The sequence below is a fragment of the Bufo bufo genome, chromosome 3 (assembly GCF_905171765.1).
Source record: "Bufo bufo chromosome 3, aBufBuf1.1, whole genome shotgun sequence".
In the NCBI taxonomy this organism is placed as follows: Eukaryota; Metazoa; Chordata; class Amphibia; order Anura; family Bufonidae; genus Bufo; species Bufo bufo.
In genome coordinates, this window is record NC_053391.1 from 135,532,297 (window position 1) to 135,676,475 (window position 144,179).

General features: G+C 45.8%; 1 protein-coding gene across 2 annotated transcripts; it reads left to right on the forward strand.

The window, feature by feature from the left end:
• Nucleotides 1–1,104: 1,104 nt before the first annotated feature.
• Nucleotides 1,105–108,939, forward strand: METTL27 (methyltransferase like 27). Of its 2 annotated transcripts, XM_040423625.1 has the most exons (6): nucleotides 1,105–1,159; nucleotides 35,783–35,962; nucleotides 65,915–66,043; nucleotides 96,487–96,622; nucleotides 106,531–106,623; nucleotides 108,057–108,929. In XM_040423625.1, the coding sequence occupies exons 2-6, from the start codon at nucleotides 35,843–35,845 to the stop codon at nucleotides 108,290–108,292; spliced, it is 714 nt and encodes a 237-aa protein (XP_040279559.1). In that variant the 5' UTR covers nucleotides 1,105–1,159; nucleotides 35,783–35,842; the 3' UTR covers nucleotides 108,293–108,929. The 2 variants fall into 2 exon arrangements, with proteins under 2 accessions (XP_040279559.1, XP_040279560.1); XM_040423626.1 differs by lacking the exon at nucleotides 65,915–66,043 and having other exon boundaries at nucleotides 108,057–108,939.
• Nucleotides 108,940–144,179: the final 35,240 nt, after the last annotated feature.

Sequence of the window (144,179 nt, forward strand, 5' to 3'; positions counted from 1 at the left end):
CTTTTCATCACACAAAGGCTTATTTACACTGAATCAGAAAATCCTTTAACTAATGAAGAGGCTGTTAGCAGACGGAGGAATTATTTTCCAAAAATGCTCTGTTCCTAGTAAACCGTGTATAAAGGACCCTTCTATTCTAGGTAAAGCAAGAACTAACACATAATCAACACCTCGAAAATTAAGTGATGTTTAAAGTACCAGTGTGGTGTATAACAGGTCCAGGGCCATGCTTCCCCTGGATGAAGTTCATTTAGTCTACATCTCATGCCAAAGCACCAAAAAGTCTTAGGGTATGAGCGAAAGCGAAAAGTATCTGTCAGGATAAACTGGGAGGATCACTGAGCTGTATGCAGTGATCCGATCCTCACTGATCCCTGTACTCTCTTAAGCCTCATTCACATGTTTGTGTCTGTGCTTAAAAAGGGGGTCAGTGATGCATCCGTGAAGATGTCCGTGAGGGATCCGTTGGGTCCATGTGTCTGTGTGCCATCCCTGTTTCACTGACCCTGCAAAGCTGAAAAATATTTTTTAAAGCATCTCTTCCTCATAATCCGTGGTTTTCACGGACCCATAGACTATAATGGGTGCGATGGATCCATGAACACGGACAAAATAGAACATGCATCCGTGCTAAAAAAGAACAAAAAAAACGGACCCACAAACCGTGCTAAAACACTGATGTGTGAATACACACATTAAAATGAACGGGGAGGTGTGCTGTCCTTGGAGAACACGGACGTGTGAATGAGGGTTGGCTGCATACAGTGCGGATTATGCATGGTTTTTGCACACGGATTTTGTGCGGGAAAACAGAAGCGTAATACAGTACCAGCAAAGTGTATACGATTAGACAGATCTCATGTACACATTGCTTTCTTTCTTAGGTGCAGATTTTGAAATCTGTAGCAAGTAAATTGTTTGGATCTGCGGAAAATCCACATCTACACAACAAAAACCACACAATAAATAGTGCGGATTCCATGCTTCACATAAATCTGCAGCGTGTGCAGCCGCCCTTAGTTCTGCAGACTGGGAATACAGCTGTACGACAGTCCCACACTTTGGGAGCCAGCCTGCAGTGCAAGGCAGGACTTCCTGGCTCCCAGTGCATTCTGGGAGCTGCAGTATCTACGTACAAGCCTGACATCGTGCTGCTAAGGTATTGTACTGACAAACACTGTTGTTTTTTTCTGGGATAAGGGCTTACCTTAGGCTACTTTCACACTCGCGTTTGGTGCGGATCCTTTTCCATTCAGAATGCATTAGGACAAAACTGATCCGTTTTGGACCGCTTGTGAGAGCCCTGAATGGGTCTCACAAACGGAAAGCCAAAACGCGAGTGTGAAAGTAGCCCTAGCTGTCAGGAGGATCTTTAGAAGGGTGTCAGGAGGACACATGAGTTCCATTAACCTTTTCTTGTCATATGTATCTATTTGTAATGAAAGACCAGCAGCTGTCAGTCCATAAATTCAATTACACATGAGAAATGTGTAAATTAAGAGGTGTTTTATGAAGTCCTTTTCCAAAGGTCTGATCCATGTTTTTTAATATATGTAATGAAAATTGGATTAGCCTTTTTTACAGAATCAACCTCATAAACAGTCTTTCTTGGCAAAAAAAATGGGACATAATGCCAGAAAACATAGCGGAAAGATTGGTAAAGCTGTTCTAGCCAAAGCTGTATTTTCTCCAAAAGGGTTCTGTAGCCTAAATAGTTTGTGTCTGTTTTTTGCTTGCTTCATTGTTTTATGATATATGAAAACAGGCACAATCTATGTGTCTTTTCTGGCTTGGACGTTTTCAGTTTATGCCAAGGCGCATATTTCTTGTCTGTTTTTTATTATATAAATCGATATTGTACATAACAGCCTTGAAAAATGTGCTGTGGCCAAACAGGCAGGAAAAAAAAAAGTTCATGTTTTGTCTATTGGATAATATAGCAACCAGGCGTTTCTGCCAAAACCACTCACTTTTCATGTTACACTTGTCACACAATAAAGGAGAAGTCTCCATCTTTTTTAGACATGGTATTAAGACGCTGAAGTTAATGGTGTTTACAGGACAGCGCTTGGCAGTGGTGAAAGTACTGTACCGTAATTACGATGCAAAATATGGAAGCATTTTGGAAAGCGGCGCCATAGCTAAGGTTCTAGCTGATCCAGCGTGTGAACCATCTCCCCTCATTTGTAAGTAGATTTGCAAGGTCATATGGCAGGACAGAAATTTAAAATGACATGCATTATAGAGCTGTAGGCTCTGGTTGTCTATGTATGGTGCTTCTATGAGGCATCATATTCTCCCCTGGATGCAACATTTCTGGAAGGAATGCCTCAGTAACAAGGCATGCATTGGAGCATGCCACATTTAAAATCAGAGACACAGAGCTATTGTATGTATCCAAAAAACTTTATGGGTGCCACATGGACCCACAATATACACTGCACAAGGTGCAAAGTGTCCCTCAGATTTTATCTAGTGCCTAATCTAGTGTGAAGATACACTAGTTTACTCCTTACTTATTAGAAGGAACTTGTCAGATCCTCCGAGTCATATTAATTACAACATGAACATTACTGCTGCTACTGGCCTCAGATCACTAATTTGGATAATTTCTGGTCATCCTGCAGTCTGCAAGATGTAAGACCTCGTTTCCTGAAACTGTTTCTGGCCAGCACTTTGCCGGGACATCTGTGATCATGTTGCCTCCTGTGCCACATGTGCACAAAACAATTTTTTTTCACAAAGACCTGTGGTTCATCTTCTTCCTTTGTCCAGGCCAGGCTCTCCATGGCAACATATTTTAGTAGACTTCATCACATATACTATCTGCCTCCATCCTTCAGTTCTTTGATCTCGGTAGCTGTGGACTGTTTCTCCAAGATGGCTCATTCCATTCCTATGACTGGTCTTCCTACTGCTGCTGTCCACCTCACTAACATATTAACAAGCACATTTTCCATCTGCATGGTTTGCCCCAGCACTTTTTCTCTGACCAGTGAAGTTCTGCAGGTCCCTTTGTAGATTGCTGAGTGTCAGCAATTGGTTTCTTATCAGTATATCATTCTCAGTCCAGTGAGCAGATAGAATATATTAACCAAATGTAGAATTATCTACACTGTTTCATCTATTCCCACCATTACTACTGAGTACCTACTGCTTCCCTGCAACAAATTCTCTAATAACAACCACTCTCACAAGTCTACTGGCAATTCCAATTTCTAAATTATATATGTACAACATCTGTGTCACGGCCTTTGGTTTGCGCTGTGACACTGTTGCCACACTTGCGGTTGCCCGCGGCAACATGTTGCTGTGAGAGCATGCGGTGGCAGTCTCTTGGCCTTCTGGGTGATTGCCGTGACATGGTTGCCACGCATGCTGTTGCCGGTGGTAACATGTGGTTTTGTATACTTGTGTGTGCACTTCCCCTTTAAGTTGTAGCCTTCCCTTGACTGGTGTTGGAAGGGTGACCTGCTCCCTTATCACTCCTTTTGGCCAGGCTTATCCCCTTTACCCTCTGACACCGCACGGTGGGGGGTTTCCCCCACTCCCCGTCGTGACAATCTGTGGATTCTACTTCGTGTTCCAGTTTCCTCTGAGATTCCATATGCCAATTCTACTGTCAAGGACTTCCTCCAGATGTGGTAGGAGACTAAATATTCCCTGTTCCAGGTGACTTCTTGCCTGAAAAGATCTGCTGACTGGAGACATAGGCAACCATGGCACTTTTCCCAAGGAGACAAAGTCTAGCCATCCTCCAGAAACATCTGTATGAGAAGCCATACTATAAGTTCGCTCCTTGATTCTTAGGTCCTTTTGAGTTTTCAAAACAGATGAACCCTGTTTGCTATAAGTTATGCTTTCCAACTTCTCTGTGTATCCCCAATTCCTTTCATGTTTCGCATCTCAAAGCATTGTTGCTCAACCTCTACTCCAGGTCTTCGGTTTCTGCTCCCATTCCAGTTGTTCTGAAGATGAATTCAAGATAAAGAAAATTCTTGATGTCAAGAAGGTTGGGAGGAAAACTTTTTATTTGCTGGATAGGCAGGGATATGGTCCTAAGGAAAAGTCTTGGGAGCCTTCCAAGAACATCAATGCACTGGCTTTTCTTGGAAAATTCCACCTTCGGTCTGGACCAAAAAAGAGGAGGTGTGGGGTGTACTGTAATGCCAATGGTCTATTCCCGCTGGCCACCTCTTTCCCAGTATGCACAGCTCCACAATAGCAACTCTTCTTGCTGCCTCCCCCTGCAGGCTGCTTTTGGCTTTCTCCACCTCCTTCCTCCTGGTGCATGCTCTCATAGGTCCGTACACCAGGGCCATAAGTCACATGGGCTAATATGTCCCCAGCCTGGCAGCATTCCCTGGTGTATTTATTCCCACAGGGGAAGGTGCCTGATCAGTAGGTTTCTATATTGGCTAGTCCTGCAAGGTTGCTCTATCATGTATTCTGACCTCCTGTGTCTGACGTCCCCCTATTTACCATATTGACCATGACCAATTTCCTGTTTTCCAAAATTGCACAAACTCTGCCAGTCCTGACCTCAGCTTCTCTTTGACAACTTCTGCCTGATCCTTTGTTGCCATTCTATGATGTCTCTTGACCCACCTGGGATAGCAGCCTCTGAAAGTAGACTACTCGTAGAAGTAGCAGCCCATGCAACAAAGTCCAGAACCCTTTATGGGGATGAAAGGGTGACTACAAGGGACCACCTTGACAATGCCCTTAGGAGTAGCCCCAAGATCGTATATAAGACCTAGGAGATTAGATTATTCAACCCCATCAGATTGCAGCCTATGTGTCCATAATATCTTTTCACTTGTCTGCCCAGGCTGGCCAAATATGTAAATATGTTTCTAGTAAAAATGTTTCTTAATTGTAGAAAATGTTCAGCATAGTATCTAAATGTGAATATATTGTCTGAGAAGCCAAAGAATGCAATGTAATTTCTTTACAAGGTAAAATAAATCACTAAATTCTTAGAAATTACTTCTTGAACTGTACAAAGCCAGAACATTTACAACAGATCAGTTGTCTATTAAAGCTCTCTAGAAGATCTGAAGTTAGGAAAGCCACATCAATAACTTTCCAAAACTTAAACTTTGACTTGAAGTCTGTATTCCAATATTTTAGTCATATCTGGAAGATGTAAAGTTTCTGGAATGTATATAAAAGGAGACTTTTCATTTTGATTGGAAATAATCCATATGGATGTTTTAACATACCATTATATTTAATATATATCAACATGGCTGTCATCAGTTTTATGGATACATATTAAAATAGCTGATGATGAGCTACATCACAACCACATGGATATATCAAGAATATTTTGTCCCTGTAACCTAGAAGATTTGTGTAAAATTAATCATTCTAAGAAATAATTCAAAATCAATACATAGTCCCATTTATGTACCAATGACATTGGGTAACACGATATGTCACATCCCTATACAGTACAGTACTGGTCTGCAACTTGTGTCTCTGTAGCTTTAGCGGAACTACAGTACCCATTGCATGCTGTAATATCATTATTAAAATTAGGTATTATGTAATGACATAGCATTAGTGATCATGTGGACAATTGCCAATTATCTTATGTCATTCATCGACCACTTGCAGAGAATGTATATAATAATGAGAAATTAATGAAAAAGAAAATGTGATTTTTATTTTTTTCATGCTCAGTCACTTGTTTGAAGTCACTTTAAAGGGGTTAGTAGTTAGTAAATGGTTGGATCAAACTCTAGGTGGCAACATTTTCGTGGGTGTCAGGAGACGGTTCCCAGGCCGAGTTGCAATATAGTGAAAGACTCCTGAAAACCAGTTGTATGCTTTAAGTGCTGTACTTTATTGCATAGGCTGTTTTCCAGTTCACATAAATTAAAAGTTTTTCGGGATATAGCCTTCTTCAGATCACTGGAATAGTTATACAAGATAAGGAAATAATTAGTGCAGTAAAAGACTTGAATTAGTGGGTGGTCATCCTATTGAGGTGAAGAATACCGGGCGATCATGTGCTAGGTGTGACGGAAAACTACATAGATTGTCCGTGTATTTGGGAGGATACCCTTGGGTGAATCCGGATGGTATTAGGTTGCCGAAGTGCATCAAGGACGTATGTTAAGGAAAATGACCTTTTTAGATCTCGGCATGAACAGACTATATATTAGAAATAACCAGACATTGCATGCAGTAATGAGAACTTATACAGATATGAAACATAATACATATATAAAAAACAAGGTTGAGAACGGGGTGTAGGCAGTTGTGAGGACGTTTAGACCTTTAGTATGCAGATAATGGTGGCCCTTTAGCAAATAAAGAGATGCAGATGTCTATGGAGATGTAGGTATCCTTACCTGGATGAGCCGCTTGTGCTGGTATTTCAATGTGGACTTCTATGGTCCGTGCTTGGGGGCTCTGTGGCCTAGAGGGCACTTGTGGGTTGTAGGCTACTGCCCTGTGTTTTGGCGCCATGTTTGGGAGCGTGGCTCGTGCCTTTACAAAACCACCAGGCCGCCCAATAGTCTCCTCATCAGACTCCATTTTATCGCCATTATCCATATTTCTCGAAAAAATCCTCACTCCCAAGATCAAAACCACCAAATCCTTTTTACTTGACACATCAAAATTCCTTTAAATCATAAGAGACATCAAATAAGTCCACACAAACTCGATTCTAGTCACATTAGATGTAGTCAGCCTATATACATCCATGACGCATACCAAGGGACTCATGGCCACTACAAGGTTCTTAGAAGCAACTCATACTGACAGTGAGGTGGTCTCCCTCTGCGTGGACCTTCTACAGTTGGTTCTTACAGAGAACTATTTCATGTTCCAGGATACATTCTATGTTCAGAAACGCGGGACCACCATGGGCCGCATATGGCGCCGCCCTATGCTAATGGTTACATGGCCATGTTTGAGGAAGAACACATATATACAGACACCAATTTCCAACAACATGCCATATTATGGAAGCGTTACATAGATGATGTCCTTTGCATATGGAACGGAAGTGCAGAATCCCTATACACTTTCTCATCCACAATTAATGCTATATGGCCCGAACTGCAATTCACCTTACATCAGAGCCACAGCTCAATAAACTTCCTTAACACAGTAGTGTATAAGGATCCAGACGGCACCCTGCAAACTGACCTCTTTACCAAACCCACAGACCGCAGTAGTCTACTGCATTACTCCAGCTTCCATCCAAGCAGTATGAAAAAATCCCTTCCACGCTCTCAGTTCAAAAGAGTATCCAGGATTGTCGATAACACGACAATCAAAGGCAAGAGGCTACTAGAGATGGCCAATCGTTTCTGAGATAGGGGTTACCCTGGAAAAATGATGAAGGAGGGACTGACTGAGAAAAACAAAGTGAGAAGACTTCAGAGCAAGAGGATCCCTTTTGCCCACACATATCCATTTGCGACCAAGGTACAGAACATTCTGCACAGACATTGGCACCTCTTGCACAAGTCCTATCCCAGCATAGAGGAATTTACCTCCCCATTTCTACCCTGCAATAGGCATCCAAAAAACCTTAAAGACATACTGGTACGAGCTGATGAGGGCCCTACTACAAAAATACCAAGGCAGACATTGCTTAAGACACAACGCAAGGGCACATTCCCCTACCTTCATTGTACACAATGCTCCCATGTGACAAAAGGAGATAAGATCTACCACCCCCAAACAGGCAAAGGCTTTGCTATACATGACTTCTATACATGTGAAACCTCCAATGTGATCTATATAATAAAATGTCCATGCGGCCTTGCATATATAGGCGAAACCACACAAAACGTCAGGGATAGAATCGCTATAGCCAAACGACACAGCATCGCTCAACTACGGTTCCAAATAATTGAACAGGTTAAAATCCCTAGGAGAGGCGGTGACATTAGCAGAATCCTTAAAAACAGAGAAGCATTCTGGATCCACCCTTCTAGCGCATGCGCTGTGTGTGATTTCATCTTTGAAGTTCCCGACGCCCCAGCTTCCTGCACTCCGGCCCATGCGGAATACCTGCACGATGTCACTTCCCCTGCCTCCGGCCTTATCCCCGGCATATAGCGCCGCCGCGCTCTGCCCCTAGCACAGCCTACCGCACATGGCCCTCGCATACTTACCGGAATGAGGAGACAGCGGGCCACCCACCCCAGTCCTGCCCCCACTCCAGCACACCTCTTTTTAAAGGCACGAGCCACACTCCCAAACATTGCGCCAAAACACAGGGCAGCAGCCTACATCCCACAAGCGCTCTCTAGGCCACAGAGCCCCCAAGCTACAGACCATAGCAGTCCACATTGAAATACCAGCACAAGCGGCTCATCCAGGTAAGGATACCTACATCTCCATAGACATCTGCATCTCTTTATTTGCTAAAGGGCCACCATTATCAGCATACTAAAGGTCTAAACATCCTCAATAAACGGACAGTCTATGTAGGTCTCCGTCACAACTAGCACATGATCGCCCAGAATTCTTCACCTCAATAGGATGACCACCCGCTAATTCAAGTCTTGTACTGTATTTACATCACTATGTATATTGTAAATATTGCACTGTCACTAATTATTGCCTTATCTTGTATAACTATTCCAGTGATCTAAAAAAGGCTATATGCCAAAAAACATTTAATTTATGTGAACTGGAAAACAGCCTATGCAATAAAGTACTGCACTTAAAGCATACAAGTGGTTTTCAGGAGTCTTTCTCTACATACTTTAAAGGGGTTGTCCTGGGACATGAAGCGTTCTTTGGTTGTCTAAAATGAATTAAGAAAAGTGACTAATATACCACGAGTTTAATTGTGAAAACTGCACCGGTGGCCTGATTTCACTGACAGTCCCACCGTCCTGGAAGCTCCACTTCCAAGTTTGCTCCAACGCAGGCAGGGAGCTTCATTCCCTTCTATGTATGGTGACATGTATGAAGGGGCTAGCTGTCTGGTTAACCCTGCCTTCTCACCAGTCTATGAATAAGCCGTTGCAGAGAGGGGGGATGGCTTAAAGGGGTTATCCAGGAATGATGACCCTCTTCATTATCACATCGGCGGGGGTCCAAGTCCAAGCACTCACCCCGATCAGCTTTTTCAGGGAGGCGCTATGGTGAGCGCAGCCACTTCCCAGCAGCTCTCTAAGTACAGCGCCGTACACAGTACAGTGGCTGTGCTTAGTATTGCAGCTTAGCCTCATTCACTTCAAATGGGGCTGAGCTGCAACTACGTCAGAGGCCACAGTGCTCACGGAGGGCCAGCCACTTCTAACAGCTGAGCAGGCACTATAGTCACCAGGTTTTTGCTGTTTTACACAGCAGACACCTGGAGGCAAAGTTAGTGATCGGCAACAATGCCAATCATGAATTTCGAACCCCTCAGATGTCATGGTCAATTGCGACCATGGCACCTGAGAGGTCTATTTCCCCACATTAAGGGAGCCATTTAGTTGCTATGGCATCCTCAGGCCTTCTGAAGGTTCTGACGCCCGCCACAGCAAAGTTCCTAATTGAAAGATAGCAAATCTCCAATAGACGACAATGGCAATCCATTGCAGTCTGTGAGAGAAGCAGAATCAAATGATTGCATGTTCAGTTCCCCTAGGGGGCATAAGGTTTTTAAAAAAAAAAATTAAAATATAAACATCACTAGTATTGCTGCTTCTTAGAAATGCCTGATCAATTAAAATATAAACGTATTTATTCCGTAAGGAAGAACACTGTAATGGAAAAAATCAATAAGGTTGTTGCTTTACCTGCCCCAAAAAATGTAATTAAAAGTTATCAACAAGTCATACACACATAAAAAGGTATCAATAAAAACTAAAGATCACCTCCAAAAGAGTTCTCATACAACTCCGTAGACATACATGATGCAAAGAGAAAATAAAGGCCTTTTTTTTTTCAGTATTACGTTGCAACAAAAATATATGAATGTGGTATCACTGTAATCATACTGACCCAGAGAATGAAGATAACAGGTGAGTTGAACCGTATAGGGAATGCCAAAAAAATACAGATAAAACTGTGGTGGAATTGCGTTGTTTCTTTCCAATTCCACCGCATTTGGAATTTTTTTCCATATTCCCACTACATCGTATGTAATATTAAATGATGACACTCAACAGTATAACTTGTACCTCAAAAAACAAGCTAAGTGAATGGAAAAATAAAAAAGTTATGTCTCCAGGAAGGCTGGGAGTGAAAAACAAAAACAGGGGTTGAAATCATTTCAAATGAGTAATTAGGCAAAATCGTACATTTACGGGAAAGAAAAATGTCAATTGAGGATCAGCTGCAATACCAGAGACAGCCCAGGGACAAGAGTGGCACTGTTTCTGGGGATAAGAAAGCAGACCCTGTTTTTTTTTAAAATCCTGGACAACCCTATTCAATGAATATGAGAGGTCTTATTTTCAATTTGTGGTATATGAATAGAGAGTTAAATATCTATATAATATGTCATTCTCTGACCCCCTTCTCACCAGGGTTGCTTTTAGACAAAGTGTGTCCCCCAAATGCTGAAATATTGTACCAACAACCGAGTGACATACTATAGTCAGTCACAATATATGGACTAATATTACTTAATAATACTACTTTAAAAGGATCAAATAATAAAGTCATACCAAGACCATTAATACCATTTCTACTACCAATAAGACCAATATTACCACCATACAATGACTACGGTATATAGTGGTAGTGGTTCTACACGGGTAGACAATATAAGTGAATACAGTACAGCTAATGCAGTCACCTATATGTGATGTCACCTCGGATTAAATTTGTTCCCTTTTCCCCTCTTTTCTATCTGGCGCAGGTTGCCATGAAGACTTCCTCCAGGTGTGACTATGTCTGCAGAATTTGCTGCCCAGACATCTTTGGCTCCTCATATTTTCAGCCTCCCTATTTTACACCATTCTACAAAAACTCTCATCCTGCCGATAGCCCCATCTCTGTACCTGCTGCTACCCCAACCGTCCCCAATTACATGCTGTGTGTCACAGTGCCCCCAAATACTGTACTTCAAAAAGAATAGTATAAATAGGTACTACCCCCCATAAATAATAGTGTGAAACAGATAAGGCCCTAAATGTAATTGTGCTTCCCTTCTCATATAGTAGAAACATAGAATGTGTCGGCAGATAAGAACCATTTGGCCCATCTAGTCTGCCCAATATGTCTGAATCCTATGAATAGTCCCTGGCCCTATCTTATATGAAGGATGGCCTTATGCCTATCCCATGCATGCTTAAACCCCTTCACTGTATTTGCAGCTACCACTTCTGCAGGAAGGCTATTCCATGCATCCACGACTCTCTCAGTAAAGTAATACTTCCTGATATTACTTTTAAACCTTTGCCCCTCTAATTTAAGACTATGTCCTCTTGTAGCAGTTTTTCTTCTTTTAAATATTCTCTCCTCTTTTACCTTGTTGATTCCCTTTATGTATTTAAAAGTTTCTATCATATCCCCTCTGTCTAGTCTTTCTTCCAAACTATACATGGTAAGGTCCTTTAACCTTTCCTGGTAAGTTTTATCCTGCAATCCATGTACCAGTTTAGTAGCTCTTCTCTGAACTCTCTCCAAAGTATCAATATCCTTCTGGAGATATGGTCTCCAGTACTGCGCACAATACTCCAAATGAGGTCTCACTAGTGCTCTGTAGAGCGGCATGAGCACCTCCCTCTTTCTACTGGTAATGCCTCTCCCTATACACCCAAGCATTCTGCTAGCATTTCCTGCTGCTCTATGACATTGTCTTCTGAAATAATGACCCCTAAATCCTTTTCCTCAGATACTGAGGTTAGGACTGTATCATTGATTTTATATTCTGCTCTTGGGTTTTTATGCCCCAGGTGCATTATCTTGCATTTATCAACATTACATTTTAGTTGCCAGATAGTAATAGTGCCGTCTCTTGTAACCCACACAGCAATAATATCCCTTTAAAGCCCCACACAGAAATATCGCTCTACTTAGCACCCACACTAATAATGTCCAATATTGTGCTAGGAAGTAGTAAAGCCCCTAGTAATTTGGCTTTGACAGTAATAATCCTCCCTTTCTGTCCTGGCACAACATTATTGACCCCCTTTGTGCTCACTACACAGTAAACATTTGTGCCCCCTAGAAAATAATCAAGGTGGGCACTTGTATTGTGTGGAGGCACAACAGAGGCTGTTATTACTGTTTTGTGACAGAAAGAGGTATTATTATTAATTTTAAAAAAAATTCTACCCCAAAACAGTGATAACTCACTTGCCCCCACACAATAAAATGGCCACCCTTGTGCCCCCTAATAAGGGATACGGTCCACTAATGGGAAAATATTTGCCCTAATAGCCAATAGCGCCCTCTTTTTCTTCCGAAAACATTAGGATTTAAATTCACCTTACCCTGATCCCATGATGAGTGGAACGGCTGAAGCCTTTTCCAGCCTATAAGCATCTCGCCGTAGGTGGCACCATGCAGTGATGTCACCATGCCGCCTATAGTGGAGGCAGGGGAAGCGGCTCCTACAGGGTGTAAACTCAGATAGGGCCCACCCAGGAGGAGGACTGAAAGATTTTGTCAGGTCCCTGTCAACGGCATATAGTTGTAGGGAATGGAAGGAGTCCGTGGCCTAGACTAGACAATGGAGGAGTCTTCCTGTCAGTCCTTTCTCTGTCTTAGTTTTAAAACTGCATTTGCGTGCCAACAGTCCAGTGCCACAGTTCCCGGGGGGCTTCCTTGCTCAGCCTATCTTTGTTTCCTATGTAGAGATAAAATGTTGTCTCGCTAGCAAACAGAAAACATTGGATAATTATATTATATTAGGTAACTAATCATAATCCAATTCCCTATAAAAAAAATAATAATAATAAAATTATGTAAAGCGGATCCAAACTGGAGCTTTCTTTGGATTTCAGCAATGTGAAATTACCCCTGTTCTCCACCAGAGGGAGCATTTTCACGTCTCTTGCCATGCAGACAAAACAGCTGGTGGTGTTAAATATTAAAGCGGAGCCATAGTCAATTGAGAACTCACTTTTACTATACACGAGCTGTGACTGATTGAATGCTTTTTTAATCATTTCTAAGAAGATTTGCAGAAAACATTTTTAGAGAGAGCCATATTTTTTATCCTATTTTTCCATGTAACTGACCGCACCTTTGGCAAATATGCAAATGTAGCATCATAGCCAGGGTTGTGTTGTAGCCACCAACAGTCACTTTGAAGGCTTTTCACATTTTTGTTCTAGCGAAAATGTCCAAATTCCATTTTAAATGGGGAGAATGTTCTGCATTAGTGCGGCTGATACCGAGGGCCAGGGATGAGGGAGTGCTTCATGGACGTTGCTCGAATACAATAATGTTTGCTCATGCTTTCAGGAAAAAGTGAATATTAGAAATTCATGTCCTGTCTATGCGGATTCATAACTGGAATGTAAATAGATATTAATAAGACCTACGTGGCCTGAGAACAGGCTGTAAATGTGTAATTGTGATATGTAGCTATACGACTCAAGAAGTCAAGTTTATGGGGATGTTCAAGGAGCTGGTGTAAGGACTGGCTATCTCTTCTAGTACATAGTTGCAAATTCTACACTTAAAGGGGTTATCGCATGATTAATGTGAAAAATGAAATTCAGAAAATCGTATTGTACATAGCAATCTCTAATAAAGTCATGTACCTAACATAGATCCAGAGATCTCCCCATTCGTTGCTCAGAGCTTTAATAGGCATAAACTGCAGGCAGACCTGGCAGCCTTCATTAGGCCCCCAGTTGCCATGAGGAGACATTAGCACCCCGTAATCTCACTCACATAGGCCTAATGCCTGACAAAGGGAGCTCCCTCCCTCTAAACAACTTAAATACTGTGGCCACTATTGACCGCAGCATCTAAGGTGTTGAACAGCTCCGGTCGGTGGGTCTGGCAATCTGGGCTGTTAGAGCAGGAGCTTGCTCCTGCTCTCATCTTCATGGGAGACCCATGCAGCGCTTATTCTAGACCTCTGTAAAAAGGTGGCAGCCTGGAATAATGCCCATTGATGACGGCAGTAAAAGGATGAATTGGCGGTCATTAAAGGGGTTAAATGAGTATTCTCAACTCTCCTTATAGTAAAGGGATCCTTTCTGCTTGGCTCATAGATAAGGGTGCAGAGCAGAGGATGCCCATATGCCTAGGGCCTATGAAAACGAGTAAACCCCTTTCAATATATGTTTACCGGGAGCTTGGACAATATATATATATATATATATATATTTGTGGTCACGGCTACGGAAGAGAACTGGTACCCTAAAGAACCAGGACCTGACTGACTAACTAACGGCTTGCTGACCTAACTAAATGGCTGGCGGGGTGCCCTTAGCCATGCCGTGGGTAGGCCTATAAGGGGGCATACCCTGAGGAATATGGAAAGAAAAGGGGAGGCAGGGTGGGGCACCGGAAACGCACACAAGCAGGTGAGGGCGTGCCTGCATTTTATAGGTGCCTGCGCCCCTTCCACAAATGCAGGCTGACTTGTCAGCCTTACCTATTTGTGGTCACGGCTACGGAAGAGAACTGGTACCATGAAGAACCAGGACCTGACTGACTAACGGCTTGCTGACCTAACTAAATGGCTGGCAGGGTGCCCTTAGCCATGCCGTGGGTAGGCCTATAAGGGGGCAAAAAACATACCAAGTAGAGTAGAGAGTAACTTTATTGAACCTGTACCAAATCATGAAGCCAAACTGCGAAAGGCCTTGAATATCTCGGTGTGGGGATGCGGAATATAACGTGCAAAGCACGAGGAGTGCCAGCGGCCCATTTTACGAATAATATGGCCAGGGAAATTATGCTTTGAAGCCGCTGATGCAGCCCCAATGCGGAAGGAGTGCCCTGAAATTGCCTTGGGGTCGAAGCCCAAGCCCGATGCCAAGGTACGAATATGTGAGATGAACTGAGAAGGCGTGATGGCCCTGACCTTAAACGGAAGCAAAGGACTGTCCGGGGCGGAGTCTCCCAAAACTGACAGCAAGTTCCTAAGAACTTGAACTGAGCACCATGCGTTGAAGGTCTGGAAGTACTTTACTTCCACCGGTGGCCCTACCTGAGAGGTTTTGGACGCCAGAAGGTAAAGGGAGAAATGGTCGCTACACCAGACCAGCTGACCCCTAGTTAAGCCTTTTGCCTTGGCCGAAATGCTGGTGAATTCGCCGGGTCTCAAGAACCCATAGAAGCTAAGGTACATGGCTGCTTTGATAACTGTGCTGGAATGGAGCCCAAAAGGAAGACCATCTAGGGAGGTAGAAAGCTTCCTGAAGAGTTCCCCTGACACCGGCTGTCTGCTCGGAACGGACCCCTCGCTACTCTTCTGAACGCCTCTAATTGTGGCTTTAATTGCCTGGGACAAGAAAACCGACCTACTTTCTGGATCCTCCAACATAGAAAAATGCTGGACCCCAGCCAGGTACAACATGATAGTGTTGTAGGACAGTTTGAGGTCAGTATGACAGTAAGCTATGAAGGCTGTGATGTATGTGGTCCTGTCGGTATCCTTTCTTGAATGAAGGAGTGGGAATCTGTTAAACGTGTTCCAAGCGGTTTTATAATTCCTGGCCGTGTTAAGAGACAGAGACTTCTGCATCAGAGACTTGGCTGTAAAAATGAGTGATTGAAAAACCGGAGGGGGGAGCCCTATTCGTTCTGCCTCTGGCATGATCTGGAAGAAAGCATCGAAATTAAAACGTGATAATGCGTCTGCCCTGAATGTGCCTGCATGAAGCGTGAAAATTATGCTGCAGGGAGAGCCAAACCAGCCTGCGGACAAAAGACATGATCTGGGGTGACTGGGATCTGCCCCTAGCGATGATTTCTACCACTGTCTGGTTGTCTGTGATGAAAGCCATGGAAGAATTGGCCCATTGCCTGCCCCAGACTTGGGCAGCCGCCACAATCGTGTAGAATTCCAACAAAGGAGAAGATTTCAAAGCGACTTGAGCTGATGAAATCTCTGATGGCCAAGAGCCCGCAAACCACTGATTCCCGCAGATTGCTGCAAAACCCCCGGAGGCGGCCATGGCTTGGGCATCTAAACGGATGAGGCTGTCTTGCTCGGGAGCTGAGGGGAGTAACTGCAGGAGCCTGGATATGAAAGCCCTACCTTGTGGCAAGACTGCAATTCTACTTTGGCACAGGTCCTACTGCCAGGGGCTGCTCTTAGACCCGAAAGTCAGGCAGTTTTCAAAGTAGTATTGGTCCTGCCACTTGATCCCAAAGAACTTCCAAAGCTGCGGCTGAATGGGCAGCAGCTTGACAGCGTCAGCGATGTCCACCTTGGCCAACCATGCCCCCCTGCCTACATGGAGGATGAGCTGAATGGCCTCGTCTATTGAAGAGTAGCGCATATAAAAGTCCTCAGAGGGAACTAAGGAATTTAAGCTAGGTATGCTAGAGCCATGAGGTGCGGAAAGATAATAAATCAAATGTTTTTTATTGGTAAACTTTTTTGACACGACGCATATGGGGTTGATTCTCCACTGGTCGAAGGGGACAATGGAGAAAGGACCGATGAGGAACCCCTTCTCTAATTCGGACCTGATTAGTGTCCACACTGACTCAGGATCCCCGGCTGCTGATAAGAGGTTGGGACCCTCCCAAGTGGACTGGGAAAGAGCTACTAGGCCCGTGTGAAAGCCTGCGGTGAACCCTGAAACTAAGAATTGGACGAACTGCGGATTGTGGTGGCCTTGCAGAAGGGCTGCCAGTAAGTCCACATTGACCCCGGTTAGTTATAATGGTCTGGAGGATCTTTGAAGACAAGCCATTTGGGGGTGTGCCCTGAAACACATGGCACATACATGGAGGGCCCTACATTTGTTGTAGTAACAGGCGTTCTGGTTATAGTTGTTGCAGACCTGGCTATTACCCAAGAAAACTATGGGACGCCCCAACTTGTCCATGGTTGGGCCAGACCTTTGTTGAGACCCGAAGAGCTCTGCCCTAGGACATGGAGGATCCTACATTGGGGCACCAATCTGAGGAGTGGGCGATTGACTGGCAGGAGGCACACGCTGGGGCCTTGAGCCGTGCGAAGTGGCGGCAAAAAAGCTCCATGTCCATGGAAGCCCAGTTTGTGACCTGATATAATAGGTATCCAACTCCTCCCGCCTCTCAGGGTGGACTGAGCAAAGGACATCCCTGAACAGACTGAACGCCAGGACAAACTCGGTAATGGACAACTTTTTGTTTAGGCGGGGATCCCTGGCCTTGAGGACGATGGACACGTCGCCGCAAGCGATCGTTTTGCTCTCTACTGTGTCATGCGTGGCTATGAGGATAGATGCTAGATTGACGTCTTTACCCTCTAGGATGTCTTTTTTGATATTGCTGGGGATGAAATGTGAGGGAGCTACTTCTGGCGTGCTTAGGACCCTACCTGGGGGAAAGGGCCCTAAAGTGGAGGCTACTGGCAAGGGGGGTGCAGACTGGGTAGCTGCTGTCCCCTGGTAGGATTCAACTGCCAGGAGCCTAGTCTGCACATCCGAGACTGAGGAGGCAATGTTATTCATCATTGAATGCAGTTGAGTCAGTGACAGCTGGAGGGTAGACATGGAGACTTGCTCCAAATCTGGGGCTGCTGGTTCAGCCATCAGAAGTCTGTATAATTCTGCCTTCCGGGCGGAAGCAGGGTGTTGAATCCCTCTCCTATTTAGTTCTGCGATTAATTTCGGAATTGTCCAGTTCCTTAAAGATGAAATGCTGGCCTGCTCGGATGCGGGGGTTTCAGGAACCGACAAGGCCTCCTCAATGTTGGACGTGTGCGACATACTGCAACTGCGAGATGACAAACAGAAATTAATAGCGGAGCTGGGGGCCCTGCAGTTCAGAAGAGAGACCTGAGCCGTGAATGGTGGTAGAAGTAACTAGTGAGTTGGGCGAGTGCCTGGTGCTTGAAGGAAAACGGGCGTTACTGTGGAGGACCTGGGCGGACTAGGGTGTGAAATGTCCTGGGGAAGCTAAAGTGACGTGGCATAAAACAGGAAGGTTAGAGGAAAGGATGAAAATGAACACCAAACCTGAAATCGTACCAGAGAAAAAGGAAATGGAAGTGAGCCTGAAACGTGACAGGCGACAGATATGGTAATTAATAAACGTAAACCTTAAACGTAACAGGCAACAAACATAGGAATCAATAAACGTAAGCCTGAAGCATAACAGGCAACAGATATGGTAATTAATAAACGCAATCCTGAAACGTAACAGGCAACAGACATGGTAATTGATAAACGTAAGCCTGAAGCGTAACAGGCAACAGATATGGTAGTTAATAAACGTAAGCCTGAAGCGTAACAGGCAACAGATATGGAAATTAATAAACATAAACCTGAAACGTAACAGAAAACAGACATGGTAATTGATAAACGTAAGCCTGAAGCGTAACAGGCAACAGATATGGTGATGATAGAAGTAAGCCTGAAGCATAACAGGCAACGGACATGGTAATTAAAACGTAAGCCTGAAGCATAACAGGCAACAGATATGGTAACTAATAAACGTAAGCCTGAAAATGCAACAGGCAACAAACATGGTGATTTGAAAACGTGAGCCTGCAACGTGACAGGCGACAGACATGGTGACTGAACGTGAGCCTGAAATGGCAGGCAAAAGACATGACATGGCTACTGAACCGTGGGGAGGCCAACCGTGACTGGTAGCGACATTCATGACTTACGTGGGACTGAGAGTACCGGAAATGAGTATGTGGTGGGAAAAGAAAACGTAGTTACCAAAACATCCGCAGATGTAGCAGAGTGGAATATGCGGCGGTCGGATCAGACGGAACGACTGACTGACTATTAGAGAGAACCTCGGCTGACGGTATTGGCTAGATCAAGGGAGCACCCAGAGCCTGCAAAACAATCAGTATTGTGACGACCAGGCAAAAATTATTGACTTTTTTTCCACACATAAGGAAGGTTTTATTTATTTATTTATTTTTTAATACACATGTGGACGATTTTTTAATTTTTTTTAAACACATGAGGACCCCATTCTCTAAAGGCCCACCCTAACCGGAATGCAGCACGCTGCTATACCTGGCCAGCCCCCAGTGCCCTGTTGAAGCAGCCAAGGGAGACCCAGCAGTTGCTGCCAAAATGAATGAAATGCAGCGCCGTACTCATACAGCGCCGGGGCCACGTGACCGCAGGCTGGGGACGCGAACCCCATTGCCGGGGGAACCAGGATGCTGAGCGGCGAGCCTCAGACCTAGTGTCCCACGTGACCCCGCAGCGCCGGCAAGAAAGCATGGCAGGGCCGGGAGGGTAGGCGGGTGACCGAGGAAACAATGAGGCCGTGGGGTAGGGAGCAAGGAATCAGAGGAGGGGCGCACTTATCCTGCATGTCAGACAAGGACGGCGGTGGACGAGAGGAACCCCGGCAGGCCCTGGTTACCTGAGAAGGCGCGCTGTGACAGAGGGCGTGACGCTCGTGGTGGGAGATTGCACCGGAAACGCATGCAAGCAGGTGAGGGCGTGCCTGCATTTTATAGGTGCCTGCGCCCCTCCCACAAATGCAGGCTGACTTGTCAGCCTTACCTATATATATATATATATATATATATATATATATATACAGTACAGACCAAAAGTTTGGACACACCTTCTCATTCAAAGAGTTTTCTTTATTTTCATGACTATGAAGGCATCAAAACTATGAATTAACACATGTGGAATTATGCACATAACAAACAAGTGTGTAACAACGGAAAATATGTTATATTCTAGGTTCTTCAAAGTAGCCACCTTTTGCTTTGATTACTGCTTTGCACACTCTTGGCATTCTCTTGATGAGCTTCAAGAGGTAGTCCCCTGAAATGGTCTTCCAACAGTCTTGAAGGAGTTCCCAGAGATGCTTAGCACTTGTTGGCCATTTTGCCTTCACTTTGTGGTCCAGCTCACCCCAAACCATCTCGATTGGGTTCAGGTCCGGTGACTGTGGAGGCCAGGTCATCTGGCGCAGCACCCCATCACTCTCCTTCATGGTCAAATAGCCCTTACTTTCAAAGTTTTCCCAATTTTTTGGCTGACTGACTGACCTTCATTTCTTAAAGTAATGATGGCCACTCGTTTTTCTTTACTTAGCTGCTTTTTTCTTGCCATAATACAAATTCTAACAGTCTATTCAGTAGGACTATTAGCTGTGTATCCACCTGACTTCTCCTTAACGCAACTGATGGTCCCAACCCCATTTATAAGGCAAGAAATTCCACTTATTAAACCTGACAGGGCACACCTGTGAAGTGAAAACCATTTCAGGGGTCTACCTCTTGAAGCTCATCAAGAGAATGCCAAGAGTGTGCAAAGCAGTAATTAAAGCAAAAGGTGGCTACTTTGAAGAACCTAGAATATGACATATTTTCAGATGTTTCACACTTGTTTGTTATGTATATAATTCCACATGTGTTAATTCATAGTTTTGATGCCTTCAGTGTGAATCTACAATTTTCATAGTCATGAAAATAAAGAAAACTCTTTGAATGAGAAGGTGTGTCCAAACTTTTGGTCTGTACTGTATATATATACTGTTATAAATATATAGCTATACTTATGCTACGTTACAGCCTGTACAGTACTATATTAGAAGGTCCTGGATTTGAATTCAACCAAGGATGACATATGCGTGCCTACTGGGGTTTACTCAGGGTTCTCCAATTTCCTCCCACACACCAAAAAAATAAATAAACATACTGGTTTTGTTAAGCGACTTCCTAAGGAGATAGGAAAATTTGATTTAGAGCCCCATTAGGCACAGAGACTGATGTGAAGTAATCTCTGATAGCAATCTCTGTACTGCACTAAGGAATATGGTGGTGCTATACAGGCAGCAGGAAATAGGTAAGGTTAGTTTTCCCTACAAAGTATAGTAGAAATCCTACACTTCCCAGAATGTAAATCATCAGATCAAGCTTAGTGCAGACAATCCATCCGGTAAATTTAAGAGATTCAGCTTTGAAACCTGTAGAATCAGAATACTACCGAGGTAGTCCATGGAGTCCGTCAGGAGTCTAACACAGGCTCTGTTCACATTTCTGTAACTTTTTCCTTTCATCCATCTGATGAGCAGAAACAGAGTGCTTGATCCATCATATAAGTAAAAAACTAAATTCTACACAAGTTTATAGTTATTTTTTAAACTGAAAGACAAGAGGGAAAAATTTGAGTTGTAGGAGACCTCAGAATGTCATGCACCAATCTTCAGGCCAATGGGAGCACTTCTGGTTCAGGTAGAATCGACTCGTAGTTGCTGTTGATTTCATTCATTATTTACCCCAATTTCTGATGTAACTAATGATAAATGCACAAGGGACAATGATCCCATCCTCATCATGCTCTCTTCTTCGGAAACTGGCGTAAAAATACCAGACACTTGTAAAAAAAAAAAAAAAAAAGTTGCAATGACACTTAAAAAGCTGCAAAACTGGGTTTTGCAACTTTTTAAAGCCAGAAAACTGGCATAGGGGGAATGATAAATGTCCCCCTATGTATTTACATAGTGACAACATTTTATCCCAATTAATTATATATGTCAGCTGTAGAATTATGATCAAAATTAAATGTATTGTAAAATGGTTTAAAACTGTTGTCTACATTAATAGGTGGCAAAGCATAATATAAATAAATTGTAAAATAACGTATACTGCTGTCGCCTAGGGTTTATTCTGACAGTATTCTGATTTATTTCAGAGCCCCAAGAAAAAGGCAGGTGGTTGGCTATTGTACAGGAAGATACTGTACATTTTTCTGGTGATTTATGATTAACCTAATAATTCAAACATAACAAATATAATAGAAAATAAACAGGTTTTCATATAGCAGAAGAAAATTACTGAGCGTGCATAAATGATTTCTATACTTTATGGTCAAGTAAGTAGAATAACATTTGGGGCATTTGGGGCTCCCATTGAAAAATAAGCCTATACCATACTTTCTTTATGCTCTACTACACTATTTCATACAGTGAATAAATAAATTATACTAAAACATTCTGATAAAGCCAAAGGGATACTCTTCCCAGTGTATATGCCAAATGTGGGCTTAACATGATGTGAACAGATCTCAGCAAAGGACCATAAAGAAAAGGACAGTCTGTTGTGAGACCAAGTTCCTGCTCTTCTGCCTTCTAATAATACCTGGCTTCTTTACAGGGGCAGACTAGGAATTTATAGTGGCCCTGGAAAAAATAAAATAAAAGTGGCCCCATGTTGTAGATGGGTCCAAATTGACAGTAGGCAGGGCCAACATAAGTAGGCAGGGCAAGCAATACTGCAGTGTTGCACAAAGTAACGCCCCAGCAGAACCAAATACACAGTGCAGCTCAAAATACTGCCCCAGCAGAACCAAATACAAAGTGCAGCACAAAATACTGCCGCCCCCGCCGCAGCATTCAACTCTATCACTACTCTGAGGACGGCAAGACATATGAAAGCAGGAGGGCACTTTCTTCTGCCAGCCAGGTGCATAAGTACTAGATATTCCTAGTATTAATTAATACTGAGAGCATCAGATCTCTTGGTTTGGGCGGCCCCCTGGGCATCTCGTCCACTGGAAAATTTCTCTGTAGGGTCTATGGCCAGTCCTCCCCTGCTTCTTTAGAGGGGTATTCTGGTGTCATGAAATTGATGACCTATCTTCATGATCAGGCCATAATGCTCTCCTACGCACTCTACGTCCTGTCCTGAAGCTGTGCACTGCTAGGACTTAGTACAGCACAGGTGCCTGGAGATGAAGAACAGGGAGTGGTGAGTAATACCAGTGGAAGCACCATACTCACCGCTCCCTGGACCCTTAAAATAAATCCATTTGTCCTCCCACTGGGCTGCTTCTTCGGCTTCTATGGTAGCTATGCCCCTGCCACCACCACTACAATGCTGTAGGTAAACATTGAAGAGGACATAGTTTTGGTGTCTGCCTGGCCGTGCGGAGCCAAACGGATCTGTCCTGACTTACAATGCAAGTCAATGGGGACGGATCTGTTTGACGTTGACACAATATGGTGCAATTGCAAATGGATCCGTCCCCATTGACTTTCAATGTAAGGTCAGGAGTCCCTATTATACCATCGGATCTGAGTTTTCTCCAATCCGATGGTATATTTTAACTTGAAGCATCCTCATCACCATGGGAATGCCTCTATGTTACAATATACCATCGGATTTGAGTTAGATCGTGAAAACTCATATCCGACAGTATATTCTAACACAGAGGCGTTCCCATAGTGATGGGGACGCTTCAAGTTAGAATATACTACAAACTGTGTACATGACTGCCCCCTTCTGCCTGGCAGCACCCGATCTCTTACAGGGGGCTGTGATCCGCACAATTAACCCCTCAGGTGCCAGACCTGAGGGGTTAATTGTGCGTATCATAGCCCCCTGTAAGAGATAAGGTGCTGCCAGGCAGGAGGGGGCACACCCCCTCCCTCCCCAGTTTTAAATTCATTGGTGGCCAGTGCGGCCCCCCCTCCCTCCCCTGTAGTACTGTACATTCATTGGTGGCCAGTGTGCCCCCCCTCCCTCCCCTGTATTTAACTCATTGGTGGCCAGTGCGGCCCCCCCTCCCTCCCCTGTATTACTGTACATTCATTGGTGGCCAGTGGGCCCCCCCTCCCTCCCCTTCCTTATTAAAATCCCCCCCCCCATCATTGGTGGCAGCGGAGAGTTCCGATCGGAGTCCCAGTTTGATCGGTAACCATGGCAACCAGGACACTACTGCAGTCCTGGTTGCCATGGTTAGTTAGAAATTTTCGAAGCATTATACTTACCTTCGCTGTCTGTGACCGGCCGGGCACTCCTCCTACTGGTAAGTGAAAGGTCTGTGTGGCGCATTGCTCATAGCAAAGACCTTTCACTTACCAGTAGGAGGAGTGCCCGGGCGGTCACAGACAACGCAGGTAAGTATAATGCTTCTAAAAATTGCTAAGTAACCATGGCAACCAGGACTGCAGTAGCGTCCTGGTTGCCATGGTTACCGATTGGAGCCCCAGCGATTAAACTGGGACTCCGATCGGAACTCTCCGCTGCCACCAATGATAGGGGGGGGATTTTAATTAGGAGGGGGAGGGAGGGGGGCCCACTGGCCACCAATGAATGTACAGTAATACAGGGGAGAGAGGGGGGGCCACACTGGCCACCAATGAGTTAAATACAGGGGAGGGAGGGAAGGGGGGCACACTGGCCACCAATGAATGTACAGTAATACAGGGGAGGGAGGGGGGCCGCACTGGCCACCAATGAGTTAAATACAGGGGAGGGAGGGAGGGAGGGGGGGCACACTGGCCACCAATGAATTTAAAACTGGGGAGGGAGGGGGGGCACACTGGCCACCAATGAATTTAAAACTGGGGAGGGAGGTCCGGCACCTGAGGGGTTAATTGTGCGGATCACAGCCCCCTGTAAGAGATCGGGTGCTGCCAGGCAGCAGGGGGCAGTCATGTACACAGTTCGTAGTATATTCTAACTTGAAGCGTCCCCATCACTATGGGAACGCCTCTGTGTTAGAATATACTGTCGGATCTGAAAAAGCTTTTATACAGACGGATCTGCGGATCTGTGTGAAAGTACCGTATTTTTTGCCCTATAAGACGCACCGGCCCATAAGACGCACCTAGGTTTTTGGGGAGGAAAATAAGAAAAAAAAATTTTTTAACCAAAAGGTGTGCTGAGTGTTTGGTGGGTTTGGAACTAATGGTGGTCTGTGGATGGCACTATTACTGGGGATCTGTGGACGACAGACACTGTTATGGGGGGATCTGTGGATGACGGACACTGTTATGGGAGGATCTGTGGATGACGGACACTGTTATGGGGGGATCTGTGGATGACGGACACTGTTATGGGGGGGATCTGTCACGGACACTGTTATGGGGGGATCTGTGGCTTGCACTGTTACAGGGGGATCTGTGGCTGGCACTGTTACAGGGGGGATCTGTGGATGGCCCTGTTAGAGGGGGGATCTATGGGTGGCACTGTTATATATGTGCCATCCACAGACCCCCCCAGCCCATAACAGTGCCATCCACAGACCCCCCCCAGCCCATAACAGTGCCATCCACAGACCCCCCCAGTCCATAACAGTGCCATCCACAGACGTCCCCCAGCCCATAACTGTGCCATCCACAGATGTCCCCCATAAAAATGTCATCCACAGACCCCCCCCCCCCCCCGCCGCCGCTCCAGTATACAAATATAAGATGTCTTATTCAATTAATAGTTATTACACATGCCCCCTCACTCCTAATAGTACCGTACATCCTAACCGCTTCAGTAAAATGCAGGCAGGCAGGCCGGGCGGCCGGCGCGTCACTCACTGACATCACTTGCCTGCGCCGCCTGCTTCATTTATAAAGTAGGCGGCGCAGGCACGTGACATTCTACTGAAGCTGTTAGGATGTAAGGTACTATTAGGAGTGAGGGGGCATGTTTAATAACTAATAATTGAATAAGACATCTTATATTAGTATACCGGCGGGGCGGGGCTATAGTACACTGACTGCACCGCCCCGCCGCTATTGCCAGCCCCCAGCTCCTCCTCCCAGTCCCTCCCCGAGTCCCCACTCGCTCGTACATAGCAGCTTGCAATGTAAAACTGCCAGCATTCGCCCCATAAGACGCAGCAGCATACGGTAGCCTACGGCCACGCATCACGGACGCGGATGCCAATCTTGTGTGCATCCATGTTTTTTCACGGCCCCTTTGACTTGAATGGGTCCGTGAACCGTTGTCCGTCAAAAAAATTGGACAGGTCCTATTTTTTTGACGGACAGGAAACACGGATCACGGCCGCAGATGAACAACTGTGCATTTTTCGAGTTTTCAACGGACCCATTGAAAGTCAATGGGTCCGCAGAAAATCACGGAAAACGGAACAATGGCCAGTGATGCACACAACGGTCGTGTGCATGAGGCCATACTGATAGGGACCTTAGATTGTGAGCCCCATTGGGGACAGTTGGATGCTAATGTCTGTAAAGCGCTGCGGAATATAGTGGCGCTATATAAGTGCATAAAATAAATATCATGAAACTAGAATACCCATTTAAGGCTGCTGCTCGGATCTCTCCAACTGTAAGGTATTTAAATGGAGATTCCAGCTCAATAAAAGCATTTCCCCAGGGTGCACATGCTGTAAGAATATAGAAAAACTTCTCATCTCACCCATAATGGTGGTGCCAGGGTCCCTGCTGCACTTCACTTCCTGCTCCTATCACCAGTGATTGGCTGGGGACAATCCTAGCTGTTTCCTGCCATGTGAAGACAGAAGCAGAAAGCGGAGTGCAGCTCGATCTGAATGTCAGTGGTGGGGGATGGGTGAAGTGGATATAAGTTCTATTTTTTTTACAATATGTCCAACCTGGGGGAAAGAATTTTTTGTGCTGGAATACGCCTTTAAGGAAAATAACCATACAAATATGGTGGGACAGTGGCAAATGGAAACACAAAGGAAACCTTTCACAATTCACCTGCAACTATTACAATTAATTTAGGCCTGGCTAGGATTGTGTGGTGGAATGGTCTATTAGAAAGCAACTGGAATGGACAGAAGAAAAGAGAGAGTAACCGAGCAGTTGCCAAATATTCCCTTGACACATGCAGGGGTGCCTCCGCCAGCTTAGGGGGCCAAAGAGACTTCTACCACACACATGCTGCTGTGGTGAAGTGTTCATGGATGTGTAAGGCTCTCACATGCACAATTGACTCCCATGTGTTGCTGAGATTGTGAGTCAGGAGAGCTCTTGGTCCCAGGCAGGGTGGACACAGACATCAGAGGGCACTTGTGCAAGAAGAATAGATGGCAGCTAGCGTTCGAATAGCTCAATAACCCCCCACCCAACCCATGGAATTCATTAGCTCAGTCTCTTACATGAAATCTAATACACAGTAGGAAGCTGTTTCTAAGGTAGCCGTGGCCCCCTTGCCTACTGGGCCCCCATGCAACATATGGTATGTCCATTGTCCACCTTTCCTCCCAGGGGTGGCATGGGACTTCCTAACAAATTTTACATTTGCACTGATTTGCCTGTCAAAATGACTGATGGTCATTGAGAAACCTACAATGTATGTGAATAAAATAAACCGTCCAGCTAATTATTTCTAACTGTTCATTCTACCTAATGTAGCTAGGAATGTCTCCACACGACAATGCACTGCGGGTGAAAGGAATTCATGCGCTCAGTGTCTTCAGGTGATAAATAGCACTATACTGGAGCCATTTACCTAATGCATTGCATAACTTCACATGGGCCCCTAGTCTTCTAGTTACATACATGTGTAATGTGGTGCTGAGAGATCTGGCCTTCTAGGAAAACAAACGCCAGGCACTTCAGCTTGTAGCTCCAGGAACATATAGTATGAGTCATCTCATCTGATATGTGAACTTCATAGGCAAGTGCTAAAAGAATGGTTAGGATACTGACTACTAAACAATACATAGTTCTAATGTCTAGGATGCTGTGATCTTCTTAAAAGCCATTTTCGGGCAGGATAAGTATTTCCACAAGGGTACATTCACATAAGGCAGATTTTGTTGTAGAAAATTTCCCTAGACCTATGGGTATCTGCAATTGCTTGTATATTTTGTAATAATGTTATGTTATGTATCTGCCGTATGTTTCAGCAATGGTAAGGTATGGGTGACCTTAGGAATTAAATTTACCATTCTGTTTCCTTCCCTATTGGTAGAGTTGGGGTGGTCCTGCTTAGTGATGAGCGGCAGGGGCAATATTTGCGAATTCGAGATTATTTTCTTGATCGTGAAAAATCGGCAATGTAATATTTGCGTAATGCGCGTGAAATACAGGTGTGGGTCACTATAGCTACATTTTTCAAGCTGCTAGAAGTTTCCTGAGACTGGAGAAAATGGTTGGCCTGGAGTGAAGGAGCAGATCCATCTGCTCCCACTCCAAGGGTCTTTGGGACTAGAGATACAGCTCGTCTGTGAGGACCACTACTCCAGGGAGACTGCAGGGTCCTAGTTCAAAGAAGATCTGCAAGCTACAGTATTTACAGTCAGCTGAGTGAACAGCACTACAGCTATGCAGACTACTCTGCAGGTGAGGGGATAAGAAGTTAAGACACCCATCCCCACAGCTCGGGACAGTCACACTCAATAGCCTGCATTTCACAAGTGGACACCTTTAGCCACAAGTGCCAGCTTATTGTTAGCGAAGGTAAATCAGGACATAAAGAAAGACTACCCTAGAGTGCTATTGTCTGCAATCTTGCCTGCCACCATACCTCATCATCTGGGGCAATAGACATTGCACCTTGTATAGACAATAGTTGGATGTACTCTAATTCATCCTTTGCACTCAGTAAAGAAAATTGTTTGTTGTTCTTCTACATCTGCCTGATTCCTTCACATCACCATATCACTGCACCAAACCCCATGGTACGATGGCCTGAGGGAGTACACCATGACTCATCTCATCAGGACCACTACCACTCCCATCCTCTGCACCTCAGGGGCTCACTGCAAAGTGCTTTTCCATTCATCTGCATGGCGTTGTTTTGGGGGCAAGCATATGACTTTCTGCAAGCCCCATTCAGATGTATGGAGCTGATTGTCAGTCACAGAAACTGACCTTCTGTTTAAGAGAATTGTCTAAAAAAAAAAATTGCCAGCCTTGCAATCTCTGCAGTCCTGAAGGTTTTATTTGGACACATATTTCCCCTGCAGCCTAAATGCGGTGTTACATGAATGAGCAACCATGTAATGTCCAGGCTGAAACTGCACTCCAGAAAGACGTCCAGTTAGATTTGCCCAGCAGCAGCCTCTCAATGGTCAAACGTGTAATACATGGATGGGCCAAGTCTCTGAGAGCAAATGGTGCTCTTTATTAGCCTCTCTCCCACACTGACTAATAGAGGGGGATTCTGAGAATGGGAACCTTCTCTGTGGCGTCCATATTTCCCATAAGGGCATATGGACAGATATTACGTCATAAGAATACATATACAGTACAGACCAAAAGTTTGGACACACCTTCTCATTCAAAGAGTTTTCTTTATTTTCATGACTATGAAGGCATCAAAACTATGAATTAACACATGTGGAATTATATACATAACAAACAAGTGTGAAACAACTGAAAATATGTCATATTCTAGGTTCTTCAAAGTAGCCACCTTTTGCTTTGATTACTGCTTTGCACACTCTTGGCATTCTCTTGATGAGCTTCAAGAGGTAGTCCCCTGAAATGGTCTTCCAACAGTCTTGAAGGAGTTCCCAGAGATGCTTAGCACTTGTTGGCCATTTTGCCTTCACTCTGCGGTCCAGCTCACCCCAAACCATCTCGATTGGGTTCAGGTCCAGTGACTGTGGACGCCAGGTCATCTGGCGCAGCACCCCATCACTCTCCTTCATGGTCAAATAGCCCTTACTTTCAAAGTTTTCCCAATTTTTCGGCTGACTGACTGACCTTCATTTCTTAAAGTAATGATGGCCACTCGTTTTTCTTTACTTAGCGGCTTTTTTCTTGCCATAATACAAATTCTAACAGTCTATTCAGTAGGACCATCAGCTGTGTATCCACCTGACTTCTCCTCAACGCAACTGATGGTCCCAACCCCATTTATAAGGCAAGAAATCCCACTTATTTGTCACGGAACCATGAACCAGACGTACAACAAGAGATAAGTGAAAATAAGAAGGCTTTATTGAAAATAAAGCTGTAAAGCAAAAGTCCAAACGGATAGTGAAACCGAGCAGAGTCTTTGCGAAGCCAGAGGTCAGGAACCAGAAGGGTAGTCAGACGAAGCCAGGATCAGGAACCAGCAGGGTAGTCAGACGAAGTCAGGATCAGGAACCAGCAGGGTAGTCAGACGAAGCCAGGATCAGGAACCAGCAGGGTAGTCAGACGAAGCCAGGATCAGGAACCAGAAGGGTAGTCAGACGAAGCCAGGATCAGGAACCAGAAGCAGCAGCAGTCTTAGAAGCATGTGAACACAAGAGGACCAAGCAAGGAACTGAAGCCACAGACCTCCTATATATATGAGCTAGGCATCCAGCTCCTCCCAGGGGAAGGAGGAGCCGCAGGGTGGAAGGCTACAAGAAACCCAGAAACCAAGATGGCCGCCAGCACATGTCAAACGAAGGAGAGCAGCAAGCAGGTAAGACCATGACAGTACCTCCCCCTCAAGGGCCCCTCCTCCGCAGAGCACAAAACGGTTTCTGAGGGAAGCGTGCGTGGAAGGCTCGGAGCAAGGCAGGAGCATGGACATCTGTGGAGGGAACCCAGGAACGCTCCTCTGGACCATAACCACGCCAATGGACCAAAAACTGCAACCGACCGCGGACCAGGCGTGAGTCCAGGATATTGCTCACCTCATATTCCTCACGATTGCCCACTTGGACCGGACGAGGCCGAGGAACCGAGGAAGTGAAACGATTACACACCAGTGGCTTCAACAGGGAGACATGAAACACGTTGGAGATCCGCATGCCAGGAGGAAGCGCAAGGGCATAGGCTACCGGGTTTACCCTGCGAAGCACTCGGAAGGGACCAACAAAGCGAGGCGCCAGCTTGGGAGTGGGCACTCGAAGGTTGAGGTTGCGGGTGGACAACCATACACGGTCTCCGACCTGGTAGGAAGGAGCAGGCGCTCGTCTGCGATCAGCCTGGAGTCTCTGGCGCTGCGCAGAGACCTCAAGGGACTTCTGGATCTGTACCCAAGAAGCACGTAGGACGAAAAGGTGATCCTCCACAGCCGGAATATCCTGGGGAGAGAATACCTCCGGTAACACGGCAGGTTGGAACCCATAATTGGCCATGAAGGGAGACGTCCCAGAGGAAGAGTTCACCGCCGTGTTCCTGGCAAACTCAGCCCAAGGCAGGAGGTCAACCCAATTGTCTTGGTGATCGGAGACATAGCAACGAAGGAATTGCTCCAAGGCCTGATTGGATCGTTCTGCGGCCCCATTGGACTGAGGGTGGTAGGCCGAGGAGAAGGAGAGATGAATCCCCAACTGGGAGCAAAAGGCGCGCCAGAACCTGGACACAAACTGACTCCCCCGATCCGACACAATCTCCTTAGGCAAACCGTGCAACCGGAAGACCTCCCTGGCAAAAATCGTGGCCAACTCTTGTGCAGAGGGTAACTTCTTGAGAGGAACACAGTGGCACATTTTGGAAAACCGATCCACAATCATGAGAATGACCGTATGGCCTCGGGATGCAGGGAGGTCCACAATGAAATCCATCCCCAGGTGTGACCATGGACGCTCCCCGGTGGCTATGGGTTGCAGAAGGCCCAACGGAAGGTGCCGAGGGGACTTACTCTGGGCACAAACGGAGCATGCCGCTACATATGCGGCAAAGTCGGAACGTAGGGAAGGCCACCAGAACAGACGTGAAACAGCCCAGGACAGCTGATTCTTTCCAGGATGCCCCGCGGTCTTGGAGTTATGGTAGGTTCGCAACAACCGAGTGCGCAACTCCTCAGGCACAAAACATCTGCCGTTGGGTCTCCCAGAGGGAGCACCAGATTGAGCCGCCAAAATCTGCTCACCCAGGGGAGAGGTCAGGCTGGTGCGAATGGCGGCCAGGATCTGATTCGGAGGTATGACCGAAGTCGGAATCGACTCCTCCCTGGACAGCTCGGAGTACTGCCGTGATAAGGCATCCGCCCTGATGTTCTTGGAACCGGGTAGGTAGGAGACCACGTAATTAAAACGTGACAAGAACAGAGCCCATCTGGCCTGACGTGGTGTCAATCTCTTGGCCTCAGAAAGGTAGGTCAGATTCTTGTGGTCCGTCAGGATGAGAACCGGAACCACCGAACCCTCGAGCAAGTGCCTCCATTCTTTAAGGGCCTGCACGATGGCCAATAACTCCCTGTCACCAATCTGATAGTTGCACTCCGCGGAAGACAGTTTCCGGGAGTAAAACCCACAAGGAAGCAGAGGACCCTCTGGTGTTCTACGCTGAGACAGAAGGGTGCCTACTCCCGTCTCAGACGCGTCCACCTCGAGGACAAAGGGCAACCCAGGGTTGGGATGCGACAGAATCGGAGCCGACACAAAGGCGGACTTTAGGGCCTCAAAAGCTCGGATGGCCTCGAGCGGCCAGACCTGGGAATTACTGCCCTTCCTGGTCAGATCCGTGAGAGGCTTGGCCAGCATGGAAAAGTCCCTGATGAACTTCCGATAATAATTGGCGAAGCCCAAAAAGCGCTGCAGGGAACGAAGACCACTGGGCTGGGGCCACTGTAAAACAGCCGAAACCTTCTCAGGATCTATGGAGAACCCCTCAGCGGAAATGATGTAACCTAAGAAGGTTACCTGGGATCGGTGAAATTCGCATTTCTCAAGCTTACCGAACAGCTTGTTCTCTCGTAACCGTTGCAACACTCGTCTGACATCCAGAATGTGGGCCTCCATGGATTCAGAATATACCAAGATGTCATCCAAATAGACTACCACACACTGCTGCAACAGGTCACGGAAAACATCGTTGATGAATTCCTGAAAGACTGCGGGCGCATTGCACAACCCAAAGGGCATAACCAAGGATTCGTAATGACCGGTCCTGGTGTTAAACGCGGTCTTCCACTCATCGCCCGCCTTGATCCTTACCAGGTTATATGCCGCCCTCAGGTCGAGTTTGGTAAAGACCGTGGCCCCTTTAAGGCGATCGAACAGCTCGGAAATCAAGGGTATCGGGTAAGCGTTCTTGATCGTGATGCGATTGAGACCCCTGTAATCGATGCAAGGCCTCAACTCACCGCCCTTCTTTTTCACAAAGAAAAATCCAGCCCCTGCCGGGGACGAAGATTTGCGAATGTGTCCGCGTGAAAGCGCCTCCCTCACGTACTCCTCCATGGCCTCATTCTCCGCTACCGACAGTGGATAGACTTTGCCACGAGGAGGAACGGCACCAGATTGTAACTCTATGGCACAATCATATGGGCGGTGCAGAGGTAGGGCAACCGCGCGCACCTTATCGAATACATCCCGGTACTCCTCATATTCAGGAGGCAACAGAGAGTCCGAGGAAGTACACAGCAACTTGACAGACCCATGGATGCAACTAGCCCCACACTGCGGTGACCACGAGAGGATCTCGACCGATCTCCAATCGAAAGTCGGGTTATGCTTCTGGAGCCAGGGGTACCCCAAGACCACCGAGTAGTGTGGAGACGAAATAACCTGGAGGCAGACCGACTCTCTGTGAACGGCACCAATGGCTATCCCCACTGGAAGGGTCTCATGAGTCACGTGTGGCGGCAGAAGGGGTCTGCCGTCTATCGCCTCAAGAGCCAGTGGGGAACCTCGAGCCTGCAGAGGAATGGAATTGGCGGCAGTGAACACACTATCAATGAACAAACCACCAGCACCAGAGTCCACCAACGCCTGGGTCGTCACCGAGCCCCCGACCCAGGAGAGGACAACAGTGATCAGTGGTTTGTCAACACGGGAAACCGGGGACGAGGAGACTCCACCCAAGATCTGCCCCCGACAGGATCTCAGGGTACGAGCGTTTCCCGGACGGTTCGGACATGCCAACCGAAAATGCCCACCGAGACCACAGTACATGCATCGGCCCTCACGTCTCCGGAGTGCCCTCTCCCCCTCGGACAGGCGAGCAAACCCCAGCTGCATGGGTTCACCCCCAGACAAGTCATCCCCAGGAGGCGTGGGAGGAGAGGGAGGCACGGGTGGGACAGCAAACGTAGGCACCAATCTGTTAGAAGACCTCCGCAGGTTCTCCTTAAAGGAAGGTCTCTCCCTGAGTCTGGTGTCAATCAAAATCAGGAAAGAAATAAGAGACTCGAGCTCAACTGGTAGGTCCTTAGCTGCAACCTCATCCTTCAAGGCATCCGAGAGACCATGAGAGAAAGCAGCGACCAGAGCCTCATTATTCCAGCCCACCTCTGCTGCCAGGGTACGAAACTCAATGGCGTATTCAGCTACGGATCGTGAACCCTGTCTGATGGACATAAGGAGCTTCGCAGCAGAGGCAGCACGAGCCGGCACATCGAATACCTTCCGAAGAGAAGCAACAAAACCGGAAAACTCGGCAACCACCGGATTGTTGTTCTCCCATAAAGGGCTGGCCCAGGCCAAGGCCTTGTCCGAGAGCAGCGAGATCAAGAAGCCCACCTTTGATCTCTCAGTAGGAAAGGCATGTGGCAGCAACTCGAAATAAATGCCCACCTGGTTAAGGAAACCTCGGCACTGAGTTGGCTCTCCCCCAAAGCGCTGTGGAAGAGGGGCAGAACCGGTCATACCCCGAAACACCGCAGGTGCAACAACAGGTGTCGGGGTAGACTCTGGCGCAACAACCGGAGCGGCAGTAGGAGCGAGCCCAGGAGCGACAACCGACCCATCGGCAACGGGAGCGAAATGAGCCGTGCGTTCAAGCAGGGTTTGCAACGCCACAGCGAACCGACCCAACAGGTGATCCTGCTGATCAAGTCTGGCAACCAGCGTGGGTAGCGAGGATGGCCCTGTACCGTCAGAATTCATGGCTTGGTCCTAATGTCACGGAACCATGAACCAGACGTACAACAAGAGATAAGTGAAAATAAGAAGGCTTTATTGAAAATAAAGCTGTAAAGCAAAAGTCCAAACGGATGGTGAAACCGAGCAGAGTCTTTGAGAAGCCAGAGGTCAGGAACCAGAAGGGTAGTCAGACGAAGCCAGGATCAGGAACCAGCAGGGTAGTCAGACGAAGCCAGGATCAGGAACCAGCAGGGTAGTCAGACGAAGCCAGGATCAGGAACCAGCAGGGTAGTCAGACGAAGCCAGGATCAGGAACCAGAAGGGTAGTCAGACGAAGCCAGGATCAGGAACCAGAAGCAGCAGCAGTCTTAGAAGCATGTGAACACAAGAGGACCAAGCAAGGAACTGAAGCCACAGACCTCCTATATATATGAGCTAGGCATCCAGCTCCTCCCAGGGGAAGGAGGAGCCGCAGGGTGGAAGGCTACAAGAAACCCAGAAACCAAGATGGCCGCCAGCACATGTCAAACGAAGGAGAGCAGCAAGCAGTTAAGACCATGACATTATTAAACCTGACAGGGCACACCTGAGAAGTGAAAACCATTTCAGGGGAATACCTCTTGAAGCTCATCAAGAGAATGCCAAGAGTGTGCAAAGCAGTAATCAAAGCAAAAGGTGGCTACTTTGAAGAACCTAGAATATGAAATATTTTCAGTTGTTTCACACTTGTTTGTTATGTATATAATTCCACATGTGTTAATTCATAGTTTTGATGCCTTCAGTGTGAATCTACAATTTTCATAGTCATGAAAATAAAGAAAACTCTTTGAATGAGAAGGTGTGTCCAAACTTTTGGTCTGTACTGTACATGATACATTTAAAATATTCCTCACATTCCTGAGGGAGTGAACATGATCTCCCTATTGTAATTGATAGAGACCACACATACAGCATCCATTTAAAGGGGTTCTCCAAAATTGAAAAACCCTTTTGACATTGCCAGGCAGGGTGACATGCCATCTACATGCACATCACCAATCAGTGGCCTTAGTGGTGGTAGTAGTCATGCCATACCTGCACACATCACCTATGAAGCCATTGTTTAGCCAACAGCAGAGAGATGTGTCCATAGGTGGCACGTGATACTTCTGGTCCAGTGGGAAGCAGAGGAGAAGGGAGCTTGTGACAGGTAAGGCTTTTTTAATCCTTGCACCCTGCCTGGCAATATCAAAAGTGATTCCTGGTCTTAGAGAACCTCTTTAACTTTAATACAATCATATTTTTTTCTTTTGCAGATAATTTTTGCCACACGTCTATAAGGACAAGAGAAATGCATCATTTGAAAGTCTAAAAACATGGCAGACTGTGGTAAAAGGCTGCAAGAAGTCAGGGATGTGATTGCTGCTGCTCACAAAGACTGTTCTGTCTTGGAAAAGCTGCAGTTTTACGACCAGTGGGCTACACAGTATGAAGAGGTAAGAGCTACACAGTATGAAGAGGTAACGCGGGGCAAAAGGGGCAGCTGCCCCGGGCCCAGTTGCTCCTGGGGGGCCCAAGGTAGCTGCTTCTTGAGCCCCGCAAGTGCTTTTTTTAAGTGCGGCGGCAGGCCCTCCCTATATGTTAAGTGCGGCTGCGCTCAATGTCATACTTCTTCCGCTCCGTACTTGCGGGCTGCCCAGGCGTGAGTTCGTTGCGCAATCCCGCGAGACCCGTGAACTCCCGCAGCAGTAAAAGCTGTTACAGTAACATATTATTAATCGCTAATGATCGCCATTTCCCCTCATTTCGTCATCAGTGACACATTACATGTGTGACCGGCTGGACAGGGGACGCAGAGGACAGGAGCAATAATAATCCTAATTATAATGGAAGCTACCCCCCCTCCTCCAGGGCTGTTTGCCTACAACACATCCCCTCCCCCGCTGCACAAAACACACACTTCCTCCCTCTTGTTATATTCACTGCTCCTCTCAATGGGACAGGAAGAAAGTGTTATATGACAGATTTCAAATGGAAGGTGGGGGGCGTATCAGGAGGAATGTGAGATATGACAAATGGACGAGTAAGGGATTAGAAAGCAGGGGTGCTGCAGCAATGAACATGACCTGAAATTACACCTTCTTCAAGTTACAAAGTGGAAGTTCTCTGCATCTCGCCTCTTGTATTACAGCTCTGTCTCTTTCACTTTACACTGCGCTGCAATACCAGACGCCACCCATGGACGGACAGGTGTGGCGCTGTTTTTCTCATCCTGTGTAACTCATTGAATAAAACTGAACTGGGACTGGGACTCTAATGCATCACAATCCCGTCCTATAACTACACAGTCCACACGGTGTATGTGGGCAGAATATTCCAGATTTCCGATCTTCTGAATCATGAGAGATAAGGCTGTTTGTGCAGGGAGGGAATCAGCGCCGGAGACCAAATACTACGGTCCAAACTGTAAAACATCACCTGTGCAACTATCGGAGGAATGGAAAGTCGCACCCATGACAAGTGTTTCCTAAAGAGATGACATTACATAGAATTAATCATATACCGTATACACGCCAGATTTATCATTAGCTCGAGTCAAAATAATGGAGTGAAAAAGCTGCAAATTTTTGCGCAATCACTAAAACTGCGCAAAAATTTGAGACTTTTATTGGCTCTGCACTATGCTTGCCAGTTTTCTGAAAGTGGCCATGTTTTCTTATGTAAATGAATCTCTAGACAGATTTACTATTGCGACAATTTAAAAGAGTCGCAAAAAAATTGCGCAATTTCACTCCAGTGAGGACCATGCTTATCTTATGCGACTTGTTAATAGAACATGTGACTTTTTCGTAAAGACGTGCGACTTTTGGAAAGCCGCTTATTGAAGGATAAACTGCTACCGTCAAACCACATTTATCACAGTATTAAGGACCATTAATAAATCTGACTTAGCCAGAAGTGACTTTGGACATATGTAAAAGTGGAGTAAGATGGATAAATCTGGCCCATAATATTACAGTTTGGGCAGGGCAGTGACAACCTCTCAGACATGATATACAGGCTGGTTGTCAGCAGTAATAGATGGAATAGCTGCTCCTGTAGTATAAGGTGTGTGGATCTCATGTCTGATCACAATGTAATTATATTACAATATCAGTGATGTCAGTAACAGGGGCGGGCTGTGACAACCTCTCACACATGATATAGAGGCTGGTTGTCAGTAGTAATGGATGAATAGCTGTTTTGCTCAATGATATCTTCCCAATCCAAATGATTTTCTTTACCCTCAACCCAACCACCCACTCATGTATTCCTCCACCATCTACTTTTTCATTAATTTGACCTCCTCTTCTCATGTCATTTTCCTTACTGTGACCCACTGCACTGATGTCTTCCTTCTCACCTTGACCCCCTACTTCTGACTTCCTCCTTACCTTGACCCCCTCTGCTTACTTATGCCTCCTTATATACAGTACTAGCAGAAGGACCTGGCTTCGCACACGGGTATATTTAATCTATTTAATTTCATGTTTCCGTGTGTCCTAAAAAGATATCAACAGTATCCCCCATAACAGTGACCTCTACAGTGCCCGCCCCTTTAACAATGACCTCCACAGTGCCCACCCCTTTAACATTGACCTCCACAGTGCCCGCCCCTTTAACAGTGACCTCCACAGTGACCGCCCCTTTAACATTGACCTCCACAGTGGCCGTCCCTTTAACAATGGAAATTATCAGGAGGGAATAACTAATAATCCTGCAGATGGTGTAAGCTAAGACCGGCTGGATTTATCACAGGGGCTCAGGCTGGATGATGAATGTGGTGCAGGGAGAGACACTTTTCTCAGACTACGTATATACCAGGGATGCTCAACCTGCGGCCCTCCAGCTGTTGTAAAACTACAACTCCCTCCATGCCCTGCTGTAGGCTGATAGCTGTAAGCTGTCCATGTATGCTGGGAGTTGTAGTTTTGCAACAACTGGAGGGCTGCTGTCAGGGGTTAGGAAGATAGAGAGGGAGTACACCCCCTCGACTGCCATTCTCAACCCTGTCCCTGCCTACCTGCACCACCCGCCCTAGGTGACGGGGCGCAACTGGGCGACGGACCCTGACCTGCGTAAGTGCCAGCAGAGAGGATAGAGACAGCGAGGGAAGCGGACAGCCAAACGAGAAGTAGCAACCGAGCAGACAGGGAGGTAGACAAACAAGGTACCCAGAAATGGGAAGGGCAAGGCGGGTCAATTAGCCGAGGTCAGTACGGCAGGTCACGTCAGTACAAGGGAGGAGGCAGAGACAAATCCGAGAGTGAGCCGAGGGCAAATCCGAGAGGTAGAGTCAATATCAAGGAGAAGGCAGAAGGGATGTCGGGAAACGAATCAAGGTCAATACCAGAGGTCAGATAAGATATAATAATAATCACACACAGCCCAAGAGACGAAAATCACAGGCAACCTGGGGCCAACAGGTTGCCTGTTTAAATAGTGGAGGGAAGGGGTCATGTGACGTGGCCAGCGTCACATGACCCCTCCTCCCTGACAGTAGCCGAGCGCCGAGTGCCTTGCTCGGCGCTCAGCCTCACCTGGTCTCTATGGTGACGGGGAATGCCGGCCGCTCCTGCAGGAGGAGTGCGGCCGGACGTACCGCATCCCCCGTCACCATAACGAATGTCCTGGCTGCCGCGAGATCGGGGATCGGCGGCGGCGCAGGGGACGAGAATCCCGCCGTCTGCGTCTCGTGACAGTACCCCCCCTTCCACGAGGGGCCTCTGGACCCAACAATCGTGGACAGGGTTTCTCAGGGTGTTCACTGTGAAATTTAGCAATTGACCTGGAAGCATGCATCCTAGACATAGGTACCCAGGACCTCTCCTCAGGTCCAAAACCTTTCCAGTGGACCAGGTATTGAAAGGAGTTTCTAACCTTTTTGACATCCATGATTCTAGAGATGATGAATTCCTCCTGACCCTCAACCTCCACAGGTGGGGGAGGTTTTTTAACAGGAACCACTGGTGACACATATCTCTTAAGTAACGACTTATGAAACACATCATGTATACGAAGGGAGTCGGGTAGTTTAAGTCTAAAAGACACCGGGTTAATGAAACGCGGAGAGAATTTCCTAGAACACTGTTTCAAAGAAAGATTCTTAGTCGACAACCACACTTATCGCCGAGTACAAAATTTACCCCCTTGGAACGTCTCTTATTGGCATTTTTACACTGAGTCTCCTGGGCCTTTTCCAGGACTGTGCACAGTCTAGAGGTAAAAGAATTTGCCTGTGGGTTGAGTGAAAATACAGAGGAATTAGAGCTAAAGCGAGGATGCAAACCACTGTTACAAAAAAAAGGAGATACCCCGTGGAAGAATTAACCCGATTGTTGATGGCGAACTCTGCCAACGGGAGGTATTTCACCTATAAATGTTGATTGTGCAATACATAGCACCTTAGAAAAAGCTCCACTGCCTGATTTAACCGTTCCGTCTGCCCATTGGTCTGTGGATGGAAAGCAGACGAAAAGGATAAATAGATGTCGCATCTTTGACAAAAAGCCCTCCAGAAACCAGAAACAAACTGAACGCCTCTATCAGAGACGATATTTTCAGGGACACCATGCAGACGTACCACATGTTCAATAAACAAAGATGCTAAGGTCTTCGCATCAGGGAGCTTACTTATGGGAACAAAATGTACCATCTTGCTAAAATGGTCAACCACTACCCAAACCACTGACTTCCCCTCAGAGGGGGGCAGGTCAGAAATAAAATCCATGGAAATGTGAGACCATGGCTTGCAGGAAATGGGTAGTGGTTGTAGTTCACCGGCGGGAAGTGTTCTCGGGGTCTTAGATCTGGCACATACATCACAAGCCAAAACATAAGACCGTACATCTTTAGACAAAGTGGGCCACCAGAAAGACCTCAGCAGCAATTCCTTAGTGGCAGCGATGCCTGGATGACCACACAGCACAGAGTCATGACATTCACCCAATAATTGAAAACGAAAACGCTCAGGAACAAACAACTTATCTACCGATGTTTGTGGAGGAGCAAGTTGCTGAGCCTGTTGAATCTCAGAGGAAAGATCCGCAGAAATTGCTGCCACAAAGATGCTTGCCGGCAAGATGGGTTCAGGAGGGGTGTCAGGAGGTTGGACGGCATTGAAACTCCAGGACAAGCATCTGCTTTAATATTTTTACTTCCTGGTCTGAAAGTAACTGAAAAGTTATAACGAGTAAAAAACAGGGCCCACCTGGCTTGCCTAGGATTAAGGCGTTTGGCCGCCTCAAGAAACACTAAATTCTTATGATCAGTGAGGACAGTAATACAGTGTCTAGCACCCTCTAAAAAATGCCTCCATTCTTCAAATGCCCATTTTATGGCCAGTAACTCGCGGTTTCCAATATCGTAATTTCTCTCCGAAGGAGAGAACTTGCGAGAGAAGAAGGTGCATGGTCTTAAATTAGTGAAGTTAGAAGACCCCTGAAAAAGGATGGCCCCCACACCATCCTCCGAGCCATCCACCTCCACCAAAAAAGGTTCCTCAGGATCGGGCTGAACCAAGACTGGGGCCATTTCAATTTTTTTTTTAGAGTATCAAAGGCCTGACAGGCCTCCAACGACCAGTTGACAAGATCAGAACCTTTCTTAGTTAAATCCGTAAGGGGCTCCATTTTAAATGAATGTGGAGTAAGAATATACCCGAGATAGGGAATCTCTTGAACTCCAAACACACATTTTTCCAATTTAACAGATGCAGCCAGCCAGTCGCAGGGGCAACACGTGAGGTGCACGGTGGATCGATGAGGGGCCAAATGATATAACACACAGTTCATCAGTTTACTCACGGTTAGCAGATAGCCTTCCTGGGCTGGCAGCTCAGTGTTGAGGTGGACAGCACGAAATCCTCCGGGGCACGCTCTGTGGTAGGAAGCATCAGCCAAGATGGTGGTTGAGGTGCCCTTGATGTTAGGGGTGCTTGTTGCGGCTGAGTCCCTTGATGGTTTTTGACGTGACGCCAGTACCGTTAATGGTGGTACAACCATAGGTAGTAATAATGAGGTAGACAGTGGTAAGATGCAACTCACAACTTTTACTTTGGATGTCTTTTGGTTGCAGCAGTACAAATATGCAGTCTTTAGATCAGCGGTTCTCAACCTAGGGGTCGCGACCCCTTTGGGGGTCGATCGGCCCTTTCCAGGGGGTCGCCTGAGGCTTCCTATTGTGGGTCGCCGCACAACGGCAGCAGCCCCTTATCCTCGCGCACAGGAAGTGATGTCCTATCACTGCCTGTGCTTGAAGGAGCCTGACGTCTGGACGGGTAAGTCGGGCCGCCTGTCTGCTGAGGTCCGAGTTTTTTCGTTAATGACACCGCCGCTGAGCACCACTGCCACCAATGATTTAATTGAGCCTGGCTAATTTTATTTTAATTATTTGGCTGAGCAAGGCTTAATTTATTTGGGGGGACATGAAGCACCGCTGATTTATTTATTTGGGGGACCCTGAGCACTTCTGATTTATTTATTTGGGGGACCCTGAGCACCATTGATTTATTTATTTGGGGGGGACCTGAAGCACCGCTGATTTATTTATTTGGGGGACCCTGAGCACTTCTGATTTATTTATTTGGGGGGGGACCTGAAGCACCACTGATTTATTTATTTGGGGGACCCTGAGCACCATTGATTTATTTATTTGGGGGGGGACCTGAAGCACCGCTGATTTATTTATTTGGGGGACCCTGAGCACCATTGATTTATTTATTTGGGGGGGGACCTGAAGCACCGCTGATTTATTTATTTGGGGGACCCTGAGCACTTCTGATTTATTTATTTGGGGGGGGACCTGAAGCACCACTGATTTATTTATTTGGGGGTACCCTGAGCACCGCTGATTTATTTATTTGGGGGAGACCTGAAGCCCCGCTGATTTATTTATTTGGGGGACCCTGAGCACTTCTGATTTATTTATTTGGGGGGACTTGAAGCACCACTGATTTATTTATTTGAGGGGTACCCTGAGCACCACTGATTTATTTATTTGAGGGGTACTGTGCGCACCACTGATTTATTTTTTAGGGGGTATTTGTAGTTTATTATTTATTTTAAAGCTATTTATTTGGTTTACAAATATTTTGTATTTATGCTAAAGTTCTGTGGTTATGAATGAATACTTGTGTATTTGAATTAACATTTGGTGTATTGGTGTCTGTGCGTGTTTTTGGTGGGTCATCATAACAGTAGCAAAATTAGTTAAGACGTAGCAAGGAAAAAAATGTAATGGTTGGGGGTCACCACAACATGAGGAACTGTATTAAGGGGTCACGCTTTAGAAAGGTTGAGAACCACTGCTTTAGATGATACAGAGTTAATTCTGCAAATCCACTGCTTTAGGCGGTTTAGGTTTCGTGGTTTTGGAGCAGTGGGTTAGGTGTACCTGGTTCCTTTAGATGTGCTGGATCCTATTCCTTGTCTTTCCCTACAAGCTGAATATTTTGGACAGGAAAACTCAACTGTCTCTTAGAAGTTTGGTGTGGCTCCCTGAAGCTATAAAACTTCCACCATGCAAAGGTATCTGTGGCCCTCAAATATGGCTCTTATCACCGATGAATTCCTAGGAATGCTTGTTTCTTTTCCAGGGAGGCAAACGCTTCTCCTACTGGTCAGGGATGCAAGTCTATAGTCCGGCCACAGAAGGAAAACGCTCTTCTGCGCCTCACATCTGAGTATCACCTCCTAGCGAAGTTGGCTCCACTCACTAATCTGTGTTATGAAGTCTTCACTCTATCTTTCCTCCCACTAATCTGATCTGACTACCTCAGATCTGCTCTCCTCTGAACTACATCTTAATCTGCCAGAATAGGCCTGACCTAGGTATATATAGGACCTGAACTTTATCCCCATCTAGTGGTGGGATGTATAAATTACACCTAATAGGCTTGTTAACAGGGATTTTACAGATAAATACATACAAAATTATACATTACAACCTAGTGCTTTTAATACTGTAAAAAGTGCTTTTAAAGCAGTGCCCCCACACACGTAGTGGGACGCTGCACAGACAGATGATTCTCTCTGAGGATTTTAAGAACCGATCTGATGTGAGACACATGAGAATCCCAGTCAGGTGAAAAGACAAGAATATCATCGAGATAAACAATCATAACTTTGCCGATAAGTTCTCTAAAAATGTCATTCATGAAATTCTGAAACACAGCTGGGGCATTGCAAAAACCGAATGACATAACAAGATACTCAAAGTGTCCCTCTGGAGTATTAAAAGCAGTTTTCTATTCATCTCCCTCCTTAATATTAACCAGGTTATAAGCCCCTCTCAAATCGAATTTAGAAAACCACGAAGCACCCAAAATCTGGTTGAAGAAATCAACGGGATGGAATATTGATTTCTAATAGTGATTTTATTCAAATTTCTATAGTCAATGCAGGGCCTGAGACCGCCGTCCTTCTTTTTACCGAAAAAGAATCCTGCTCCCAGGGGAGAGGTGGAGGGCCTAATATGTCTCTTCTTGAGACTTTCCTGGATATAGTCATTCATGGCACTGCGTTCAGGACCAGAAAGATTGTAAATTCGTCCTTTAGGAAATTTGGACTCGGGAACCAATTCAATAACACAGTCATAAGACCTATGGGAGGGAGAGCATCGGTCTCAGTAGTGGAAAAAACATCAGAATAATCAACAATAAAGTGAGGTATAACATCTGATGAAACCCCAGCTTGAACTACAGTTAAGCAAGAACTTCAGTTGGGCCCCCATTTCTCTAACTCTCCCGAACTCCAGTTAATGACCGGGTTATGCTGCTGAAGCCAGGGCATGCCAAGGACTACCTGAACAGGAAGATTCTCTAAAACAAAGAAAGAACATTTCTCTGAGTGGCAGATCCCTACAGACAGGGTAACCTCCGGAGTACAGAGTTTTACCGTGCCTCCCAGCAGGGGGGTAGAATCGATGGCGACCACCTGGATCGGGGTGGACAATTTTAGTACAGGGATCCCCATCTGTACAACAAATTTGAGATCAATAAAACTAAAAGCTGACCCTGAATCCACAAAAGCATTTCCTGACCCCTTTAAGACCCCAATGGCAATTGAAACCGGCAACAATAGTTTGCTTCTTACCACCTCCGGGAGTACCTTGTCCTTGGATCCCTCTGACTTGGAGGATTTTCCAGAAGGAGGAGCTTTAGGACACTGACGGACCCAGTGGTCGGGATCGCCACAATAAAAACAAGAGCCCCGACGACGGCGTAGTTCTCTTTGCGTCATCCCGAGCTGCAAGGGCTCGTCCAAGTGGGCCTCCATCTTAAGTTCGATAGGGGAAGCCTCAGGTTTAAGAAGGGTATGAGGAGAAAACAAATGCTCCTGCTGTCTTTCTCTAATTCGTCTATCTAGTCTGATGGCTAGCATTATGGTCTCCTCTAAAGAGTCAGGACAGGGGAAAAAACCCAGCATATCTTTAAACCTCTCAGTCAAGCCTGCCCTAAACTGACATTTGAGCGCTGGTTCGTTCCAGCCCGAGGGAACGCACCACTTGTGGAACTGAGTAAAATAATCTTCCACGGGACGATCCCCCTGGGTACATCTGGCCTTAAGATTAGATTCTGCCACAGAGGCTTGGTCAGGCTCATCATAAAGAACCCCTAACGCCTGGAAAAAGAGGTCATCAGAATTTAGAGAAGGGGAATCAGGCAGCAAGAAAAAGGCCCACTCCTGGGGGTTTCCTTGAAGCAGAGAGATGATAATACCAACTTTCTGTGGGTCAGGACCGGAGGAGTGGGGTCGTAGTCGGAAATAAAGTTTGCAGCTTTCCTTGAAAGCTAAAAAACTCCGGCGGTCACCCGAAAACCGATCGGGTAATTTAATATGTGGTTCCGGCGGGAGCAAGAATGGGTGTTCGGACGGTCTCCTGTACCTGTAACCTCTCCCCTAGTTCCTGCACAATTTGAGCAAGACCCTGCACATGTTCGGTGAGGCTCTGTAGAGGGTCCATGCTAATTTGGCCTGTGATTCTGTCAGGGGTTAGGGAGATAGAGAGGAAATGCACCCCTCGACTGCCACACTAAACCCTGTCCCTGCCTACTTGCACCACCCGCCCTAGGTGACGGGGCGCAACTGGGCGACAGTCCCTGACCTGCATAAGTACCAGCGGAGAGGATAGAGACAGCGAGGGAAGCGGACAGCCAAACAAGAAGTAGCAACAGAGCAGACAGGGAGGTAGACAAACAAGGTACCCAGAAATGGGAAGGGCAAGGTGGGTCAACTAGCCGAGGTCAGTCCCGGAGGTCACGTCAGTACAAGGGAGGAGGCAGAGACAAATCCGAGAGCGAGCCGAGGTCAAATCCATGAGGTAGCGTCAATATCAAGAAGAAGGCAGAAGGGATGTCAGGAAACGAATCAAGGTCAATACCAGAGGTCAGATAAGATATAATAATAATCACACACAGCCCAAGAGACGAAAATCACAGGCAACCTGTGGCCAGCAGGTTGCCTGTTTAAATAGTGGAGGGAAGGGGTCATGTGACGTGGCTAGCGTCACATGACCCCTCCTGCCTGACAGTAGGTGAGCGCCAAGTGCCTTGCTCGGCGCTCAGCCCCACCTGGTCCCTATAATGACGGGGAACGCCGGCCGCTCCTGCAGGAGGAGTGCGGCCGGACGTACCGCGTCCCCCGTCACCATGACAACCGGGACGCCGAGAACAGGAGAGCGCAGCCGGACGCAGCGAGTGTCCTGGCTGCCGCGAGATCGGGGATCGACGGCGGCGCAGGGGAAGAGAAGCCCGCCGCCTGCCTCTCGTGACAGCCGCAGGTTGGGCATCCCTGCTCCATACCAATTACTGGTTGGCTTACTGTGAGACAGATTTTTATGCAAGAATTGTGGTGCAATTTTGGTGCAAAATTACGCATCTTGGGTCCCTTTCCTGTTAAGCTCCACCAATTTCCACTAATCTCCACCTCCTTGTCCAGCATGTCAGAAAAAGTGTAGAAATCCTAGATGTGCCAAACTATGCCAATTTGTGCCACTTTTTACACAAATTTCTGCTGCAGATACATTAGTAAATGTGGGTCACTGTATTTTAATGTGAAGTCTTATCTGAGACTAATATGATGTAATCCAGATGCTGGTAAATATCTGGGTCGTGAGATCAATAAAATGGGCTAATTTGGCAGCGAGAGGGGAATTGATGGGTAAGCGCTTATCCTCTGACGTATTTTCTGGAAAACAAGACATCCATATGTTACACTCAAAGAGCAAGTATGTTCTGACTGATGGAGGGATTCACCCCAATCTGTACAGGATTCATCATATGGGACAAAACAAGTCAGCGTGCTATGTTTTCTTGTCAGGAAAAATGCTGGGTTTTCTAATGGAAACCAGATCCTATTAACCCCTTAGGTACATAGCCTTATTTCACCTTAAGGACCAGGCCATTTTTTGCTAATCTGACCACTGTCACTTTAAGTGCTGATAACTTTAAAACGCTTTGACTTATCCAGGCCATTCTGAGATTGTTTTTTCGTCACATATTGTACTTCATGACACTGGTAAAATGAAGTTAAAAAAAAATATTTTGTTTGCATAAAAAAATACCAAATTTACCAAAAATTTTGAAAAATTTGCAAATTTTCAAGTTTCGGTTTCTCTACTTCTGTAATACATAGTAATACCCCCAAAAATTGTGATGACTTTACATTCCCCATATGTCTACTTCATGTTTAAATTATTTTGGGAATGATATTTTATTTTTTGGGGATGTTACAAGGCTTAGAAGTTTAGAAGCAAATCTTGAAATTTTTCAGAAATTTACAAAAAACCAATTTTTAGGGACCTCTACAGGTCTTAAGTCACTTTGCGAGGCTTACATAATAGAAACCACCCAAAAATGACCCCATTCTATAAACTACACCCCTCAAGGTATTCAAAACTGATTTTACAAACTTCATTAACCCTTTAGGTGTTGCACAAGAGTTATTGGCAAATGGGGATGAAATTTGAGAATTTAATTTTTTTGCCTAATTTTCCATTTTAACCCATTTTTCCACTAACAAAGCAAGGGTTAACAGCCAAACAAGACTGTATCTTTATTGCCCTGACTCTGCCGTTTACAGAAACACCCCATATGTGGCTGTAAACTACTGTACGGCCACACAGCGGAGCGTAGAGTGAAAGGCGCGCCGTTTGGTTTTTGGAAGGCAGATTTTGCTGGACTGGTTTATTTACACCATGTCCCATTTGAAGCCCCCCTGATGCACCCCTAGAGTAGAAACTCCATAAAAGTGACCCCATCTAAGAAACTACACCCCTCAAGGTATTCAAAACTGATTTTACAAACCTTGTTAACCCTTTAGGTGTTGCACAAGATTTAATGGGAAATAGAGATACAATTTCAAAATTTCACTTTTTTGGCAGATTTTCCATTTTAATATTTTTTTTCCAGTTACAAAACAAGGGTTAACAGCCAAACAAAACTCATTATTTATGGCCCTGATTCTGTAGTTTACAGAAACACCCCATATGTGGTCGTAAACTGCTGTACGGGCACACGGAAGGGCGCAGAAGGAAAGGAATGCCATACGTTTTTTGGAAGGCAGATTTGGCTGGACTGTTTTTTTTTTTACACCATGTCCAATTTGAAGCCCCTCTGATGCACCCCTAGAGTAGAAACTCCAAAAAAGTGACCCCATTTTAGAAACTACGGGATAGGGTGGCAGTTTTGTTGGTACTAGTTTAGGGTACTTATGATTTTTGGTTGCTCTATATTACACTTTTTGTGCGGCAAGGTAACAAGAAATAACTTTTTTGGCACAGTTTTTTTTTTTTGTTATTTACAACATTCATCTGACAGGTTAGATCATGTGGTAATTTTATAGAGCAGGTTGTCACGGACGCGGAGATACCTAATATGTATACAATTTTTTTTATTTATGTAAGTTTTACACAATGATTTCATTTTTAAAACAAAAAAAAAGTTTTAGTGTCTCCATAGTCTAAGAGCCATAGTTTTTTCAGTTTTTGGGCGATTATCTTAAGTAGGGTCTCATTTTTCGCGGGATGAGATGACTGTTTGATTGGCACTATTTTGGGGTGCATATGACTTTTTGATCGCTTGCTATTACACTTTTTGTGATGTAAGATGACAAAAAATTGCTTTTTTTACACCGTTTTTATTCTTATTTTTTTACGGTGGTCACCTGAGGGGTTAGGTCATGTGATATTTTTATAGAGCCGGTCGATACGGATGCGGCGATACCTAATATGTATACTTTTTTTTATTTATGTAAGTTTTACACAATGATTTCATTTTTGAAACAAAAAAAATCATGTTTTAGTGTTTCCATTGTCTAAGAGCCATTGTTTTTTCAGTTTTTGGGCGATTATCTTGGGTAGGGTACGATTTTTGCGGGATGAGATGACGGTTTTATTGTTACAATTTTGGCGTACATGCGACTTTTTTGATCACTTTTATTACCTTTTTTGGGAAGTAAGGTGGGCAAAATTAGAATTTCATCATAGTTTTTTATTTTTTATTTTTATTGCGTTCACCGTTCGGGTAAAGTAACATGACCGTTTTATAGATCAGGTCGTTACGGACGCGGCAATACCAAACATGTGTAGGGAATTTAATTTTTTTCATTTTTAATCAGTGATAAATGTGTTTTTTGATTTTTACTTTTTTTTCACTTTTTTTCACTTTTTTTTGACCCAGACCCACTTGGTTCTTGAAGATCCAGTGGGTCTGATGTCTGTATAATACAGTACAGTACACTATATAGTGTTTTTTACTGTATTTTACTTACACTTTGTCTGAACAGATCTCTGCCTTTAGCACAGCAAAGGCACAGCAGCCCCCTGATGGGAGAGGGAGGGAGCTCCCTGAGCTGTTAACCTTTTCCATACAGCGGTCCGTGTGGACCGCGGTATGGAAAGGGTTAAACGGCTGACATCGCATCACAGATGTCAGCCGTTTATACCAGGGTGTCAGCAATGTGCTGACATCCTGGTATACCCACTGGCCACCAACAATTAATTCAATGGGAGGCCTCCCGCACCGCCCGCACCGCCCACAACCCCCCCTGCACCTCCCGCCGCCATCAAATCATTTAGGGGTGCAGGGGGGGTGAAACATATATAGTTTAGGCATACTAAAGTTTCTGATCCCCGCGGTCTGAATTGACCTGCGGTTTGTTGCGATCACCGACATGGGGGGTCACGGGACCCCCCCGGGCATTTAGCCGAGGTGCCTGCGCGGCGGTGATCAGAAATACACAGGGCGTACAGGTACGCCCTGTGTCCTTAAGTACCAGGTCATAAGGGCGTACCTGTACGCCCTGTGTCCTGAAGAGGTTAAGGTCCGTTCACACAGCAGATTTTGACCCTGTCAAAATTACTTTAAATGCTGTGGACCTGCTCGCAGCTTATACCACTGAATGGAGCTAAACCACGAACGGACATCTGCAGCAGATTCAAAAGGTGTCTGTACAGACACTGAACCAAGAGAGGACATGTCCCTTCTTGGAACAGTACCAGTTTTAAACTGCCGACCCATGAACTGCAGTACTGCCTCTGCAACATGCCGCCCCCCAGGGTCGATCATGTCCCAGGTTTTTTAGGAATGTCGAGTGGTGTGGTGCGGCCTTAATAGTTTCTGTGTGTGTCACGGTGCTCCTACCTGGATACCGTCGATCCCCAGGGTTAGACTCCAGAGCAATAAGTAGCAGAGTGTAGGAATGGTAGTGCAGGGGTAGTATAACTCCAATTGAGAACAACGGGGAGTCAGACACCATGCGTTCGCAGGTGGAATTTGGGTACAGCATCTGCAACAAAATTCCAGTGGAAAATTCTGCTGTGTGGACAGGTCCTTTTAGTCAGTGCAGTCTGTCAAATGGCATCCATTTTTGGCCTCTGTGTAGGGTGGCCAGACATCCAGTTTTAGGCCGGACAGTCCGGTTTTCATGCTCCCTGTCCTTCGTCCGGCGCAGGGCCTGAACGGACACAGGGATGTCCATCCTTTCAGTAGCGCACGATCAGACAGCGCAGTGAGCTGCAGCAACTGACTGAAGCTTCTCTCTCCCCCAGTCAGTCACTAGAGCCCGCAGACATGGCTCCGTGTTGCTGACTGAGGGGAGAAGAAGCACCCCGGCTGCCCCCAGCTCACCTTCCATTCAGAAACTTCTTCTCTCTCCTCTCCCCCCGTTTTTTCCCAGTGGGTGGTGGGGGGGTGGCTTCACAGAGGTGGGGTGTGGCTTCACAGAGGTGGACATGGTTTATTGGTTTGGGGGTGTAGCCAGTGAGGTCTGGTTTTCTAGGGTGAAACCAGTGGCCACCCTACCTCTGTGGCTCCCATTAAGGGTCCTGAGTTCAAGACCCGGCAGTTTCAATCTAAAAGAGGAGACAGCATACAAGTTAAATACACAAAGTTATCCCAAAGCACTGTCAGAATGCTGACAGTGCTTGGGGATACTTCCTCCCCCCACTCATTGTCAGTGCTGACTTCACAAATGGGTTCAGCTACAGTGAAATCATGAGACCCAGAAAGTAGAGCAGGGACTCCTAAAAACACAGGGAAATAACTGCAAAAATTCCTGTTCTGCATTATATAGATTACTATTACTGTCTAATATAGAGGTAAAATTAGACTAAACAGTCTAAAACTGCACTAAAGTTATCAAAGTGGCTGGATAATAAAATTGGTTCAGTTTATACCACCTATTGGATAGGTTACTTTATGCCTGAAAAGTGCACCAAAATTTTAGGCATTTTCATTACAAATTCTTGCACTTTAACCACTTAAGGACCACAGGTTTATACCCCCCTAAAGACCAGGCCCTTTTTTACAAATCGGCACTACACTACTTTCACCGTTTATTGCTCGGTCATGCAACTTACCACCCAAATGAATTTTACCTCCTTTTCTTCTCACTAATAGAGCTTTCATTTGGTGGTATTTCATTGCTGCTGACATTTTTACTTTTTTTGTTATTAATCGAAATTTAACGATTTTTTTGCAAAAAAATGACATTTTTCACTTTCAGTTGTAAAATTTTGCAAAAAAAACGAGATCCATATAGAAATTTTGCTCTAAATTTATAGTTCTACATGTCTTTGATAAAAAAAAAATGTTTGGGTAAAAAAAAAATGGTTTGGGTAAAAGTTATAGCGTTTACAAACTATGGTACAAAAATGTGAATTTCCGCTTTTTGAAGCAGCTCTGACTTTCTGAGCACCTGTCATGTTTCCTGAGGTTCTACAATGCCCAGACAGTACAAACACCCCACAAATGACCCCATTTCGGAAAGTACACACCCTAAGGTATTCGCTGATGGGCATAGTGAGTTCATAGAACTTTTTATTTTTTGTCACAAGTTAGCGGAAAATGATGATTTTTATTTTTTAATTTTTTTTTCTTACAAAGTCTCATATTCCACTAACTTGTGACAAAAAATAAAAACTTCTATGAACTCACTATGCCCATCACGAAATACCTTGGGGTCTCTTCTTTCCAAAATGGGGTCACTTGTGGGGTAGTTATACTGCCCTGGCATTCTAGGGGCCCAAATGTGTAGTAAGGAGTTTGAAATCAAATTCTGTAAAAAATGACCTGTGAAATCCGAAAGGTGCTCTTTGGAATATGGGCCCCTTTGCCCACCTAGGCTGCAAAAAAGTGTCACACATCTGGTATCTCTGTATTCAGGAGAAGTTGAGGAATGTGTTTTGGGGTGTCTTTTTACATATACCCATGCTGGGTGGAATAAATATCTTGGTCAAATGCCAACTTTGTATAAAAAAATGGGAAAAGTTGTCTTTTGCCAAGATATTTCTCTCACCCAGCATGGGTATATGTAAAATGACACCCCAAAACACATTCCCCACCTTCTCCTGAGTACGGCGATACCACATGTGTGACACTTTTTTGCAGCCTAGGTGGGCAAAGGGGCCCATATTCGAAAGAGCACCTTTCGGATTTCCCAGGTCATTTTTTACAGAATTTGATTTCAAACTCCTTACCACACATTCGGGCCCCTAGAATGCCAGGGCAGTATAACTACCCCACAAGTGACCCCATTTTGGAAAGAAGACACCCCAAGGTATTCCGTGAGGGGCATGGCAAGTTCCTAGAATTTTTTATTTTTTGTCACAAGTTAGTGGAAAATGATGATTTTTTTATTTATTTTTTTTTTCATACAAAGTCTCATATTCCACTAACTTGTGACAAAAAATAAAAACTTCCATGAACTCACTATGCCCATCAGCGAATACCTTGGGGTCTCTTCTTTCCAAAATGGGGTCACTTGTGGGGTAGTTATACTGCCCTGGCATTCTAGGGGCCCGAATGTGTGGTAAGGAGTTTGAAATCAAATTCTGCAAAAAATGACCAGTGAAATCCGAAAGGTGCTCTTTGGAATATGGGCCCCTTTGCCCACCTAGGCTGCAAAAACGTGTCACACATCTGGTATCTCTGTATTCAGGAGAAGTTGAGGAATGTGTTTTGGGGTGTCTTTTTACATATACCCATGCTGGGTGAGATAAATATCTTGGTCAAATGCCAACTTTGTATAAAAAAATGGGAAAAGTTGTCTTTTGCCAAGATATTTCTCTCACCCAGCATGGGTATATGTAAAATGACACCCCAAAACACATTCCCCACCTTCTCCTGAGTACGGGGATACCAGATGTGTGACACGTTTTTGCAGCCTAGGTGGGCAAAGGGGCCCATATTCCAAAGAGCACCTTTCGGATTTCACAGGTCATTTTTTACAGAATTTGATTTCAAACTCCTTACCACACATTTGGGCCCCTAGAATGCCAGGGCAGTATAACTACCCCACAAGTGACCCCATTTTGGAAAGAAGAGACCCCAAGGTATTCGCTGATGGGCATAGTGAGTTCATGGAAGTTTTTATTTTTTGTCACAAGTTAGTGGAATATGAGACTTTGTATGAAAAAAAAAAAAAAATCAGCATTTTACACTAACTTGTGACAAAAAATAAAAAATTCTAGGAACTCGCCATGCCCCTCACGGAATACCTTGGGGTGTCTTCTTTCCAAAATGGGGTCACTTGGGTAGTTATACTGCCCTGGCATTTTCCAGGGGCCCTAATGTGTGGTAAGTAGGTAAATGACCTGTGAAATCCTAAAGGTGCTCTTTGTAATATGGGCCCCTTTGCCCACCTAGGCTGCAAAAAAGTGTCACACATGTGGTATCGCCGTATTCAGGAGAAGTTGGGGAATGTGTTTTGGGGTGTCATTTTACATATACCCATGCTGGGTGAGAGAAATATCTTGGCAAAAGACAACTTTTCCCATTTTTTTATACAAAGTTGGCATTTGACCAAGATATTTCTCTCACCCAGCATGGGTATATGTAAAATGACACCCCAAAACACATTCCCCAACTTCTCCTTAGTACGGCGATACCAGATGTGTGACACTTTTTTGCAGCCTAGATGCGCAAAGGTGCCCAAATTCCTTTTAGGAGGGCATTTTTAGACATTTGGATACCAGACTTCTTCTCACGCTTTGGGGCCCCTAGAATGCCAGGGCAGTATAAATACCCCACATGTGACCCCATTTTGGAAAGAAGACACCCCAAGGTATTCAATGAGGGGCATGGCGAGTTCATAGAAATTATTTTTTTTTGGCACAAGTTAGCGGAAATTGATATTTTTAATTTTTTTCTCACAAAGTCTCCCGTTCCGCTAACTTGGGACAAAAATTTCAATCTTTCATGGACTCAATATGCCCCTCACGGAATACCTGGGGGTGTCTTCTTTCCGAAATGGGGTCACATGTGGGGTATTTATACTGCCCTGGCATTCTAGGGGCCCTAAAGCGTGAGAAGAAGTCTGGAATATAAATGTCTAAAAAATTTTACGCATTTGGTTTCCGTGAGGGGTATGGTGAGTTCATGTGAGATTTTATTTTTTGACACAAGTTAGTGGAATATGAGACTTTGTAAGAAAAAAAAAATAATAATTCCGCTAACTTGGGCCAAAAAAATGTCTGAATGGAGCCTTACAGAGGGTGATCAATGACAGGGGGGTGATCAATGATAGGGGGGGTGATCAATGACAGGGGGGGTGATCAATGACAGGGGGGGTGATCAATGACAGGGGGGTGATCAATGACAGGGGGGTGATCAATGACAGGGGGGTGATCAGGGAGTCTATATGGGGTGATCACCACAGTCATTGATCACGCCCGTGTAAGGCTTCATTCAGACGTCCGGATGCGTTTTGCGGACGTCTGAATGGAGCTTTACAGGGGGGTAATCAATGACAGGGGGGTGATCAGGGAGTCTATATGGGGTGATCACCACAGTCATTGATCATGCCCCTGTAAGGCTTCATTCAGACGTCCGGATGCGTTTTGCGGACGTCTGAATGGAGCTTTACAGGGGGGTAATCAATGACAGGGGGGTGATCAGGGAGTCTATATGGGGTGATCACCACAGTCATTGATCACGCGCCTGTAAGGCTTCATTCAGACGTCCGGATGCGTTTTGCGGATCCGATCCATCTATCAGTGGATCCGTAAAAATCATGCGGACGTCTGAATGGAGCTTTACAGGGGGGTAATCAATGACAGGGGGGTAATCAATGACAGGGGGGTGATCAGGGAGTCTATATGGGGTGATCACCACAGTCATTGATCACGCCCCTGTAAGGCTTCATTCAGACGTCCGGATGCGTTTTGCGGATCCGATCCATCTATCAGTGCATCCGTAAAAATCATGCGGACATCTGAATGGAGCTTTACAGGGGGGTGATCAGGGAGTCTATATGGGGTGATCACCACAGTCATTGATCATGCCCCTGTAAGGCTTCATTCAGACGTCCGGATGCGTTTTGCGGATCGGATCCATCTATCAGTGCATCCGTAAAAATCATGCGGACATCTGAATGGAGCTTTACAGGGGGGTGATCAGGGAGTCTATATGGGGTGATCACCACAGTCATTGATCATGCCCCTGTATGGCTTCATTCAGACGTCCGGATGCGTTTTGCGGATCGGATCCATCTATCAGTGCATCCGTAAAAATCATGCGGACATCTGAATGGAGCTTTACAGGGGGGTGATCAGGGAGTCTATATGGGGTGATCACCACAGTCATTGATCATGCCCCTGTAAGGCTTCATTCAGACGTCCGGATGCGTTTTGCGGATCGGATCCATCTATCAGTGCATCCGTAAAAATCATGCGGACGTCTGAATGGAGCTTTACAGGGGGGTGATCAATGACAGGGGTGTAATCAATGACAGGGGGGTGATCAGGGAGTCTATATGGGGTGATCACCACAGTCATTGATCACGCCCCTGTAAGGCTTCATTCAGATGTCCGGATGCGTTTTGCGGATCCGATCCATCTATCAGTGGATCCGTAAAAATCATGCAGACGTCTGAATGGAGCTTTACAGGGGGGTAATCAATGACAGGGGGGTAATCAATGACAGGGGGGTGATCAGGGAGTCTATATGGGGTGATCAGGGGCTAATAAGGGGTTAATAAGTGACGGGGGTGGGGTGTAGTGTAGTGTAGTGGTGCTTGGTGCTACTTTACTGAGCTACCTGTGTCCTCTGGTGGTCGATCCAAACAAAGGGGACCACCAGAGGACCAGGTAGCAGGTATATTAGACGCTGTTATCAAAACAGCGTCTAATATACCTGTTAGGGGTTAAAAAAAACACATCTCCAGCCTGCCAGCGAACGATCGCCGCTGGCAGGCTGGAGATCAACTCTCTTACCTTCCGTTCCTGTGAGCGCGCGCGCCTGTGTGCGCGCGTTCACAGGAAATCTCGGCTCACGCGAGATGACGCCTATTGGCGTTAGTGTGACCTGGGAGCGCCGCAGAAATGACGCCTTTCGGCGTTAGCGTGACGGTAAGTGGTTAAAGGGGTTATCCCAGTGCCATCTTAAGAGCATTATAGGCCCCCGGGCAATACAGTGCACTGGGGCCCTGTCTACACAATCACGCACTAGAATAAAAATGCAAATTATCAATAAGGCGATATTTATTGGTACTTTCAACAAAATCAGTGTTTAATATAGGAATAATATATAGGGGGGGCACAAAGATACCACAGTCAAAAATGGGGGGGCAAAAACAAAATAAGTATATATAAATAAGATTACAAAATATGAGAGAATTGCGGTATGCAGGGATACATTTATAATAAAACTATTTACTTACAAAAGAAGCTGTTCAATCGTCTGCTGTGCCGTCCTCTGCTTGCTTCCGCGGATTCTTTCCCCTTCTTTCTGTCTCTCGTCAGTGCGCAGGCGCACTGTTATGGTGGATCTGTGGAAGACACACTGTTATGGGGGCATCTGTGGATGACAGTGTTATTATGCCTCTCATTAGCCCCCATATGCTGCCTCTCATCATTAGCCCCCATATGCTGCCTCTCATCATTAGCCCCCATATGCCTCTCCATTAGCCCCCATATGCCTCTCCATTAGCCCCCATATGCCTCTCCATTAGCCCCCATATGCCTCATTAGCCCCCATATGCCTCATTAGCCCCCATATGCCTCTCCATTAGCCCCCATATGCCTCTCCATTAGCCCCCATATGCCTCATTAGCCCCCATATGCCTCATTAGCCCCCATATGCCTCTCCATTAGCCCCCATATGCCTCTCCATTAGCCCCCATATGCCTCTCCATTAGCCCCCATATGCCTCTCCATTAGCCCCCATATGCCTCTCCATTAGCCCCCATATGCCTCATTAGCCCCCATATGCCTCTCCATTAGCCCCCATATGCCTCTCCATTAGCCCCCATATGCCTCTCCATTAGCCCCCATATGCCTCTCCATTAGCCCCCATATGCCTCTCCATTAGCCCCCATATGCCTCATTAGCCCCCATATGCCTCATTAGCCCCCATATGCCTCTCCATTAGCCCCCATATGCCTCTCCATTAGCCCCCATATGCCTCATTAGCCCCCATATGCCTCTCCATTAGCCCCCATATGCCTCTCCATTAGCCCCCATATGCCTCATTAGCCCCCATATGCCTCTCCATTAGCCCCCATATGCCTCTCCATTAGCCCCCATATGCCTCTCCATTAGCCCCCATATGCCTCTCCATTAGCCCCCATATGCCTCTCCATTAGCCCCCATATGCCTCTCCATTAGCCCCCATATGCCTCATTAGCCCCCATATGCCTCATTAGCCCCCATATGCCTCTCCATTAGCCCCCATATGCCTCTCCATTAGCCCCCATATGCCTCTCCATTAGCCCCCATATGCCTCTCCATTAGCCCCCATATGCCTCATTAGCCCCCATATGCCTCTCCATTAGCCCCCATATGCCTCTCCATTAGCCCCCATATGCCTCTCCATTAGCCCCCATATGCCTCTCCATTAGCCCCCATATGCCTCTCCATTAGCCCCCATATGCCTCATTAGCCCCCATATGCCTCATTAGCCCCCATATGCCTCTCCATTAGCCCCCATATGCCTCTCCATTAGCCCCCATATGCCTCTCCATTAGCCCCCATATGCCTCTCCATTAGCCCCCATATGCCTCTCCATTAGCCCCCATATGCCTCATTAGCCCCCATATGCCTCATTAGCCCCCATATGCCTCTCCATTAGCCCCCATATGCCTCTCCATTAGCCCCCATATGCCTCATTAGCCCCCATATGCCTCTCCATTAGCCCCCATATGCCTCTCCATTAGCCCCCATATGCCTCATTAGCCCCCATATGCCTCTCCATTAGCCCCCATATGCCTCTCCATTAGCCCCCATATGCCTCTCCATTAGCCCCCATATGCCTCTCCATTAGCCCCCATATGCCTCTCCATTAGCCCCCATATGCCTCTCCATTAGCCCCCATATGCCTCATTAGCCCCCATATGCCTCATTAGCCCCCATATGCCTCTCCATTAGCCCCCATATGCCTCTCCATTAGCCCCCATATGCCTCTCCATTAGCCCCCATATGCCTCTCCATTAGCCCCCATATGCCTCATTAGCCCCCATATGCCTCTCCATTAGCCCCCATATGCCTCTCCATTAGCCCCCATATGCCTCTCCATTAGCCCCCATATGCCTCTCCATTAGCCCCCATATGCCTCTCCATTAGCCCCCATATGCCTCATTAGCCCCCATATGCCTCATTAGCCCCCATATGCCTCTCCATTAGCCCCCATATGCCTCTCCATTAGCCCCCATATGCCTCATTAGCCCCCATATGCCTCTCCATTAGCCCCCATATGCCTCTCCATTAGCCCCCATATGCCTCATTAGCCCCCATATGCCTCTCCATTAGCCCCCATATGCCTCTCCATTAGCCCCCATATGCCTCTCCATTAGCCCCCATATGCCTCATTAGCCCCCATATGCCTCTCCATTAGCCCCCATATGCCTCTCCATTAGCCCCCATATGCCTCTCCATTAGCCCCCATATGCCTCTCCATTAGCCCCCATATGCCTCATTAGCCCCCATATGCCTCTCCATTAGCCCCCATATGCCTCTCCATTAGCCCCCATATGCCTCTCCATTAGCCCCCATATGCCTCTCCATTAGCCCCCATATGCCTCTCCATTAGCCCCCATATGCCTCATTAGCCCCCATATGCCTCTCCATTAGCCCCCATATGCCTCTCCATTAGCCCCCATATGCCTCATTAGCCCCCATATGCCTCTCCATTAGCCCCCATATGCCTCTCCATTAGCCCCCCATATGCCTCTCTCCATTAGCCCCCCATATGCCTCTCTCCATTAGCCCCCCATATGCCTCTCCATTAGCCCCCCATATGCCTCTCCATTAGCCCCCATATGCCTCTCCATTAGCCCCCTTATGCCCCCAGCAGCCACATTTTCTTATAAAATAAAAAATCACTTACCTCTCCTGCTCCTGGACGCCGCCTGCCTCTCCTCAGTCGACTCTGTGCTCTGAACTGGCGCGCACAGCGTGAGGGCGCTCTGTGACCTCACGCTGTGCGCGCCAGTTCAGAGCACAGAGTCGACAGCCGAGGACCAGGAAGTGGTGAGTACAGAGCGTTCACCACTTCCTGGTCTCTCGGTTCTAATGAGCGCTTCCATAATGGAAGCGCTCATTAGTATTCAACTGGGGGGTGGGCTGGTGGGTTCACTGGGCAGGCGGGCCCCCAGGCAAGTGGGGCCCCCGGGCAACTGCCCAGCGTGCCCATTCGAAAAGACGGCCCTGGGTTATCCCATGATTAGTGTAAAAAACTAAAATCATAAAACATAACAATCTCTTTGCTAGTACCAGCCCTGTACGTCATATAGATTCAGAGATTTCCCTATTCATTGCTCCAATTGCTCCGCTAGATTTATTTCCGTCTGGCAGATAAGGGGGAGTGTCCTTCCTGCTGTTGCTGCTGATGGCATTTGAAGGCTGGAACTGAGCATGTGTGAGCAGTAGCAGGAAGGTGGACAGAGAAATAAATAAAAAAACTTATAAAAATACAATGTAGTATGTACACCAGGAATAATAATAAACAGTGATGTCACAGTACAGGAATAATAAACACTGATGTCACAGTGCAGGAATAATAAACACACTGATGTCACAGTGCAGGGTTAATAAACACAGTGATGTCACAGTACAGGGATAATAAACACAGTGATGTCAAAGTGCAGGGATAATAAAAACACTGTGATGTCACAGTACAGGGATGATAAACACAGCGTTGTCACAGTGCAGGGATAATAAAAACAGTGGTGCCACAGTACAGGGATAATAAACACAGTGATGTCACAGTGCAGGGATAATAAACAGTGATGTCACAGCACAGGCATAATAAACACAGTGATTTCACAGTGCAGGGATAATAAACACAGTGATGTCACAGCACAGGGATAATAAACACTGTGATGTCACAGTGCAGGGATGATAAACACAGCGATGTTACAGCGCAGGGATAATAAACACAGTGATGTCACAGCACAGGGATGATAAACACAGTGATGTCACACTACAGGGTGGGATAATAAACTCAGCGATGTCACAGCACAGGGATAATAAACACAGCGATGTCACAGCACAGGGATGATAAACACAGTGATGTCACAGTACACGGATAATAAATACAGTGATGTCACAGTGCAGGGATAATAAACACAGTGATGTCACAGTACAGTGATAATAAACATAGTGATGTCACAGTGCAGGGATAATAAACACAGCGATGTCACAGTACAGGGATAATAAACACAGTGATGTCACACTGCAGAGATAATAAACACAGCGATGTCACAGTACAGGGATAATAAGCATAGTGCTGTCACAGCGCAGGGATAATAAACACAGCGATGTCACAGTACAGGGATAATAAACACAGCGATGTCACAGTACAGGGATAATAAACACAGTGATGTCACAGTACAGGGATAATAAACACAGTGATGTCACAGTGCAGGGATAATAAACAGCGATGTCACAGTACAGGGATAGTAAACACAGTGATGTCACAGTGCAGGGATAATAAACACCGTGATGTCACAGTACAGGGATAATAAACACAGTGATGTCACAGTACAGGGATAATAAACACAGCGATGTCACAGTGCAGGGATAATAAAAACTGTGATGTCAGAGCACAGGGATAATAAACACAGTGATGTCACAGTGAAGGGATAATAAACACAGCAATGTCACAGTGCAGGGATAATAAACAGTGATGTCACAGTGCAGGGATAATAAACACAGTGATGTCACAGTGCAGAGATAATAAACACAGCGATGTCACAGTGCAGGGATAATAAACTCAGTGATGTCACAGTACAGGGATAATAAACACTGTGATGTCACAGTACAAGGATAATACACACAGTGATGTCACAGTACAGGGATAGTAAACACAGTGATGTCACAGTACAGGGATAATAAAAACTGTGATGTCAGAGCACAGGGATAATAAACACAGTGATGTCACAGTGAAGGGATAATAAACACAGCAATGTCACAGTGCAGGGATAATAAACAGTGATGTCACAGTGCAGAGATAATAAACACAGCGATGTCACAGTGCAGGGATAATAAACTCAGTGATGTCACAGTACAGGGATAATAAACACTGTGATGTCACAGTACAGGAATAATAAACACAGTGATGTCACACTACAGGGATAATAAACACAGTGATGTCACAGTGCAGGCATAATAAAAACTGTGATGTCACAGCACAGGGATAATAAACACAGTGATGTCACAGTACAGGGATAATAAACACAGTGATGTCACACTACAGGGATAATAAATACAGCGATGTCACAGTGCAGGGATAATAAAAACAGTGATGTCACAGTACAGGGATAATAAACACAGTGATGTCACACTACAGGGATAATAAACACAGCGATGTCACACTACAGGTATAGTAAACACAGTGATGTCACAGTACAGGGATAATAAACATAGTGATGTCACAGTGCAGGGATAATAAACATAGTGATGTCACAGTGCAGAGATAATAAACACAGCACTCTAACTAATTTGCATAAAAATAAAAGTCAAGCAGGAGCTCAATGGTCGCCACTGTCCTGCTGTTCTGGACAGGTGCGGGCACCTCTCCTCTCTCATTGCGGGCACCTCTCCTCTCTCATTGGGACTTGTCAGAGTTAATCTTTTACTCTTGCTCCCTGTCCAGCTGCTGGCTAAGTTGCTGATCAGTCTCCCTACTTAGTAGGGCTGTGGTTCCACCTCCTCACAATACCTTGCCTGTCTACCGATTCTGCTCCTTGCCTCCTGCCCCAACCTTGGAACTACGACGTGGACTACCCACATACTCAGCCTGCCCCAACCTTGGAATTTTTCTATCTGGAATACGCACGTTCTCAGCTTGCCCTGATCTACAGTAGGACTGTGTTCAGACTACACCTTTTGCCTAAGTCCATGGTGCTTCGCATCGGTGTCTCTTACTCCCTTGGGTCAGCTGTTAACTACACCACGACTACTCCAGGAGGTGGTGGCTTGGATGATTCCATGCGGTGAAGTCCAGATCCCTGTACGGGGGTTAGATTGTGAATACCAGGGAACCACCAGTACAACTGCATTAGGTTTAGCCCAAAGTCAAACTGGTTAGTTGGCACAGTGGGTCCAAACCCACTGTCTGTTACAACAAGCTAAAAACAAAAGTAAGATATTGTTGCAATCAGCATGATCAACCAGGGCAGAATGCCTGGTTTAATATGGTTGATTATGCTGACAGATGTCCTTTTAAAAAGTACTGAGAATTTTGTGTTATTGAGATGTTTACAGTGAATTTATACAAAATGTGGGACATGGTAACAAGAAAGAAAGAAATAATGGAGTGGAACAGTGACGTACCTGCAATGAAGGCAGACCACGCAACTGTTAGAGGGCCTGGGGGCAGGACGGGCCAGACCCTGAACTCCTTTTCCAGGAAGAAGAAAAAGCATTTTCATGCAGCCACCACTAGGTGGAGCTCAATGCAAAGAGGTTATTTCAGCTTTCATTCCTGTAAATAGTAACTGTATAAATTCCTATGTAGTAAGCTTCCCCTAAGTGGTGGGTACAGGCAGACAGTTTTGTAATGGAAGGGATGCAGATTTGTCTGATGTAAATACATTGAGAAATATAGTGTTCTGCATGAGAGTCTTATTTATGATGCACCTATTGCACTTTTTTCTTACCATTTATTTGTAAATTAAAATTTATTTCACTTAATAAAAAAAAATAAAAATAAATTCAGTCTGCATCCGATCTGCATTTTTTGTAATCAAATGCGGACCCATTCATTTCAATGGGGTTGGAAAAAATGCAGACCTTGGGCTGTCCATATCCGTATATCTGTACTGCAGCCCCACAAAAAAAGATGAAACATGTCCCATTCTTGTCTGTTTTGCAGGCAAGAATATGATATTTCTGCAGGAGGGGAAAAAAAATTGTGGCATGCACTCAGCCGGTACTGTATCTGTGTTTTGCTTACCAGCGGTTTGCGGACCACAAAAGGAATACGATCGTTTGCATGAGGCCTTACTCTGCATCAGGTTTGATAAATATCCCCAATAACAATAAATAGACAGGAATCTTATTGTCACGGACGTTCCCGCGACAGGTGGCAGGAGATCAGTGAGACAACACGTGGTTTGAGCTGACATGTTTTGCATTTGGATCAAATGACGTCTGTGTTTCTGGTGCTTGCCACACCTTCTTTCCCTAGGTGTGGCTATTAGGGTCATTTAACCTTCTCTATTTATAAGTGCTTCTCCCACAATGCTGTGCGGTTTATAGCTTCTGTTTTGACCTTTGGATAGATTGTGGTTGGATCTTGGCTGCGTTCCTGGTGCTTCCATTGCTCCTTTGAAGTTGAGTCTTTACTTTCCCTTTTGTATTTTGTTTGGGTTCTGTGTGTTGCATTTCCCTATTGTTTGTATTAGGTCTGAACGAGACTCCTGTTCGTCCTTCCTTTTGGAGGAACAGGTAGTCTCGTCCCTGCCATTAGTACCAGGGTCCTATTGGGCTTGATAGGACTCTAGGTATTCCTGCGTATGAACACACCTACCTCTGGTGTGGTGTTTCCCTCCCACACTGAAGCATGACACTTATTTTTGTAAACCCCCTCTTAGGGTCCATTCACACGTCCGTATGAATGGGTCCGGATCCGACCCATTCCGTTCCGCAGCCCCGCAAAATAATTGAGCATGTCCTATTCTTGTCCGTAGACACGGACAAGAAAAGGCATTTCTATTGGGGTGCCGGCCATGTGCGGTCCAGTGTTTTTTGCGGAACGCAAAACACTTGCGGACGTCTGAATGGACCCTTAGGCCCCCTTCACATGGGCATCGTGGGTGAGGACAGGCTGCGTTCAGGGTGCATTGCGGGAAACACGCGCGAGTAGGCACGCAATTGCAGTCGGTTTTGTCTGCGATTTGCGTTCCAGTGTTCAGTTTTTTCCACACGAGTGCAATGCGTTTGCACGCACATGAGAAAAAACTGAATGTGGTACCCAGACCTGAACCCGGACTTCTTCACTGAAGTTCGGGTTTGGGGTTCTGTAGATTTTATTATTTTCGATTATAACATCGTTATAATGGAAAATAATAGCATTCTTTAATATAGAATGCAAGTATTATGTCAATTGAGGGTTAAAAAATAATAAAAACATAACTCACCTCATCCACTTGATCGCGCAGCCGGCATCGTCTTCTTTCTTCTTCTTTCAGGACCTGCAAAAGGACATTTGATGATGTAATCGCGCTCACCACGTGGTGAGCGTGGTGACGTCAGCGCAGGTCCTGCTGAATGAAGATAGAAGGATCAAGTGGACAAGGTGAGTTAATTTTTTTATTTTTTAACCCCTCAAGGCACATTTTACTAGGCATTCTGTATTAAGAATGCTATTATTTCCCCTTATAACAATGTTATAAGGGAAAATAATACAGTGAATAGACTTTAATGGGGTCCGGGGTTGCTCATCCCTATCATCATTTTATGGTATATGCTGATCCATTCATTCCTATGGGTGAGCAAAATGTGCGGACAACATTCAGTATGTTGTCCGCATCCGTGTTTCCGCATTTCTAGTCCACAAAAATATGAAGCTTGTACTACTATTGTCCGCACAGATCGGTCCGCAGCTCCATTCAAGTCAATGGATCCGCAAACTGCAGATGACATACGGAATGGTATCCGTATGTAATCCATTTTTTGCGGATTCGTTTTCGTATTTTCTTGACAACTAAAAATGTATAATTCTTTTTTTTTCCTCTCTCTTTTTTTTTCTTCCGTTTTTTGCAGACCGTAAAAAACGGAAGACATACAGAACACAAACGGAGGTCATTTGTCCGCAAAATGCGGACACACAGTTACGTTATTTGCGGGCCGCAAAACGGAAAGGATTACACGCGGTCGTGTGAATGTACCCTTAGGGCTCGTTCACACGAACGGACCCACTGCTGTATTGCGGACCACATTTGCAGATCCGCAATACACTGGCACCGTTCCGTTGCCATTCCGCATCACGGATGCGGACCCATTCATTTCAATGGGTCCTCAAATCCAAAGATGCGGAATGGAAGAATGGAACAGAACACTACGGAAACATTACGGAGTGCTTTCTGGGGTTCCGTTCCGTGTTTCCGCACCGCAAAAAGATAGAACTTGCTCTATCTTTTTGCGGAAGGATTGCGGACCCATTCAAGTGAATGGGTCTGAGATCCCCATGTGCCTGCCCCACGGACAATGCCCGTGCATTGCGGACCGCAATTTGCGGTCCACAGCACGGGCACGGGCTTCACACGTTCGTGTGAACGAGCCCTTAGTTATGTATACCTAGGTGAAGCTAGACCCCCATTTCAGAAGGGTACAGTATTTTGCACATTTTAGAAGGGTACAGTATTAGCGTTTTATAGCATCAGTAAATCCTATAGGTTGACACACAGAATTACAATTAAATTATTTCAACTTCAGAGTAATTGAACGTATATTTTTATTTATTTAAGGATGTCTCAGTCTTGGAATATAAAGCTCCACGTTTAGCCGCGCTGGCATTGGCCTCGGTGTATCCTTTCAATCGAGAGTCGAAGCTTGTACTGGACGTAGCATGTGGTACTGGACGTGCAGCTGAAGAGGTACAAATTTGTTTCTTGCAATTCAAATTACAGCCACCTGGGTGCAGTAGTGCTGCAGAACTGCTGTTATAGGAGGAGGTGAACAGCATGAAAAGTATTAGGCCTCATGCACACGACAGTATTTTTTCACGGTCTGCAAAACGGGGTTCCGTTGTTCCGTGATCCGTTTCCGTTTTTGTTTCCGTGTGTCTTCCTTGATTTTTGGAGGATCACCAGACATGAAGGAAAGTGAAAAAAAATCTAAGTCAAGTTTGCCTTGCAAATGATAGGAAAAAAACGGACGCGGATGACAATCTTGTGTGCCTCCGTGTTTTTTCACGGACCCATTGACTTGAATGGGTCCGCGAACCGTTGTCCGTGAAAAAAATAGGACAGGTCATATTTTTTTGACGGACTGGAAACACGGATCACAGACGCGGATGACAAAAGGTGCATTAGCCGAGTTTTCAATGGACCCATTAAAAGTCAACGGGTCCGCAGAAAATCACGGAAAACGGAGCAACAGACACGGAACACAACAACGGTCGTGTGCATGAGGCTTTAGAGTGACTTTACGAAAGGTTATATGTGACGTAAGGCGGGAGTTAAAGTTCTTACATTAGTCATGGACTATTAATTTAAAAAATCTTTCATTTGCACAATCATATCATGTGACGGTCATATACTTGCATACATACACACTCTCTACATTTCTCCATAAAACATCCTTCTCCATTCTGTCTGCAGTATTGATACTTTAGTACACATTACATGTCAGGGACTTCACATTATACACTTTTATGGAGGACACGTCATCAGGAATAACATACCAAACTTTAGACCACGCCAGGAGTTACCTCTTTCCACTTTATTACGTGTTCTACATGACAGACCAGAGTGCCATATCCTTCTAGTTACTGTACCAGTGTAATAATACTTTACAGATCTCTGTCACCTCTCCTGAAAAGTTGGTTTTAGTAAAGAATTATATTTCCCATGAAATAACAATTGGCATCACTTGTTCACAGAGCTCTGCATTGTGCTGTACCTTTGTTATTCCACATGAAAAATTATAAATAAATTGACAAGTGGGTTTTACCAGTTACCCTTCAGCAAGGAGAACTGGAACCTCCAGTTGACAATTCATGAATTAATTTTAAAGAGGAATAACATAAGAACAATACATCGCAGAGCTATGAGAAAATCTGTTCTAAAACAGTATAAAGGTATTTACTAGTATGGACACACCAGCAGACGTAACAGGTCCTCTTTCAGGAGTCCCACTTTGGACTGGGATGACACAGTGCGTGTTCCCACATTTGTACCACAATGAATATTGAATAAACAATCTGTTTTTAATGTGCTAATAGAATACCACTACGTCTTGCACGGCCACATGGTTCTGAGCCACAAGGTAGGTGCATCTCAGCTGCCACACCCTTAGGCTCCATTACCACGTCCGCAAAAGGGTCCGCACCCGTTCCGCAATTTTGCGGAACAGGTGCGGACCCATTCATTCTCTATGGGCCCGGACGTGAAGCGGAGAGCACACTATGTGCTCTCCACTTCCGCATTTGCGGAGCGTGGCCCTGAACTTCCGGGTTTCGGCCCCGAACTTCCGGTCCGCAGCTCCGCAAAAGATAGAACATGTCCTATTCTTGTCCGCAGCTGCGGACAAGAATAGGCATTTCTATAGGGGGTGCCGGCCGGGGGTCCTTTTATTACCTAATGGGGGATATATTATGTGCCAATATTATATATTTTTTTTTAAGTACAGAATATGATAAAAATACAAACAAAAACCGTAGTTGCCCCATTCGCTCAAAACTATACATATATCAAAACAATCGACACAAAATGGAACCCAATAATTTATTTTGCTGTTGGTTTGCATATTTAAAGAATACAAAGCTATAGTTTGAAAAAAAGATTTTTGACATTTTTTTTGCAGTTTTTCCCAAATCAGACTAGAAAAAAAACAAAACGTCAGTGTTTGGTCAGTGATTTCCATCAGTGATTGTGAGCCAAAACCAGGAATCGAGCCTCCACAGAGATAAGGTGTTTAGAGCCGTACCTGGTTTTGGCTCACAATCACTGATGGAAATAACTGACCGAACACTGACCTAAAAAGTCCTATGTGTAACGTAAAAAACGTTGCAAAAATTATTTTGGCAGCCCAACAAATAAGAAAAGCTACAGCCATTAAACCACCACGTGCGCTAAATCTCAAAAAATTGCAGACCTGGTCAAGAGTTAGGGCTCATGCACACGACAGTATTTTGCGTTCAGTATACTGGACGTTTTTTGAGTTCAGTATGCGGAACATATACTGAACCATTCATTTCAATGGTTCAGCAAAAAATACTGAAGTGTCTCCGTGTGCATTCCGTTTCAGTATTTCCGTATTTCCGTACCGTGAAAAGATAGAACATGTCCTATTCTTGTCCGCAAATCACGGTGCTTGGCTCCATTCAAGTCAATGGGTCCGCAAAAAAAACGGAACACATACGGAAATGCATCCGTATGTCTTCCGTATCCGTTCCGTTTTTGCTGAACCATCTATTGAAAATGTTATGCCCAGCCCAATTTTTTCTATGTAATTACTGTATACTGTATATGCCATACGGAAAAACGGAAAGGAAACGGAAACACAACGGAAACAAAAAACGGACCACAAAACACTACGCCGTACGGTCGTGTGCATGAGCCCTTAGAGGGGTATTCTGGAAATAGCAATTAAATCTTATTCATTGTGCAACAAACGTGCTGTCATATGATGGTCACACAGTGATAGCTGTACTGTAACAAGCACCTATGAGACTGCGGGTGGGTTTTCATCCTCTGGATATGAGTCCTCATTTATCATTTCATCTATGTTGGTCATACAGTGAATTATTCACATGTGCCATAATACCCCTTTAAGCCTAGCGGGCCCACGAGCTCAAGACATCGATGCACAAATATATTAGAAAACTGCGATACATAAGCTTTATATGTTGAAAATGGAATACCGCTATAAGGTCTCAGAAGTACTGCACCTTTGTCACAAATCCACTGGATGTATATGGCCATGGTCCTGCTGAAATCAGGTCAAATAGCATACAGTTTATGGCTACTTTCACATGCGATTTTCTATCCGGTTTTGAGATCCAGCAGAAGAAAACGCTTCAGTTTTGTCCCAATTCGTTGTCAATGGGGACAAAACTAAACAAACCGGAACGGAGCGCGCCAGCACCAGAATGTCTTCCGTTCCAGTTTGTCGCGTTCTGTGACCGGACACAAAACCGCTGCAAACTGCAGTTTTGTATCCGGTTAGCAAAACTAAACAATCTGGATCCGGCACTAAAAACAATGTAAGTCAATGGTGCCAAATCCATTTTTTTCGGACAGGACAAAACCGGATCCGGCACTAACATTATTGTAAGTTTGTTCACTTTCGATTTAATACAGCTGCGTCCAAACGGAACGAATGAAGCCGGTTGTATTAAATCAAACTGAACCGTTTTCTTCCAGTATTGAGATCCTCTGGTGGATCTCAAAACCAGAAAAAAAATCACATAAGTGAAAGTAGCCTTTCTGGTGGTAGACACCGGCTCTTAGGTGGGACCATGGCCTACAGATAACATAAAGCTGTGTGTAGCATCCACATTTCATTCCAAGGTGCGCAGCTTATTATTCCCATGCCTTTAGTTTGTGGTATAAATCCACATTGCTGACGTGTGTTGTCCCAGTGCCATCCCCCAATGTAAGGCTATGACCCGTGAAATAGATTTCCCTTCCTGTCTGGGAAAGCTATAATCAGACCTGGGATGTGCTTGACTAGCAGTGGGAATCGCTGAGCATTTCTTTGTTCATAGCTTGAGGCAAACTCCATAATGAAAGCTGAAGAAATCTTTTTGACATTTCTTTTTGTGTTTGCCCATTCACATAACTTGTCTTTCCTTAGATCAGAGAGAAGGTTTAATCTGTGATCTATTCCTGTACTGCATGGAAAAGCTGATGTGCTGAGCGAAGTGAAGCATTAAATTCGGAATTCGGTTCGAAGTTTAGGAAAACTTCAGTTTGCAAAGAATCCGAATTTTCTTGCACTTCGTGGTAATGAATCAGGTTTTCCTAAAATGGCGGTTGCACGTGTTTCAAAGCGAAACTAAGTGTAAAAGAGACAAGCCCAGGAACGCAAGATCGTGCAGTCTGCCAATCCACATATAGCCATCCCCTGTAATTTCACAGCCCTATAAAACCCTCACCCTGTGCGGTCTCCGCCATTGTCTTGTGAGCTGAGCATAGGGAGACATGTGGCAAGTGCTCATGTGCTAGGGACAGTGTTGCGTAAAACAATTATAGAAGAATAGAATAGAAGAATATTGGAGAGGCAGAGTGCAGGGAGAGTGCAGGGAGAGTGCAGGCAGACTGCAGGGAGAGTGCAGGGAGACTTATGCTGCATCAGTTTTATTTATTTATTCCTACATTTACTTATTCCTACATCAGCTGTATACTAAAATATGTAATTCAATACCAATAAGATCAAAGCCTTTATTATTCCAGTGCCAGCGTGCCAACCAATTTAAAAAAATTCAAAATTAGACCCTCTTAATGGTGTGAACTGCATATACAATGATAACAGATGAGGGTGCAAATATTCCAAATGTAGGGTTGCCCAAAGGTTACTGTGGTCTTGTGCGTTTCATGAAGATAACCCCTGTCAGTACTCCTAATTAGGTCACATGATCATGACAGTGGGGTTCCACTTCTGGGAGACTTGAGCCGTCCTTATATTATATGAACGGATTGTCATCTTTACGGGGTTGTCCAGGAACTGACCAACTCAATCCTCAGATCGTGTACCCAATTACAAGAAAAAAAACACTCACCAGTCCATAGTCCCACCGTTCCCACACTGCAACCCTGGTTCCCAGTCGCTTCAGGTAACACTGCCGGACTGAAAGTGGCTTGGTCGTGTGGCCAATCACTGGACTCAGCTGTCACATGTTCTAGAATAGCACGTCACTGCTTGCATAAGTGACCGCTGAGGCCAAGCATGGGACCTAAAGCAGCCAGGAACAGGGCCGTGAGCTGATCACCTCGCACGCTGGACAACCCCTTTAACTATTGTAATACTACAGTACGATGCTTGACAAGGATTTCTCCTGGTAAAATTATTATTATTATTATTTATTATTATTATTATTAAAGTGCCATTCATTCCATAGCGCTGTACATATGATAAGGGATATACATACATAATAGAGACAATTGCACTAATCATAAACAAAACGAGTTACAAACTGGTACAGAAGGAGAGAGGGCCCTGCCCGTGAGGGCTTACAATCTGCATGGTATGGGAGAAGGACACAGTAGGTGCGGGTGAAGTTGGTCATGGCGGTATGGAGGCAGCAGGGTCACTGGTTGTAGGCTTGTCTGAAGAGGTGGGTTTTCAGGTTTCTTTTGAGGGATTCCACGGTAGGTGAGAGTCTGATCTGTTGGGGTAGAGAGTTCCAGAGTGTAGGGGATGCACGGGAGAAATCTTGGAGGCGATTGTGGGAAGAGGCGATAAGAGGAGAGGAGAGAAGGAGGTCTTGTGAGGATCGGAGAGTGCGAATCAATTGTTTTCCAGGAGTGGGGCTGAAGGGGGTTGTCTATAATGAGACAACTATTAATGTTCACATAACAATAAAAGCCTGAAAATGTGCAACCATTGCATTGCAGGAAATCCACTGCAAAAGTCTGCAACAGAGCGTATGCTGCATTGTATGTTGATACATACTGTAGCACAGTGATTTGTTGCGGATTCTGCAAGAAAAAACGTAACATGTGAATCCTGCCTAAGTGAAAGGATGCCACAACCAAGATTCAAATCCATAGAAGCAGTGGCATATGCTGCATCTTGTCTGGGAAAATGGGGTTCCCGGGTATGGCTATGCTCATGCAGCACATACATGTATATAGAAATAGATGCACATGCATTTGGCAGATACGATTAGAGCTCTGTCACACAAGTGAGTTTTCTATCTGGATACTATGATGCTTGTAGTGAATCCTGGCCCATTCATTTCAATGGTTCTGTGTACATGAGCATCATTTTTCATGCATGCCCTGGCCCCATAGAAAAGAATGGGGCGTGCATGAAAAACAGAAGCCATCCAGATGCAATGCGTTTTTCACTGATGGTTGCTGGGAGATGTAGATTCTTTAGCTATTCTTCAGCTTTTCTTCACACATGGGAAAAAAAACACATAAAAAAAGTATTGCATCCATGCGGAAAAAACTGAAAACAATCACAGACAAAACAGTTTTTCTCTGAACAGATTATGACACAATTCGTATCGCTTGCGTGGAAGAGCCCTTAGAGCTTAACAAGTGGATAAATAACGTGACCATATAATGTACTTACTGTAGATGTAAACCAAATATAATTGCCCCTATATAGGACACATAGACAACCCAACCCTATTGTTCAAATTCATAACACACATTGCAAGTTTGTTGGAGGATTTTTATTGTAAAAACATATATTTTAACTTAAAGCCATACACAAAAACTACAGTCAGAAATGAGAAGGTGGCCACCCCACAGTGTGTATGTAAAATACAAAGAGAGAAAATAAGTGCTTCGGTATGACAATGTACATACAGTATACATAATATAAAAGATCCTTTTAAATGGGGAAGCTGCAGCCCCCAATGAGTGCCAATTGATGATACCTTTATTCTGGCAATTGATAATATATCAAGTGATAATATATCAAGAAATTTTTGGGAAATTATACCTCTCTTAATAATATTATCTATTAAAAGTTAAATTTTAATTGAATAGCTTATAATTTCTGTGACATATTGATGATAGCTTTTCAGAATATTATATGACACTCTGTGATTGTGTACTTAAGAACTGCCCCAATCCCCCACTAGCTCCCAATGACCCCCCCAGCCCCCACACCCCCCGGGCTGCTAACTAATGTCTGGAAAACTCTCTACATGTTCTCACCTGGCTGCCCGAGTGCTGTGAACCCCGCAGCCGATGGTCCTGGCTCCTGATGGATCCTCCTGCTGTAAAAGCGCCGATGGCAGCCTGCACCCCAGCCACGCCAATGCTGGGTGCACTCTCCCCTTCTTCAGACGCCTCTTCTTCCTCCTGTTGTCCCAGGCCAGGAAAACTCTGGCCATCTACTCTTGAAGCCCTGCGCCCTCTAGTGACCACTCTATGCACAGGCTCCGTCCTCAGGCTGCATTCTCTCCCTCGCCGAGCGGGCCTTCCTGCCACTAGGGGGGGCAAGGAACCCGCCACTCCAGCTCCTCCACTGCTTCTGGGCTTCTGGAGGGTTAGCATGGCCTCCTTCTGGGCTCCGCTGCGCACACGGATTCCTCCCACGCCGGGAGGACGATGATAAAAGGCGCCCATCATCCCCCTTTTGTGGAGGGTCCCTATAGGGGCTCCTGCGCCGAACCCTGGGGGTTTCGCTGGGGCTAAGGCGCACCGGCAGGCGAACCCTCCGTGGCCGCGTCGCACATGGCGGCGGGCCTGTTGCACCCACCGCCTCCCCTTGCAGTAGGCCTGTCATCTGCCGATGGAGCCACTCCAGTCCCTCCTGCCGCCTGCAACCTCCCGATCACCTGCTCAACAGACAGCATGGTGAGTTTACTGCTGTGCTTTTTTAACCGTTGGTAAAATGGCGACCGGACATCCTGCTGCCACTCTATATAAATACCCACAGACCCCACCCCTATTACCACACCTCTCCACACCCTTACTGTCCATTAACCCTATACTTCCCGGGCCCTTGCACCAAAAATTCTCATGATGGCATACCCTTAGGGTAAACCTCTAGTCCGGCCTTACTGAACGTTCAGCGTTATTTTGTAGGCCCGAATACCGGTGTACGAATGATGAGGCCAGAACAAGTAGAGTTGGTAGTAGATTGGGTGGCTGACAGTGCCTACAGTTCCTTCACATTGTCTTCCACCCGGTCCCCTGCTGAAAGCACAGAATTGGCACCTGCAGCCCATGGGCATCTGTCTTTCACCTCACCCCCTTGCAAATCAGCCAAGCAGTCTGTGCCCCAAGTCATGCAGCAGTCTCTTATGCTTTTTGATGACTCTGCTGGCAGGGTTTCCGAGGGCCGTCCACATAGCCCTGCTCCAGAAGTGGAAGAGATTGAGTGCACTGATGCCCTACCACTTATGTTTCAGGATGTGGACATGGGAGGACCACCGCAGCACATCTCTGATGAGGACGAAACACAGGTGCACTTCCAACTGCTGCGGCTTTCTGCAGTGTGCAGACCGGCAAGGAGGGCAGGGGTGAAGAGTCGGTGGAAGATGATGTGGAGTATGATGAGGTCCTAGACCCCATGCAGCACGCCAGACCTGCAGGGTATAGTGAAGTGAGGTCACGGTTATGGGCAATCGAGGGTTGCTCACTGTATTGGAGAACCCTGGGCAGGCATGCGGCAGTGAAGGAGAGGTAGACACAGTTCCTCTGGGGCACACTCGGTTTGTAGGGACCAGGCCTGATGGTGGATGAGGTGCCCTGGATGTTACAGGTATTTTGAGTGCCTAGGGCAAGGTCCCTTTTGGATTCGTGACGCCAGTGCCTGTAACGGCGGCACACCGGTTTCCAGTTGGAATAAGTGAGGTACACAGGTGGTATAGTGAACCAAATGTTGCTTTACTTAACAGTCCAACTTTGTACATACAGATGGTAATGCAGTCCTTTAGATCAAGTACTTCACAAGCAGGCTTATTCCACAAGATGGCAGGTATTAATCATGCAAGATACTCAGAGGGTAAATCCACAATACACTCAGAATCAGGTTGTACCTTTCCTCAGAAATAGTGTACACTGTTCTTTTAGAACTCCTGTCTGGTTTCAATCCCAAGGCCCGGATGCCTAAATGGTGGCTTAAATCTTTGGTAAAATATATATCTTCCTCCCGTATAAATCCTTGCTTTTATTTATAGTACCTCTGCCTATTACTGTACTTATCTTTGCTGGAAATATCCTCACTTGTCTGGTGAAGGACTGTGGGTTTCTCCCAGGAGGTTCTGTCCTGCAACTGGGGTGACTTCGGAGCTAACTGAGGCTTCCTTGGACTACAGGCAGGCTAGGATTCCGCATTAGCCTCCTGGTCATAGCTAGCAGCCGGGGCTATCAAGCTGCATGTCAGGAGGAGGCCCTCAGCATATCTCTGGCTGGTGCCTTCTTACTTCTGTATCCACAGACTCCTGACTCTGAACCTCCCTCTCCCTGTCTGGGCCTGAACATTTATACTAGGGGCTCCCTATCTCCCTCTAGTGTCTGGGATGTCTAACTACACCCAACTAGGCCTGCTTACACATTACACAGGGGAACATTGCAAATAAAAACACATTAGAAAATACATTAAATGCATAATAAAATATAACATTTCTGTCCCTTGTGAGTAGAAGTAATAGGCACACCTATTGACCCTTGTGTAGTGCCCACGCCTATCTAGTGGGACACTACACCCACATAGAATCAAGGTCACGCGAGTGACGTGTGCAGTTCGGAGAAAGAGGTGGTGGTCACACAGCACCAGCCGCAAAGCAAAAGAGGGTGCAGTGTGCAAAAGCAGAGTGGCCGTCCCCTGGCTAATACGCCTGCTACTGCCCACCGCACCCAGTGACTGAGCACACCAAAGCCAGCTCCAAGGAGTTCCCTGGCATGACAGTTATTCAGACAATGTGCTGACAACAAGACATGAGTGGTTTGCACGCTGTGCAATCAGAGCCTGAAGAGAGGCATAAATGTTCTAAACCTGAGCACAACCTGCATGACCAAGCATCTAAATGCAAATCACAAGCTGCAGTGGAGTAAACACTTCAAAAACCACGAAAGATCTCAGGCTCCTCCTGGTCCCTCTTCTGCTGCAGTCTCTGCTTCTTCCTCCCCCTCTGGATTGGCACCTGCCACCCCGCAAACCGAGGCTGTGGCAGCAACGCCACCACGTCCGTCACCGTCACCAAGCATCTCCACAATGTCCCATGGAAGGTTCAGCTGTCCATCTCCCAAACACTGGAGAGAAAGAGAAAGAGGAAGTACCCCCCTACCCACCCGCGATCCCTGGCCCTGAATGCCAGCATTTCAAAATTCCTGGCCTTAGAAATGTTGTCATTCCGTCTGGTGGAGACGGAGACTTTAAAAAACTTATGGCGGAGGCTGTCCCACAGTATGTGGTTACCAGCCGTCACTACTTTTCCAGGCGAGTCATCCCCGCCCTGCACAACCAAGTAGCAGACAAAATTAGGTGTGCACTGTGCAACGCCATCTGTGGCAAGGTCCACATAACCACCGATACGTGGACCAGTAAGCACGGGCAGGGACGTTATATCTCCCTAACTGCACACTGGGTAAATGCAGTGGTGGCTGAGCCCGAGACGGATAGCAGTTTGGCACATGTCCTTCCGCCAGCGAGGATTGCAGGACGTTTCTCTTTGCCTGCTGTTGCCTCCTCCTCCTACTCCGCTTCCTCCTCTACCGCCTCCTCATCTGTTCAGCGTAACACCTTCACTACCAACTTCAGCACAGCCAGGGGGAAACGACAGCAGGCTGTTTTGAAACTCATCTGAAACACACCATGCAGGAGCTGTGGACGGGCATGGAACAACAGACCGATGAGTGGTTGGTGCCACTGAGCCTCAAGCCCGGCCTCGTGGTGTGCGATAATGGGCGAAATCTTGCAGCAGCTCTGGGCCTAGCCGATTTGACGCACATCCCTTGCCTGGCGCATGTGCTGAATTTGGTGGTGCAGAGATTCCTGAAAAATTACCACGATATGTCAGAGCTGCTGCAGAAAGTGCGGTCCGTCTGTGCGGGCTTTTGGCGTTCTCACCCTGCTGCTGCTCGCATGTCTGTGCTGCAGCGTAACTTCGGCCTTCCTGCTTACCGCCTCATATGCGATGTGAAACTCCACCTTGAACATGCTGGAGAGACTGTGCAAGCAGCAGCAGGCGATAGTGGAGTTTCAGTTGGAGCACGCATGGGTGAGTCGCTCTGTGGAACAGCACCACTTTACCACCGAGTGGGCCTCCATGTGGGATGTGTGTGCTGCGGTGCGCTGTTTCGAGTACTCCACCAACATGGCCAGTGCCGATGACGCAGTCCTCAGCGTTACTATCCTACTTCTATGTCTCCTTGAAAAACGCTTCGGGCGATGATGAAAGAGGATGTGGCACAGGAGGAAGAGGGATCATTTCCACTGTTATCAGGCCAGTCATTCACAAGTGGCTCGGAGGGTGGTTTCCTGCACCAACAGAGGCCAGGTACACAATTGTCCAGCCACGGCACAGTTCTGGAGGATGAGTAAGAGGTGGATGATGATAAGGGGGAGGAACCGTGTTCACAGCAGGGTGGCACCGAAAGCAGCTCATGGGCATCACTGGAGTGTAGCTGGGGGATACAGAGGACACAGACGATACACCTCCCACAGAGGACAGCTTGTTGTTGCCTCTGGCCAGCCTGGCACACATGAGAGACTACATGCTGCACTGCCTGAGCAACGCCCGCTGAGTTGCCCACATTCTAACCAGTGCTGATTACTGGGTGGCCACCCTGCTGGATCCCTGCTACAAGGAGAATGTGCCATCCTTAATTACGTCACTGGAGCGTGATCGGAAAATGCACGAGTACAAGCGCACGCTGTTAGACACGCTGCTGGTGACATTCCCACCTGACACCGGGGGCTCAGTGAAAGCACAAGGCGAAGGCAGAGGAGGAGGAAGAAGTCGCCAACGCAGTTGGGGCACCGCCAGCACCTCAGAAGGGAGGGTTAGCATGGCCGAAATGTGGAAAAGCTTTGTCAGCACACCACAAAAACCAGCACCACCAGCTGATATGGAACGTCTTAGCAGGAGGCAGCATTTCAGCAACATGGTGGAACAATATGTGTGCACACGCCTACACGTACTGACTGATGGGTCTGCCCCATTTAACTTCTGGGTCTCAATTGGGCACGTGGCCTGAGCTTGCCCTTTATGCCTTGGAGGTGTTGGCCTGCCCTGCAGCCAGTGTATTGTCTGAACGTGTGTTTAGCACGGCAGGAGGGGGTGATCACAGACAATTGCAGCCACCTGTCCACAGCCAATGTGGGCAAGCTTTCATTCATTAAAATGAACCAGGCATGGATCCCACAGGACTTGTCCATACCTTGTGCAGAATAGACAAGTATAACAGCCGCACCCAGCCATTGTTATACTCCAGCGCACTTTCTTTTTGTTTACTTTTTTATATTTTCCAATGTTTTGGGGTCTTCTCAAATTTACAAAAAAAAAATACAAAAATAGTGTTGGCTACCACCTCCTCCTTCACCACCGCTCCCACCTACACCGCCACGTCCACCGCCTCCTCAACCTCCTACTCCACTTTGACCTCCGCCTCCTAGTTCAAGATCATAATTTTTTTCATTTTTTTTTTAATTCTATAGTTATTTTAATTCATTTCCCTAATACACATTTGTTTGCAGGGAAATTGTCCTGCTCTTACCCCTATTTTTCTTCCTTTTGCAGCCCTCTAGCCCTTTCTATGACTTTTTCAGAGCCATTCTAGTGCCCCAAAGTTCGGGTCCCCATTGACTTCAATGGGGTTCGGGTTTGGGGTCAAGTTCAGGTCCCGAACCCGAACTTTGCGGCGAAGTTTGGCCAAACCCGACGAACACGAACTTCCAGGTGTTCGCTCAACCCTAATGATGACACATCATGTTTTGTTGGCACAACTGCAGACAGGACTTTTTTTTCCGCCTAAAATAACACACGGAGCGTGATTCCCGCAATGGACTCGCTCTTGTGAAACAGCCCATACAGCTACGTAAATGGAAAATGTTATGGCTCTTAGAAGGTAGGGAGGAAAAAATTTGCTGTGGCCTTAAAGAAAGTCTGTCAGCAGGAAATTCACCATTAATTAACCCTTAATTGCAAGGCTAGCTCAGCTGGATGTAATGATAACTCTCACTTAGCGATCCATTGCTTTATTTTGGAGAAAAAGTACTTTCATTTCACAAGCAAATTAGCATTTAAGAGCACTGAGGGCGGACCCAAGACACCCTAGCTCTACCTGCTTCCTCTGCCAGTCCCTCCTTCTCCTTTCTTATTGACAGGGCAAGGTTCTTGTATAGTCATCTCACCTGGACCTGTCAATCAAGAAGGAGAGGGAGGGTCTGGCAGAAGAAGTAGGAGGTACACACAGAGACGTGGGTCTGGCCTCGGTGCACTTAAATGCTCAAAGGAACACTAAGTGAAAGGCATCATTCTGTTCAGATGATCTAGCTCTACAAAACATTGTGCCTGGTTTAACAGTGACTTTCCTGGTGACAAACTGCCTAGAAGGACTTAAACCAGAGATCATTTATAATAACAGTAAGTTACCCAGCCATAACTGCCCCTTGTCTCAGCTGACTGATCCCAGACCTCTGTTGTACATTTACTGGGACAATCCCTGAACTAATGATTCATTTTTATAAAAATAATAATAGCGTCCACACGTCACCTTATCATCTGTGTCTAACATTTAGGATGGTCACTGAAGTAGAAATGTTGAGCGGTATCATCGTGGGAAAAGTGAAGTTATCTGCCTGGTTCATCAAACATAAGCGATGGAAGGGTCCTTGGCATAACATGATTACAAGATGATTACAAGTTGAATGAGTATTACAGTCTCAGCTTACTGTTCGTATAATAAGTTAGTGGGAGAGATTTATTAAAACTGGCGCAAAGGGAAAACTGTCTTAGTTGCCCATTGCAACCAATCATATTCCACCTTTTATTTTCTAAAGGAGCTCTGAAAAATGAAAGGTGGAATCTGATTGGTTGCTTATGGGCATCTAAGACAGTTTTCCTTTGCACCAGTTTTGATAAATCTCCCAGTGTTGTGCATTATACTTTGGACTCATGCACACAAATATATTTTCTTTCCGTGTCCGTTCCGTTTCTTTTTTTTTTTTTTTTTGGACCGTATGCGGAAGCATTCATTTCAATAGGTAAAAAAAATAGGAAAGTTACTCATTATGGACAAGGATAGGACTGTTCTATTAAGGGCCAGCTGTTCCAGTCTTCAAAATACAGAATGCATAGTGATGGCCTTGCGGTCGGTTCGTAGTGAACTTTGAGCGTTCACGATCCGCCGAACATGCGAACATATGACGATGTTCACGCGCACCATATTCTTTTGCATTGCGCCAAACTTTAACCCATGACACATCCATCAGGTGGGACAGGACAGCCAATTGAGACGTTTCAGCACATGGACACAACCCCACCCTATAACAGTCAGTGTAGGGAGAGGTTGCTTTGTGGAGCAGGAACAGACTGTTAGGGACATCAAACGCTAGCTAATAGGGCCACAAAAGTCCTTTTAAGGACTGGTATAGGCGTGCTATCTATAGGTGTGATATACTGAGGGGTGTGATATACTTATAATATATTTTCTAACATAGAAAGTATATTATAGTGCATTTGTACTGTGCAGCAGTTGTGTGTGGTTCTGCTGCGATACCGCAGCTATATAGAGGGACAAACTCTATTGGAACAACTAATTGCAACGGGTGTGATATACCAGTTGCCCCCAAAAAAAACTGATTGAGGCAGGGGTGTGATATACCTATAATATACTTTCTATATAGTGCATTTGTATTGTGCAGCAGTTGTGTGTGGTTCTGCTGCGATACCACAGCTATATAGAGGAACAAATGCTACTGGAACAACTAATTGCAATGGGTGTGAAATACCAGTTGCCCCCCCAAAAAAAACTGATTGAGACAGGGGTGTGATATTCCTGTAATATACTTTCTATATAGAAGAAGAGAAAGTTCAGCAGCTCTCATCTGCCCCACCTTCACCTGTGAGCACGGAGGACCCGTGTCAGGCCCGGGTAACGTATTGCAATATCGTTGAAGAAATCCAGCTCCACTTCGGTAAAGGAAAAATGTATTTTGCTTGCGGTAAAATCACATCCAGTTACAGTTACAACATGCCACACCTATGAATAAGACTTTTATAAAAAAAAAATGAGAAAAAACCAAACAATGAACAAAAAAAGCCTATACAAAAAATGCGCAACATATGCACTGGCTATAGGAAACAAAATTAAAGGAGAGAGTTTTTTAAGTTTTTTGATTATTTTTTTTAGTTGTTTGAAGGACGGCTGTGACATAATGGGTTTATTGTTGCAAGATTAGGTTAGAAAGGATTCTCTATTTAATAAGCCAGTGCATATGTTGCGCATTTTTTGTATACTGTATTTACAAATGCCTATAAGGGCAATAGAAACCTATCTTGGCCCAAGTGCAAACTAATACTTCACTTTTATTAATTTAATCATTAAAAAGTGTCACTGGTAAGTGTGATTCACATGTGATGGGACACAGACAAACAAACAGAATAACCTACTAAGGTATTAAAAGCACAGTCAAGAGCCCACTGTGAGAGATAGTGGATGTCACCGGTTGGAGATGATATATTTGATCAATCACTCCAAACAACATGAGAGCAGCAGAGATGCTTCCACGTCCCACATATGTTATGCGAATAAATACCAGCTGGAATTGTCGGCTAACATTAACAATTGTCAATGGTGGAAGACTGAATCATTCATCCCACCATATGAATTGTAAGGCTGTTTAACAGCCTACAGGTTATTTGGTATCACCAACAGGCTGGAGTGTGTAAACTAGTGGTAATGCCAGTCAGATACCAGTGAACGGACCCAGCCACTATTTATTTCTGACAGGGTACGTTGTCACGTCTGTGAATACTGATGCCTGCTCAAGCTGACCAACAGCAAAACCAGACTTATTTTGTGAGGGGGAGATTTGTGGCATCAACCCTCCACACAGCAAAAAGTAATCTTTGGCAACTGACCATTTGGTGCAGACAATGGCAACGCTGTTGATCACCTGAAAGCACAGCCCGCTGGTGTTACCAGACAGGTCATATACACTCAGGGCCAACAACACCGCTAACCACCTAAAAGTGCAGCCTGCTTAGGAGTGCCAAACAGGTGTTAGTCATACATGTGGGACTAGTGGACTTGCTGTCCTCCTATAAGTGTGGCCTGTCGTTGGTGCCAACAGGTAACAGTATACAGATCGGGCATACTATTACTCTCTAACAGTGGGCAACATGGCTGCTGATTAAAACCCTAAACTGCCCCCCGACATGTTTCGCCAGTAACTCTGGCTTCTTCAGGGGTAACGGGCAGCAATGAATGGAATACTATACCGGAAGTATAAATGGAGTACAAATGACTGACAGATGCTTCAAGCCTATCCGCGATGAAGGCGGAACCTGCCATCAACCAGTCACCATGACGGAGGAGGCTGACATCATCACTCTGTGCCAGTCTCCTGCGTCGCTTCCCACCTGACGTCAAACACGATGTCATCCGTCCTCAGCACGCATGCGCCAGCACTCCGACATCGGCCCTCTGACAGGGCAACTCATTGCGCATGCGCTGCGCAAGAAATAACTGCGCGCTGACTCTGAACAGGACGGATAGCACCGCGGAACACTAGAAACCAGGTATGATATCACACCTAAGGAAAGGGGACAGATTGGATGTCATTATGGGAAAAAGCAACCAAGATGACAGGTGTCATTATAGCCACTGAATATTCAAATAGACCATACCAATAATTGATGTTGATAACTGCCTATTGATCAGGAAAAAGTCTTTTTGGAGGGCTACTACATTAAAAGGTAGAGCAAAGCAGACCACCATATTACCTGACAGGCACATGTTTTCATTCATCAATTGGCATGGCAACAGTTACTTGTGACTGAATAACAAGTGCATCTTAACAGTCCTGAACAGAGAATTGTTCATTATTTGACGGTAGACCATTCTACATATATGAGGTGATAGACCTCTTCATTATTGGAGAATCCAAGTGTTTATTTTGATGGAAATTGTTAAATCCGGTAACAAGAATCCAAACCTATTGTTCTGACACTATGTCTGTGTCTGAATATGGATTTTACTGACACTCCAAACACTACATTAGTGGATGGATGAAATATTCGAGTAACTGATTAATTCCAAAAAAATACCTCCCAAATTATAATTTATAGAAAAGCAGTGAAGGCAAACCCTTCATTGAGTCCCTTTGGGCTCAGACTGTCAAGGCGATAAATCCACCTAGTTTCTTCTTGTAGAAGGATAACATCCAGGTCGCCTTTTCTTGCCCCTAAAGTTTTTTTACAAATGCCCCAAAAAAAAAAATCCTACATCATGCTTATGCTAGGGCAAGTAGGACCAATAGGACGGAACTTCTGACCAACTCGTCTAAGGTTTCAAAGATGCATATGGTCAGATGCATTGGCACCTTTGATGCTCAAAATAATAAGGTGTTTGGCATTCTTAGGAAGCATTGGCATGTCCTGTGGGCCGATAATGATTTTGAGGACAGTTATTACATCTAATCCCAGTGTGACCTATCGCCGCGGCAGGAATCTAAAAGATGTTCTAGTACATAGTTTCTTTCGTCCGGAACCACCGAAAACAACTTGGTTGAAATCAAATGTAGTGGGTACTTACCCGTGTGGAAATTGTGTTTACTGTCCACTTGTGAGGAAATGTCGAAACTTTGTAAACCCTGTTGACAAAAAAGAATATCAGATCAGGCAATATATCAACTGTAAGACCAAAGGTATAGTTTACGCCATCCAATGTCCCTGTTCCAAAATTTATGTTGGGAAGACATCTCAAGAATTTAGGAGAAGGATTTGCCAACACATCAGTGGCATCAACACCCTTGCAGATACATCTATCTCCAGACATGTCAGAAGTCATCATGGGGGAGATCATAGGGTTTTGAAGTTTTGGGGCATTTGTAAAAAAACTTTAGGGGCAAGAAAAGGCGACCTGGATGTTATCCTTCTACAAGAAGAAACTAGGTGGATTTATCGCCTTGACAGTCTGAGCCCAAAGGGACTCAATGAAGGGTTTGCCTTCACTGCTTTTCTATAAATTATAATTTGGGAGGTATTTTTTTGGAATTAATCAGTTACTCGAATATTTCATCCATCCACTAATGTAGTGTTTGGAGTGTCAGTAAAATCCATATTCAGACACAGACATAGTGTCAGAACAATAGGTTTGGATTCTTGTTACCGGATTTAACAATTTCCATCAAAATAAACACTTGGATTCTCCAATAATGAAGAGGTCTATCACCTCATATATGTAGAATGGTCTACCGTCAAATAATGAACAATTCTCTGTTCAGGACTGTTAAGATGCACTTGTTATTCAGTCACAAGTAACTGTTGCCATGCCAATTGATGAATGAAAACATGTGCCTGTCAGGTAATATGGTGGTCTGCTTTGCTCTACCTTTTAATGTAGTAGCCCTCCAAAAAGACTTTTTCCTGATCAATAGGCAGTTATCAACATCAATTATTGGTATGGTCTATTTGAATATTCAGTGGCTATAATGACACCTGTCATCTTGGTTGCTTTTTCCCATAATGACATCCAATCTGTCCCCTTTCCTTAGGTGTGATATCATACCTGGTTTCTAGTGTTCCGCGGTGCTATCCGTCCTGTTCAGAGTCAGCGCGCAGTTATTTCTTGCGCAGCGCATGCGCAATGAGTTGCCCTGTCAGAGGGCCGATGTCGGAGTGCTGGCGCATGCGTGCTGAGGACGGATGACATCGTGTTTGACGTCAGGTGGGAAGCGACGCAGGAGACTGGCACAGAGTGATGATGTCAGCCTCCTCCGTCATGGTGACTGGTTGATGGCAGGTTCCGCCTTCATCGCGGATAGGCTTGAAGCATCTGTCAGTCATTTGTACTCCATTTATACTTCCGGTATAGTATTCCATTCATTGCTGCCCGTTACCCCTGAAGAAGCCAGAGTTACTGGCGAAACATGTCGGGGGGCAGTTTAGGGTTTTAATCAGCAGCCATGTTGCCCACTGTTAGAGAGTAATAGTATGCCCGATCTGTATACTGTTACCTGTTGGCACCAACGACAGGCCACACTTATAGGAGGACAGCAAGTCCACTAGTCCCACATGTATGACTAACACCTGTTTGGCACTCCTAAGCAGGCTGCACTTTTAGGTGGTTAGCGGTGTTGTTGGCCCTGAGTGTATATGACCTGTCTGGTAACACCAGCGGGCTGTGCTTTCAGGTGATCAACAGCGTTGCCATTGTCTGCACCAAATGGTCAGTTGCCAAAGATTACTTTTTGCTGTGTGGAGGGTTGATGCCACAAATCTCCCCCTCACAAAATAAGTCTGGTTTTGCTGTTGGTCAGCTTGAGCAGGCATCAGTATTCACAGACGTGACAACGTACCCTGTCAGAAATAAATAGTGGCTGGGTCCGTTCACTGGTATCTGACTGGCATTACCACTAGTTTACACACTCCAGCCTGTTGGTGATACCAAATAACCTGTAGGCTGTTAAACAGCCTTACAATTCATATGGTGGGATGAATGATTCAGTCTTCCACCATTGACAATTGTTAATGTTAGCCGACAATTCCAGCTGGTATTTATTCGCATAACATATGTGGGACGTGGAAGCATCTCTGCTGCTCTCATGTTGTTTGGAGTGATTGATCAAATATATCATCTCCAACCGGTGACATCCACTATCTCTCACAGTGGGCTCTTGACTGTGCTTTTAATACCTTAGTAGGTTATTCTGTTTGTTTGTCTGTGTCCCATCACATGTGAATCACACTTACCAGTGACACTTTTTAATGATTAAATTAATAAAAGTGAAGTATTAGTTTGCACTTGGGCCAAGATAGGTTTCTATTGCCCTTATAGGCATTTGTAAATACAGTTGTGGTTAACCTTGCCCAAGTCAGGTCCTGAATTTAAGCATTTTTTGTATAGGCTTTTTTTGTTCATTGTGTGGTTTTTCCTCTTTTCCGCAAGCAAAATAATTTTTTCCTTTACCGAAGTGGAGCTGGATTTCTTCAACCATATTACAATACGTTACCCGGGCCTGACACGGGTCCTCCGTGCTCACAGGTGAAGGTGGGGCAGATGAGAGCTGCTGAACTTTCTCTTCTTCTATATAGAAAGTATATTACAGGAATATCACACCCCTGTCTCAATCAGTTTTTTTTGGGGGGGCAACTGGTATTTCACACCCATTGCAATTAGTTGTTCCAGTAGCATTTGTTCCTCTATAAAGCTGTGGTATCGCAGCAGAACCACACACAACTGCTGCACAATACAAATGCACTATATAGAAAGTATATTATAGGTATATCACACCCCTGCCTCAATCAGTTTTTTTTTGGGGGCAACTGGTATATCACACCCGTTGCAATTAGTTGTTCCAATAGCGTTTGTCCCTCTATATAGCTGCGGTATCGCAGCAGAACCACACACAACTGCTGCACAGTACAAATGCACTATAATATACTTTCTATGTTAGAAAATATATTATAAGTATATCACCCCCTCACACACTATTTGAACAACTAATTGCAACAGTGTGCAATGAGCAGGACACTGGGTCAGTGGGCATGCTATGCAGTGGGTCAGTATATATATATATGTATAAGTTCGTGACGCCAGTTGCAGCTTGCGCAGGTACTGTAGAAGGGCCCTTTAAGATGGTATAGCTCATGTACTAGGTTAGGAATGCCAGAGGGGGAGATTGTCTCTGTATTGTGTCAACAGTGTCTCCTAGCTGTAGTATGGCCGGACTCCTGTATCCTGGCTCACATGCAACAAATTGAGTGTTGTAAATAGGAGTAATGGAGGAATGATGGAATTCCACACAGAGAATAGGGTCCAACTTGTCTTTACTTGAGGTTATCTTATGCAGCTCTAGATATATACAATATTACAGTAATAGTCTAGGGTCCCAGCAGGTGTTGGCAATATGTGGCAGGAATTATATCTATATTCTGCATCTGAACATACGCCTTTAAAAATCTGGCAGGTATCTGTCTTCTGCTCTGTCTATCCTCTGCTTTGTTTGGGCCTGACTAGCTATGGAGGTACTTATCTTCTCCTTGCATTTGGAAATCTGTACTTACAGGACTGCTCGCAGGGAATGGTGGTTTCTTCCTGGAGATCTAGTAGTTCTGAAGATGGCTGCTTTCTTTGTCATCCAGCTGAGGTAAGGAACTCGGGCTGGGAAGATTGCTTTGGGCCTCAGCAAGGGCCTGAATCCTTGGTTGGGATCTCTGTTTTTCGGAGCTCCTATTCACACAGCCTACCCCAACAGGGGGTGGCTGGTACACTGCCTAGAACTTCCTTTCCTCCCTCTGAAGTAGAATCTGGGAACCTTCCACTCCTCCTCAGATAAGGGGAAGCTAGCCTGGAATGGTCTAATCCAGTCTAGATATACTAACTGGCTTATTCTGCTACATACTGCTGCCACCTGCCGGTGTACATGGATATTACAGCATATACATTCAATACAGACATAGACATGGCAATGTACATTGAGATTACATCAGATGGAAATACATTAACACTTTAACATCATGAAGCTGGGTGACAGAGTTTTAGTGACATACTCTGGGATGTTACAGGTGTGATATATCAGTTGCCCCCCAAAAAAACTGATTGAGGGGTGTGTTATACCTGCTTCAACAAAAGACTGATTAAGGGGTTAGATATACTTGCTTCCATCAAATATTGATTGAGGCCTGCGATATATCTGCTTCCACAAATACTGCTCTTCTCTAGGGACTTATGCACAGGGTCATTTTCAAAATGACAGGCAGAGGAAGAGACATGTCATTCCGCAGGGGTGGTAGGGGTCGGGCAGGTGCACCAGGCTGGAGCCTAAGTGGGAAGTTGGAGAAGGCGCATGCGATTACTTCAAAGAACGCACCAGAGTTGGTTGAATGGCTCACTCACCCTTCCGCTTCTGCACGCTACTCATCCTCTGTATCTGCACCCTCCTAACTCTTAGCTGTGTGCACCCCCAAATCCACCACCACCACCACCACCATAGCCCCTCCACACGAGTCAGAGTAATTATTTTTCCATCCATTCCCAGACCTTACCGATGCACAGCCATTCTTGACATCGGATGATGAAGAGGAGGTAGCAACGGCCGCCCCCCTGATGTCTGCCGACAGTACCCAGATCAGCCCAAGGAGCGAGGTCCCCGCTGTTGCGGCCTACTCTGAAATCTCAAATGTCAGTGGTGGTGAAGGTGAGAATGATGACGTGTTGATGGACGTCATGTGGGTGCCCACAAGAGAGGAAGAGGAGGGGGGAGTTCAGAGGGAGAGACGGAGCAGCAGAGAGGGAGGAGGAGGAGAAGCTGGCACAGCTCGCAGGGAACAGGAGGCAAAAGGCAGACTGCAAATGTATCTGGAGCTTGCCATCCACCATGCACGGTCACTTCTTGCGCTTCCAGGACGCTGGCACATGGCTCCGCAGTGCGGGCTTTTTTAAACGTGTCAGCGGCTGACAATAGTGTTGCCATGTGCAGCCTGTGCGGTCAACTCATAAGTCACGTAAGCCTAACACTCACCTAGGGACGACTGCCTTAAGAAGGCACTTGGCCTCCCATCACAGAGTCCAGTGGGAGCAACACCATCAGAACCCACAAAGCCACACTCCCGGCCCAGAAGGCAGGCTTCCGTGTCCCAAATGTTCGAGCGTAAAAAGATGATGACGCCGGATAACCCTCTTGCCCAATGACTGACCTCTGGCTTATCGGAACTGCTAGCCCACCAACTACTGCCATATAAACTGGTGGACTCGGAGGCCTTTCAAAAATTTGTGGCCATTGGCACACCGCAATGGAAGGTCCCTGGAAGGAAATATTTCTCCCAGAAGGGCATCCCAGACCTATATGGCCACGTTCAGCGGCAAGTGAATATATCTCTGGCACACCGTGTCGGTGCCAAGATACATCTGACCACAGACATGTGGTCTAGCAAACACGGGCAGGGAAGGTACATAACTTTTACAGCCCACTGGGTGAACCTTCTGACGGCCGTCAAGCATGTAACCTGTGGCTTTCGTGTGGATTTGGTGTTACTGCCACCGATTGCATGCAGGCCTGCCTCTTCTTCTCCTCCTCCTACTCCATCCTCCATCTCCTCCTCGGCTGACTCCACCTTTTCCACTGCTACCGCCTCTTCCACTGCGCCCCCCAAGCTCCCCAGAACCTATTCGACGTGCCAGCTGAGACGTTTCCATGCTGTGCTGCGGATGTTGTGCCTGGAAGCCAAGAACCACAGCGGTCCTTCACTGCTTTTAGCTCTACGGTCACAGGCCGATCAGTGGCTAACCCCGCTCAATTTGACAGTTGGTAAAGTGGTGTGCCACAACGGTGCCAATCTGCTGAGCGCGCTAAAACAGGGCAAGATGACACACGTGCCATGCATGGCACATGTCCTGAGCTTAGTCGTGCAGCAATTTGTTGCCAAATACCCCAGGGTCCAGGACGTCTTGCAGCAGGCCAGGAAAATCTCTGGCCATTTTAGAAGATCTTACACGGCCATGGCTCGCCTTTCTGACTTTCAGCAGCGACACCACTTGCCCGTCAGACGTCTAGTTTGTGACAGCCCGACGCGCTGGAACTCCACCTTGTCTATGCTTGATAGGCTGCTCCAGCAGCAATGTGTCATTAGCGACTACCTGTATGAACTCTGCGCATGTGCGACGCATATAGACTTCTGCGGCCGTTTGATGAGATCAAACTGGTCAGTCGCAGCCAGGGTGCCATCAGTGACATCGTACCTTAAGCGTTCTTTCTGGAGAGTGCATTGCATCGTGTCATTGATCAAGCCGTTGAGGAGCAGGAGCAGGAAGATGAGTAAGTCGCAATGCTTCCCAGGGGGCCTACTCCATCTGAGACAAGTCAGCAGGAGTCTGACGAGGAGTCAGAGGATGCTAAGGGGAGGAGGAGGAGCAAGAAGAGAAAGCTTTGAGGGGGGACTTTAAACTTTTTGGCGATCCATGGTGTTGTCCGTGGCTGGGGGAGAGGAGACCGAGGACGACATTCTCCTGGGCGATGACCAGGTGCCAGGGCGCTCCACCACTTCCAATTTAGTGTCAGCGGCTGACATGCTCCAGTGTCTGCTGAGGGACCCCCGTATAAAAAGCATAAAGGGCCAGGACCAGTACTGGATGGCAACATATTAGACCCCCGGTACAAACACAAATTGGCGGACATGTTACCAGCATCGCAGAGGGCTGGCAGAATGCAGCATTTCCAGGCCTTGCTGTGAGAGATGCTGCATTCTGCTGTTGAGGGCACTGGCAGAGGAATTTCCACCCACAGCGAAACAGGTGCGGGTACCAATCCTACCTCGCCTGCAAGAAGAGGGGGGTTTGAAGATGTGTTGTTCACTATGGATATGAGATCATTCTTGCAGCCAACCCCTCGACAGCCGCCCTCCGGATCCAGCCTCAGGGAACGCCTAGACCGACAGGTGTCCAACTACATCGGGTTAACAGCCGATGTGGACGCTCTGAGAAGCTAGGAACCCCTGGACTACTGGGTGTGCAGGCTTGATGTAGTGTACGGGAACTGTAATACCCGTCACTACCAAAGGTCACTTGGTGTGCTGTCGTCCCTCCTTAATTATGGAAAGTTGGTATATGTCAGTTTTATAAAGTGTCATGTAATGTGTGTATTTCCCTGTTACTATGAAACTTGCAAGTACAGGCCGGCTAGGGGTGTCATTCCAGCTCTTAGGCATTAGAGGGAGCTAGAGAGCCCTAGTTTATATAAGGCCCAGTCAAGGAAGGGAAAGGCAGTGTAACCTGATCTAGTGTGGAGTGCAGAAGCAGTCTAGACCAGAGCTCAGAAGTTTCTAGAGCCTGAGGAAGCTGGGAGAGACTGAGGCAAAGATCAGAGGAGCCAGAGGTACTGAGAGAAACAGAGGAGGTACTTATTTAAGCCATAATCAAGGATATAAAGCCAGACTTAGGTTAATGGGCCTTGGTGAAGAATTGCTACATTCCAGGATCAGACAGAGTTAGAGTGCAAGCTCCTTTGCTGCAAATCCTGTGTTCAACACTCTGTAATTACCCTGCTGTACTGAATTGCCTGCATCGACCGAATTGCAAAATAGACTGTATGCTGAGGAACTGCGTTTCCAATATTGTCTCTGCCTGCAAACTACTAAAGTTGAAGTTCTGTTTTAACACCACGTTTCCTCAAATTATTCCTGCATCCGCAAACGGCGTGCCACCATTTACTTGGCACTGGCGTCACGAACTATTCCTACCTATACCTGCCCTTGCAGAGAGTCAGCTGTACCAGGTTAGTGTATATTGCACTACTACACTCAGAAACACCTACTACGCACAACTTGAGTACACTGCACCTCTCTTTTGGCGTCACGAACAGGATACGCACGCTTTATAGTGCAAGAAGCGTGAACTTTGTGCCTTATACCGTTGCCCTGTGACCAAAGTGACAATTTTCCTGTTTTATTCAAGTGGACTTTGTGGACTTAAAATCATACCCAAAGTGTACCAAAAACCTCTAAAAAGCGCTGTGCAGTGTTGCGCTACCCAGAGGAAGAAAATCGCCGCATTGGAGTGTGGTTTTGTGGACTTTAAACATTTCTGCTTGCTGTCAGTGAATAGACAGCGTTTGTACCTAAAGATGGCCGCTGAGCTGGCTGAATTTACTGCTGCGTCACCTTCATCCCGAAAAGGCGGGAAAAATTGGCGCCTTTCTGAGGAAAAAGCGGGAAGAAGGTCAAGGGCAGGCGCCACGGCTTATCTGGTCATTTGCATGTCTGCCAGCCTGGACACCGCCCTCCATATACTGGAATACCTGGGGGGCGGCTCCCCAGTGCAATGGGAGGAGCTGGCTACTCTAATTGACGCGACCCTATCGCTCTCCTCAGTAGGATCGAGCATGTTGGATTGTGAGCAGAGTGTTACTGCAGCGTCCGCACCTGTAAATGCAAAGATGTCGGATGTTGGTGTTGAGCCAGAGGAGGCTCCACCGGCCTACGCTCCGGGACCGGAGCAACCCGCCTGCCGCACAAGGGAGAAAGAACCCGAGCCCTACTATGGCTCGTGGAGGGACTTTTTCCAGCCATCTTTCAAATGGTCTTCCCTGATGGCGGAGATCCGAGAGGCCGCTATCAAGCGGAACACAAAGACTAAAATCGTCTATGAGGAACTAACCAAGTCCATACATGAGAAGCATACACACACCCAACCCCGCCTGGAAAGGAGAAAGGGAGTGGTGCTGTCGTTTGACAAATCCCGTGGCTACGGGTTTATTCAGGACTATCTAACTGGCAGAGACCTCTATGTCAATCGAAGGTCTGTCAAAAGAGACTACCTCCCTTCGTACCAGCACAGCCTCCGCGAGGGAGAGGAAGTGGAGTACACCCCTGCCGAGAGCCTGCGAGGCCCCTATGCGACTGCTGTGACCCGTCCGAAGCGAGGACCTGAGGATTGGGAGGCAGAAGAAGGAGAAGACTACTCTGGCTGCGAGCGAGAACCGGAACGCTCTCCAGAGCCGGCCCATCACGCCTTCCAGGAACGGAGTTCCTTCATTGGGCCGAATGTCTTCTGGCAGCCAACCGTGTTGGAGAAATGGGTGAGCCCCTATCCTTCCCCCGAGCTGCCTCGTCGGGAGAAGACAATATCTGAGCTGGAACAGCTAAAAGGACTTAGTGCTACCTTCCAGAACATCCGGATGGGACGGAGACCAGACGCATCGCCAGTACCTGCAAAGGCCGAGTCCGCACCATCGGTAACAGTACCTGCGCCGGCGGCGCCAGCAGAGGACAGCGACTCCGACACAGAGAGCATCGGTGAGCAGATCGTCCGGCTGGAGGAGAAGTTGCGGGAGTTGCGCAAGACATACACCGCCAGGATCCAGACGCCGCCGAGGAAGGATGAGGTAAGGGTGCCTGTCACCACCCGCCGACCGCCTTCTGTTGCCACCGTTCCGTCAGTGCCCCAGACCGGACCCGCGATTGCCGTAAATTGCTGCACCCAGAGCCCCGGACCGCTTGCTGCGGCGGTGCCAAGCACGTCACACCCTGCAGTGATCATGCCAGGGCCGGCACGGTCCATCAGAGGGTTCACCCCTAGGCCTATGGGGCCAATACCTATTAGGGGCCCCTTTACCCTACAGCTGCCCCCTGATACAGTTATGTGGGCACACCCTCCTGTAGAGGAATACTACAGACGATACTTGCCAGCAGAGCCAAGTGGTTATGATGTGCCACCGTGAATCAGCCTGCTAGGCCTTTGATTTATTTCTTCTGAAGTTTCATGTTAACCCTTCCAGGACAGGAGTCCTATGTTGCTGGTCCTTTGTTGCGGCTGCCAGTTTGTCCACGGCTCAGTGGTAGGTGTTGACCACTGAAATTACAAAGTCAGCAAGGCCAAGCTTGTTTTCCAGGACCCCCTGCCTGCTTTTGTACCCCACACCAAGTTGTGCCTGTTCCTTTGTTGCACCTTTTACCCTTCTCCCCCTTTTCAGGTTGATCAGGGGTTTTACAGCACTTTTCTTGCTGTCATTTTATTGTGCAACCTGATACTAAGGAACCGTGCCCGGAGACAGACTCAAAAGGACCTGAGCCTCTGAGATTCTTACTCTTTTAAAAGTATTGTGCCCAGAGATGGACTCCACCGCATGAGAGCCTCTGTGATTTATAAGAAATAACCTGGGTACGGACTCATGTTTGTTATTTGAGCCTCCAAGAACTTTTATACCGTTTTCTACTGTTTTATCATGGACTTATTCATTGTCATGGACTATCCTGGTTATAATGTTACGCTGTGCCAGGTCAGCGCCCCCGTTCCATTCATTATCCTGAGAGAAGAGAACGACGCCCCTTGTCACTACCCTGCACCTTTGCCAATTGGACCTGATGTAAATGCAGTTGAATTGCATATATGTATGCCTGCATGTCTCTTTTTCTATTTCAGGTACAGATTCCAGTTGGGCGACCCATGATGGAGTACGAGGGCGTACTCAGCTTAAAGCAGTGGGGTATGTAGTGTACGGGAACTGTAATACCCGTCACTACCAAAGGTCACTTGGTGTGCTGTCGTCCCTCCTTAATTATGGAAAGTTGGTATATGTCAGTTTTATAAAGTGTCATGTAATGTGTGTATTTCCCTGTTACTATGAAACTTGCAAGTACAGGCCGGCTAGGGGTGTCATTCCAGCTCTTAGGCATTAGAGGGAGCTAGAGAGCCCTAGTTTATATAAGGCCCAGTCAAGGAAGGGAAAGGCAGTGTAACCTGATCTAGTGTGGAGTGCAGAAGCAGTCTAGACCAGAGCTCAGAAGTTTCTAGAGCCTGAGGAAGCTGGGAGAGACTGAGGCAAAGATCAGAGGAGCCAGAGGTACTGAGAGAAACAGAGGAGGTACTTATTTAAGCCATAATCAAGGATATAAAGCCAGACTTAGGTTAATGGGCCTTGGTGAAGAATTGCTACATTCCAGGATCAGACAGAGTTAGAGTGCAAGCTCCTTTGCTGCAAATCCTGTGTTCAACACTCTGTAATTACCCTGCTGTACTGAATTGCCTGCATCGACCGAATTGCAAAATAGACTGTATGCTGAGGAACTGCGTTTCCAATATTGTCTCTGCCTGCAAACTACTAAAGTTGAAGTTCTGTTTTAACACCACGTTTCCTCAAATTATTCCTGCATCCGCAAACGGCGTGCCACCGTTTACTTGGCACTGGCGTCACGAACTATTCCTACCTATACCTGCCCTTGCAGAGAGTCAGCTGTACCAGGTTAGTGTATATTGCACTACTACACTCAGAAACACCTACTACGCACAACTTGAGTACACTGCATTGACCTATGGCCAGAGTTGGCACAATTTGCCATGGAACTCTTGGCTTGCCCCTCGTCGAGTGTCCTGTCTGAAAGGACGTTCAACGCAGCAGGGGGGATCATGGCAGATAAGCGCACTCGCCTAGCTCACGACACTGTGGACTACCTCATATTTCTAAAAATTAATGAGGCATGGATCTCGGAGGAATTCAACACCTGTGACGACCACGTCTAATTGAATTTGCTCATGCCAGTCCACACCAATCCGCTACCACACAGAACAAAGAATGGTCCTTGTCTTATGTATATACAGCGGCATAAAATGTATTTTCCGTCAGGTAAATGCCTAATTTTTGGCGCCCATACTCCAGTGGCCTACAGTGCAATTTTTATCAAGTGACCGCCTAATGTACCTCCAGCCACAGAATCACAAGTTCTTTTGTGTCAGGTGAATGCCTAATTTTTGGGGCCTCTACTCCAGTGGCCTACAGTAACATTTGTATCCAGTGATATCACGCTTCCAAGTTTGGCATCACTTGGCACCATGAAGTCGCAGCCTAACCTCACAATGTGTTACATCAACACAAAACAACAACTTACGCTTGCCCGGCTAGGCACTCACTATACAGAGGTCTCCCTAACTCACCTCTAGGTCAGTGTTCACACTGCAGTATTCGGCTTCGTCAGAAAGCCTCCTAGCTATGATCAGTGCAACCCACTGGGGGATATGGTCCAGTAGTCCTCCTGACTCTTACCGTGCGACACCTCTCTTCTCCAGGTGTCACTGGGTCCCCCCAAACTCAGGCTTCCTCAGCCTTGTGGCCGCCCAGCCCTCCTGTCTGGGACCACACAGGTCTGCAGGTCTGTTCCCTGGGGCCTAACTCCTTCTCTCCCACTCTGAGGATTGCTTTATCCCCAAGTGATTATCGCACCTGGCCTCACCACAGGCCAAGTGATTGTGGGGAAAACACAGCAAATCATACCAGACATCTCCTCAAATAGATACGAGGCCTGCCACTGCCTCACAATATATATATGTGTAAGTAAAGCTTAAAGGGGTTGTCCCACGAAAAATATTCTACCGTTTTCAAAACAGCACCTGGATCTGAATACTTTTGTAATTGCATGCAATACAAATTTTAGCATAGCCACTAAGTTATTCAATAAAATGTATCTGTATAGCGCCACCTGCAGTTTGTTCTTTTTCTTATTTCTTTGACCTGCTCAACGAGATGGCCGCACATGCTCAGTTTCATCCTTCAACTGCCTCCTGAGCTGTGATAGGGAAAGCATGGACACGCCCCCTGAGCTGTAGAATAAAAGACACTCCCCTGAGCTGTCAGCTTGATATAAATTCTATATAAATAAACATTCTAATACTGTATACTTTGTGTTAATTACTCATGGCTCTCAAGATCTCTGCTCCCTGTCAGTGGATGGAAAATTCCTCTGATGAGAATTTGCCACAATTGTATCCGAACTAGGATATCCTCTGTGAGTTGTTTAGGCTGGATACCATTGTGTCAAACCGTTAGCTGGGTTTCCAGTCTTGAGATTTGAGCAAGAATGTTCCCTATCACTGACATCAAGCAGAGACCTTGAAAATGGTAGGAAATTGATACAAAAATTATTAGTCACTTTTCATTATACCCTGATTAATCCTTATTTACATGAAACCAGGAAACCTCTTCATTCTTTATTACTCTAACATATAATCACAGATATTTTCATTTTCAGTTGCAGCGCTGTGGCTTTCAATTGTTTCATGGTTTGGATGGCAGCGCAGGAATGCTGGAAGTTGCTAAGAAGAAAGACTTGTACCAGGAACTGAAGCAGAGCATGCTGGGACAGGGACCATTACCATGTGACTCTGGTAAGGGAGTAAAGTTAAAGGGGTTGTAAGGGACTTTAAAAAGGATTGGCTATCCATGGGATAGATCATCAATATTAGAAATCGTAAGGGTCTGACTATGGGCACCGCTGCTGGTCAGCTGTTTAATGTGGCCACAGTTCTCCAGCATGCATCGTGCCCCCTCTATTGTTTCATGTATTTTGTACTCTCTAGTATTACAGTTCAGTCCCATTGTTCCAAAGAAACAAACCCCCTAGTGAACTGTAATCCCAGGCACAGTGGAGGTCATTTATTAAGACCAGCATTTTAGATGCCGGTTTTATTAACCCCTATATCTGGCAGTGGATCCAACAAAGTTATGAAGAGGCGCCAGCCTCTACATAACTTCAGCGCATCCAGCGGCAATCTAAATGTAAGCCAATGTAGGTATAGAAAATGATGAATGAGACATGCCTACCAGCCCGTTCCCTTCCACCAGGTCTAAAAAAATTGGGCGTGGCGTGGGCGGGGAAAAGTCACAGATTGCAGTGCAACTAACCGCTGCGCCAGAAATATGTCTAGTATAGGTGTATTTCAGGATAATAAGTGACCCCCAGTGACAACTAGACATACAGGGCTGTGCCTGGTAAACCATGAAACTGATCAGCAGGGCTGCTGAGAGTCAGACCCACCATCACCTAAAACTGATGCCAAATCTAGGGATAGACCATCAGTTTTAAAGTCCTGGATAAGGAAGGACAGAAAATGGGGTTCAACACCAACATAAAACAAAAACTACAGTTCTTCCAAATGGGCACTAGATTACATATAAGGAACTATGCTCATCATTCACTTGACTCGCAATGAAGGGGAATTCACACACCCTGTATTTTTATACCGTGGATTTAGTGATCAGCCACAAAATCTACATGTGTTTTATTTGCCACAGATTTCCAGCATAAATACACTGACTGTGCAGTGGAGATGTCTGTGCAGAAAGCGGTCAGACATTCACTGCGCATGCGCCGAATACATACGCTCACAGGGAGGATCGCATTCCGGAGGAGATGGGCGGGCTGGAGGGACGCGCTGGGCGGTGGCAGTTTGTGAAGGTAGACCGAGCCTCTAGGTGCTAATGACGCCCCCATAGCACCTAGAGGCTCATTAGCATATCGATATAAGTTCTTTTTTTAGCGAAACGGCTGCCCCAAAACCTATTATATTAGGATGGTTTGTTAGAGCAGACACTAGCGGATCGCTAGTGTCTGACAGCTAAATATGTCAAACGAAGTGGTAGAAACCCTTTAATGTAATAGCACAGTGGCCATCTTGTGTCAACTACTGTAGCCCCACATTTACCAGCTGGGTCACAAGCCAACCCAACAGGGGGCATTCAGATTTGCTGAAGATGTGGTACCTCCTCCGGCTGGGAAAAAAAAAGAAATTCAATAAAGCTTGGACCGTAAATCACCATTGACTATATGGTCATGGTGTATGGATTATAATGTATACTGTACAGCATGGTGTATGAACTATAATGTAAACTGTACAGCATAGTGTATGAACTATACTGTATATTGTACGGCATGGTGTATGGATTATAATGTTTATTGTATAGCATGGTGTATTAACTATACTGTAAACTGTATGGCATGGTGTATGAGCTATACTGTATATATTGTACAGCATGGTGCAGGGATTATAATGTATTCTGTACAGCATGGTGTATGGATTATAATGTATATTATACAGCATGGGTCCGGAATTATACTGTACATTGTAGAGCATGATGCAGGGATGGTGCATGAACTATGCTGTATATTATACAGCATGGTGCAGGGATTATACTGTATTGTACGGGATGGTGCAGGGGTTATACTGTATGTCTTTGATGAGACAATTATCTTAGGTTTTCATATCACCCACCTTTGATGGCGCTGTGCCCAGCTCTGAGTCGACCCCGCTCAGCAGCTGCCAAGGTTTACGGGGAACACTGGTGGTGCTGCCCCTTTAAATTATTTCATCCATGCTTTCCATGAGCTGGTGCAGAGAGAGCCCAGCAGTCATGTATGATGTCTGTCCTCTTTACCTGTCTTCTTGTGCCTGATGTGTAAAGGGGCCCAGCACCAATCAGGGACGTGGCTGACGATCAGTCAAATGTCTAGTCAAGGAGAGAAGACAACAAGAGGCAGTTGGGAGGAGGGAAGGTAGTGTCTAATGGGCTCCATAGTGTGGCCCTGACAGGACAGCCCTGATCCACATTTTAGGGCTCATTCAGACAACTGTAGTGTTTTGCGGTCTGCAAATTGCAGATCTGCAAAAAACACGGATACCGGCCCGCGTGCATTCCGCAATTTGCGGACCACACATGGCTGGCACTATGATAGAAACTCCTTTTCTTGCCCGCAATTGCGGACAAGATTAGGACTTGCTCTATCTTTTTTGCGGTGTCGTGGAACTGAACTACAGATGTGGATAGCAGACGGTGTGCTGTCCGCATCTTTCACAGCACATTGAAATGAATGGGTCCGCATTCATTCCACAATCATACGGTCGTCTGAATGAGTCCTTAGTGTTAGTTGTCAGAAACTGCATCCGAGTGCTCTCAGGGCAAGAGTTATAGCTATAGGGTTGTGTGCCTCAGTGAAAGACTGACACCATCAAGCTGTTTACCTGATCGACTGTTCAGTTGCCCATAGTAACCACCAAGCTTATAATAACAATGTAACCATCAGGCTTTGTGCCCAATGGTGACTGTAACCGCTAAGCACTGCTTGGGTAAAATCAAGATGCAAGTGTCTGTTTCATGGCTGCGCCATACTGAGGTGCGGTCCCAGGATAGGATCCAGGGTCACATCTAAAACTGACCACTTCGTGCTGTTAGTCTGTTCATTTACATGGTGCAGTCTGGAAGGGGTTAAGTAAGAGTCAATGGTCCGGTTACTGAGTGTCGGCACCTGGACCAGTGGCTGTCAGTAACAGAACAAACATGCTCCCCTCAAGGAGGAAACCCTGAGATAGACAGGGGACCATAAATATATGGCGGTTATCTAAACTGAAGTACACTGCTCAAAAAAATAAAGGGAACACAAAAATAACACATCCTAGATCTGAATTAATTAAATATTCTTCTGAAATACTTTGTTCTTTACATAGTTGAATGTGCTGACAACAAAATCACACAAAAAAAAAATATGGAAATCAAATTTTTTAACCCATGGAGGTCTGGATTTGGAGTCACCCTCAAAATTAAAGTGGAAAAACACACTACAGGCTGATCCAACTTTGATGTAATGTCCTTAAAACAAGTCAAAATAAGGCTCAGTAGTGTGTGTGGCCTCCACGTGCCTGTATGACCTCCCTACAATGCCTGTGCATGCTCCTGATGAGGTGGCGGACGGTCTCCTGAGGGATGTCCTCCCAGACCTGGACTAAACCTTCTGCCAACTCCTGGACAGTCTGTGGTGCAACGTGACGTTGGTGGATAGAGCGAGACGTGATGTCCCAGATGTGCTCAAATGGATTCAGGTCTGGGGAACGGGCGGGCCAGTCCATAGCATCAATGCCTTCGTCTTGCAGGAACTGCTGACTCACTCCAGCCACATGAGGTCTAGCATTGTCTTGCATTAGGAGGAACCCAGGGCCAACCGCACCAGCATATGGTCTCACAAGGGGTCTGAGGATCTAATCTTGGTACCTAATGGCAGTCAGGCTACCTCTGGCGAGCACATGGAGGGCTGTGCGGCCCTCCAAAGAAATGCCACCCCACACCATTACTGACCCAATGCCAAACCGGTCATGCTGGAGGATGTTGCAGGCAGCAGAACGTTCTCCACGGCGTCTCCAGACTCTGTCACGTCTGTCACATGTGCTCAGTGTGAACCTGCTTTCATCTGTGAAGAGCACAGGGCGCTAGTGGCGAATTTGCCAATCTTGGTGTTTTCTGGCAAATGCTAAACGTCCTGCACGGTGCTGGGCTGTAAGCACAACCCCCACCTGTGGACGTCGGGCCCTCATATCACCCTCATGGAGTCTGTTTCTGACCGTTTGAGCAGACACATGCACATTTGTGGCCTGCTGGAGGTCATTTTGCAGGGCTCTGGCAGTGCTCCTCCTGTTCCTCCTTGCACAAAGGAGGAGGTAGCGGTCCTGCTGCTGGGTTGTTGCCCTCCTACGGCCTCCTCCACGTCTCCTGATGTACTGGCCTGTCTCCTGGTAGCGCCTCCATGGTCTGGACACTACGCTGACAGACACAGCAAACCTTCTTGCCACAGCTCGCATTGATGTGCCATCCTGAATAAGCTGCACTACCTGAGCCACTTGTGTGGGTTGTAGACTCCGTCTCATGCTACCACTAGAGTGAAAGCACCAGCAGCATTCAAAAGTGACCAAAACATCAGCCAGGAAGCATAGGAACTGAGAAGTGGTCAGGTCACCACCTGCAGAACCACTCCTTTATTGGGGGTGTCTTTCTAATTGCCTATAATTTCCACCTGTTTTCTATCCCATTTGCACAACAGCATGTGAAATTGATTGTCACTCAGTGTTGCTTCCTAAGTGGACAGTTTGATTTCACAGAAGTGTGATTGACTTGGAGTTACATTGTGTTGTTTAAGTGTTCCCTTTATTTTTTTGAACAGTGTATATTGACAAAGTGCGGTCAAGAAGGGATTAAGGGCCTCTGCAGTAGGGCACATTGACAGTCACTAAATGGTTAACCCTTCAGAACACTGCCACCAACATTAGTCATAGACATCTGTGACATCACAAGCACATGTGTCATAATGAAAGAACCCTTGTAAAAAGCCGGCGAGCGGTCATATTTGGTGCCGTACTCGATGGCCTGAGGACCATGACTACCCCTGCACACCGCCTCTTGATGAAATTTGGAGGTTTCTTGCAGGAAGCCCATCGCCCAGTGGGAGGAAAGGGACATCCGCCTAGCCAACCAGATCAGCCCAGCTGCTGCACCCCCCCCCCCCCGCCCTCCCCGTACTATTTATGTAGCAGCCACATAGTGGCATAGAGGACCTTTTTCACTACAATAAAAAATCTAAACTAAGCATACAGACATGAAGAGCAGCGCCCAGGGATCTCCCTGCACTTACTATTATCCCTGGGCGCAGCTCCGTTCTCCCGGTATAGCCTCCGGTATCTTCATATGCTCGGCTCAACTGGGTGGAGCCTGCCCGCGTCTTCTTCTCCCAGGCTGTAGCGCTGGCCAAACGCAGCGCTCAGCTCATAGAGTTTTTTTTTCCTCTCAGGCTATGAGCTGAGCGCTGCGATTGGCCAGCACTCCAGCCTGGGAGAAGCAGATGCCGGCAGGCTCCACCCAGTTGAGCCGAACATATGAAGATACCGGAGCCTATACCGGGAGAACAGAGCGGCGCCCAGGGATAATAGTAAGTGCAGGGAGATCCCTGGGCGCCGCTCTCCATGTCTGTATGCTTAGTTTACATTTTTTATTGTAGTGAAAGGTCCTCTTTAAGCCCAAGGGAAGGGCATCCCTCCAGCCATGGTTCCCTAGAGGTTTCCTCCACAGTGCGTTTTCCTCTACTGAGTGCTGGAGGGTGACTCTCTGTGAGTCGGGGGTTTGCCATTTTTTATATTTTAAGTAAACAATTTGGCCATTTATTTTCCAATTAAGGCTACTTTCACACAACCGTTCAGAGCGGGTCCGTCTGATGTCTGCTCAGACGGATCCGCTCCTATAATGCAGACGTTTGGATCCGTTCAGAACGGATCCGTCTGCATTATAGTTTAGAAAAAATTCTAAGTGTGAAAGTTGTTCAGACAAATCCGTCCAGACTTTACATTGAAAGTCAATGGGGGACGGATCCGTTTGAAGATTGAGCCATATGGTGTCATCTTCAAACGGATCCGTCCCCATTGACTTCCATTGTAAGTCTGGACGGATCCGCTTGCCTCCGCACGGCCAGGCGGACACAATGCAATTATCTAGTCAACCAATCACATGGCAGTTGCTTCAATGCATTTAGGGGTCCTGGTCAAGACAATCTCCTGAACTCCAAACTGAATGTCAGAATGGGAAAGAAAGGTGATTTAAGCAATTTTGAGCGTGGCATGGTTGTTGGTGCCAGACGGGCCGGTCTGAGTATTTCACAATCTGCTCAGTTACTGGGATTTTCACGCACAACCATTTCTAGGGTTTACAAAGAATGGTGTGAAAAGGGAAAAACATCCAGTATGCGGCAGTCCTGTGGGCAAAAATGCCTTGTGGATGCTAGAGGTCAGAGGAGAATGGGCCGACTGATTCAAGCTGATAGAAGAGCAACGTTGACTGAAATAACCACTCGTTACAACCGAGGTATGCAGCAAAGCATTTGTGAAGCCACAACACGCACAACCTTGAGGCAGATGGGCTACAACAGCAGAGGACCCCACCGGGTACCACTCATCTCCACTACAAATAGGCTACAATTTGCACGAGCTCACCAAAATTGGACTGTTGAAGACTGGAAAAATGTTGCCTGGTCTGATGAGTCTCGATTTCTGTTGAGACATTCAAATGATTATGCATTCTGAATGGAGAGAAATCCGTTCAGGATGCATCAGGATGCCTTCAGTTCCGGAACGGAACGTTTTTTGGCCGGAGAAAATACAGCAGCATGCTGCGCTTTTTGCTCCGGCCAAAAATCCTGAACACTTGCCGCAAGGCCGGATCCGGAATTAATGCCCATTGAAAGGCATTAATCTGGATCCGGCCTTAAGCTAAACGTCGTTTCGGCGCATTACCGGATCCGACGTTTAGCTTTTTCTGAATGGTTACCATGGCTTCCAGGACGCTAAAGTCCTGGTTGCCATGGTAAAGTGTAGTGGGGAGCGGGGGAGCAGTATACTTACCGTCCGTGCGGTTCCCAGGGCGCTTCAGAGTGACGCATGGGGCGCTCTGACGTCATTCTGGAGCGCCCCGGGAGCCGTACGGACTGTAAGTATACTGCTCCCCCGCTCCCCACTACTACTATGGCAACCAGGACTTTAATAGCGTCCTGGGTGCCATAGTAACACTGAACGCATTTTGAAGACTGATCCGTCTTCAAATGCTTTCAGTTCACTTGCGTTGTGACGGATCCGGCGGGCACCTCCGGCAAATGGAAGGCAAAACGGGGTCCAACACCGTATTAGTATGGTGTTCCTAATAATTCTTTAGGTGAGTGTATATGGTATATATTGATAGGATGTGCCATAAATGTCCAATAGGTGTGAGTCCCACCTCTGGGACCTGCTCATATTTCCAGAACAGGGGCCCGAAGTAAAACAAGAGCACATTGCACATGCAGGGAATCCTCTCCATTCATTGCTATGGGAGTTCCAAAAAAAGCTAGTGCACTCACCTGTTTTAGGACATCCCAAAGCTGCGAATGGAGAACAAGCAGCAGAAGCGCAGCCACCTACATTCACCACTAGGGGACTCCTGAAAATAGCCAAACCAGCGCTCAGCTATTTTCTGAAGTTCCATAGCAGTGAATGAATGGTGGCCACACATGAGTGACTTTGTCTGTACACTGTGGGGCATCATCCTATGGTTATGTTATAAATGCCCCAAATGGAAATACTCCTTAAAATGAAATTCATTATGAAATAACCAAGTTAGCAGAGCATTGCTAGGACTCAGAGCAGTGTTAGGAGTCCCAGCACCATTGCACCGAATGAAAACAGTCTCTGGTGACGCCGAGGGTCAACGACTGTTCTGCTGAACTCTGTGGGGTGAATGAATCAATCTTCTACGACAGTTTAGCAAATTTAGCCACATGTCCAATTTTGTACCTACATTGGAACAATGTCTGGCCTAAATATATAAATGCGTATTATATATGTAATATTAGGGGATTACATAAGTAAATAATAGCATTCATCATTCATCAAAGCTATCTACCAGTAAAACTGTCTTCATTGTCCATAGCAACCAATCATAAAGCAGCTTTCATTTTTCCAGAGCAGGTAAAGAAATGAAAGCTGAGCTCTGATTGGTTGCTAGGGGCAACAAAGACAGTCCTTGGTAAATGAGATGTACGTTACAAGAGATTTTTTGCATGTCTGTATCATTACAGTTCAGCAATAACACCACAAATCGCAGTCCAAGTGCCCTCATTGTGCCAGACTGAGCCCTTATACATTTAGTCAAGTGTCTTGGATTGCCCTCATAACTACCAGCCAAAGTTAGTGCCAGCCACATCACTCCTACATATCTTGCAATTGTGGGCCCCTTGTGGTATCTAGTGTCCCCATTAGAGAGAGTGAGCGACAACGCCATATAAGTGCCAACCAATGCCCCCATAAGTTTCATCTGCTATCTCTGGAACTAGCAGCCATAGTTCCCCAAGAAATACCAGCAATACTGACCCCCACAGGTGTGATGCACAGTGATGCCAGGGATGATAGCCCCAGTGCCCCCATTACTGCTATCCAATGTGCCCCCATAACTGTCAGTCACTGTACCTCCATAATTGAAAGCCACTGTACCCCCAAACTGCCTGCCACTATGTCTCCATAAGTGAAATCCACACTGCCCCTACCACTCCCACCAATATTGCTAACATAGGAGCTATTCACAATGATGTCAAAGGTGACAACCATGGTGCCCTTACAAATGCCATCCACAGTGCCAGTACTAGCCACTATGCCCGTCTAACAGAGCAACCACAGTGCTACCATAAAAGACAGCCATTGACAGTACCATATTAGTGCCAGTAAATGCCCCAAAACTGCTTGCCATAGTTTCGTTATTCATCCACAAATGCCAGCCACAGTTCCCCCATAACAGATAAATGTCCTATAAGTTTCCACCATATCCATAGTTGTGCCATAATTGAAAGCCACAGTGTCCCACAATCGCCATAGCCTCCTCCAGAACAGTCTTTAACTTTCAGGTGCCCATTTGTCCTTTTCTTTTTCCAGACATGTGCTCTTTCTGGCAAAAAAAAAAGGCTCAGCCAATATTTATAAATTACCAAAAATGCCTGGGATTCTCAAGGGGGAAAGGGGTGGGGGCGGGAGTGGGGTGCACAGCAGGATGGGCACTATAATCTGCTACAGTGCAAGAGCTGAAGGACCTGTGATGACGTCACCTTAATGTGATCAGTGCAGGAGGGGCCAGAGCTCAGCAGTGGAGGGGAGAAGTGGGAAGGACCTGTGATGATGTCACCATCATGTGATCAGTGCAGGCGGGGATGGAGTTTAGCAGTGGAGAAGTGGTGAGCCTGAGAAACCTTGAAAGTTGTAGTCCTCTCCTCTTATACTACCTCTCTGAATTGTCCTCGGATTTACCACAATAACAGAATGGAGACGCTGGGAGTTGTAATCATCTCCAGTATTGGACTGGGGGGCCCACTACACAGGTACATGCAAATATGCCCTCACGGGTACAGGTGAATCCCCTGGTCGGCCCCGAGCAAAGTGGGCAACTAGTCCCCCGCTTTCTGCACACCTGGCAAAGTAGAGTGACTGCACAAGGTATAGATAGGCAGAGTGCAACACCTTAACCAGCCTAAACATCCATATAAAAAAAATTATAGATTTATTAGTTTATAATTATACATGGATTGGGTGGCTGAGCCGACTTCTAGAAATCAGTACAGTATCCTTGAATGCTAGGCACCCACCTTCGTGATCAATCACCTTGTAACGTCTTGATGCTGTCTGCCACTGTGTGAACGGGTAATATTTGCAGGCATATGAGCAATGGGCCCCCAGAATGAATTTTACTGGTTGGCCCTAGGCACCCCAGTCTGACATGGCTCCTCACTTTAACACCACAGTGGGGTTCATATTAAGCATTTTTAATGCAAACATCCTATGCTCAGGGGTCCAAATATCTATGGTAGACCCTGATGGCTGCACTGACAACTCTCCCTAACAATTCCTGTGTTATATTGGTAGATATATAGTAGATATATAACAGAATAAATTTACATATTGTCTGTTTTCAGAAAAGTATGATGCAGTAATTATAGTTGGAGCTCTCAGTGATGGACAGGTCCCTGTGTTGGTGCTTCCAGAACTGCTTCGTGTCACTAAACCAGGTGAGAATACTACACTACCTTATTCTAAGTTCATTTATACAGAAAATGCAGGCACTTACATTTTTTTTTTAAAACTTTTTAGCTGGTTTTATATTTCATTTCGCAGTAGGATTTGATTGAAAATAAAATACTAAATATTATCCTTCTGTACTGTCAGTTTACTGCTGCTGTGAGCCACTATCGGCTAATGTAATAGTAGGTGTAGATTTGGGATAGCAGTATGACTATTATTCTTTTTGTACACAGAAGAGCACTTCACTTTTCAGTGTAATGCTCTAATTAAGTCAGTGCCCCATAGAGTGCTAGCCACATGTTTGGATCAATTTACTCCACCTATAGATCATTCATGATCAGAGGAATCAGACAGGGGAAAGGAAATAGAAGGGTTTTATTCTTTTTTGTAGTACTAGTAACAAAAAAAACTAGTAAAAATGTAATTCGTGAATATGCTTAAAGGGAACCTGTCAGCGGCAAAAGCCATCCCAAACCGCCAGCAGTACCTTCAAGTAGCCGGCAGTGAGTTTCGAATGATGATTTTCTTACTGCATTCTGATGAGGCAGAAGTATGAAAAACAATCTTTTATCCTCCGTCCGCGCTATTTTCTAGTCAATCTTGAAGTCAAGGGGGCAGCGGTCTCCTTGTTTCAAGTCAAGATAACCGCGCCCCCTTCCCTGCCCCTTCGCTGTGACTGACAGTGCTTATGCCCGACAGCCGGCTGGCTTTGCCGAACTGCCGGTGTTCTGACAAAAATCCTTACTTCGTGAAAATACCTTACCCCTCGTGACTTCCGGGGTGTGCGCCTCAACTTCTGGGGGTGTGCGCCTCAGCGCAAGCGCACTACCACGGCATGGGTAAGATAAAATTACATGGAGCGCTGACTCACGGACACTGCGCGTGCGCCGTCAGGGGTAAGGAAAAGACCGGCAGATCTCCTTATCCCTGACGGCACACGCGCGGTGTCCGTGAGTCAGCGCTCCATGTAATTTTTTCTTACCCATGCCGTGGTAGTGCGCTTGCACTGAGGCTCACACCCCCAGAAGTTGAGGCGCACACCCGCGGAAGTCACGAGGGGTAAGGTATTTTCACGAAGTAAGGATTTTTGTTTGAACACCGGCTGTCAGTCACAGGAGAAGGGACAGGGAAGGGGACAAGATTACCTTGACTTGAAGCAAGGAGGCCGCTGCCCCCTTGACTTCAAGACTGACTGGAAAATAGTGCGGACGGAGGATAAAAGATCGTTTTTCATACTTCTGCCTCATCAGAATGCAGTAAGACAATCATCATTCGAAACTCACTGCCGGCTACTTGAATGTACTGCTGGGATGGCTTTTGCCGCTGACATGTTCCCTTTAAAAAGCATCGTAAAACATATACTGTATGTGATATGTCCTCCACACCTTAAACTGAATGCAGTTTTTCTGCCCATGTCTAGGTGGTTTTGTGTGCATGACCACACGGAGTAACATCTCTAACTTGCAGTACAAGGCTGAACTTGAAGAAGAATTGTCTTCTTTACAGTACAAAGGATTCTGGGAACAGGTCTTGGTAGAAGAAGTGGAGCAGTGGGAGAAAGCTACATCAGAAAAGGAGATCAATCAAGAGTCTGACTATATCCCCGGTGTTATATTCATTTATAGAAAAATGTCAGCCCCTTCTATTGTCAGTTGATTACATATATTATTTGGTATATTTTGTTCAACTGTCACTCAAAAAAGTTCCTCAGAATTTTATATTAATAAATGCCATAGCTGGACATACTATGGGGGTTTTATGCGGGTCTATGATATTCCCTGTACTGCCAGAGGATGCACCCAGTTTGGCGCATACTCAAGCAGCCAGTGCTCCAGAATGAGCTTCGAGCTGCTGTAGATTTCTGTATTCATTTACACCATAAAAACTGGTAGATAAATGTCCTAGACGCACCCCCTCCTCGCCCTCACCATGCTCCCGTTTTGGAAAGTAGCGAGGGCAGTGTAGAAATGCCACTTACAACAAAATTTGTCGAAAGTGGTGTTTAAAAAGACACAAAAACACAATGTTTCCCACTTTTTGTAACTGGCACAGGTTGATGATAAATCTCCCCTTATATGTGCAACTGCACAAGGGCCCAACATGCAGTGGGCTCCACTGTCACCATAGAAACAGCTTTCCCCAAATCCCCGATTTCAGCAGGAGTGGCCAATCATCTAACGTTTATGGAGGCCTCCCAACTCTTCCCTAGTGTAAGATGCAGAGAGAGGTGTCGAATTGTAACATGCTCATTCCTTTAGTTCTTGGGAAACTAATAGTGTTGATCAAGCACCAAAGTGCTCGGGTGCTCGAGTAGAACACTTTGCGATGTTTGGGTGCTCAATGGGAGAAACCGAGCATTAAACCAGGCACCCCCTGCTCTGAAGAGGGGAGGGTGCCGGGTCCCACTGAGGTCTATGCAGAATATCGCTGTACAGTGAGGGAATCCCTTAGTGTGAGTTCGCGGCTTAGGAGTCCCTGCTCTGACTCCATATATAGCTATGTCCATATGGACACCCAGTGTATTTAAATCTAATTTAGTCTCTATTTCTGAAAACTTTCTGCTGGGATTTGAACTCACAACCTTCTACATTAGAGACAAGGACTTTAACCACTCGGCTATAAAGCTGAATGATAAACTATGTCAGTTATACAGCTACATGTTAACCTGTAGTGAAATATGAAATGATACTTCTGCTGTATAGGAATATTTGCTACATGACACACTACGAGGTTTTTCTGACACAGTTTATGATTCAGCTTTATAGCTGAGTGGTTAAAGTCCTTGCCTCTAATGTAGAAGGTTGTGAGTTCAAACCCCGGCAGAATTTTTTTTTAAATGGAAGCTAAATTGGATTTAAATACACTGACTTGAGCATCGCGCTCAAGCACACAAGGTATTCGGCCTAACACTGCGATGTGCCAAGCATCTCAATGCTCGAGCCAAACTGGTGTTCGGCCGAGCATGCTCGCTCAACACTAGAAACGAAGCCTCCTACCAGTGGAATCTGGCAGCGTCTTTCTGCCCTCTCTCATTGACAACATGCGTGTTCTGTCTTCTTACACGTTCACACAGTGTGCAGTGTGACATTCAGCATAAACCATTCTTGTCTTCCAAATAAGAGGACTGTTCTTTGGAGTCTAACTTGTTTATTAGTCAACAGGTCATATGTGATTGATTGGTAAAACAGTATTGTTTGGTAAAACTACAAGAATACAAATAACATGTATAAATATTAAGCATGGATAGCATGTACTATAACATTTGCATTGACAGTAAAAGCACATGGTAAAATGGCTGCCTATACATAGGTATGTAATCCTATCTAACAGTAAAAACAACTCCCTGAGTAACAATTACAACTAGTTGAACAGCTCTGCATAACATCATGTCCCTGAAACAAAGGTAGATCTCTCACCAGATATGCTTTTACAAGGATGGAGTTTGAGAAGGAGACATGCATAGGACAGCTCTGTACTGTATCCTGGAGACTGGAGACTTCTCTTTAGAATGCTTTGCACGCCCATAAGGCAGTAGCCTTTGTAACAGGAAAAACAAAGTGTAATACAACTTAACACCACTAGATGGTGCTATAATCACACTAAACACTTCAAAAATACCAAGACTGAGGCAGACGTGATCTGTAATGATTCTATAACCCTGCTGGGCAGAACAATATATATTCTCCACTCAACCAAGCATGCATGTATGGGGAAGCGGGATTGAGAGACATAACTGTCGGCTGGAAAAACGTTTGGCCAACAGTTATCTGATGCGTATGGCAGGCTGTAATATTAGATTGCAAATAAAGGACTGGGCTAATTAATTCTTCATGGCTCAAAAATATCAGTTGATTTTGTTAGAGAGACTTATGGGAGAATTTATCATGAGGGTAACACATAAAAATCAGTTTTGCTTGAGTTTGTTTTGGAGTACTTTGCGCCAAATTTATCTTTAATTGTTTGGTAAATTTAGTGCATCTAGCATAAGGGCTCATGCACATGACTGTTGGTTGTTTTTCAGGCCTCAAATTGTGGATCCGCAAAACACGGATACTGGTCGTGTGTGTTCCGCCTTTTGTGGAACGGAAGGGCTGGCCTCTAATAGAACAGTCCTACCCTTGTCCGTAATAGAACACGTTCTATTTGTTTTGTGGAATGGCCATACGGACACAGAGTCATTTACGTGAATGGTTCCGCATATGCACCGCAAAAAAAATACTGAACGGACATGGAATAAAAATACATTCGTGTGCATGAGCCCTTACACTTTTGTCTAGAAATGATACTTTTTTTTTTTTTTTTGCACCACCTACTACTGGAGTTTTTTGCAACTTTTCAATCAGCCTTTTAAAAAAAGCTACGGTGATAAGTCTGGAGTAAAATTTATGAAAACATAACTACCTCACCCCCTTTCAAACCCACTTTCAAAAGTGAAGTAACTGGTTTATGATAATAAGTAAGCCCAAAAAAGTTTCAAAGCCCTATTTTTTGAAGACAGAATTCTTTAAAATATATGTTTTCCGTGTTTTGGATCCACTCCTGCTTTTGGCTTACAAATACCCAGGGCTTTTTTTCTCAGAGAAAAGGTGGTGGAACGCCCCCGAATCCGCCCCTTTAGAGAACAGGGATGCAAGTATAATTTGGGGTGGCTATAAAAGTCCAGCCCAGCAAAGAAACCCCTCAGATGGGGATGGCACTGTTAATGGGGGATCTGGGGATGGCACTGTTAATGGGGGATCTGGGGATGGCACTGTTAATGGGGGATCTGGGGATGGCACTGTTAATGGGGTGGAGGATCTGGGGATGGCACTGTTATGGGGTGGAGGATCTGGGGATGGCACTGTTATGGGGTGGAGGATCTGGGGATGGCACTGTTATGGGGGATCTGTGGATGGCATCCACAGATCCCCCATCCTATAACAGTGCCATCCACAGACCCCCCCCCATCCTATAACAGTGCCATCCACAGACCCCCCCACCCCATAACAGTGCCATCCACAGACCCCCCCCCACCCCATAACAGTGCCATCCACAGACCCCCCTCCACCCCATAACAGTGCCATCCACAGACCCCCCTCCACCCCATAACAGTGGCATCCACAGACCCCCCCATCCTATAACAGTGCCATCCACAGACCCCCCTCCACCCCATAACAGTGCCATCCACAGACCCCCCTCCACCCCATAACAGTGCCATCCACAGACCCCCCCACCCCATAACAGTGCCATCCACAGACCCCCCCACCCCATAACAGTGCCATCCACAGACCCCCACCCCATAACAGTGTCATCCACAGACCCCCCATTGCCGCTCCAGTACAGTTATAAAATGTGTAATTTAAATTAATAATGATTCATGCTGCCCCCTCTGTAGTATAACATTCAATATATTGTACTCACAGGGCTACTGTTATCGTAATGCAGGCCGGCCGGGCAGATGAGCGGCAGCGTCACTGACTGACGTCACGAGCCTGCGCCACCGACTTTATGAATGAAGTAGGCGGCGCAGGCTCGTGACGTCAGTCAGTGACTTTGCTGCTCGTCTGCCCGGCCAGCCTGCATTACGATAACAGTAGCCCTGTGAGTACAATATATTGAATGTTATACTACAGAGGAGGCAGCATGAATCATTATTAATTTAATTACACATTTTATAAGTCTCTACTGGAGCTGTGGGGCCGGAGCACAGTGAACGTACCGGCCCCCAGCTCCTCCTCCCAGTCCCTCCCCGCTGATACATCGCAGGCTGCGATGTCAAAAGGTGGCGGAACGCCGTTCCGGTGCGTTCCGCCAGAAAAAAGGCCCTGCAAATACCGACCTTAATACAAAAGTTTAAATGAGGCCTTAGGCCACATTCACATCTGTACTAACAATTTCCGTTCTTCTGCTCTGTCTGTTAGAGGAGCAGAACAAAAATAATGGAAGTGCTGGATTTGGTACATAACTAAAGCCAATGCAGCCGAACAGACCCCACTGAGTATAATGAGGTCTGTTCGGGTGTCCACTTTTTGCAAAAAAAACCCAAAAAAAACAGTCCTGCATACAGGACTTTTTTTGTCCGCTCTTTCTGGCATAATCTGTGATGGAGGCCCTAAACATAGCTTCCAATACAGATGTGAACATGCCCTTATATTGAGCTTTATAAGTACGAAACCCCTTCAGAAGCCATTAGCATTGTAATAAAGTGAGGTGTGGGTGACTAAATACTGGTGGAAATGCTAGGGGGAAAGAAAGGAAAGGAGGGATGAGGAAGTACTGTAAAGGAACAAATAGTGATTCAATTCCCCTTCCACTTTAGATGAGAAACCTTACATAAGTGGTAATAAGATTTCAGAACTTTTTTTTTACAATGACAATGATTTCCTGTGGATGTACTGATTTAATTGATTCTTCTAAAACGATCTTCACTCTCAATGTTCCTTGCATCTTTTCACAGGTCAGTCTCTTTGTGGAATTACGTTATGGTAAGAAAAATGGAGCGGGATCACCAGTAGCCTATGTTCAACTGCTGACTTTACTTCACCTTGAGATAAGACTTTCTCCCCTCTTTCCTACTCAGAAGCCATGCATGTTTGGTCAAGCCTAGCGTTTGTATGGGAGGTTAAGTGATCGGGAGAGATCGCTGTTGGCCAAGAGTTTTGCTTTGCCAACAGCTATGTAACTTACAAGGCCAGCGAAAGGGCTCTGTTACACAGGCTAAGGATCGGGACAACTATCAGGGCCAAACATTCATACGAACATTTGGTTCCCAATAACTGGTCGATGTAAAGATGTTGCTGATTTCCTACAAATAAGAAAATGCTGGTTTGTAGGGGGATCAGATCTTTCAAGCAGCACCAAAAACCCTTGTCAGCAGCACGTCACCCTGTGTACCTGCAAAGAAGGAATCTGTACCAACAGTATGGATTTTTCATCTCCATACATCATGGAGAGCCAGCCAGAGATGTGAAACTAGTCTTACATTCTCATCCACGTCCTGCGGTGCAATTGATCTTACAACAATTATTCATCTTAAGTACATATTTCCAATATTAGTACCTTATCAAACTAGTCCTTCTACCATTATAATATGGCTACATACCTTTGTCTGCCACCTCCCAGCTCAGAGCATAAATCTGAAGCATAATTCTGGCCTAATGTAATGCTGACATGGAGAGCTCAAATTTAAAACGTTGTGAAATCTGAAGCATTACTTTTGATCACTCCTTTCAGTGACATTATTATAATGTCAAAAATACATTATAGCTCTTCCAGGAGGCTCCATTAATTGCAGATGCAGCACTGCTTACTGCATGACATCGCCAGTTTATATGCTCTTCAGGCTCTGTGGATACTGCATCTAATGTGATTTATAGTTGTCACCTTTAGAAGCCCAGAATTATAAGCTGGCAATAGACTCTTTTTTGTTAGCGGATCCAAATGGAACCCGCCAACAATCTATAATCCTTTTTTTCCCCCACAGATAAGTAGTACCATATGTTTGGCACTTACCTATCTCCCTCTATTTCCCTCTTCTTCACTGGGATGGAGCAGTCCTGGGGACTTCATCATAGTGATTGACATCTATCTCTGTATGCATACTTACACAAGGAAGGCTTTGAGGCAGTATGACTGGTCGGACACATGACTACTAAGTATTGAAAGAGCAGAGATTTTAATGAATAAATTTCAGGTTATTCAGAGTCCATGTGGCACCATACAAGGAAGGCTTTGAGGCAGTATGACTGGTCGGACACATGACTACTAAGTATTGAAAGAGCAGAGATTTTAATGAATAAATTTCAGGTTATTCAGAGTCCATGTGGCACCATACTACTGCGTCGGTACATATAACCGCAGACTTCACCAGCCAACTGTGACCACCAGTATACAATTCAAACATATCATGGTCTTTTAAAGGTGCTATAAAATAAAATAGCACATAGGTACAGCATTAACATCCAGTCAGTTCCACTGGTGCGTCAGCAGTTCACGGAAACTATTACGAAAGGGATGCTAATCAATGCTTTACTCATCTTATGCAGGAGCACCCCCTACTGAATCTATCAAATATGGCCAGCCTTATGATAACACTTTAAAGGGGCATTCTCATCCAAATAATTTATGGCATATGCATAGGATATGCCTTAAATGTCTGATACAAGCCCCACCTCTGAGACTCACATTTTTCTCTAGAATGCGTTTCCCCTCCTGACCATGACCTGTCAGAATGCTGTGGCCAGAGGTGGTCAGAACAGGTCAGCTGGCTGTGCTATGGGGTTCCTCAAACCCATTCTCTTGTATGGGTGTTACAGAAAAAGCATAGCACATCCTGCTCAGCTGTTTCTGTAGTCTCAACCACCTCTGGCTTCAGCATCCAGGTGGGACAAGGTTGAGAGGCCCCATTCTCAGATGAAAATACCCCTTTAGCCAATATTTGTTTTATCATTTCCTTTTCTGCTTATTTATGACTCTAGCAGGAACATTGATAATAGGAAGTCATATCTCCTACCTTGTGTTCCCCAGGATACATAAATGTTATCATTACCTGCTGGGTGCTATTAGCCCAGAATGTCCTCATCTAGTGTTAGTTTATTGTCCTGCAGGAAGTTCTCTGGTTCCAGGCTGGAAGATAAAGTCCCTGAGGAATGTAAATAATGTCCTTATATCAGGTCACGGCTGAAGGGAATGTCCTGTTCTCACTGGATTGCGCCATCTCATCAGATACTCTATCGACCTGCTCAATACATGCCATTAATTTAGAGAATATAGCACCACACTTCATTTTTTGGCATAATCTTTGGGAAACAATTTACAAAGTATGTATTTAAACTTATTGTAACAGACTGCAATTTATGAGGTACAGTAGCCGTTAAAAGCCAGCGAGAAACTAAATGTTCTGTATTCTCTTGGATGTCCTATTCCCTAAATTACAAATATATATATATATATATATATATATATATATATATATACACATACATACATACACACACATACACTGTATAGTTTAGTTTAGGTTTCCATTATTCTTGTGTATACCAGGACAAACAATTAAAGGGGCTGTCTCATTTCAAATGCATTTATCATGTAGAGAAAGTTAATACAAAGCACTTACTAATGTATTGTGATAGTACATATTGCCTCCTTTGTTGGCTGGATTCATTTTTCAATCACATTATACATGGCATATTTCCAGGGGTTACAACCACCCAAATCAAAAATTTTCCCACGATAACGATAAGAAATGTATCGCGATAACAATATATATATCAGAATAAATACCCATTTAAAAGAAAAAACATTTGGGGCCACAGGGAGACATTATAGTGTATGGGGGACACAAGGAGACATTATACTGTTAGGGGGGTAGGCAGCGGCCACAAGGAGACATTATACACTGCATGGGCTGGCATGCTGGGCAGGCAGCGGGCCACAAGGAATCACTATACTGCATGGGGCCACCAGGAGACATACTGTGGACTCAGAAACTATACTGTAAGGGGGCCACAAGGTGACATTATACTGTATGGACAATAATTTTTGAAGCCCCTCCCTCCTCAGTTTAGTAAAGTCTTGTGGCCACCATACAGTAATGTCTTCTTCTTGCTCATGTATGGGGGACTCATGATGACTCATTATTCCCTAATGCCTGCTATTATACATCAATATGCAGACTGCAGCTTGCAGGCAGGAAAAGAAGGACCAGGCCAGGGCTTCAGAAGACATACACATACCACCTTAATTCATGACACTGTCCACGACCCAGGCCGGTTCTATTCTATGTTTTAGGGTCTCTCACTCCTCTTCTTCTGTCTTAGCTTGGACACTCCTCACAGGCCAGGAGTCAGGTGAAGTGGCGAACTGTGTGAGGAGGGAGTCAGAGTCTGGAGAGACTTTTCCCGCGGCCACCTCGTCTACTTGTCAGGGATTATGATCCTTGTAGCGGAGAGGCAGGGTGAAGTGCAGAATCTCCCCTGGTAGACAGGAACAATCAGAATGAAATGCAGGTAGCGTGTATATATCCCACCCCTCCAAGAACTAGACGACACATAGCTTGGAGGTGAACACCCTGGCTGCTAGCTTGCAGCCCTTTTTATTACCTGCTCCCGTGAAGGAGAGGGACACACACATTATCATACATTAACCAATAACATTGTAGTTACAACCCACACATATTTCTCCCCTCTGTCTAGGAGATAATTGAATCAATCACTGTATCTCCCCAATTATCTCCTAAACTGAAAAGTTACTACACAATGGGACAATAGAAACCCACCCAGCATATTCCTCCCCTCTGTTTGGAGCTAATTGAGTCAATCACTATATCTTCTCAACTATCTCCTAAGCTGGAAAGTTACTCTTATACATTTTTACAACTTTGTGAGTTTACAGGTTACATACATAAAACTTATATCAATTTAACCAGTATAACTTGAGGATAACATATCCAAAATTCACTTGAATAGGTTCTCAATGTGGCTGGATTTGCCACAATGCTCCCCCAGAACCAAGCCGGCATACACAGTCTGATCCAAACGGATCGGCTTGGGGAGGTCCGGAAGAGTACCCACCGATCATTGTTCAAGGTCAGTTTGTCTGGACAACCCGTCGGCGTTGCCATTCTGCTTCCCAGGGCGGTAGTGAATTGTCAAGTCAAACGGCTGCAGCGCCAAACTCCAGCGCAACAGCCGGGCATTGTCTCCAGACACCCGGTTTAGCCATACCAACGGGTTGTGATCGGTGAGTAGCGAGAACTGTTGTCCATAAATGTACGGCTGTAATTTCTTTAAGGCCCACACCACGGCCAGGCATTCCTTTTCGATGGCGGCGTAGCTTACCTCTCGGGGTAACAAGTTCCTGCTTAAGTAAGCTACAGGATGCTCGCCGCCATCAGCTCCGACTTGGCTCAGTACTGCTCCCAATCCAAACATTGAAGCGTCTGTGTGGACAAGAAAACGTTTAGTTGGATCAGGAGCGTCCAAGACAGGAGCATTTATCAAAGAGTCTTTCAGTTTTTGGAATGCCTGTTCACACTCTGGGTTCCAGGTGACAATCTTAGGGAGATTTTTACGGGTAAGGTCAGTGAGGGGTTTTGCTACGGCGCTATAATTGGGTACAAATTTCCGGTAATACCCAGCGGTACCTAAGAAAGCTAATACCTGGGTATTGGTGCGGGGGGTTGGCCATTTGGCGACAGCCTCAATTTTAGCGGGTTCTGGCTTCTGTTTCCCACTACCCACCCTGTGTCCCAGATACTGAACTTCTGCCATCCCTATATGGCACTTGCTGGGTTTTAGGGTCAGGTTGGCTTCCCTGATCCTATCTAGGATAAACCCGATATGGGTTAAATGTTCTTCCCAGGAGCTGCTGAATATGGCGATATCGTCTAAATATGCGCACGCAAACTCCTGGGATCCTTCCAATAGCCGATCTACCATCCTCTGAAAAGTAGCCGGGGCGTTCTTCATCCCAAATGGCATGACCTTAAACTGGTACAGGCCAAATGGGGTGACGAACGCCGACTTGGGGATGGCATCCTCGGCTAGGGGAATCTGCCAGTACCCCTTACACAAATCTATCGTCGTGAGGTACTGACCACGGGCCATCTTATCTAAGAGTTCGTCTATCCTGGGCATAGGATAGGTGTCTGATATAGTCTTGTCATTCAACTTCCGGTAGTCTACGCAGAAACGGGTCGTGCCGTCCCGTTTCGGCACTAGAACTACCGGGGAAGCCCAGGGGCTGTCGGAGTGTTCTATCACCCCAAGCTCTAACATTTCGTCAATCTCCTTACGCATGTGTTCCTTGACAGATTCAGGGATGGGGTAAGGGGGTTGACGCATGGGCAGCTGACCAGGGGTCTCCACTCGGTGAGTGGCTAGGGGGGTATACCCTGGTACATTAGAGAAGGTTTCGCTTTTCTCTCGTAAGAGATCTACAATCTGGTCCCTTTCCTGTGGGTTTAATCTTTCCCCCAATTGTACCTCTCCCAGGTCTTCGTTACGGTTCTCCATTCCCAGGAGATCAGGGAGAGGTAAATTGTCCATATCTTCTGCAGCAGAGGCGCAAATAGCATTTACCACCTCTGGGCGTTCATGATATGGTTTTGACATGTTAACATGGAGCATCCGACTAACTCCTGCTCCAGTACATGGACCGATCACATAGGTGGTGTCACAGACTTGTTCCACCACCTCGTATTGGCCCTGCCAGGAAGCCTGCAGTTTATCATTCTTAACAGGTTTAAGGATCAACACCTTTTCCCCCACTTGAAAACTGCGGTCCCTGGCACCTCTATCATACCATCGGGGCTGCCGGTTCTGGGCCGCCTGGAGGTTAGAGCGTACGGCCTCGGTTAGCTCCTCCAAGCGGTCCCGAAACTCCAGCACATATGGTACAACAGGGGTACCATCTATCGTGACTTCCCCCTCCCAATGTTCCCGGATTAAATCTAAGGGGCCCCTTACCCTCCTTCCGAACAATAACTCGAAAGGTGAGAACCCAGTGGACTCTTGAGGTACCTCCCTGTATGCGAACAACAGGTGGGGCAAAAACCGCTCCCAGTTCTTCTGGGTCTCCATGAACGTACGGAGCATTTGTTTCAATGTTCCGTTAAACCGTTCACAGAGGCCATTAGACTGGGGGTGGTAGGCATTTTTACAACTTTGTGAGTTTACAGGTTACATACATAAAACTTATATCAATTTAACCAGTATAACTTGAGGATAACATATCCAAAATTCACTTGAATAGGTTCTCAATGTGGCTGGATTTGCCACAATCCTGAATACAGGTTAATATGATATTTAGCTGAATCTTTGTGGGAATGGAGTTCATGAGGAGACATGAAGTACAGAAAGGACAGACTGTGGTAATGGAGACTGCATACAAGTGTTGCTGCTCATTAGCCACATCTGCTCATGACTTCCAAAAACAAGATGAAGAAAATAGGCAGCACTCACCACTGGTTCTTTGCTTCTTTTATTTCATGCAAGGAGATTACATGCGGCTGGGTAGCAGATTGCCGAATTCACATACAGCGGCGACTAAATCACATACAGCGGCGGACCAAATTATAAAAATATCATCCACAAACCGAAGAAACAGTTTACTAGATGTGGAAAGTTTATATACATACACGTATACCGCATGCTGAAGGAGTGACAGCAGTTATTGATGTCATAAAACATGCAGGAAAAAGTTCCCTATATTGTGATTTTGTGCAGGAGGCATTAATGTTTATTTTGGATAATAATGTCTTCAAGTTTGGAATGAACTGGTATAGACAAAACGTCGGCACGGCAATGGGGACTCCGGTCTCATGCACTTTTGCGAATATGTACCTAGCAAGGTTGGAAGATAAGTGCATTTTTAGTACCAGCAATCCTTACTTGAAGTACATTAAACTGTTTCTTCGGTTTGTGGACGATATTTTTATTTGTGTAGGGAGTTTGTACAGTACCTTAATGATAAAAATTGCATGGCTATGAAATTCACAATGAATTTTGGGGGTTTACGCCTAGAATTTCTGGACATCTCTGTCGTGGTCTGTGGTGGAGAGTTGGTCACAGAGGGGTTTCGGAAGCCCATGGCGACCAACTCTCTACTGCACCACGACAGTTTTCACCCCTATACAGTGAAAAAATCTGTACTGTATGGGCAATTTATTAGATTGAGGAGCATCAACAGCAAAGACGAAGGATACAGAAAACAAGCACTGCAGCTATAAGAACGGTTGTTACAAAGGGGTTATCCTGAGAAATTATTAGATGAGAAGATGGAAGAGGCAGGTAAGTTTTCCCAGTATGAGCTTTTAATGGGTAAAGGACAAAATAATATGAGAGGACAACAGAAGAATAAAAACGGTTAAAAAAAAAAAGTGTGTTTTCGTTCAAATTTAGCCCGATGGCTAATTTGATACGAACAGCAATATTTAAACATTGGTATATTTTGAAAAAGGATATAGGTTTGAAGGGTATAGTGGATGAAAAGCCGTTAATAACATATAAGAGGAGTCACACAATCAAAGACAGGATTGTTACAAGTAGATTCATGGGGGGGGGAGAGCAACTGGTTGCAGGAGCGGTTGCCGAAGGGCAACTACAAATGCAGAAGTTACTCATTTTGCGAGTACAATTCCCAAAAGAAAATTTTAAATATAGGTCCCATAACTCAAAAAATAAACTGTAGAAGTACATATGTGATTTATCTTTTGATGTGCAATTGTGGCCACTTTTATATAGGAAAAACCATCAGGTGTTTATTTGAAAAGATCAGAGAGCATTTTTAACTCTATAGGAACGGGAAAAGGCTGTCGCAGATTAATTGATCATGTGAGAGAAGTGCATGGAGGAAGCGAACAAGCGCTACAGTTTGCCGGAGTGGAGGTCATCCCGCACTCAGCCCAGGGTGGGGATAGACATCGCATTCTCTTACAAAAGGAAGCAAAATGGATTATACGTACGGGAGCATTAGGTCAGTTAGGTCTGAATGACCGGAATGATTTGAATGCGTTTTTGAAATAGCATATTTGCTGTTGTATATTGTTATTAATGGACCCTTATATTTGTGGCGTCTGGTTTGTTTGGGGTTTCCATGACAACTAGATGCCGGGTATAAGAGGCCAGCGCGTAGATACGCACTTACGTAGTGGCCTGAGGAAGCGCGATCATTCGTGCGCGAAACGGCCGTCGCCGCTGTATGTGAATTTGGCAATCTGCTACCAGCCGCATGTAATCTGCTTGTATGAAATAAAAGAAGCAAAGAACCAGTGGTGAGTGCTGCCTATTTTCTTCATCTTGTTTTTGGAAGATTTGGATGGCTTTATTTTGTGGATTGTGCACTGCTGTGACTGGTCTTCTGGAGGTATCAAGAGGCGTTTGTGAAGCACTCGGTGGTGTTGATGTGTACCGGCAGTGCCACCTGTAATTCTATTTGTGTGGACATCTGCTCATGAACTCCATTCCTACAGAGATTCAGCTAAATATCGTATCATCTGTATTCAGGATCATAATCTCTGACAAGCAGAGAGGAGAATGAGGCAGCTCTTTATCTCAGTGTTGTGAAGTAACTTGTCCTCCTGTGTGATAAGGACAGGTTTTGTGTGTACTAATAGGACGGCGGTCATTTTGTTTCTCCTAATGATTGCTCCCTAGACAAAACGAGCCATTATAACTAATGAAAGGTATTTGGGAATATATTTATCATGAAGTAATATTTAAGTATTTTAATTTTCTTAATTCCCGGAGAACCCCTTTGAGCCATAACTTGGATAATAACCAGGGCTTTTTTTCTCAGAGAAAAGGTGGTGGAACTCGCCCCTACCCACCCCTAGGACCGCCCCCTAAAACCGCCCCTTCAGAGAACAGGGATGCAAGTAAAATTGCCAGTGATGGTCGTGACAGCCAGGCAGCCAGTGCCCGCCGCCGCCCTAGTTCACACATGGGCAGAGCAGCCTGGCCTGGCCCCTTCCTTCCCTCCCAGTATAAAATGCCCCTATACAGAGCCCCCATATAAAATACCCCTTCTTTTTAGCCTCCGTAGATGTCCCTATAGTGCCACCCAATAATGTGCCAGTAATAAATGCCCCAATAGATGCCCCCCAATCATGTACCAGTAAGATGTGCCCCCATAGATGCCCCCCAATCATGTGCCAGTAATAAGAGCCCTCCACCATCATGTGCCAGTAGCCCCCCTATCATGTGCCAGTAGCCCCCCTATCAAGTGCCAGTAGCCCCCCTATCAAGTGCCAGTAGCCCCCCTATCAAGTGCCAGTAGCCCCCCTATCAAGTGCCAGTAGCCCCACTTATGTGCCAGTAGCCCCACTTATGTGCCAGTAGCCCCCCTTATCCCTTATGTGCCAGTAGCCCCCCTTATGTGCCAGCAGCCCCACTTATGTTTGTTCCAGCCCAGCAGCCCCCCTTATGTCTGTGCCAGCAGCACCCCTTATGTGCCAGTAGCCCCCCCCCTTATGTGCCAGCAGCCCCCCTTATGTCTGTGCCAGCAGCCCCCCTTATGTGCCAGTAGCCCCCCTTATGTGCCAGAAGCCCCCCTTATGTCTGTGCCAGCAGCCCCCCTTATGTGCCAGTAGCCAGTATACCCCCTTATGTGCCAGCAGCCCCTCTTATGTCTGTGCCAGCCCAGCAGCCCCCCTTATGTGCCAGGATTGTAATTTTTACATATAAAAAAATTATAATAAACTTATACTTACTTACCTTCTCCAGGATGCGATGCAGGCCTCTTCCGGCCTGTGTCCCTCGCTGGCTCAGGCGGGCCGGGCACCAGCCTCTGATAGGCTGCCAGCACTAGGCCGGCAGCCTATCAGAGGAACAGGGAGGGGACACACCTCTCCCTGCCCTGCCGCATTACAGACATTTGTATTGCCGTCCTGAGGACGGTGATACAGATGAGATGACTTTGGAGATGAGTCATCTCCCGCTCATCTCCTGCTGTGCCCTGCCGGCGCCCCCCTTCTGACAGCGCCCCGGGCGGCTGCCCGGCCCGCCCGCCCCAAGAAACGGCCCTGCAGTAACTAAAGGGGGGCGGGGCGAGTCGGCAGAAAATAGGTGGCGGAACGCCGTTCCGGGGCGTTCCGCCAGAAAAAAAGGCCTGATAATAACTAAGCCATTACCTCATCTGCAGACAGCAGGATAATTGCCCCTCATCAGTGCACAGCAGAGAGAACTTGCTTAACTGGGTGAGAGGCCTTCATCAAGATTTTAAGGGTACTGAATCCTGATGAAGGCCTAACAAACCCAAATTTCTTGTGATTTGTTTTTGGCAAATAACAGAGACCCACTCATAATACTTTTCTGAATGGGATTTAGAAGCCAATTTTCCTCTCAAAAAGTTAAGAGTACCGAATAGAAGGAAAGCTAATTTGAATATCTTTCCCAGAAACCCAAAAGTATGCAAATTTGCTTTCCTTCCAAAAAAAAAAAAGAATACTAAGCCTATCCGATGTCAGCAGATATAAAAGATGTTAATTTTCATATTTGCATACATGAGCTGCATTGCATGGACTACAAATACCCCAGATGCATACTAGTTGGTTTCCCTAAGGTCACAGAGTACCCCTAAGGCCACTCAGCTAACCAGGGCATTTTTATTTTTCTTGAAGTGTGATACTGGGAAATTCAGCTCTTTTGTCATTTTTGAAGGAGAACTGGCTGGTCTCACTCAGAGAAGTATGGTATTATGTGTGGGTCTATTTCCTTCTAGGACTTACCGTATTTTTCGCCCTATAAGACGTACTTCCCCCCCCCCCCCCCAAAAGTGGTGGGAAAATGGCAGTGCGTCTTATGGGGCGAATGCTCCCATTTTTACATCGCTAACACTGATACATCGCTGGCTGTGATGCTGCACAGCGCGGTTATGTATCAGGGGGAGGGAGGAGGGGCTGGAGACCGGCAACTGCTGGCATCGCGGCGGGGGCCCGGTGCAGTCACTGTACTCTTACACCGGGCCCCGCCGCTCACAGCAGTATTCATATGTAAACTGTAATCCTTAACCTCTTCTTAACTTTAGTTACAGTAGCACTATACCGTGTACTACTACTTACTATCAAGTTCCCGTAGCAGGCAGAGCGGCCGGCAGCTGTAATGTCACTCACTCACGTCACGTGCCTGCTCCGCCTGCTTCATTAGTGAAGCAGGCGGAGCAGGCGCGTGACGTGAGTGAGTGACGTTACACTGCCGGCCGCTCTGCCTGCTATGGTACGGGAGCTTGATAGTAAGTAGTAGTACATGGGACGGGATAGCGCTACTTTAACTAAAGTTAAGAGGTTAGGGATTACAGTTTACATATGAATACTGCTGTGAGAGGAGGGACCCGGTGTATTGGGGGACACTGTTATGGGGGGGGGATGTGTGGATGACACATATATAGCATAAGATGCTATATATGTGTCATCCACAGATCCCCCCATAATAGTGTTATCCACAGATCCCCCCATAACAGTGCCATCCACAGATGCCCCATAACAGTATCATCCACAGATCCCCTCCATAACAGTGTCATCCACAGATCCCCCATAATAGTGTCATCCACAGATCCCCAATAACAGTATAATCCACAGATCCCCTCCATAACAGTGTCATCCACAGACCACCATTAGTTCAAAACCCACCAAAAGCACACCTTCTGGTTCAAAATATTTTATTCTTATTATCCTCCTTGAAAACCTAGGTGCGTCTTATGGGCAGATGCGTCTTATATTCGTCTTATAGTGTGAAAAATACGGGTATATTTTTATAATACTGGAACATATTTGATAAAATTAATTTTGACCAGAATTAAATAAAAATTAAAATAAATTGTGAATCTGAGCTGAAATGGTTTGTTAATTTCTATTTTACACTGATTGAACAAAAAATTGACAGAGGGTTGCTATAAACTTTGCAACTCCCTTTTACCCTGTTATAATATAACAAATATAAATATAATAATGACAATTACAATATGACATTCTGACCTCTACCACACATGGCCTAAACCCATCCCCTCTCTTTAACCTCCTTCACCAATAGAATCTCTATTGTATGTATAGAGAATGCAGCACCAATTTGAAAAATATTTGACCTTTTTCTCCCACCCACAGAAAACTTACACATACATAGACCTGGTTGGCAAACTTTTAACTCATAGAACTCTTTCTACTTCTATAGGTGTGACATCTTGGTCGGATCATGACCCTGTGCACGCCCAAACCTCTCAGAAATATAATTTGTCCCCATGGAGATAAATATTACACCTGCTCTAAAGCAGCTTTGAAAGAATACCGCCACGTTAATGACAACAGCTCCATATCATCTTAACTGTGTGGTGTTTGCATAGGGCAGGGGTGGGCAATTATTTTTTCGATGGGGCCACATGAGAAACTGAAAATATTTTGGAGGGCCGGGCCAAAAGGCTAAACTCAATACTGCATAAAATCACCGCGTCCTGGCACAGGCGGGCGTGATGACATCATCATGCCTGCCTGCGCTGGGATTTCACTACCAAATAGACCTCAGGCCTGTAGCCTATGACAAGTCTTGTCGCCATCTGCAAATTTTAAGGCGCATTGGCGACCATTTTGGTCGCCATCTGGAGCGCTGTATTGCATCAGTGACATGAACACTCTCCACATATAATGTTATATTACATCAGTGACATCACCGCTGTCCACATATAGGCGATATATTACATCAGTGACATCACCGCTCTCCACATATATGTGATGAGCGGTGATGTCACTGATGTAATGTATTACTTACCGGTATATGTGGACAGCAGTGATGTCACTGATGTAATATATTACTTATGTGTGGAGAGTGGTGATGTCACTGATGTAATATATCACTTATAAGTAATATATTACATCTGTGACATCACCGCTCTCCACATATAAGAGGCATATTACATCAGTGACGTCATCCCTTGGCGCTGGGGTGCGCAGCCAGGGCCGGCCTTAGGTGTTCAGGCGCCCTGTGTGAGCTAACCTTGTGGTAGTGTTACCTGCAGTCCTATGTAAAACCACAGATAACACTAGTGCTAAATAATGTAGTAGTGTTACCTGCAGTCCTATGTAAAACCACAGATAACACTAGTGTAGATCATGTGGAAGTGTTACCTTCGTCCTTAGTGTGCCTCCCTGTGTCTATCGCACAGACTCCATGCTGGCGCTGCCTCCTCTTCCATCTTCTTCCCCGCACAGAACGTTCTGAAGCAGCTGCGTCAAGACATAGGAACACTGTGGGCAAGGTGATACACACAGGGACGGGGACACACACAAAGGGACAGACACACTCACACACACACAAAGGGACGGACACACACAAAGGGACAGACACACACGGACGGACACACACAGGGACGGGGACACACACACAAAGGGACAAACACACACAGGGATGGACACACACACACACACACACAAAGGGACAAACACACACACACAGGGATAGACACACACACACAAAGGGACAGACACACACACAGGGACGGACACACACACACACACACACAAAGGGACAGACACACACACACAGGGACGGACACACACACACTGGCACACTCAACATCAGCAGCAAGTCCAACCCTTAATGACCCCCACAATCCCTGGGGGGGGGGGGGGGGGTGATGTAGTAGCAGGCAGGAAAGCACACACTGTCCCCCTGTCCTATATGAGCCCCCCCCCACCCCCACCAAATACCTGTAAGTTCTGTTAGTTGCTTGGCTTTGGCTGTGGCTGCTGGCTGGGGCTCCGCCTCCTTCCTCTTTCTGCCTGTGCGGCAGCTGCATCACGCTCCAGCAGCCACTGGTCTGCTCTGTTAAAGAGACAGGCAGGCCAGGCAGCAGAGCGGAGCGCAGAGCGGCCGCGGGCCCCGCCCCCTCCTCACTCCGGACAGTGACTCCGTGCTGTTACAGGGCCGGCGGCGGCGGCGGCAACAAAAATGCCGGGGGCCGGATTAAAAGGTCCGCCGGGCCGTATACGGCCCGCGGGCCGTAGTTTGCCCAGGTCTGGCATAGGGCATTCATGAGAGGCAAATTCATTTATACTGCCTCACATGATAAGAAAGACACAAAAAAGTTGCTGCATATCTTGCAGCACCTAAGCTTTCTGTATAGCTTGAAAAAAAAACTGTCTCCTGTCCCAACAGAGCTGAGCAAATACATTGGGGGTTATTTATTAATCTGAAATACGCCTAAATTAGGAGTATTTGAGGCGCAGATGGTGGCGCAACAGTTATTTGTGCCGCTATCTGTGACTTTTCCCTGCTCACGCCAGGTCTAAAATTGTGGGCGCGACGTGGGCAGGAAAGGGGAGAGGCCCATCTCATTCATCATTTTCTACACATGTTTTATGCATAGAAAATGGTCTAAATGTAAGACAACAAGGAAGCTGTCTTATATTTAGAACTGCCGTTGGATACACCGAAGTTATGAAGAGCCCTGCGCCTCTTCATAACTTCGGCGGATCCACCGCCAGCTATGGGCCAGTATTAAGACCGACGTCTAAATCGACGGTCTTAATAAATGTGCCCTATTGTCTGCAAATGCAACTGCAACTACTCAACTCTTACAACTTTGATTTAGCACTACAAAGACTTAAGATGTATTACTGGCAAAGAAATAAAATGAGCTCTTCGTTTGCCAAAAGGCTGAAAGCTCAGGCAGCAAAATCAAAAATTCCCTTCCTTTACGACTAGAAAGATCATTATGTTCTAGACCCACAGAGTATTGCAAATACCTTGGCAGCCTACTTTAGGCTGTATAACCCCTTATCTGACAGAGATACACCCCAGACAACACAAGAATAGTATATTTAGTATATTTCTCCCACAACTCTCTACCCATTAAGTGTCACTGATTTCTGAACCTTTTATCATTTTGGATGTTATGGAATCCATTAAGGCTCCAAAAGCCAACAAATCACCAGGCTCGGATGGGCTAACAAGCGACTTATGTAAAAAAAAAAAAAATACAGCGCTGTACTGGCTCCATTTTTTGAGGACCAAATTTTTCTGGCATTACTAGCTCCCTATTCCCCATCATCTGTACAAATCTAGACATTTAGACTACCCAATTTCCTACCTTCAATGGTACCCGACAGGGGTGTCTGTTGTCTGTGTTAATTTTTGACCCCATAATGAAATCCATGGCACAGCACAAGAGGAAACTTACTAAAATCAAGGGACTTCTAATTGGTGGCCTCTTTGCGGACAATGTAATTTTAGCTATTTCCTCACAAAAATTCTTACTGGCATCCTTATCACATCTCCTCCACTGGTTTAGCAAGGTCTCATTTTAGTAATATACAGTACCTTTCCATATTACGTCCACACTTAGTTCATATACAGAAACTTCTCATTAGTGATGGATGAACAGTGGTTGGGACGAATCGCGATCAAATATTCGCGAACCACGCGTTCGCGGCGGACCCCATTGAATTTAATTGGCGAACCTGAAAAACCTTCTAGTAAGTATTTGGTGGCTGCAAATATGAACTTAAGTGCACAAATAGTCCCACAACATGGACAGTGACATACCAGAGGATCAATGGCAAAAATTCACACAAAAAAATATGTATTTTAATCAGGGGCCATTTTTATGCGTATTAAAGGGAAAATCTCAAAAATGTGCCTTGCTGGAGCGTAGCTTAGGCCACGGGAGTACAGGCCCCAAACATTAGGCAATCACCTTACAGAAAAGAACAAGTGATTATGTTGCTGGAGGTACATTAGGCGCTCACTGGATAACAATTTTAATGTAGGCCAGTGGAGTACAGGCCCCAAAAATTAGGCATTCACCTGACAGAAAAGAACAAGTGATTATGTGGCTAGAGGTACATTAGGCGGTCACTGGATAACAATTTTACTGTAGGCCAGTGGAGTAGAGGCCCCAAAAATAAGACATTCACCTGACAGAAAAGGCCTTTTATGCCGCTCTATATACTGTACATAAGACAAGGTCCATTCTTTGTTCTGGGTAGTGGCGGATATGTGTGGGCTGGCATGGGGAAATTCAATTACACATGGTCATCATAGGTGTTGAATTCCCTTGAGATCCATGCCTCATTTATTTTTAGAAATGTGAGGTAGTCCACACTGTCGTGAATTAGGCGAGTGCGCTTATCGGTCACGATCCCCCTGCTGCGCTGAATGTCCTTTCGGACAGGACACTCGACGAGGGACAAGCCAAGAGTTCCATGGCAAATTGTGCCAGCTCTGGCCACAGGTCAAGCCTGCACACCCAGTAGTCCAGGGGTTCTTCTCTTCTCAGAACGTCCACATCGGCCATTAACCCGATGTAGTCGGACACCTGTAGTTCTAGGCGTTTCCTGAGGCTGGATCTGGAGGGCGGCTGTCAATGGGTTGGCTGCATGAATGATCTCATATCCAAAGTGACCAACACATCTTCAAACCGCCCTCTTCTTGCAGGCGCGGTAGGATTGATACCCCCACCTGTTTCGCTGTGGGTGGAAATTCCTCTGCCAGCGCCCACAACAGCAGAATGCAGCATCTCTCGCAGCAAGGCCTGGAAATGCTCTATTCTGACAGCCCTCTGTGATGCTGGTAACATGTCCGCCATTTTGTGTCCTTGCCCTTTAAGCTTTTTATACAGGGGTTTCCGAATCCACCAGTTTATATGGCAGTAGTTGGCGGGATTGCAGTTCCAACAAGCCAGCAGTCAGCCATTGGGCAAGAGGGTTTATCGGCGTCATCAACTTTTTATGCTCAAACATTTGGGCCACGGAAGCCTTCCTTCTGCCAGATGAACGCGACAGCGGCACGGTGGAAGGTGGAGTGGAGGACAAATGGGAGGAGAGAGGAGAAGGAGAGGAGGCAGGACGAGGAGCACCGACAGTGTGGCTTTGTGGGTTTTGACGGTGTTGCTCCCACTGGGCTCGGTGATGGGAGGCAAGGTGTCTTCTTAAGGCAGTCGTCCCTAGGTGAGTGTTGGGCTTACCGTGACTTATGCGTTGACAGCACAGGCTGCAGATGACAACACTATTGTCAGCAGCTGACACGTTAAAAAAAGCACACACTGCGGAGCCATGTGCCGGCGTCCTGGGAGCGCAAGATACATTTTCAGTCTGCTTTTTGCCTCCTATGCACTGCGAGTTCTGCCTGTTTCTCCTCCCTATCTGCTGCTCCATCTCTCCCTCTGAACTCCTTCACTCTTTCTCTCTTGTGGGCACCCACTTGACGTCTATCGACACGTCATCATTCTCACCTTCACCAGCACTGACATTAGAGATCTCGGAGTAGGCAGCACCAGCGGGGACCATGCTCCTTGGGCTGATCTGGGTACTGTCATCAGACCGCTGGGTAGCGGCCGTTGCTACCTCCTCTTCCTCATCCGATGCCAAGAATGGCTGCGCATTGGTAAGGTCTGGGAATGGATGGGAAAATAATTCCTCTGTGGAAGCAGGTATATCAAACCCCTTAATCAGTATTTTGTGGGAGCAGCTGTATCGCAGGCCTCAATCAATATTTGGTGGGAGCAGGTATATCAATCCCCTAATCAGTATTTTGTGGAAGCAGGTATATAAAAAACCCTTAATCTGTATTTTGTGGAAGTAGGTATATCGCACCTCTCAATCTGTATTTTGTGGAAGCAAGTATATAGAACCCCTTAATCAATATTTGGTGGAAGCAGGTATATCGCACCCCTCAATCAGTATTTTGTGGAAGCAGGTATATCGCAGGCCTCAATCAGTTTTTTTGGGGGCAACAGGTATATCACACCCATTATAAATAGTTGTTCCAATAGCGTTTGTCCTTCTATATACCTGCGGTATCGCAGCAGAACTGCACACAACTGCTGCACAATACAAATGCACTATAATATACTTTCTATGTTAGAAAGTATATTATAAGTATATCACACCTATCGATAGCACACCTATACCAGTCCTTAAAAGAACTTTTGTGGCCCTATTAGCTAGCGTTTGTGGTGTCCCTAACAGTCTGTCCTTGCTCCACAAAGCAACCTCTCCCTACACTGGCAAAACACAGAATGTAAAATGGCTGCCAGATCGGGTTCTGTTATAGGGTGGGGGTGTGTCCATGTGCTGAAACGTCTCAATTGGCTGTCCTGTCCCACCTGATGTGTGTGTCATCGGTCAAAGTTGGGTGCAATGCAATAGAATATGGCACCAACGGACATCGCCATATGTTCGCATGTTCGGCGAATCGCGAACGCGCAAAGTTCACCGTGAGACGACTGCCGGGGGAACTGCAAGGACATCTCTACTTCTCATGTTGTTTATCTGGCAGAACAAATGCCCAAGATTAGCAGCTAAGACATCATATGCCCATATAGAGGACAGTGGATTGGGTTGCCCGTGTATCGCCAATTACTACAGAGCAGCCATTCTAGAACAACATAGACACTGGTGGTATTTATTTACAATAAAACAGGTTACCATGGAGCTGAATGTTTTTGGTTCCTCTACTTTTCTCTCCTTTTTATGGTTCTCCTAATGCCCCTTCAACTGACAACAGACTCTCTCAATTGCCGAAGTTGTGGCGAGATTTAACTGGACCAAATACTATTCCAACTATTCGTCTGCAAAATGTGCCCATATCCATAGTCCATAGTCATATTCCCAATTTAGATCTCACCTCATGGATATAGAAGGGCATAACTGATTTAAAAAGTATACATACAGGTGCATCACTGAACACATCTAAGCACATTGAAAACACACTTCTTATCCCTAGCAAACACTTCCTTGCATCCCTAAACTGAACCAGATGACTCACCACTTATTAATTTCATACTTTTTTTTAACAACCCAAGCAAAATACTCAAAGGTCTCTCTGACTGTTAGAAAGCTACAGTTGTGTTCAAAATAATAGCAGTATGTTTTTAAAAAGTGCATAAAGCTCTAAATCCTTCTAATAGCTTTTATTTCCATACACACAAATGAATTGAGAATACTACGCATTCTGATCCAAATCAAAACATGAAGAAAAATATATCAAATTTGTGTTGTTCCTCTAAAATATTTGACGAAAAGTAAATATTTGACTGTTTAAAAAAAATAGCAGTGTTTGTATTCTTCTTTACAAGCTCAAACAATCACTATATAAACTGAAAAATGTTTGAAGATTTTGCTTTCCTTTGAATCACTTAACTAATATTTAGTTGTATAACCGCTGTTTCTGAGAACTGCTGTACATCTGTGTTGCATGGAGTCAACCAACTTCTGTCACCTGTGAACAGGTATTCCAGCCCAGGATGATTGGACTACATTCCACAGTTCTTCTCTATTTCTTGGTTTTTCCTCAGAAACTGATTTTTTTATGTCACCCCACAAGTTTTCTATTGGATTAAGAGTCGGGGATTGGGCTGACCACTCCATAACGTCAATCTTGTTGGTCTGGAACCAAGATGTTGCACGTTTACTGGTGTGTTTGGGGTCGTTGTCTTGTTGGAACACCCATTTTAAGGGCATTTCCTCTTCAGCATAAGGCAGCATGACCTCTTCAAGTATTCTGATGTATTCAAACTGATCTATGATCCCTGGTATGTGATAAATAGGCCCAACACCGTAGTATGAGAAACAGCCCCATATTATGATGCTTGCGCCACCATGCTTCACTGTCTTCACAGTGTACGGTGGCTTGAATTCTCATGTTTGGGGGTCATCTGACAAACTGTCTCCGGCCACTAGACCCAAAAAGAACAATCTTCATCAGTCCACAAAATGTCTCTTTAGGCCAGTCAATATGCTCTTTGGCAAATTGTAACCTCTTCAGCACTTTTTTTTTTTAACAGTGAGACTTTGCGGGGGCTTCTTGCAGATAGCTTGGCTTCACATAGGCGTCTTCTAATTGTAACAGTACTCACAGGTAACTTTAGACCTTCTCTGATCTTCCTGGAGACGAGTCCTTGCCATTTTGGCTATTCTTCTATCCATTTGAATGGTAGTTTTTTCGCTTTCTTCCACATTTTTCAGGTTTTGGTTGCCATTTTAAAGCATTTGCGATCGTTTTAGCAGAGCAGCCTATCATTTTCTGCACTTCTTTATATGTTTTCCCCTCTTCAATCAACTTTTTAATCAAGGTACGCTGTACTTCTGAACAATGTCTGGAACTACTCATTTTCCTCCGAATTTCAGAGACAAATGCACTGTAACCAGCATGTAATTTAATTCAAATAGCCTAGTTGCCTAGACTAATAAGCTCCCGTTTCTGGTCAGTCTAAAACGTAACATTTATTTTATTTATTAGAAATATAAAACGGGAGAACAAAGGAATATTTTAAAAATCTAGGTGCGGTAGGACACTGGTGGCTGAGATAGGGGTTACTTCACCCATATACACTGCCTCCTAGCATTCATCCATCCCCCTTTTTTCCTTTTATTCAGCGGTGCACTTTGTTCACCTAGGTGGATATCATGCTGGAGGAACACTTATTCAGTCGCATTAGATCATTTTGTTTTCCATATCTTTCTCTTTAGCGTGACTCTCTACCACTATTATCAGAGCACAGATGAGTCTGCAGTCACTCCTCGCTATGATACTTGGTCCTACCTACGCCTAATCTAAAAACTAGGACAAAAGCTCCCCCAACATGTTTCACCACTGCACGTGGCTTCTTCAGGGGAATACTATCAACAAGAATGCTTTCAAGCTGGACTCTTAACCACTATGGGAGGGTCATTTTATATTCTGCGGCCAATCGCCGCTAAGCATTCTTGTATAACAGTCCAGTAAACCAATCAAAAACCGTCATGATGTATTTTCATCATATCGTCACATCCTTTATTCGCATAGTCGTATTGCGCATGCGTGAGAACTTTAGCTTTCAAATCGAAGATGTAACATCATATCTTCACATCCCTTATTCGCATAACAGCATTGCGCATGCGTGAAAATTTTTACTTTCAGATCGGAGATGTAACATCACGGAGCATGCGTTGGGACTTAGATTTTCTCAAGTGCCATCATAATGTGTTTTTGTTTTGTCGTCACTTCCTTATTTCACATAGTGATGTTGCGCATGCGTGGGAACTTAAACTTTTCGGATCGGGAGTCTAACATCACGGCGCCTGCGTCTAGACTTAGATTTCTTCCTATCTTCGCCTCATTCTTTTCAGACTTGTCCGATGCTTATGCCCGCATTACACATGCTTGAGAACTTTAGATTTTTAATCGGAAAAATAGCGGTACGGCGCATGCGTCCGGACTTAGGTTTCCTCTTTTCTTCACCTCATTCATTTGTGAGTTGGTCTAATACGCATGCGTAGGAACTTTAGAAATCTCTAAATAAAATGTAGGACGCCTGCGCCTTAACTTAGATTTTAGTCTCATTTACAGGTAGATTAGTACGCATGTATGAGAACTTTATTGTTTCTATTCCGAAGTATATTTGTACAGCGCTTGTGCCTGTACTTGATAGGTCAATACTATATATAAGGAACTTTACAACTTTACTTCTACCATTAACCTAAAGTGATTGGTGAACTGCACATATGTCTAAGCTTCCAACATTTAATCTTCATATGACATTGCACTATCTGCATTCCCGCATTTGATTCGCTGCTATTGCAATATCAGAAGATCTAGTATACAGATCCCATTTCCTCTCAGTTTGTGCCTACATTAGAGACTCTTTTGTTTTTCTATTTTCCTGTATATACATAGTATCCTATATTTCAATGATCTGATACTCATGATTTATATTTCTGTTCTGTTCACCTGCTCGTCGTAGCATTTGCAGTGATGAGCAGGTAAACAGAGCAGAGAAGGCAGCGCTCCTACAAAAAAAAATGCGGGCAACCCCTTTAAAGACATACTTGGAAAACACTACATACAGCGCTACAGAACATACAGGGTCATACAGCGCCACATATGTACCTCTTACATTCAGTGACTGATGTAGACATTCTCTTTCCTCTTCTCCTGTTAGACAAGACCACCATGGTGACTTCTTTCAGCTGCGCCTCGTCTCTGCAGAGTTTAACAAACAGACATCTTATTTTCCTCCTTTTTCATCCTCCTCCCATCTTCTCAACACCCCATCCTGCCACCCCCAATACTGTGTCTGCTGTGCTCCCCAATACTGTACTGCAGAAACAGTCCCCCTGAAAATACTTGTACCAAAAACACTGCTTTATATTGTGCGCTAGTAATAAAATAAAAAAACACCTTCCTTTCAGATCAGACCCCCATATAAAACCCTAAATGAGATCACCCAATCTCAGACCAAACCCCCTTTATACCTCTATGTCAGCCCCCATATACGACCCCAGTTTTAAACCTCAGATCAGACCCCCATTAGACCTCCATGTAAGACCCCGACCCAATATCAGACCTCAGATAAGACCCCCATTATACCTCCAGACCCCCAGACTCCCACTAGACCTCCAGACCCCCATTAGACCTCCATATCCCCTAATTAGTCCCTCATGCCCACAATTAGACCCCATTAGACCTCTAGACCCCACCAGTCAGACCTCCAGACCCCAAATTAGACCCCCATTAGACCTCTAGACCCCCCAAGTCAGACCTCCAGACCCCCATTAGACCTCCAATCACACCCCCATTAGACCTCCAGATCCCCATTAGACCTCCAGACCCCTAATCAGACCCCCCCAGTCAGACCTCCAGATCCCCATTAGACCTCTATACCCCCCAGTCAGACCTTCAGACCCCCAATAGACCTCTAAACCCCCAAATCAGACCTCCAGACACCCCATTAGACCACTCCAGACACCTCCAGTCAGACCTCCAGACCAGACCCCCCCCAGTCAGACACCAGACCCCTCCAGTCTAACCTCCAGGCCAGACCCCCCCAGTCAGACACCAGACCCCTCCAGTCAGACCTCCAGACCCCCATTAGAAATATCCAGACCCCCCATTAAACCTACATATCAGACCTCAGATCAGATTGTAAAATAATAAAGTCACTTACCTCTCCTGCCGCCACTCTCCCTGTTCTGGCTGTTTTCTCTTCTCAGGGCCCGCGCTTCAGTCACCTGACCTCCTGCAGCGTCAGGTCAGAGTGTGCACTGTACGTCCTGACGCTGTAGACAGCCAGGACACAGCAGCGCGTACCCTGAGAAGAGCGAACAGGAGGAGGGGTTAGTACTGGACAGCGCTTCACTTCCCCTCCTCTCCTCCTGCAGACTAATGAGTGCTTCCATTATGGAAGCGCTCACTAGTATTCCCTTTATAAGATGAACTGCATCTTATAAAGGGAAAAGCAATGAGCGCTTCCATCTGTATTAATCTGGCACCCCCCTGAGAGCACTGAGAGCCGGCACCCGGGGCCGCGCCTCCCCCCCCCCCTCCCCCTGGGCACGCCACTGTCGCTGATTAGCCTCTAGCAGTTGTCAGTTAGTCTCCTACTTCGCTGGTTAGCCTCCACGAGGGCGTTCACTACAGTCTCCATCTTGTCCCTGGTTGCAATTTAGCAGGCTTAATCCAGGACATAAAACAGTGCCCGGAATAAATTAAAAACTAAAATTATTCCTGTTTTGCATCAGCCTCGCTGCGTATGTCCGCTCCAAGCCACCAATTGTGGGCATTCGCTCTGGTAGGCAGGGTGAGCGGACGCAGAATAGAGGTACCAAAAACTGTTCTTAATCAACCTCCAGTGTTTTATTCACACAAGCAGATTTAACAGCTCAGCAAACAACTTCACCTTAGTTGAAAGTCCTGGTGTTCAGTTCACACCATGCTGCAGGTCCTGCATAAAGAGTCCAAGTCCAGGCGTGTATTAAGTCCAGGATTTGGTCGACCTATCTTCCCCAAACAGGTCGCAAGCATTCATCCAGGCACAAACCTAAGACAGACAGCTATATCCCACACTCTAGCTGCCCTTAATGAGAGTTGGGGGCGTCCGCAAAGCCCGGATCGGCAAGTCAAATCCGGCCTGGTGCGTGACTTGTGTCACTACTATATATCAGTTTTAGTTTAAAAAAAAGGAAAAAAGCAACAGCAAAACTGCTTTCATGCATTCCCCCATTCTAAGGCCTCATGCACATGACCGTTGCTTTTTTGCAGTCGTGTGCCTTCCGCCCGTGTGCCTTCCGCAATTTGCGGAATGGAACAGGCGGCCCATTGTAGAAATGTCTATTCTTGTCCGCAAAATGGAGAAGAATAGGACATGCTATATTTTTTTTGCGGGGCCACGGAACGGAGCAACGGATGCGGACAGCCCACGGAGTGCTGTCCGCATCTTTTGCGGCCCCATTGAAGTGAATGGGTTCGCGTCCGAGCCGCAAAAAAAATGCGGCTCGGATGCGGTCTACAACAACGGTCGTGTGAATGAGGCCTAAACAATCCAAATCAATTAAAAGGGTTTTCTTGGTGTTCAATATTGATGTTCTATTCTCAGGATAGGTCATCAATATGTGATTTGTGGTGGTCTGACTTGCATCACCCCTGCCAATCAGCTGTTTGAAGAGGGCACCACACTCCAGTGAGCGCTGCAGCCTCCTCGCAGCATACCAAGCACAGCGCCATACATTGTATAGTGCCTTTACTTGACATTACAGCTCAGGCCCATTCTTTTCAATGGGACTGAGCTGCAATTAGGCCATATGACTGGAGCACTGTGTCCTCTTAAAACAGCTGATTGGTGGGGGTGCTGGGAGTCAGTCGTCCCATCACTGATTGACAGTCTACCCTGTGTATAAGTGTGCATACCATGATAGCTGCTGTCAGTCTCGGAGCAGGACCGTCCATAGAAAGAACAGGGAATTCAATGACAAAGTTTAACTGACTCCTTTTCCACAAAACGATATGAAACTGCTCATCTTCTCCTGCTCTGTAACATGCAAACAACACGTCCAATGTGATAGGGTTCGAAATTAAGGTGCCAATACATATTAAATAAACGTCAGCCGAGCCTGCTCATTTTGGCAGATTCTTAAAACTTTCTCATTTGAATTGGAGATTTAGAGCAGATTTTGGAAGGGTGAACTGGACATGATGGATTTACTATGCCCAATCCTTTGTAATGTAAGAAGATAATCCTCTGCCAGAGGTGTCTGACAACAGCTTATACCGCTCTGCCAACTGCAAACACATGGACGCTCTCTCTTAGGGCTCACGCACACGACCGTTGTTGTTTTGCAGTCCGTTTTTCACGGATCTGTTGTTCCATATAGTTTTTTTCCCCCTCAGATTTAAGTCCTCTTCCGTTCCGTTATTCCACAAAACATATCCGTATGGCTTCCGTATGCGATCCGTTTTTTGCAGATCGGAAACACATGAGCAATATGGGCTGGGCATAGCATTTCTACAGTATGGATCCGCAAAATATGGATGTGTTCCGTATTTTTTGCAGACTCATTGACTTGAAAGAGGCCTCGGACCGTGATTTGCGGACAATAATGGGACATGTACTACTTTTTTGCGAAACGGAAATACAGAAATACAGAAACGGAATGCACACGGAGTACCTTCCGTTGTTTTTGTGGACCCATTGAAGTGAATGGTTCCGCATACGGTCCGCAAAAAAAAAGACGGAACGGAAGCGGAAAGAAAATACGTTCGTGTGCATGAGCCCTTAAATTAATGGGCTCTTTTGGCAGCTCCTTTACTAAGAAGTTCCCATCCTGCATACATCTTTTGTGTAATGCATAAAATGCTCTTCAGGTCAATTACTATTATACGCAACTGGTATAAATATATATAATAAAATATTAACTTTTAAAGTTACTATTTAGAGTATTTAAAATATGAAATCTTGTTTGTTTTAATGTATGCTTCAGATTGTTGGTGGAAAAATGCCAATTATTTTGCCATTATTTGGAGTTGATTACTATGTTATTTGGTGGGTAGTATCTAAGGAAATAATTACAGATACATACTTCAAAGAAAGTAAAGTAAAATCTAATAGAACATAATGATGTCATGGCTTATAACAGCACTACCATCTGTTTAAAGGAATTCAGCCCTGAAGACATGAAGAGGAGACTGCAGGGCAGTTTCTAGGTTATTTTACCAACAGGGCGGACATTAAAAAAGCGCCCCCCCCCCCCCCCAAACATTAAATAACAATGACTTAACCAATGTTGCATAGCATACACAGAACAGAAAAGATTTTGCCTGCCCATGGCCTGTGCCTGGTATCGCAGCCTAGCTCAGTTCTGTTGAATGGAAGTCCTACACACCCCATAATGGTATCAACTAAAAGTTAAGATCGCCCCGCAAAAAATAAGCCCCCATACAACGCCATACACTTATATACAAATACGTTATAGCGGTCAAAACATGGCGACAAAAAAATAAAAAAGAATTTCCCACTTTTGAATTTTTTTTCACTATCAAAACGCAAGAAAAGCTATACATATTGGGTTTCGCCGGATTCGTACTGACCTGTAGAATAAAACTAAATGGTCAGTTTTATCGCAAATCAAACGTCGTAATTTAGAAACCCGTAAAACTGTGGTGAAATTGCTTTTTTTTTGCAATTTCACCCCATTTGGAATTTTTTTCCCGCTTCCCACTACACCGTATGCATTATTAAATGATGGCGTTGGAAAGTACAACTTGTCCCGCAAAAAATAAGCCCTCATATGGCTATGTGAACGGAAAAATAAAAAAGTTATGGCTCTTGGAAGGCATAGAGCGCAAAACAAAAACGCAAAAATGAAATGAAAAAACCCTGTGTCCTTAAGGGGGTATGCTGCATAGCTGATATATATATATTTATTACTGACAATATACGTGTCAGCTATGCAGCATCCATGTGTATGTATATATATATATATAAGAGAAATGGCGGCACTGGACAAAAGTGCTTAGGCGGGTGCAATGTTCAATGGGGACTGACCATAAGCCCCAAGATAATATGGAAAAACGAACTGCACTCCAAAAAATAAATCAAAAAAAGATCATTTATTGACCCATGCGGTGCAACGTTTCATCTCTGAACCTAGAGCCTTTCTCAAGCTTGAGAAAGGCTCTAGGTTCAGAGCCGAAACGTTGCACCAGAAGGGTCAATAAATGATCTTTTTTTGATTTATTTTTTGGAGTGCAGTTCGTTTTTCCATATTATATATATAGCAGGCTTATACAGCTGAATATGAATAGTACATATGTACAATTATGCTCAGCGCTGTAACTGTACATATAAATTATAATTATACTCAGTATATTATCTATAGTATCATCTGAGACTGAGTATAATTATATATACAGCAAAAGCACTGAGCATAATTATATATATGCACATGTACTATGCAGCTATATATAGGCCTGCCATACTGTCTGTTTTTAACTTAATACTTCTTTAACTGTACCTAACCTGCTGGGGGGCCTGGGCTAGCCTAGTGCCACTTCCTGACTGAATCTGCTGGTGGAGGACCGGAGGCTGAAATCCTGGAGGATTCTGTGCCAGTGCAGTGAGTGACTGAGCAGACAGACTGGAGAGACTAAGAAAATGGCATCCGCCTCGCTCTTCTGCTCCCGCCTGAAGTAATGGACGCACGCAGCAGCGCTGCCTATGACGTCACCCCGCACAGCGCACTGGTCTTGGGGCGTTCCGGACATGCTGCCAGGCCCTGCCCCTTACAGCTTACAGGACAGCCGAGCCTGCAGCCAGAGGCCCAGAACCATTAGCAATATGGAGCCGCAGCCGGCGCAGGGTAGTAGCACTTTTAACTTTGCCTGCGCTGCGCTCCCAGCCAGTAAATAGATGCCCACGGGCCACGGCGCCCCCCTCTTCTTGCTGGAGACATGCGCCCCGTGCGGTTGCACCCCTCGCCCGGCTGTAGAAACGGCCCTGGGAGACTGTGGGGGTCAACATGTATGTAGATAATACTGGGAGAATTATACTGGAGAATGACCTGCAAAACAGTAAACCCTACATGTGTGATATACAGTATATTGAAGGGAAACTGTCACATTGAACACGGTGTCTAAGCCTCAGGCAGCATGTTGCAGAGCAGGAGGAGCAGAGCAGATTGATGTGTGGTTTTATGGGAAAAGATTCAGTAAAACCTGTAATTTATACATTTACAGTCCAGCTCCTTCTGGGCTTTGAGGTCAAGGAGATGGTCCTATCAGTGATTGACAGCCTTCCCTCTATGGCTGTGTATATAGAGAGCTGTCAATCACTGATAGGACCGCCTCCTTGACCTCAAAGCCCAGAATAAGCAGGACTGTAAATGAATGAAATACAGGTTTTACTGAATCTTTTCCTATAAAACTATACAATCTGCTCAGCTCTTCCTGCTCCATAACATGCTGCCTGCAGATTATGTCAAATTTTCTTGGTGACAGGTTCCTTTTAAAGTCTTAAGGCAGAATTAAGAGATATCCAGTGCTTTACAATGCTTAGATACATGTATAACTGTTGGCGTGAACAATTCCTAATATCCTCCAGCAGAGGGAATATGGTATCCGTCTTAAAAAAGCAGAAAGCAGAACCCATGCTTTGTTCAGAAACTGATGGAGGTAGGAACAAGCACCCTGGCAATTAAATGCAAAAGTAAACAAAACTCTGCAAAGTGCACTGACCTAGAAATACTCCAGGACGTATCTTCATGGTGAGAACTAATCTACAAATTTAACATAAATCACACAAATTGAAATAATTCCATTAAAACTATTCATGATGTCTCCATTAAATACCATAATAATTTATATAGTGTCATCATACTCCATGGTGCTGTGCACTGCAATCCAAAAAAGGGGGTAAAGTCCCAAGTTATAAAGTAGGAGAGACAGATCTGAATGAATGAGCTTCAGAGGTAAAACATTCTCTAAAACAATGCCGCACTATTTTTTTTTAAGATAAGACCTGAGCAGCAAGAGCTGGTCAGACCATCAGGTCATGTTTCACATGAGCGATAGGGAATGTGTCAGGGTCAGTTCAGTGAAAAACTGATGGATTTGCAAGTTGAATCAGTTTTTGTTTGTGATTCCATTCAGTGTTCCCATTTTTTCAATGAGGATTTCATCCATTTTACATTTGTTTTTCATATGCATGAAGAATAATGCACAGCATCTCCTACCAGCGTCAGTGAAAAATGGACTGCATCCGGATGGTATCCGTGTACTGTCAGTATTTTTTTTTTTTACTGATCCAATGACTTGAATGGACCAGCGCTGCGTGAAAAATTGATGAGGATAGAACATGCTGTGATTTTTTTTCTAAACAGAACAATGGTCAGTGAAAAACAATGCTCATGTGCCCATTGAAATGCTGTCCCTTCGCAAAAAGGAACACATCCAGATGGAAAACTCGATTGTGTCAAATTAGCCGAAGAGTATACTCCGTCGTTATACCTAGCATTGTGCATTTCTATTGGAAATGGTCATTATATGAACAATTCCATGCGTTGGTGTAACAGGCAGTGGTGTGTAGACTCATTGTACCAACTAACCGGTTTGGCTTTGGGCTAGTCCTAAGGCGATTATCCTGACGTTCCCCTAGTTTTCACCCCGGTGTAGTTGGCACACACAGGGGCAAACCGCAGGATCATGCAATACTGGTAGTCCGTAAACGGCACTTGTGTGATTCGTGAAACTAATCTGAGGTCAGGGCAAGGATCAGTAGACAGGCTAACGTCATAGCTGATAGCTGAGTTTCAGAGTCAGTAAATAGGCAGAGGTACAGTACACAGTCAGAACCTAAGCTCAGACACTCTTCCTCTAGGGAAGGTGCCTTATGTACCCAGAGCAAGCCAGCCATAGGCTAGGGTAGAATGAGAACATGTGTGTGCTGGGCCCTCAAAAGCCAGGGAGCTCACACTCACCATATGGGCAGGGTGAACTGGAGGAATAACATGAGACTCACTGAGGGTGAGGAAGAGGAGGGACAGCAGGTCTAGGTCACCAGACTTGACAGTAAGTATGAGTAGGCGGCGGCCGGGTGCTACTGCTTGGGATTCGGACTCCAGAGTGTCGGCGCCCCCAGGCAGAGTGCGCTGTACGCGGTGGCCTACTCTGCTTATGGGTGGCGCCGGCCCTGCTCGGGCCTCTGGCCTCATGTTTAGCAGAAGCCCCAGTGGTCAGACCCTCACCGATACACTTGTGATGTACATTTTTTAACAGCCATCACACATCCGTTTTAAGACCAATGGTAGTCTATGGAGTTATTCACATTGCGTTTTTTTGCGTCAGTGAAAAACGGACGTAAAAAAATAGAACATGCTGTATCTTGTCTGTTTTTCACTGAAAGACTTCCCCCTTACAATTTAATGGGTCCATTCTTAACGTTCGTTTCTCCGAAAGGCATACGTGAAAAAAACGTCTATAATATCAGTTTTTGGCTACATGCACACGACCGTATGTGTTTTGCGGTCCGCAAAAAAAAACTGATGACATCCATATGCCATCCGATTTTTTTCCATTGTAACAATGCGTAAAACGGATAAGAATAGGACATGTTCAATTTTTTTTGTGGGGCAACGGAACGGACATACTGATGCGGACAGCACATGTTGTGGTGTGATGCTATGGTATATACTGTGGGAATTCTATCAGCAGTTCTGCTGCAGAAAACCAGCAGCGTATCTACTACATGTGGGCATACCCTTCAGTTCAACGCAGCTTTATCCTATTTAAGGAAGGGCTCATGCACACAAATGTATTTTTGGTTCGCATCCACTCTGCCTTTTTTTTCCGGTCCGATGCGGACCCATTATCACGTCTGAGATGACAGGTAACAGACGTGCGGCGCAGAAGGGAGGGAAGGGGAGTACCCTTCCACTAGGGAGAGGGAGGAGTGGTGACTCCTAACTCACCTAGCACTGGCACCTGGCTGCCCTGACAGTCCCTAGATTGGCTGCTAACCCGTACGCCGATCATGTGCCTCGTCCCTGGCTTACCCTAAAATAAGCCAGAGGTAGTGAATAGGGCGGTGGGAGCACTAGTCCTCACCACTGACACCTAGGGGAACAACAGGGAAAGGACAAACACAAACAATCCCCGAAGGGAAACAACAAGCAGGACAGAACCGGAGATCTGACAGCACCAGTTCCAACAGCTCCACAGCAACTCCAACTCCACCAGAGGTCAGAATAGAAGATCTGGAAAGAAGGTCTATATCTGGCAACAAGGGAAGCAGAAAGGGAAAATATATAGTAGCTGGGAGTGGCTGA

What these genes read in the sequence shown, in the direction of transcription:
- METTL27 (XM_040423625.1), top strand. Translation starts at nt 35,843, where the DNA reads ATGGCAGACTGTGGTAAAAGGCTGCAAGAAGTCAGGGATGTGATTGCT. An exon ending in GGGCTACACAGTATGAAGAG is followed by an intron (nt 35,963 to 65,914) that starts GTAAGAGCTACA and finishes TATTTATTTAAG; the next exon opens with GATGTCTCAGTCTTGGAATA. An exon ending in ACCATTACCATGTGACTCTG is followed by an intron (nt 96,623 to 106,530) that starts GTAAGGGAGTAA and finishes GTCTGTTTTCAG; the next exon opens with AAAAGTATGATGCAGTAATT.